The sequence below is a fragment of the Anomaloglossus baeobatrachus genome, chromosome 11 (genome assembly GCF_048569485.1).
Source record: "Anomaloglossus baeobatrachus isolate aAnoBae1 chromosome 11, aAnoBae1.hap1, whole genome shotgun sequence".
NCBI classification, from domain to species: domain Eukaryota; kingdom Metazoa; phylum Chordata; class Amphibia; order Anura; family Aromobatidae; genus Anomaloglossus; species Anomaloglossus baeobatrachus.
Genome location: NC_134363.1, coordinates 79,416,724 through 79,560,902, shown reverse-complemented (window position 1 = coordinate 79,560,902; position 144,179 = coordinate 79,416,724). Strand labels below are relative to the sequence as shown.

The 144,179-nt window shown below is 46.0% G+C and overlaps 1 protein-coding gene across 1 annotated transcript; it reads right to left on the bottom strand.

Annotated features, from left to right (window-relative positions):
* Nucleotides 1–23,296: 23,296 nt before the first annotated feature.
* Nucleotides 23,297–132,305, bottom strand: LOC142257209 (3-beta-hydroxysteroid sulfotransferase-like). The gene is made up of 7 exons (XM_075329350.1): nucleotides 132,143–132,305; nucleotides 75,641–75,799; nucleotides 73,235–73,443; nucleotides 72,774–72,900; nucleotides 70,575–70,669; nucleotides 68,190–68,370; nucleotides 23,297–23,582 (listed from the first exon to the last, which is right to left on the bottom strand). Exons 2-7 carry the CDS (start codon nucleotides 75,783–75,785, stop codon nucleotides 23,479–23,481), a joined length of 861 nt encoding a protein of 286 aa, XP_075185465.1. The 5' UTR covers nucleotides 75,786–75,799; nucleotides 132,143–132,305; the 3' UTR covers nucleotides 23,297–23,478.
* Between the last annotated feature and the right edge of the window lie 11,874 nt (nucleotides 132,306–144,179).

The window sequence follows — 144,179 nt, the reverse complement described above, 5'->3', positions numbered from 1 at the left end:
ATCCACAATCTTGCCATATACTTTCTAACTCTTTATTTCTGTTTCTCCTTACAACTCTCCTTATGATTCTACTTTCCTACATATTCCCAGTTTCGCTCCCCTAACCGCTCTTTAGCAACAGCCATACAGACAAATCACTCAGAAACACAACATACGTCTTCCCAGCGCTATTAGACTTTAAAGTATACAACTTTGCGTACTGCGCATGCGCGGGCGCTTCTACTACATACCTAATGGTACCTTTTATGCCCTAATACAAGCGCAGATCGCTACTGCGCATGCGCGGGCGTCTAATGCTATTTCCGGACTGCAGAGTTAAATAGCCTGCAAGCCCAGCTATACACCGCATTTTGCCACAGTCTGGGAAGACGGCACACCAGGTATGTCTCTGATCTAACCCTTCCATTCCGGTTTTCTCCCCCTCCTTTTGATAATCAACTAACTATGCACTAATTTCCTTATCCTATAGAGGGACTCTCAACCCCCCTTCTTCTTATGCACTTACTGAATGAGGACTATACAGGTAATATGTACCGTTCCTGGAGACTCTATCTCCAACCTAAATGAAGTGTACTAACCCCTGCTACTAACAATCACTTTCAGATGTTAGCAAATCTCCTGTCAGCAATTCTTTGCAGCACGTCGTTTTAAATAATCACCACTGTCCTAAGGTAATGATACCATATGTCATATTGATATGTCCACACATGGTTACAAATTTGTAATTAATTCACATTTCCCTAAAGGGACTACAAGTCACAGGATTTGACTCATCACATAGGAAAATCTATATTAAAAAACTCCATGTGAAGTCCAATAAGGTAACTGAGCGTATTTCCTACATACATTTACCATATTTCCAACATATGATGGCTAGTCATATATATTCCTTGATCTATAGGACATATACTCTGGGACCACCACGAATTATGATATATCTGGGACAGACCTGCATATCATCCTCACACTTGCTGATTTGATTATAAAAAATTTCATGAGGTAGGCGTTCAAAAGACTTACATGCTTGTTGGCAGACTCTCCTGAGGAATTGATAATTATTCTTTATTTCATACTAAGGGATTGGAGGTTTATGCCAAGGAATCACAAGTCCTGTACGGCTGCCCCTTACAAACCCTTTCAGAATACTCACACTGTGAGACTTTATATTAATACCATCCAGGTAATGTAATACACTTGTCCATTTCCATACTATAGGTATGCAAACAGGTGTACTTATACCTACTACCCACTCATCTACATACGCTTTGTTCACAGGACTTGCTCTCTGTGACTACCATATTAAAAGGCTATATCCGGGGTTTCCTCTTCTTTATCTACACTTGCAGTATTCAACTTAAAGAATTAATTCTCTTCTTTCATGGAGGTATGCTGTTCACTTTTTTCATACTGAGGCTGTTGCCCAATATCCTATGGGTAACTGTTGATATATATTGTACTGTCTTTTGCAAAGACTCAATCCCGACATGGAACTTTCTCTACTATGTATATAGGTATATTGTCTATAAATAAGTGAAAATGTATTATATTGTAAATAGTGATTACATTTGTTCTACCACTCTTTCAGTGTAAAGTGGCGTGAAGAAGGCCTACGTTTAGGTCGAAACGTCCCCCTCCACTTGAATTTGTTCACAAATAAAACACAAAAAAAATCTTTTGACTTTTAAAAAACGAATCTGTTGGTATTCTTTTTCTACCTTATCTTGAATGAGAGTGCAGTGTTTGAATTTGTATGCTTCATTAAGTGGTACACGAAAATGGCTGCCCCCATGCAAGACCTCCTCGTGGGACAGACCAAGGGTGGTAAACCTCCGGGAACCCCGTTGGCATGGGGGGAAAAGCACGAAGAATCCTTCCGCCAGCTGAAGACGGCTTTGACCGGGGAAGAAATCCTAGCGTACCCCGACTACAGCCTCCCGTTCATCCTCTACACCGATGCCAGCAATGTGGGCTTGGGGGCGGTGTTATCCCAGGTCCAAGACGGAAGGGAGAAGGTGATCGCTTATGCTAGCTGAAAACTCCGACCTACGGAAAGGAGAACTACAGCTCTTTCAAGCTCGAGCTCTTAGCACTGGTGTGGGCTATCACGAGCGGTTCCGCCATTACCTAGCAGTAGCCAAGTTCACCGCTTACACAGACAATAACCCATTAACCCATCTGGACACAGCTAAGCTGGGTGCCTTGGAGCAGCGGTGGGTGGCCAGGATAGCCAATTACGACTTCACCATCAAATACCGGGCCGGTCGTACAAATGCTAATGCCGATGCATTCTCCCGGATGCCCCACTGGTCGGAAGAGGGGCCGGATGAGGATGACCTTGAAGAGATCGAGTTGCCTGCGTTTCACCGGCCGCTAGTTGAGAAGTTACGTGTTCATCAGCAACAGGTGAACCTAGACCCGCTGCCCAGTCAGGGGTGGCAAGAAGCTCAGGACCAGGCACCGGCTGTCCACTTGATCAAGACCCTGGTGGAACAGGGCTCTGCTGGGATAGACCCTGCCGCCCCTGCCGAGGCCCAACGCCTGTGGCGGGAACAAACCCGGCTGTACCTACACCAAGGGAAGCTATACTGGGAGTTGATCAACCCGAAGACCCACGAGAAGGTTCGCCAGCTTGTGATTCCCCAGGCTAACATGCCCACTGTCCTACAGGCATACCATGACGGTGCCGAGCACTTCGGGTGGAAGAAGCTGGAAATGCTGTTGAGGGAGCGGTTCTATTGGAATGGGATGCGGGAATCTGTGGAGGCCTGGTGCCGAGAGTGCGGTCCCTGCACACTGAGAAGAAGGGACGAGGCCAGCCAGAAGGCCCCTCTACGCCCAATCATTACGCATCAATCGCTGGAGCTGGTTGCCCTCGACCATGTGAAGCTCACTCCTAGCCGAAGTGGGTATACTTATGCTCTGACCATTGTTGACCACTATTCAAGATTCATGGTGGTTGTCCCAGTCAAGGACCTGACCGGCCGTACCACCGCTAGAGCATTCCAGGCCTATTTCTGTCGGCCGCACGGATACCCAGAGAGGGTGCTTACTGACCGGGGCCCGCCCTTTGAAGCGGAGATATTCCAAGAATTCTGCCAGTTGTACGGTTGCAAGAAAATTCGGACCACGCCTTACCATGCCCAAACCAATGGCATGTGTGAAAAGATGAACCACTTGGTCCTGGGCCTCCTCAAGACGTTACCGCTGGAAGAGCGGAATCTGTGGCCAGAGAAGCTACCTGACCTGGTCGACATGTACAACAATATCCCTTCCAGCTCTACGAAGTGCACACCGGCGTACCTGATGAGAGCTCGGCCCGGTCGACTGCCAGTGGACCTGGAAATGGGGTTGGAGGCCCCAGAAGCACTCCCTTCAACTGCAGGATGGGACGCTCGGCGAACAGCGCAGTACCGACAGGTCCAGGACTATGTGGAAAAAAACTTGTGTCAGAGTCGGAGGCAGCAGGAGCAGTGCTTCAACAAAAAGGCGCCTGCAAATCCCTTTCAGCCTTGGGATGTAGTCTTGAAGCGAAAGCGAAGGACCCATAAGCTGGACGATCAGTGGGAAAAGACCCCGTATGTAATACAACCCACCGATTGGGAGAATGGGAAAGCCTACCAGATCAGCCATGACCAGGGGAAGACTTTGGCCACAGTTTCCCGAGACCACTTGAAGAGGTGCCCACCACCATTGAGGACGGCAACTGAAGCCCTGGCCACCGAACCGGCTGAGGAGAAGGAAAAAGGGGTAATCCACACCATGATGGGCGATTTCCCGGCCGATTGGCCTACACAGAACGGCGCAGTGATTCTTGCAGTGATACTGTTCCTACAACCCGTGGAGGAAAAAGAGATGGAAGTGGCCGTTAATAACCCAGCACCCAGGGATGTGCCTGTATCCAGCTCCCCTATGCCTTTGCCTGCCCCACACAATAGCCGGGGGGAGGAACCAGCTGTGTCCTCTGCCTCACTGCCTACCACCACAGACATTGGGCCACGTAGGTCCACACGTCCCAACCTAGGTCGACCCCCGCTTAGGTACAGGGAGACTACCATTTAGGGGTGTGATCTGTTGAATGTATGAATAAGAGTCTGAATGATGAGAAAAATAATCAGCCGAACTGTTATCTGATTTTCACCGTGATTTAACCGGCCGTTGCCGGCAACTAGTACCCGTTGGGACTTTCTGCACCGTTTGCGTAAGAAACTGCTTACGGACAAGCCCGAGAACTTGCAGGGCAACCACAAACTAGTGGAATGTAAATAAAAATGTTGGCTTATACTGTTACCGCCTCCGGAGAGGCTGGTTTGGAGGATGCGCCTGGAGGAAATGGATGGCCCAGGCCCGCCACTACCGTAACCAGTGGCGATCCTCCGGGGGGTCAGGGGTCCCCCATGGACGTTCGGCCCCTGAAAGAGACCGTACCTGCTCGGGCAATTTGGTTCTGGACTGGGGCAAGGGGTGCTGCCCACTTCTTAGGGGCAGCATCAGGGCCAGGTTGTTTGGGCGGGGGGAGAGCGGAAGCCGTTTGTTTAATAAAATTGACTGCCGTTTAATAACGTTAAAAGTACCGTGCCTCCGTTAAACGTTAAAAGTACCGTTATGGGAAGTTTATACAGTAATGCTTGTGTTTAATGTTTTTATATGTTTTTACTTCTTTACAGTTAACAAAAATAAAACCGGTGATGGACGGGCAGCCCGCGGACGGTCTGCGTTTAACCAAGGGGGAATGTGGCGCCCTGGACAAGCCAGGACGTCACAGATACAGCAAAAACACACCCCACACCCCGGTTAGGAACATCAGAGTCACACACAAATCCTTGTTGCCTCCCTCCAGGGGCTGATGTCCACACCAGGTGGGGAGGAGCCAGGCGGTTGGCTCCACCCACCGAGGAGTTCACAGTCCTGGAGGCGGGAAAAGGAAGGCAGAACAGTTTGAGAGTTGAGGGAAGTGGTAGTGGAGGAGATTGGCCGTGTCCGGGTACATGGCCCGGGCACAAACAGCAAGGTTAGCAGACAGTGGTGACCATCTGCAGGCAAGGCCGATTGACGCACAACCGTAAGGACCGGGGACGGGCGGTGGCCCGCCAGTACCGGACCGGGGAGCGAAGAGAAGCCAGCATCATTCGGCAGGGCCTACGGACCCCGACCAGGCTTGGAGTCGCTGTTAAACCGGTCAAATCCGTCAGCGACGGAAACCTCCGGGGTTTCCCAGCAGCAAAGACCCGACTGAAGGCAACCGCTCAACCGTGAAGGGAAATACAGCTACCACCACAGCTAGAGTTCCTAGGGCCAGAGCCTGCGGGCAAAAGGGGCTCCTCTGGCAACTACACCGCTGGGGATCGGGTCACCGGTGGATAGCCATCGGGACCGAAACACATCAAAGGTGCAGGGAGAGACAGTCACCGCCAACCTACCGGGAGTGACCACTGCAGCCGTCTGTGGGACCCGTCCATCCAGCCATTTGTTTTACCAGAGACTCCGTGTACGTTACTGGCTGAGTGAGTACCACCGTGCCGTCTGGCACTGCGCTGCCCCCGCGACCCTGCACCTCCCCAACTCCTGCCATCCACCCTCCAGTCGCTATCACTGGGCCCCGGGCCTACCAAACCCCCTACCCACGAAGGGGAGAGAATCACCTCAGCTTCTCCCTGTCATGGCTCCCGGGATCCCCGTCCAGAGCAGCGGTGGTGTCCCATTATCACCACAAACTGTGGGTGGCATCACGGACTGACTTCCCAAACCCAGAAATCATCCCCTTTCACTCACGGGCGAGGAGCGCCGCTCGAGTCCCCAGATGCGCCCTCCCCGCCCGCGACACCTCACAATTTTGGCAGCCCTGGCACTCACTGCATATGTACCGCCCCGTGCTCGGCTGCAGCCGAGCAGCTCGGATCCGAGCTCATTGGTGGGTGGCTCGAGCGCCTCCGAACCCGGGGTCACTTTGCTCTGAAAGGGTGGCTACTTAGGGGGGTTGTAGGTAGGTGCACAGCCGGAGCCATGTTTAAGTTTGTGACGCCACCCATGGGTTGTGGTGAAGGTGGACACCACCGCTGCGGTGACTGGTGGTCGGTGCCCGCAGCTGGCTGTGTCTGGTCCCCCACCCGGTTTGACCGGTAGACTGCCTGTGCTTCAGCAACGGGAGTCCGCTCCCCGGCTTTGTATATTCAGGTGGAGCCCGTTTGCCCATAGACGCTGGCCCATGGGATCTCTCTGCCTGTGAGGTGGCTTTCTATCCCCCTCGGTGGGCTGTTGTCTTCAGTCGGGACTTGGGTGGGAAAGGACCTAAGGTCCAGACCACAATCAGTTGATTAACTCAGTCTAGTGGCTTCTGGACCTCGATTCAGGGTCTGAGTACCCCCCTGTGTTCTCCAGTTTCCGAGTCGGTTCCAGGGTACCGGCGGGCCACTACCCTGTCCCGGTCCACCACGGTTCCACCGAGCCGTCTTCCCGGCTCCTGAAGGCTAGGCCACTGTCTGCCTCCTAGCCAAAGGTGCCCGGGCTCCAACCCCGGCACCTGTCAGACTCCTCTCTCAACTCACTCCTCCACTACTACTGACTACTGACTTCTTCCTGCCTCAGGCCCTCTGGACTCCTCAGTGGGCATGGCCAACCACCTGGCTCCGCCCCCCTGGTGTGCCCATCAAGCTCTGCGGGAGGTGACTAGGGTTTAATGTGGTTGGCTGGTGTCACCTAGTGAGGGACTGGTGCTATGCGGGGCGCTATCTGTGACTACCTTGCTAGTCCAGGGCATCACACATATGCAATAACAGTATAGGTGACCAACTGTTTAATAATGGGAGCAACAAAGCATAGCCGGCTGATGGCTCTTTAAGAATAGTACAGGCCGCCTATATAAATATATATACAGTCAGGGCCAGAAATATTTGGACAGTGACACAAGTTTTGTTATTTTAGCTGTTTACAAAAACATGTTCAGAAATACAATTATATATATCATATGGGCTGAAAGTGCACACTCCCAGCTGCAATATGAGAGCTTTCTCATCCAAATCGGAGAAAGGGTTTAGGAATCATAGCTCTGTAATGCATAGCCTCCTCTTTTTCAAGGGACCAAAAGTAATTAAACAAGGGACTCTAAGGGCTGCAATTAACTCTGAAGGCGTCTCCCTCGCTCGTTAACCTGTAATCAATGAAGTAGTTAAAAGGTCTGGGGTTGATTACAGGTGTGTGGTTTTGCATTTGGAAGCTGTTGCTGTGACCAGACAACATGCGGTCTAAGGAACTCTCAATTGAGGTGAAGCAGAACATCCTGAGGCTGAAAAAAAAGAAAAAATCCATCAGAGAGATAGCAGACATGCTTGGAGTAGCAAAATCAACAGTCGGGTACATTCTGAGAAAAAAGGAATTGACTGGTGAGCTTGGGAACTCAAAAAGGCCTGGGCGTCCACGGATGACAACAGTGGTGGATGATCGCCGCATACTTTCTTTGCTGAAAAAGAACCCGTTCACAACATCAACTGAAGTCCAGAACACTCTCAGTGAAGTAGGTGTATCTGTCTCTAAGTCAACAGTAAAGAGAAGACTCCATGAAAGTAAATACAAAGGGTTCACATCTAGATGCAAACCATTCATCAATTACAAAAATAGAGAGGCCAGAGTTAAATTTGCTGAAAAACACCTCATGAAGCCAGCTCAGTTCTGGAAAAGTATTCTATGGACAGATGAGACAAAGATCAACCTGTACCAGAATGATGGGAAGAAAAAAGTTTGGAGAAGAAAGGGAACGGCACATGATCCAAAGCACACCACATCCTCTGTAACACATGGTGGAGGCAATGTGATGGAATGGGCATGCATGGCTTTCAATGGCACTGGGTCACTTGTGTTTATTGATGACATAACAGCAGACAAGAGTAGCCGGATGAATTCTGAAGTGTACCGGGATATACTTTCAGCCCAGATTCAGCCAAATTCCGCAAAGTTGATCGATCGGCGCTTCATAGTACAGATGGACAATGACCCCAAGCATACAGCCAAAGCTACCCAGGAGTTCATGAGTGCAAAAAAGTGGAACATTCTGCAATGGCCAAGTCAATCACCAGATCTTAACCCAATTGAGCATGCATTTCACTTGCTCAAATCCAGACTTAAGACGGAAAGACCCACAAACAAGCAAGACCTGAAGGCTGCAGCTGTAAAGGCCTGGCAAAGCATTAAGAAGGCGGAAACCCAGCGTTTGGTGATGTCCATGGGTTCCAGACTTAAGGCAGTGATTGCCTCCAAAGGATTCGCAACAAAATATTGAAAATAAAAATATTTTGTTTGGGTTTGGTTTATTTGTCCAATTTCTTTTGACCTCCTAAAATGTGGAGTGTTTATAAAGAAATGTGTACAATTCCTACAATTTCTATCAGATATTTTTGTTCAAACCTTCAAATTAAATGTTACAATCTGCACTTGAATTCTGTTGTAGAGGTTTCATTTCAAATCCAATGTGGTGGCATGCAGAGGCCAACTCGCGAAAATTGTGTCACTGTCCAAATATTTCTGGACCTAACTGTATATATATATATATATATATATATATATATACAGTGCTGGCCAAAAGTATTGGCACCCCTGCAATTCTGTCAGAGAATACTCAGTTTCTTCCTGAAAATGATTGCAATCACAAATTCTTTGGTATTATTATCTTCATTTAATTTGTCTTCAATGAAAAAAAAAAATTGTCATAAAGCCAAATTGGATATAATTCCACACCAAACATAAAAAAAGGAGTGGACAAAAGTATTGGCACTGTTTGAAAAATCCTGTGATGCTTCTGTAATTTGTGTAATTACAGCACCTGTAACTTACCTGTGGCACCTAACAGGTGTTGGCAATAACTAAATCACACTTGCAGCCAGTTGACATGGATAAAGTTGACTCAACCTCTGTCCTGTGTCCTTGTGTGTACCACATTGAGCATGGAGAAAATAAAGAAGACCAAAGAACTGTCTGAGGACTTGAGACTCCAAATTGTGAGGAAGCATGAGCAATCTCAAGGCTACAATACCCAGGAAGACCCCACTTTTTAGCCCGAGACATAAAAAAGCCGGGCTGGAGTTTGCCAAAACTTAACTGAGAAAGCCTAAAACGTTTTGATAGAATGTTCTCTGGTCAGATGAGACAAAAGTAGAGCTTTTTAGGAAAAGCCATCAGAATAGAGTTTACAGGAAAAAACAAGAGGCATTTAAAGAAAAGAACATGGTCCCTACAGTCAAACATGGCGGAGGTTCCCTGATGTTTTGGGGTTGCTTTGCTGCCTCTGGCATTGGACTGCTTAACGGTGTGCATGGCATTATGAAGTCTGAAGACTACCAACAAATTTTGCAGCATAATGTAGGGCCCAGTGTGAGAAAGCCGGGTCTCCCTCAGAGGTCATAGGTCTTCCAGCAGGACAATAACCCAAAACACACTTCAAAAAGCACTAGAAAATGGTTTGATAGAATGCACTGGAGACTACTAAAGTGGCCAGCAATGAGTCCAGACCTGAATCCCATAGAACACCTGTGGAGAGATCTCACAATGGCAGTTTGGAGAAGGCACCCTTCACATCTCAGGGACCTGGAGTAGTTTGCCAAAGAAGAATGGTCTAAAATTCCAGCAGAGCATTGTAAGAAACTCATTGATGGTTACCGGAAGCGGTTGTTCATAGTTATTTTGATTAAAGGTTGTGCAACCAAGTATTAGGCTAAGGGTGCCAATACTTTTGTCTGGCCCATTTTTGGAGTTTTGTGTGAAATGATCAATGATTTGATTTTTGTTTCATTCTCTTTTGTGTTTTTTCATTGCAAGCAAAATAAATGAAGATCATAATACCAAAGAATTTGTGATTGCAATCATTTTCAAGAAGAAACTGAGTATTCTCTGACAGAATTGCAGGGGTGCCAATACTTTTGGCCAGCACTGTATAGATATATATACATATATATAGATATATATATGTAGATATATATATATCTATCTACATATCTATATGCATATATATATATATATATATATATATATATATATATATATATATATATATATATATATATATATATATATATATATATATATATATTATTACATTAAAGATTTAAATAAAAAAAAACACATGGAGCTTCGCAGCATTTTTCAGTCCAGCCTGATGAAATCTGAGAGCTGCGAACTGCCACTCTCAGCTGCCTAGTTTTCCCTTGGCTGCCCAAAAAAAAAAATGTGTGAGCTCCGCCCTATTTTTAATTTCCAGCCAAGGTAAAACTAGGCAGCTGAGTGCTGGTATTCTCAGCAGGGTGAGGGCCTAAAGAGTAGCAGCCCGCAGCCACCCCTGAAAATAGTGCATTGATAAGAAGCGCCATTTCCAGGTGCTTTATCAGGCTCTTACAGCGGCCCTGGTGGCGGGTGGTTCGCTGGGTAATAATGAGGTTAGGGCCAGCTGTGTATTATCAGTTATCCTAAAGCCCGCAATTCATGGTGTCACGCCAATATTAGAGAAACACAGAGAAAAATATTTTTATTAGAAATAAAACACAACACAATTAGTGACTCCATCTTTATTGAACTAAAGAACCCCCCTCCGCCGTAGTGCTGGGTCAAGGGTCCCGCAATGTCCAATCTGAATCCAATATCATCTAATCGATTTGCCGGAGGCAAACTGATCAGATGATGTGTCAGGTTCAAGGATCTGAATCCCATGACACATCAGCTAATTATTTAAAAGCCGTTTATACAATCAGCTGATGCATTAGTAGAAAAAAAAACTATACTCACCTGTCTGTAGACTCCCGGGAAACGTCCATTTGGCTCCAGGACCCGCCGGTAAGCAGCTGATGCTGTCATCTGACAGCATCATCTCATCGTTTAAACAGGCTTTTCACTACTAGCCTTAAACGATCCAATGATGCTGTCAGGTGACAGCATCAGCTGATTACCGGGAGGTCTTGGAGCCGATTGGACGCGTCCCAGGAGTCTGAAGAGAGGTGAGTAGGCTTTTTTTTTCTACTGTTCACTATTGATTTCGCTTAACAGCGAATATACAGGCAGAGAGAAGCTACCGCACATACGTTACTAAGCGAAAGTGCATGTCATACATGTCACATGGAAGGAGGAACACAGGATTCTTCCTCCCCCTAATACTCAGACAACATTGCTCACAGCAGTGACCTGGGAGTCAGAAATGCTTACAGGGGTCTTCCCCATGCTGTTCCCATGTCATTTGAGCACTGTTCTTATACATTTGTGACATATTTAGGCTGGAAAAAAGCTCGAGTTTCCCACAGGTTAACATTGGGCTCGGTGGTCGGGTGAAGCAGCCGAGCATTTCAATATGCTCGATCCGAGCATTGAACACCCGAGCAATTTACTGCTCGCTCATCTCTCGTTATCATTCATATTCTCTGAAAAAATAAAGCAAAAAATCCACTGGGGTATGTAAACATTTGAGCAGAACTATATATCACAGTGACTAAAATGGGAAACATGACGTAAATAAGTATTATTAATATGTCTGAAGAAAAAATATATATTGTATATGTGACAGAAAAATACATAAAATAACATACAGAAAATGTGCAAATAAGTATATAAGCACCTTTTCATGGATATTGCCAGGGGTGGGATTCAAATTTTTAACAGGTTCTCTGTAAACCCGGTCCATTTGAAAACCACACCCATTCTGTAACCACACCCAATTTGTCTGCGCTGCAGATGGAGAGGATGGTAGAGAGTGAGCAGCAGATCAGGGGAGGGAGGAAGCGGCTGATGGGGGAGAGCGGTGGCGGATGGAGGGGGGCAGCAGTGGCGGCGGCTGAAAGGGGACAGTGGCGGTGGCGTCAGCGGTGGATCGGGGTCAGTGGCTATAACTTATCGATGGCGCACGCATAGGGATCGCTTTCCTCAGCTTCCACGGATGCAGTGAAGCTGAGGGGAGTGGTCACTGGCCCCAAATCCACGATGATTGGAGAAATCAGTCACAAGGTCGGTCTCTCCAACCAGAGCTTGGCTGCGGGTAAAACAAAGGTCACCCAGCTCCAGCCAATGATCCGTGCTATAGGTGCACTGATCATGGCTTGATTTCAATGTTTCAGCCATTTTCAATGGCTATAACATTACAGTGGCTGTGATTGGCTGAGCGGCGTTCAACAGCCAATCACAGCCTCCGTAGATCCGGGGAGGAGGCACCACCCCTCCTGAGGTCAGACAGAGGTCCCCTCCTCCTTGAATCTTCATTTTTTGTAAACCAATCGCAGTTACCGGGGCCGCGATTTTGCCATGACGTACTGGGTACGTCATGGGTCCTTAAGTACCAGGGAGCCATGACATACCCAGTAAGTCATGGGGCACTAACACAAATGAATAGAGAGAACCAGATCGCTGGAGCCGTTTATTGCCTTTTCTGGGAACAGGCTTCTATTTTAACAACCGGTTCCCCCAAATCAGACAGAACCGACTGAATCAAACCCCTGGATATTGACTCCATGTTTTTTGGCTTTTGGATATTCTCTTGTAACAGGGTTAGTACCTCAGGATTGGAGGATGGCTGACGTGGTACCGATATTAAAGAAAGGTAAGATTGTGGATCCAGGCAACTAATGTCTGGTAAGTCTGACATAAGTTGTCTACAAAGTTTTTGAGGGCATATTAAGAAATGACATGGAACAATATATTGCAGAGAATAATATTATAACTGGCAGCCAGCATGGATTCACAAAAGATAAGTCATGTGTAATCAACATGTTGTGTTTCTATTAGGAAGTTAGTGCAAATCTGGATATTGGTAATGCAGCTTATGTGATTTATTTGAACTTTGCAAAGGCATTTGATACTGTGCCACATTACAATATTATTACCTCGTTATGACCAAGGATGTACTGGCACGTCCTTGGTCGCCTCCCTCTGGTTAATGCTGGCTTTGGCGGTGAGCCCAAGGTAATCCCTGCACACAGGGCCAGCGTCACCATGCGGCACACCCGGGCAAATGCCGGGGCCCCAGAGAGCCGGGGGGGCCCACTCGGCTTCGTCAGTTCTGCTGCCCCTTGGCCGGGGCCCACTCCCTGTCAGTTCTGCTGCCCCCATGCCGAGTTCCGGATACCGCAGTACACGGCAGAAATCTGCAGCGCCATCCCTTTAAGGCGCGCAGACCTCCTGGTTTGAACTTCATCTGTGGGAGGAGCTACCGCCCGGCGTCCTGCTCAGTCCCACAGATGAAGGAGCCAGGAGGCGCTTTGCCAACTCGCGACCCCCAGCACTGCGCTTCTCTCCGGCGCTGTGTGACTGTGGGGCCCCTCTCCTCCGTGACCTGAGCGGTATGTGCCCTCCCCGCCCCCCGATTTATGGGCCCTATGAGCTGTATGGGCTTCTCGCCCCCCGAGATGTATGCCCTGGCCCCGCAGAGCCACGTGTGTGGGCCCCTCTGTATGTATGTATGCAGCAGAGCTGTGTCTGTCTGTCTGTATGCAGCAGAGCTGTGTGTGTCTGTCTGTCTGGGTGGAAGGAATATGATCCAGCAGCACATCCAGATAAATAATTAAAATTCCACTTTTATTTCAGAAAAACCTCCTTGCACTGTCCCCAGCAGAGGAACCAAGGACATTCATTCAGGTGAGCTGAAAAACATCCTTTTTGTTTCATGTGTCTGTCTGTCTGTATACAGCAGAGCTCTGTGTGTCTGTTGTCTGTATGCAGCAGAGCTGTGTGTCTGTCTGTCTGTATGCAGCAGAGCTGTGTGTCTGTATGTATGCAGCAGAGCTGTGTTTGTCTGTCTGTATACAGCAGAGCTGTGTGTGTCTGTATGTATGCAGCAGAGCTGTGTGTGTGTCTGTATGCAGCAGGGCTGTGTGTCTGTGTGTATGTGTCGCGGGCGAGGAGGAGGGTGCCGGCACCTCGCTCACCCCTCTGCTCGGGTCCGGCTGCTGCTGCTCAGTGGTGGCTCGAGCGGTGGGCTGGATCCCGGGGGTTTTCGAGCGGCGCTCCTCGCCCGTGAGTGAAAGGGGGTTGTTGGGTGTGGGGATTGTTTATTGTCCGTGACGCCACCCACGGTTGTGGTGATTTGTAGCACCACCGCTGCTCAATATGGGGATCCCGGGGGTGGTGATGCGGAGCAGCCAGGTGTTGTGTTGCCCCTCCGTGGGTAGGGGTGGGTGATCCCGGGGCCCAGTGATGGTGCGGAAGGTGCAGGGCCTGGTGGGCGCAGGGACGCGGGGGCAGCGCTGTGCCTTGCGGCACTGTGGTACTCACTCAGCCTGAGACGTTGACACAGTTTTATGGTAAACCACACGGCTGGAAAGACGGTTCCCACGGACGGCTGCACTTGCTCTCCCAGTAGGTAACGGTGATGTCCCTTTGTCCTGCACCTAAATATGGTTGTTGGTAGCGATGGATTCCCACTGGTTACCCTACTCCTCGGCCTGGATATGAGCCGGAGGAGCCCCACTTCTCTTGCCCGCAGGCGCTGGCCCTGAGGAACTGGTGCCCTGGCGGTGGCGGTGTTCCTCCTTAATGGTTGGACTTTTGCCTTCAGTCAGGACTTGGTCGTTGGGGGATCGACGTCCCCTTCACTGACGGATTCGGCAAATTATGGCGACTCCTAGCCTTGCCGGGGTCCGAGAGACCCCTGCCCTGGTGCTGACTGTCCTTCGTATACTGCTCCAGACCGCCGGGCCACTACCCGTCCGTGGTCCTTCCAGCAACCTCCGAGCAGTCCCCCTCCAGATGATCACCGCTGTTGCTGACCTTGCTGACACTGTCCTGCACTTAGCTGGACTAACTTCAGGTCTTTCTACGTGCACTTTTGTTCCTTTTCTTCTTTGCTCCACTACCACTTCACTTTCACTTAGCTCCTCTACCACTTCCTTCTACTTTCACTTCCCTCACTCAACTCACTGGTTCTTCCCGCCTCCAGGGCTGTGTACTCCTCGGTGGGCGGAGCCAACCGCCTGGCCCACCTCCTGGTGTGAACATCAGCCCCTGGAGGAAGGCAACAAGGATTTGAGCAGCTTTGGTGTTCCTAACTGGGATGTAGGGTGTGGTGGTGTGATGACCTGTGACCCCTGGCTTGCCCAGGGCGTCACATTCCCCCTTAGCAAAATGCAGACCGTCCGCGGGCTGCCCGTCCAACACCGGTTTTATTTTTCTGTAAACTGTAAAAAGTAAACATATAAATCATAACATCATCCCACAACGGGAGGCACATTTCTTAAACGTTACTAAACGGTTTTACGGGTACGGTTTCCGCTCTCTCCCACCCAAGCAACCTGACCCTGATGCTGCCCCTAAAGCCCAGGCAGCACCCCTTGACCCACAGTCCAGCACAAGTTACCCGAGCGGGATCTGTCCTTCCCCCCCAGAGGGTAGCCACCGGTTCCTGTGGTGGCTGGGCCCCAGCCTGCTCTGCTGAGGGCCCTCCCTCCAACCTGCCTCTCCGGAGGCGGCAACTGCGGAAACGGTAACGGTAAAACAACTTATTTACAAGCCACTAACGTTTGTGGTTGCCCTGCAAGTTCACGGGCTTGTCCATGGAAAGTTCTCCATGCAAAACTTTTTAAACGGTCCCCACGGGGACAACGGTGTAGGCAACTGCCGGTTCAATCACTGTGAATCTGGTTAAACTTCGGTTATTATTTTGCTTATCATTTTCAAAACTTTCAAACACTTTTAAACAAACACAAAGGTGGTCCCAACGGGGACTGTTGCAGCGGGCATCTGCTGCTTAACAGTCCATTCTCACTTGTGGGGCTCTAGTGCCACCTCCACATGGTGCACCGCTCTGGACCCCAATGGTAGCTCGCTGCAGGCAATCTTCTTCCATATTCATGCGGGCATGCACATCCGCTCTACACCCCTCTCGGGCATCGATCTCCCTGCGCAGCTGCTGTTGCTGCCGCTCCCAGCCAGGAGTACTTTCTGTTTGCTCCGGTTCAGCGTGTGCGAGGGACGGACCCAGCCAGAGTCCCTCCGTGTCGGCTACGACCGGCACCTTCAGTAATGAGGGACCCCGCTGTGACATGGCCTCCTCTGCCTCCTGGCAGCTGCATCCTCGCCGTGCCTCCGGTGCATCTTTGCTGACGGGCTCAGCCTTTGGCTTCTTCCTTAGAAGCGGTTCAGGGTGGTCATGAACTTCTGCTGCAGGTCGGTCCGCCGGGGCGGATTGGCAGGGTACCGCTACCGGTGGTGGTGGTAGCGGGCCTAGTGGCGGGGCAGCAGCAGCTAACGCGGGTAGCGGGAGAGGCAGCAGGGTGAACGGGTGTAGGCCGGGCCCCTCAGCCGCAGCGGCCGATCCCTCGGGAATACAGGGACGTGGGTCTCTTACCCGTTCCTCCAAATCTTCCTCCACCTCGCATCTCCGCATAGCAGCCACCACTTCCACCATGTCGGCCTCCCACTCCTCCAGAAGGAGCTGCATGCGGACCTGCAGACGGCTGCTTAGCTGGGCGGTCCGGACTTCCACCCACATCGCCATGCCGGGCGCGGGGACCACGGTGTTGTTGGTCGGACTCAGCATCTTTAGCAGCGGCCTCTTCCAGGAACCAATAAATGGCCGCAGGGTCCTGGCGTCCCTGCTTCCATAGCCGCGCTCACATGCGGCCAGCTGCCATTTCGGCCCCCTTAGCTTCTTTCCGGCCACTCCTCTATTGGGGCGGAGTTTTGGCCTTCGCGCCTCTGCTACTCGAGAAGACGCTCGAGCGGGAACTTTTCGCGCCAAAGATGGCGAATTCTGGAAATTTTCAGCCGGATACCTCCGGCGGTCACAAGGCGCACCTCTACCCAACGGCAGAGCGGTAAGATCCTGTTCGTGACGCCAAGTTGTCGCGGGCGGGGAGGAGGGTGCCGGCACCTCGCTCACCCCTCTGCTCGGGTCCGGCTGCTGCTGCTCAGTGGTGGCTCGAGCGGTGGGCCGGATCCTGGGGGTTTTCGAGCGGCGCTCCTCACCCATGAGTGAAAGGGGGTTGTTGGGTGTGGGGATTGTTTATTGTCCGTGACGCCACCCACGGTTGTGGTGATTTGTAGCACCACCGCTGCTCAATATAGGGATCCCGGGGGTGGTGATGCGGAGCAGCCAGGTGTTGTGTTGCCCCTCCGTGGTTAGGGGTGGGTGATCCCGGGGCCCAGTAATGGTGCGGAAGGTGCAGGGCCTGGTGGGCGCAGGGACGCGGGGGCAGCGCTGTGCCTTGCGGCACTGTGGTACTCACTCAGCCTGAGACGTTGACACAGTTTTACGGTAAACCACACGGCTGGAAAGACGGTTCCCACGGACGGCTGCACTTGCTCTCCCAGTAGGTAACGGTGATGTCCCTTTGTCCTGCACCTAAATACGGTTGTTGGTAGCGATGGATTCCCACCAGTTACCCCAGTCTTCGGCCTGGATATGAGCCGGAGGAGCCCCACTTCTCTTGCCCGCAGGCGCTGGCCCTGAGGAACTGGTGCCCTGGCGGTGGCGGTGTTCCTCCTTAATGGTTGGACTTTTGCCTTCAGTCGGGACTTGGTTGTTGGGGGATCGACGTCCCCTTCACTGACGGATTCGGCAAATTATGGTGACTCCTAGCCTTGCCGGGGTCCGAGAGGCCCCTGCCCTGGTGCTGACTGTCCTTCGTATACTGCTCCAGACCGCCGGGCCACTACCCGTCCGCGGTCCTTCCAGCAACCTCCGAGCAGTCCCCCTCCAGACGATCACCGCTGTTGCTGACCTTGCTGACACTGTCCTGCACTTAGCTGGACTAACTTCAGGTCTTTCTACGTGCACTTTTGTTCCTTTTCTTCTTTGCTCCACTACCACTTCACTTTCACTTAGCTCCTCTACCACTTCCTTCTACTTTCACTTCCCTCACTCAACTCACTGGTTCTTCCCGCCTCCAGGGCTGTGTACTCCTCGGTGGGCGGAGCCAACCGCCTGGCCCACCCCCTGGTGTGAACATCAGCCCCTGGAGGAAGGCAACAAGGATTTGAGCAGCTTTGGTGTTCCTAACTGGGCTTAGCTTGGCGGTCCGGACTTCCACCCACGCCGCCATGCCGGGCGCGGGGACCACGGTGTTGTTGGTCGGACTCAGCATCTTTAGCAGCGGCCTCTTCCAGGAACCAATAAATGGCCGCAGGGTCCTGGCGTCCCTGCTTCCATAGCCGCGCTCACATGCGGCCAGCCGCCATTTCGGCCCTCTTAGCTTCTTTCCGGCCACTCCTCTATTGGGGCGGAGTTTTGGCCTTTGCGCCTCTGCTACTCGAGAAGACGCTCGAGCAGGAACTTTTCGCGCCAAAGATGGCGACTTCTGGAAATTTTCAGCCGGATACCTCCGGCGGTCACAAGGTGCACCTCTACCCAACGGCAGAGCGGTAAGATCCTGTTCGTGACGCCAAGTTGTCGCGGGCGGGGAGGAGGGTGCCGGCACCTCGCTCACCCCTCTGCTTGGGTCCAGCTGCTGCTGCTCAGTGGTGGCTCGAGCGGTGGGCCGGATCCCGGGGGTTTTCGAGCAGCGCTCCTCGCCCGTGAGTGAAAGGGGGTTGTTGGGTGTGGGGATTGTTTATTGTCCGTGACGCCACCCACGGTTGTGGTGATTTGTAGCACCACCGCTGCTCAATATGGGGATCCCGGGGGTGGTGATGCGGAGCAGCCAGGTGTTGTGTTGCCCCTCCATGGTTAGGGGTTGGTGATCCCGGGGCCCAGTGATGGGGTGGAAGGTGCAGGGCCTGGTGGGCGCAGGGACGCGGGGGCAGCGCTGTGCCTTGCGGCACTGTGGTACTCACTCAGCTTGAGACGTTGACACAGTTTTACGGTAAACCACACGGCTGGAAAGACGGTTCCCACGGACGGCTGCACTTGCTCTCCCAGTAGGTAACGGTGATGTCCCTTTGACCTGCACCTAGTGTTTCTCTGTTGGTAGCGATGGGTTCCCACCGGTAACCCGCTCCCCGGCTTGGATATGGGCCGGAGGAGCCCTCTCTTGCCTGCAGACGCTGGCCCTGAGGAACTGGTGCCCTGGCGGTGGCGGTGTTCCTCCTTAATGGTTGGACTTTTGCCTTCAGTCGGGACTTGGTTGTTGGGGGATCGACGTCCCCTTCACTGACGGATTTGGCAAATTATGGCGACTCCTAGCCTTGCCGGGGTCCGAGAGGCCCCTGCCCTGGTGCTGACTGTCCTTCGTATACTGTTCCAGACCGCCGGGCCACTACCCGTCCGCGGTCCTTCCAGCAACCTCCGAGCAGTCCCCCTCCAGACGATCACCGCTGTTGCTGACCTTGCTGACACTGTCCTGCACTTAGCTGGACTAACTTCAAGTCTTTCTACGTGCACTTTTGTTCCTTTTCTTCTTTGCTCCACTACCACTTCACTTTCACTTAGCTCCTCTACCACTTCCTTCTACTTTCACTTCCCTCACTCAACTCACTGGTTCTTCCCGCCTCCAGGGCTGTGTACTCCTCGGTGGGCGGAGCCAACCGCCTGGCCCACCCCCAGGTGTGAACATCAGCCCCTGGAGGAAGGCAACAAGGATTTGAGTAGCTTTGGTGTTCCTAACTGGGATGTAGGGTGTGGTGGTGTGATGACCTGTGACCCCTGGCTTGCCCAGGGCGTCACATATGCAGCAGAGCTGTGTGTGTCTGTGTGTATGCAGCAGAGCTGTGTGTGTCTGTGTGTATGCAGCAAAGCAGTGTGTGTCTATGTATGTAGCAGAGCTGTGTGTGCCTGTATGTATGCAGCAGAGCTGTGTGTGTCTGTCTGTATGTATGCAGCAGAGCTGTGTGTGTGTGTCTGTATGTATGCAGCAGAGCTGTGTGTGTGTGTCTTTGTGCATGCAGCAGAACTGTGTGTGTGTCTGTATGCAGCAGAGCTGTGTGTGTGTCTGTGTGTATGCAGCAGAGCTGTGTGTGTATGCATGTATGATATGTATCAATGTATGTATTTTTGTGAGTTTGTCTTTAAATATGTATATGTACGTATGTGTGTGCATGGGGCCCACTGGGACTCTTCCGCCCAGGGCCCACAAAAACCTGGAGCTGGCCCTGCCTACACATGTCTGCTGATGTGATCAGCAGACATGTGTGGCTAACAGGCGCAGGAGGATAAGAGATCTACCCACTTCTGTTAACCCTTTAGATCGTGCTGTCAAATACTGATAGTGTGATTTAAATAGCTGTGGCGGGGATCACTCCATGACAGATATACATTCCTCATAGGCCTTAAAGGGAGTCTGTCAGTAGGATGAACCCGCTTAGGCTGCCTATATGGGCATGAAGGTCATAGGAAGCTGAATAAAGCAATACTTATCAGCAATTCAATGTCTTATTCCAAAGAAATCCACGTTTTTCTTAATATGTTAATGAGCTACTAAGATCTATAGCTGGGACATACAGTAGATCTCCCTGAGAATCCACCTCCACTGTTTATTTTAAAATGATAAGGAGCATTCAGTGTGAGACATGTAGATCAGCAAAACAGACTGTCAGTAACTACATGTCTCATATTTGTAATGCCTTTCTTAATTTAAAATATGTTTTCAGGGAAATCTATATCCCTGCATTTACCTGCATGAAATAAGTATTTAATCACCTACCAACCAGCAAGAATTCGGTCTCTCACAGACTTATTATTTTCTCTTTAAGAAGCCCTCTTACTCATTACCTGCTCATTACCTGTATTAATTGCACCTAATTGAGCACATTATCTGTATAAAAGACACCTGTCCACACACTCAATCAATCACACTCCAACCTCTTCACCATGTTCAAGACCAAAGAGCTGTCTAAGGACACCAGGGACACAATTGTAGAACTTTACCAGGTTGAGATGGGCTACAGGATACCAGACAAGCAGCTTGGTGAGAAGGCAACAATTGTTGGCGCAATTATAAGAAAGATCTGGAGAAGATCTGCATGGAGAAGTGGGCCAAAATCCCCTCGTCTTTGTGTGCAAACTTGGTCGAGGAAGAAGCAAAAAAGCACGTGATTACATCTAATTCTTTTTGTGAGGTAAATCATTTTTCTGACTTTTTTATTTAAAGTTTTACCTCAAAGAAAGAATAATTTGCAACCTCAAGCTGTAATATCTTTATAATCTTTTGCGTCCTCCCCTGCCCAGGAGATGTGGTATGATCAGACCATATCCCTGTACGTTCAGACACGGCCATTACACAGTACATAGAAGGGACATATACAGTGCTGGCCAAAAGTATTGGCACCCCTGCAATACTGTCAGATAATACTCAGTTTCTTCGTGAAAATGATTGCAATTACAAATTCTTTGGTATTATTACCTTCATTTATTTTGCTTGCAATGAAAAAACACAAAAGAGAATGAAACAAAAATCAAATCATTGATCATTTCACACAAAACTCCAAAAATGGGCCAGACAAAAGTATTGGCACCCTTAGCCTAATACTTGGTTGCACAACCTTTAGCCAAAATAACTGCGAACAACCGCTTCCGGTAACCATCAATGAGTTTCTTACAATGCTCTCCTGGAATTTTAGACCATTCATCTTTGGCAAACTGCTCCAAGTCCCTGAGATTTGAAGGGTGCCTTCTCCAAACTGCCATTTTGAGATCTATCCACAGGTGTTCTATGAGATTCGGGGCTGGACTCATTGCTGGCCACTTTAGTAATCTCCAGTGCTTTCTATCAAACCATTTTCTAGTGCTTTTTGAAGTGTGTTTTGGGTCATGGTTTTTGACCCATGACCTCTGAGGAAGAACCAGCTTTCTCACACTGGGCCCTACATTATGTTGCAAAATTTGTTGGTAGTCTTCAGACTTCATAATGCCATGCACACGGTCAAGCAGTCCAGTGCCAGAGGCAGCAAAGCAACCGCAAAACATCAGGGATCCTCCGCCATGTTTGACTGTAGGGACTGTGTTCTTTTCTTTGAATGCCTCTTTTTTTTCCTGTAAACTCTATGTTGATGGCTTTTCCCAAAAAGCTCTACTTTTGTCTCATCTGACCAGAGAACATTCTTCCAAAACGTTTTAGGCTTTCTCAGGTAAGTTTTGGCAAACTCCAGCCTGGCTTTTTTATGTCTCGGGGTAAGAAATGGGGTCTTCCTGGGTATCCTACCATACAGTCCCTTTTCATTCAGATGCTGACGGATAGTATGGGTTGACACTGTTGTACCCTCGGACTGCAGGGCAGCTTGAACTTGTTTGGATGTTAGTCGAGGTTCTTTATCCACCATCCGCACAATCTTGCGTTGAAATCTCTCGTCAATTTTTCTTTTCCTTCCACATCTAGGGAGGTTAGCCACAGTGCCATGGGCTTTAAACTTCTTGATGACACTGCGCACTGTAGACACAGGAACTTTCAGGTCTTTGGAGATGGACTTGTAGCCTTGAGATTGCTCATGCTTCCTCACAATTTGGATTCTCAAGTCCTCAGACAGTTCTTTGGTCTTCTTTATTTTCTCCATGCTCAATGTGGTACACACAAGGACACAGGACGGAGGTTGAGTCAACTTTAATCCATGTCAACTGGCTGCAAGTGTGATTTAGATATTGCCAACACCTGTTAGGTGCCACAGGTAAGTTACAGGTGCTGTTAATTACACAAATTAGAGAAGCATCACATGATTTTTCAAACAGTGCAAATACTTTTGTCCACCCCTTTTTATGTTTGGTGTGGGATTATATCCAATTTGGCTTTATGACAATTTGTTTTTTTTCATTGAAGACAAATTAAGTGAAGATAATAATACCAAAGAATTTGTGATTGCAATCATTTTCAAGAAGAAACTGAGTATTATCTGACAGAATTGCAGGGGTGCCAATTATTTTGGCCAGCACTGTATATAAGAATAAATCAGAACAGGAACATATTTGTAAACACATCCAATTGTGGAAATTATTATTATTCCAAGATCTATTGATTAAAATAAAATTTGTTTGTGGGAATACTTTTTTAATGGCTGCCTTAGAAATGTTCTGCCAAGTTGAATGCACTTGGGCACACAAATCAGCAAGTTCTGCTGTTGGCAGCTTCCTGTGAAATGTGTGCTTTAAATTTCTAGGCTTTTAGCTCATGAGAGGCATGTTTAAAAATTATGAGGTTGAGGGTCCTATCAAAAAAGGTTGCCTTGTCCTGGTTGATAGGCTCTCATGATTTGGCCAATTGAACATTAAGTACCTTCATTTTATTAGTATCATCTGGTCCCATACCTACTGTCTATATGGAGAAATAGAGAAATGTCAACATCAACGCACCAGAGCAACTTTACCATCATTCTACATTTCATAAAGTAATTGCATAGTCTATCTATATATCTTCTATCAGTTTCTAATACAGAATTAACCCTTTAACATAAACATATCAAAAAATGAATCTTTATTCTAAAATAGATACACATATTTTTTTATTGAATATTAATTTGATACATCCTATTGTAAATAATGAAATAATGCTTGTTTTCCAATGTCGAGATATGTATATAGACTTAATAGTCTGCCTAGGTATTTCTTAATGTTTGAGTTAAATGTGCAGTAGAGACATTCTATTCAACAATGTCTTATCTACCGCTTTAAGAAAAGGAAATGTTAATGTCTTTCATACAGTCTTTGTAAATTTTTTCGAATTCCTCTTCTTGAGCAGGAGTGAAATGATTCTTATGATCTCCAGAAATACCTACAAGAGAAAAAAACAACACTTTGTGAGTCTGTAAGTTTATATAAACTTCTTACAGTGATAGACGTAGCAGGATTCTTTACTGACAATCATTGCTTTTGCTGTCCATATTACACTTGTGAATTCTTTTATCTAACTTGAAGAAAAAACTTAAAAGTAGCCTAAAGTAAATGAATCCAAGCAGACAGCCCTAATGCTTATTTTAGTAAGCAGCATGTGACAAGAAGCAGAAAAGTTTTTCTTAGTATAGCTGTTGGGCACTAGGCATACAGCAATCTACTAGATCGATGACTGTACAGGATTATGGTCTTTTGCCAGCATAATTTAAGGGTGCTTTACACGCTGTGACATCGCTAACGATATATCGTCGGGGTCACGGTGTTTGTGACGCACATCCGGTGTCGTTAGCGACATCGCAGCGTGTGACAGCTAGGAGCGACGATCACTGAAGATTAATGGGGATTAAGACATCGGATTTTATTGTTCTATGCGTTTCGGAGTAGTATAACCCCTTCTTCAGGAACAAAAATCAATAATGTACATTATTGTAATCTGAGGTGTTTCCAGACCTCAAAGCTTAATTAATATAAGTAAATTAAATGTCAAAAAAGATGAAATCTATAATTTTCTATTAGCAAGTACGATGAAACCATGTCCCCAACACATTTGTAGAGACAAATATTGCATGGCCAAACGCTTTAAACAGAATGGAACAGTTCTTGCCTGACCGTCACTTCATTCAAATGAGGATTGGCACCCTAGTTATTTCAGCTATCAGAGACTTATCAGGCTAAATTCACATATCCAACAGCCATCCGTTAAGGTGGCTTTACACACTGCAACATCGCAAACGACATCGCTGTAACGTCACCGGTTTTGTGACGTTATAGCGACCTCCCCAGCGACATTGCAGTGTGTGAAACACATCAGTGACCTGGCCCCTGCTGTGAAGTTGCTGATCGCTACAAATCGTTCAGGACCATTCTTTGGTCCTTTGTTTCCCGCTGTGCAGCATGATCGCTAGAAAGTCTCAGTGTGTAAAGGGGACTTTACAGCGACTTCATTAGCGACTTCCCTTTCAAAAAGCTGCTTTACAACGTCCCCAATGACTAGCTAGGTCGTTCTGCAGGTCCGGATCGCTGTTGCGTCATTGGCAAGGTCTGCCTGTTTGACAGCTCACCAGAGACTTTGTAGCGATCCCGGCCAGGTTGGGATCGCTGGTGGGATCGCTAGAAAGTCTCAGTGTGTAAAGGGGCCTTTAGAGTGGATCTGTTGGGAAACTGTTTGCTGCTGGATTTGTTTTTTTAACATGGGAGTATATGAACAATGGATCTGTTAATGGATTGCTATTTAACCATCCGATGTACTTGCATTTTGTAACTGATCTGTTGTTTTCTTAATGGATCCATTACAAATGGATGATAAATAGCAATCCATTAACAGATCCGTTGTTCATAGACTCCCATGTTAAAAATGAATCCAGCCGACGTCTGTTATTTAACAATGGACAAAAAAGTTGCATAGCTCTTTTGCAAACGGACCTCTAACGGATCATTGGTAACGGATGACTACAGGACATGTGAACCTCGCCTCACCTATCCACACATCACTTTGAGGGTGAGATTAGGTGGATAAATTTTCATAACATTGCTTAGCATGGTAGCTTTGCAATTCTGGTGTCCTGGATTAAAATCCCACCAAGCACAACATCTGGAAGGAGTTTGTATGTTCTCCCCGTGTTTCCGTGGGTTTCCGTCACTTTCTTCCCACACTCCAAAGACATCCTAAGGGCGCTTTTTCACTTGCGTACCGCTTCCAATGCAGGAGCATCGGAAGCAATATGCTAATGATCCTCTGCTGTGGTGTCAGCCGAGGGTCATGCGACTTTGATGTGATCTTGTGTTCGCATCACAGTAGCGGAGAAGAGGGAGGGAGCACTTTCTCCCATCTCCTCCGCTGTCTGTTGCTGCGTATATCGCACTGCAGTCGCATAACATGCGAGTGCAGTGTGATTTTACACACACGTGAGCCGAGACTCGGTGCAAATCGCACCAAGCTGCAATTGCACCTAGAGCCTGATTCATATGGAGAAAAACGGGACAGAGAAAACTGTCTCATTGTTTATCACGAGTGCGAGTGCAATCCGATTTTTTTATCAGATCACACTCACACCAGGAAATCGCAGATGGAAAATCACCCTAATAGGGAATGTAGATTGTGTGCTTCAATGGGGACAGGGATGATCATGTCTGTAAACTTCTGTGGAATATGATGGTGCTATACAAGCAAAGCATAACACTGGGTAACAGACAAAAAAAAATGTTGGTGCCTAAATTATTCGGCTTGATTTTAGGTATTCAGTCCCCTGAATCAACATATGTCATTCATTATTTGTATCAGCTTTTCAATTTTTTGAGATAATGTACCCTTGACAGGGTTTTTAGAATAAAAATAGGAAAGTAAATAAAAAAATGAGCAGTGGGTGAAAAATCAGTAGCCTCTGAGAGAACACATGGTATTATGAGAAAAGAATGGAATTGCAGGACCATTATTGTGAATTGTTTTGCAGTAGGAACAAAGTTGATAAATGGTGGATTTACAATTATATTGTGTAACCAAACAATTCACAGAAAAAACGATGATCAAAAAGGGAGTAACCCGAAAATACAAATCACAGAAAAAATACTCCTAAAATTTTTCGGGGGGGGGGGGTGGGGGGGGGCGGGTGTTCAGAAAAATATAAAATACCCTAAGGGTCTAAAGTACAATAAAAAATGCAGTCTAGTGGACCAGCCAGCGGTATATAACGACAAATGGTGGGAAATGCTTATATTGCTCCACCAGTCAACTTTACAAATGATGATACATCAATTTAACATTCATTGCAGAAACATTTTTAATACACAATTTTTATCATCCAGATCCAATAATTAACCATGCATTGAAAAAGTGACTTATATAAATTGTAAATTTATAGATAGATTTGGCATATATCTCTCAAATACAGAAACTTGAACTATATGTATTATTTGTAGAACAATGTAAAAAAAATATAATTATAGAGTACTGTAGTAGGATAAAGTAAATATACAGTATTCTTTTCATGAAAAAAAAAAAGCATAAACAATTTAGCCCCAAGAAATGTTACCCAACGCGTTTCGCCTCCTTGGGTTCATCAGGGGTATAAATATTACATATGTTCCATAGTGTATCACACGTTGTAATATATCGGATTAGATTCTCATTCCTCAAATAAAGATATTTTTGAGAGATATATGCCAAATCTATCTATAAATTTACAATTTATATAAGTCTCTTTTTCAATGCATGGTTAATTATTGGATCTGGATGATAATAATTGTGTATTAAAAATGTTTCTGCAATGAATGTTAAATAATTGGTGTATCATCATTTGTAAAGTTGACTGGTGGAGCGATATAAGCATTTCCCACCATTTGTCGGGATATACCGCTGGCTGGTCCACTAGACTGCATTTTTTATTGTACTTTAGACCCTTAGGGTATTTTATATTTTTCTGAACACCCCCCCTCACTTCACGTTTTCAATATATTGATATTCAATAAAAGTTTAACGAAAAATTTTAGGAGTATTTTTTCTGTGATTTATATTGTGTAACCAATAAAGCCCTTTTTTATAGTAATCACATGGGACGAGACAGATTTCTCTACTAGGTGGTCTATGGTTCGCTATTCATTTTTCTTTTTACCTGTTTTCTTTTCTCCCAAGGAGCTCTATCACTTTTATCAATTGCCAACTACAACTCAGTCCTCCATTACAAAGTGTGAATATGACAAACACACATCTAAACGCCCACTCTCCTTTCAGTTAGGTCACACTCTCCCTCATTTCTGATCCTGCATTTTAATTAGCCTGCTGTTGTCAAATTCAATGGGACAATTCCCTTTCACTTTGAGGATTCCATGTTTCTCTCTGATACAGACTATGCTGGTCAAAGTGGTATTAATACTGGCAAAGATAATGTTACGTCACCGCCGAAGTCTGCTCCAGTGACTTCTGCTCCGATCGCCAGGCGACACCGTGTTCCTGACGTGGATGGTGCTGGTGATGGGAGAGGAGTCGATGCTAGCGGTGGGCGCAGGCTCCGATCATCCACTGGGCTGGGTTAGCTTGGGATCTGCAGTACCGCTGGCTGACTGTGGGTGGTATGTGTCTTCCAGCTGAAGTTGCCAGCGTTCAGCTACAACCAATGGGAAGACATCATACCCTTTTTATTCCCCCTCCTGTCACATGACCACTGCCAGAGATAGTTCTGATTTTCCTGGCTCCTGTTACGTCCTATTCTGTTTGGTTATTCCTGTGTGCTGACTTCTGCGTGTTTTCTGACTACCCTTCTGCCTGCTGTTTATGTACCTAGCTGCCCGATCCGGATTTGACCTCTGCTACGTTTGCTGACTACGTCATTGCCTGCCGATTCTATCCCTGTTCCGCAATTCCTGGTTTGACCCTGCCTGACGACTACTCTCATCGGACTGCAGCCTTCCACAGGTAGTGATCTCCAGTTCCCTGTGTAATTCCAAATCCCTGTAGAGGGGTTAAAGGGTTTCAGGGTTCTAGGGGTCCTGCTTGGTGAGTGACTTCCCTCTAGGCTCCCCTTTACAGCCCATCTAAGTCTGTGGATCCAGGCAGGCGTTATATTATCTCTGGCCCATCTAACTAGGAGAGAGAAAAAAAATAAATAAATAAAAAAATTAAAAAAATGGATTCTCTCCATGCTGTGCTAAATCAGGTGCACACCCTTTTTGGCCTTGTACATAGACTTACACAGCAAATGCAGGATCTCAGGTCTCCTCAGGTCCAAGCCCCTGCTGCAGCACCTATCTCAGCATGTCCTGAGTCCCGTCGACTGCAAGGGAGCAGATCACGTTGTGGAGCCGAACATGGAGTGCCTGGATCAGAGAGGTAATCGCTTTCAAGGCAGCAGCACCACCTGAGCGGACCCCAAGATACCCGCTCAGGTGCCCAGGTACTTTCTGCAGACCCTATGAGGGTAATGTTACCTGACTTATTGTCTCACCAGGGAAAATCTGTACGGCTGCATGCCTTTGTTGATTGTGGCTCTGCTGCTAATTTTATAGACACTATTGTAGCAAAAGAGCTAGGTTTGACTTTGCTAAAGTTAAATGCACCTATTAGAATATCTGCTATTGATAGCACCCCTCTCACTCAGGGTGTGGTTACTTTTGTAACTCCAGAGATCTCCATGCTTGTTGGTGCTCTGCATGTAGAATCAGTGTCATTTTTTGTTCTTGAGAACCTGATGTCAGCAGTGGTATTCGGCATGCCATGTCTGCACAAACATAACCCGGTCATAGACTGGCACCAGGGTGAGATTGTGCGCTGGAGCCCTGAGTGTCAGGAGACATGCATGTCTTTATCTGTGAACCTGACTAGAGCTGAACCTATCTTCATACCCCTCATGCACTCAAGGATTTTGCTGATGTCTTTTCTGTATCTGAATCTGAAAAATTACCTTCGCACAGAGATTATGACTGCCCTATAGATTTAGTCCCCAATTTCCGACTCTCCAAGGGTAAAATGTATAATCTTTCTGGTCCAGAGCGTCAGGCCATGAAAGATTATATAGCAGACAGTCTGCAGAGAGGGTTCATCAGACCATCCAGGTCACCAGTCGGCGCTGGATGCTTTTTCGTTGATAAGAAACATGGTGGCCTCAGACCTTGTACTGACTACCGTGAACTTAATGCTATTACTGTAAAGAATCAGTACCCTCTGCCACTCATCCCTGATCTGTTTAACCAGCTCATGGGAGCCTGGTGGTTCACCAAGCTGGATCTCAGGGGAGCATATAACCTAATCCGCATCAGAGAAGGACATGTGTTCCAGAACTTTGTTAATGACATTTTCAGAGATATCTGTGGTCTATATGTGGTGGTCTATCTGGATGAAATCCTGATTTATTCTCCTGATGCTACGTCACATGTCCAACATGTACGCACTGTACTCCAGAAACTCAGGGAGAACTCCCTATTTGCTAAATATGAGAAATGTGTTTTTTTTTGAGGCAGAGGTTAATTTTCTGGGTTATATATTGTCTGCAGAAGGCTTCCGCATGGATCCCTCTAAGCTTCAACCAATTAAGGAGTGGGTACAACCCAAGTCTCTGAAGGCCTTGCAGCGTTTCCTTGGGTTTGCTAATTATTACAGCAAATTTATTAGAGATTTTTCCAAAATTGCCAAACCCCTCACCGATTTGACTAAAAAGGGGGCTGATGTGGTTAATTGGAAGCCAGAGGCGATCCATGCCTTCTCAAAATTAAAAGAATGTTTCTCCTCAGACCCGATTCTGGTTCAGCCTGACCTTACGCGTCCGTTTATAGTGGAAGTCGATGCATCCGAGGTTGGAGTGGGAGCGGTGCTATCACAAGGTACTCCGTCTCTCACTCAGCTTCGTCCTTGTGCCTTCTTTTCCTGCAAGTTTTCTCCCACAGAGAGAAATTATGACATTGGTAATCGTGAGCTGTTGGCAATTAAATGGGCCTTCGAGGAATAGCGCCACTTCCTCGAAGGCGCCAAACATAAGGTCACAGTCATCACAGACCATAAGAACCTCACTTATCTGGAATCTGCTAAGAGACTCAATCCTAGGCAAGCTAGGTGGGCATTGTTCTTCACCAGATTTGATTTTGTGGTAACATTCCGGCCCGGTACCAAGAACACCAGAGCTGATGCACTTTCCCATAGCTTCTGTCCCTCTCAGTCTGAAAACTCTGAACCAGTGCATATTTTAGCTAAAGGCATTATTATGTCATCTGTTTCCTTAGATTTGATAGAAGAGGTCCATAATACCCAAGACCAAGCTCCTGAAACCACTCCTGTCCATAAACTGTTTGTCGCCCCCTCACTTCGCCTACGAGTACTCCAAGAATCCCACAATTCTGTGCTGGCAGGTCACCCTGGTATCGGCAATACCCTCCGATTACTAATCAGGAATTTTTGGTGGCCAACCGTAGCGAAAGATTATAAGGAATATGTACTGGCTTGTGAAACTTGTGCTCAAACCAAGACACCCCGTAACCGCCCTGCCGGATTTCTCCAGTCCCTAACTACTCCAGTAAGCCCTTGGACACATCTCTCCATGGACTTCATCACTGACCTTCCACCCTCAGAAGGGAAGACCTGTATCTGGGTAGTAGTGGATAGATTCAGCAAACAGTGTCATTTGGTTCCTCTGTCCGGATAACCCAATTCCGAAACGCTTAGCAAGTTGTTTATTAGGCATATTGTGCGGTTACACGGGGTTCCGGAAACTATTGTTTCTGACCGAGGAACACAGTTCGTCTCAAAATTCTGGAGGGCGTTTTGTAAAAAGATCAATATAGAGCTATCTTTTTCATCTGCCTACCACCCAGAGACCAATGGTCAGACCGAACGTTCCAATCAAACCCTTGAACAATATCTCTGGTGTTATGTGTCTGACCGTCAATCTGACTGGGTGGAATATCTGCCGCTAGCTGAGTTCGCTATCAATAATCAGTGTCAGGAATCCATCAAGACTACCCCCTTTTTCTGCAATTTAAGGTTGCATCCACGTTTTGGTTCTTTTTCTTCCGCTGTGGTGGATACTCCTGAGGCTGAATCACCTGTAGACAAATTGAAGGCTATCTGGTCTGAGGTTAAAGAGAACCTGAAGAAGGCAAAGGTTGGTCAAGCCTCCTCTGCTAATAAGAGACTTTCCAAGGGCCCTAGCCTTGGAGTTGGGGACAAGGTATGGTTATCCACACGGAATATTAAACTTAAGGTCCCTTCTGCTAAGCCTGGTCCGAGGTTTATTGGGCCTTATGAGATAATAGAGGTAATTAATCCCACAGCTTTCCACCTGCAACTCCCCCCATCCTTTAAGATATCGAATGTGTTCCATAAGTCCCTCCTCAAGTTATATCGTGTCCCCATTCACCCAGACAGTGACCCTCCTCCTCCTATTTTGGTTGAAGGTACCTTGGAGTATGAGGTACAGAGAACACTTGATTCCTGTATTGTCAGAGGGGCGGTACAGTATTTTGTGCATTGGAGGGGTTACGGCCCTGAGGAGAGGTCATGGTTCCCTGCGAGCGATATTCATGCTAAGTGTCTGGTCCGGCGGTTTCACCTCCAATTTCCTGGGAAGCCGGGTTTTGAGGGTCTGGAGGCCCCTCGTGGAGGGGGGGGGTACTGTTACATCACTGCCGGAGTCTGCTCCAGCGACTTCTGCTCTGATCGCCAGGCGACGCCGTGTTTCTGCCGTGGATGGTGCTGGTGATGGGAGAGGAGCCGATGCTAGCTGTGGGCGCAGGCTCCGATCATTCACTGGGCTGGGTTAGCTTGGGATCTGCAGTACCACTGGCTGACTGTGGGTGGTATGTGTCTTCCAGCTGAAGTTGCCAGCGTTCAGCTACAGCCAATGGGAAGACACCACACCCTTCTTATTCCCCCTTCTGTCCCATGACCACTGCCAGAGATAGTTCTGATTTTCCTGGCTCCTGTTACGTCCTATTCTGTTTGGTTATTCCTGTGTGCTGACTTCTGCGTGTTTTCTGACTACCCTTCTGCCTGCTGTTTATGTACCTCGCTGCCCGATCAAGATTTGACCTCTGCTACGCTTGCTGACTACGTCATTGCCTGCCGATTCTGTCCCTGTTCCGCAATTCCTGGTTTGACCCTGCCTGACTACTACTCTCATCGGACTGCAGCCTTCCACAGGTAGTGATCTCCAGTTCCCTGTGTAATTCCAAATCCCTGTAGAGGGGTTAAAGGGTTTCAGAGTTCTGGGGGTCCTGCTTGGTGAGTGGCTTCCCTCTAGCCTCCCCTTTACAGCCCATCTGAGTCTGTGGATCCAGGCAGGCGTTACAGATAATTGCTGAATGCATTGTGTAGTCCATGTGTCTCAGTAGAACTTAGTAGAATAGCCGCAAGTCTCAGCTACTTACTGACGTCCTTCTTTCATCATGAGTTTAGACTAGAGGTGAGCTAACCTTCATAGGTTTATAGTTTCGGTTTGGATACTGACTACCAACAAACAAAGTTTGGGTTCAAAGTTCGAGTGAGTTAGGAGTGCAAACCGCTCAAGCGAGCAGTGCTGTGCTTGGGTATGAGTGAAGCCATGTGTGAGCTACGTGCAGCACTTTAATGGCTAACATTTGTGGTAAAATCATTGTGATCAGATGCAGTGTGCACACACACACAAAAAAAACTTGATAAACCATGCCCAACCTCCCACAGAAGTGTTCTGCTTATGGCTGGCAGCATGCGGATGGAGCCACAAATTGCCCATTTACTGACTTCCATTGAAGTTCGGATCAAGTCAGGGTCACAAACCGAAACTTATCTAAGGTTCGAATGTACGTGGCGCAGCAAACCTCCAAAGGTTCGCTCATCTCTAGTTAAGACCCTATGTTCCAAAGCTTATAGTAATGATAAATAGTTATATTTTTCAATAGTCTTGCTAGGGCAAGAAAACGCTTTAACCATCCTTCGACAGGCGTTGTGCTACTGTGGGTGTCCATCTCTACAAGCAGCAAAGCTTTCTAGTTATTTTACCATAATAAAATATCTATTAATATACTTATGTAGCAAAGTTACATATGAAATGGTAAAGGAACACTCAAACTTTAGGCAGAGTTAGGGGTACCTTGCACGCTGCGACATCGCAAGCCGATGCTGCGATGCCAAGCGCGATAGTCCCCGCCCCCGTCGCAGCTGCGATATCCTTGTGATAGCTGCCGTAGCGAACATTATCACTACGGCAGCTTCACATGGACTCGCCTGTCCTGGGACGTCGCTCTGGCCGGCGACCCGCCTCCTTATTAAGGGGGCAGGTCGTGCGGCGTCACAGCGATGTCACACGGCAGGCGGCCAATAGGAGCGGAGGGGCGGAGATGAGCGGGATGTAAACATCCCGCCCACCTCCTTCCTTCCGCATATCCTACGGAAGCCGCGGTGACGCCGGTAGGAGATGTTCCTCGCTCCTGCGACTTCACACACAGCGATGTGTGCTGCCAAAGTAGCGAGGAACAACATTGGACCGTCGCGTCAGCGTAATTATGGATTATGACGACGCTGCACCGATGATACGATTGCGACGCTTTTGCGCTCGTTAATCGTATCATCGAACCTTTACACACTACGATGTCGCATGCGATGCCGGAAGTACGTCATTTTCAATTTGACCCCACCGACATCGCACCTGCGATGTCGTAGTGGGCAAAGCCCGCCTTATTGTCATGTCTCCTTTCCTGCACTGCTCTCACTGACCTTGTATACTACGCCATATGCACTGCTCTGTTTTATGTAGCTTCTGTGCTTCATTACAACTCTACTTACTACTATCTTTGGGCATTATTGCCATAAACCAGGGGTGGGGAACCTTTTTTCTGCCGGGGGCCATTTTGAAATTTCTACCAACCTTCGGGGGCCGCACAAAATGATCAACTTAAAAATGTACGTAATATATTTGGTCAAACGATTAACTCACTGTGGTGGCTGGAGCTTCTACTCTTTGGTGCAGCTGTAATATTAGGCGATATTGATCTTGTTGCTTTTCACAACTACTTTTCCAGATTTGAGTTGGCTGGGACTGCTGTATATACATCACAGGGGAGGGTTGGGAGGAACATAGATTACTGGGGAGGCTGGGGGCATAGACATCACTGGGGGGTACAAACATCACTGGGGGATACATACACCATTGATGGGGAGCACAGACATAGCTGGGGGTCATAAACAGTGCTGGGGGGGCTGGGAAGAATATACATCACTAGGGAAGCAGCAGGGCATAGACGTCACTAGGGGTACATACATCACTGGGCAGCACAGACTTCACTGGGGGTATATACACATCACTGGGTTGCACAGACATTGCTGGGGGCCACAAACATTGCTGGGGTTATATACATAGCCGGGGGCAGACAGCCCTGGGGGATGCCGGAGGGACACAGACAGCTCTTGGGGCACAGAGAATGATGGAAAAGCTGGAGGCACAGACAAACCTGGGGGACGCTGGGGGCACAGATGGCACAGAGAAGGATGGGAGAGGCTGCAGGCACAGACAGAACTGGGCGAGGCTCGGGGCACAGAGATCACTGGGGATACTAGGGGGGGTCACAGATCACTGGGGAGGGGCACAGATCACTGGGGAGACTGGGGGGGCATAGATCACTGGGGAGACTGGTAGGGCACAGATCACTGGGGAGACTGGGGGGCACAGATCACTGGGGAGACTGGTGGGGCACAGATCACTGGGGGGGCACAGATAACTGGGGACACTGGGGGGCACAGATCACTGGGGGGGGCACAGATCACTTGGGAGACTGGGGGGGTACAAATCACTGGGGAGACTGGGGGGGCACAGATCACTGGGGAGACTGGGGGGCACAGATCACTGGGGGCACAGATCCCTGGGGAGACTGGGGGGCACAGATCACTGGGAGGGGGTGTCATGGGCGGAGGAGGGGACGCCGCGCTCTCCCACTGCTCGGGTCCGGCTGCCGCTGCTGCCGCGGCCTGCTGCTGCTCGGTGGCTCGAGCGATGGGCCGGATCCCGGGGACTCTAGCGGTGCTCCTCGCTCGTGATTGAAAGGGGTTTGGGTGTGGGGATTGTTTATTGTCCGTGACGCCACCCACAGTTGTGGTGATTATGTGGACACCACCGCTGCTCTGGCTGGGGATCCCGGGAGTGATGGTATGGAGCAGCCAGTTGTTGTGTTGCCCATCCGTGGGTAGGGGTTGGTGATCCCGGGGCCCAGTGATGGAATTGGATGGTGGGCAGGCGGGTAGGGGGCCTGTGGAGGTGCAGGGGCGCAGGGGCAGCGCTGTGCCGCACGGCACGGAGGTACTCACTCAGCCAGTAAACACGACACAGTTCTCGGTAAACAAACGGCTGGTTGGGCGGGTCCCTCGGACGGTTGCAGTTGTTGTTTCTCCCCTCACCCAGTTTGGTGGTGTAAGTCCTTTCTTTCGCCTCCGTGCACACTCCTCCTGCGCTCCGGCTTCCAGCTGGCTCCCCGGTTCAGTACCGGTGGGCCACCGCCCAGCCCCGGCTACCTACGGTTCCACCAGCTGTCTCCCTGGCTCCCTGCAGACGGCCACTACCGTCTGCCGGACTCTCTGTACGAGGCCCTAGGCTCCAACCTAGGCCCCTGGCTATGTCTGCCTCTCTGCAGACCTTCTCTCTTCCTCTGCTAGGACTTGACTGGGCTTGTTTTCTGCCTCAAGCCAGCTCACTCCTGGGTGGGCGTCTCCATCTCCTGACTCCGCCCACCTGGTGTGTCAGTCTGAGCCCGAGGCAGAAAGCAGGTCACTTTGGGGATGTCTGCTGTGAACTGCTGGGGGTGGGGGTGTGTGTGTGTTGTTACCTGTGTCCCCTGGCTTGTCCAGGGCGACACAGGGGCACAGATTACTAAGAGGGGGCACAGATCACTGGGGATACTGGGGGTCACAGATCACTGGGGAGACTGGGGGGCACAGAGAACTGGAGGTACAGAGCGCTGGGGGTACAGGCAGACTCGGGTGAGCTTGGAGGTAGTTAGAGAACTGGGGGAGGCTGGGATCACTGAGCGCTGGAGGTGGTTGCGGGCACGGAGAGCTCTGCCACCGGGCATAGAGAGGAGGAGCCGCCGCCGCGTACACAGAGCCACCGCGCACATAGAGCCGCCGCAACCGCCGGGCACAGTGAGCCACCGCAACCGCCGGGCACAGGGAGCCGCAACCGCAACCGCTGGGCACAGGGAGCCGCAACCACAACCGCCGAGCACAGGGAGCCGCCGCAACCGCCAGGCACAGGGAGCCACCGCCGCAACCGCCGGGCACAGGGAGCCGCCGCCGCAACCGCCGGGCACAGAGAGCCACTGCTGCAACTGCCGGGCACAGGGAGCCGCTGCCGCCGCAGCCACTGGGCATAGGGAGAGCCGCTGCCCAGCACAGTAAGACCTGGGAGATGATTGGCAGTCAATCCTCTCCTGCTTGATTTTAGCGCACCTCACGCCGACCCCACCTACAAAGTACGTCCTCATGTAGGCAGTGCCAGTGTGGGGACGTAGTCTTTCAGGTATAGGAAATGCAGTGTTCAGCATTGAACACGCTGTGTGGGGTTTTAAAGGGCCAGCAGCCACCAGGATGCGGCTGCCGCCCCAGCACTGCAGTCCCCAAGAATCAGCCCAGGGCTGCAGAAAACGTCGTCGCGGGCCGCATACGGCCCGAGGGCCGGAGGTTAACCCCACCCCTGCCATAAACCATTTTGTTGTGGGTAGGTGATACATGCACTAGGATACACTGCTTCCTTTTTTTCTCAGTTTGGCTGAATCTTTCTCTCATGCACCTTACTGCACATTGCACTTTAGGTAACACAGATGCAATTTTTTGCATTTATTATTTTTTACATTATCATTGGTGTCCCCTATATTCTCTGGGCTTATATAATTACACATTAGCATGAGGTTACACTACACCATTACCAACAGTTACAATCTTTTAGCCATATTCTTGACATTTACTTCACTATATAGCAGACGTACTGTATGTTTAAATAGAACCGTCATTATATAAATTCGTTGATTAAGAACATCAGAAACTTTTCGGCCTCAACGTATAAATACAATATATATATATATGTATATATATATATATATATATATATATATATATATATATATATATATTTATCCAAAGGAGTATCTAAAATTACCCTTAATTTTTTTCTTGTCTAACCATTAGAGATGAGCGAACCGGTCCCGATTCGGCTCGAGGTCGAGGTCCCGTTCGAGTTCGGTTCGTCGAACGTTCGAAGAACCGAACTCGAACCGCATAGGAAACAATGGCAGGCATTCACAAACACATAAAAACACATAGAAAACACCCTCAAAGGTGTCCAAAAGGTGACAAACAACTAACAACACAACACAAACACATGAGAAAGTGACAAGGACATATACTCATGTGAAAACAAAAGAGCAGGACAAGGAAAAAGAGGAGGAGACACAGATATAGGCATGGCACGCCCTTCTAAAATCATGTAAAACACCGCAAGGTGACTCCAAGCGGAGTCTTCCTTTTTTCCAAAAATTGGGCCACACACACACCCACCCCTTCAGTGGCAGCACTTGTGCCCCAGTTGTACAATTCACAGCTAGGTTTGCATCAAGCACATTAAAAAATACGCCATAATTAACCGTCCCCAGGATGACACCAGGGTAGGTAGCAAAGTCTTTCCTGATCCCAGCTCTGTTCATCTTGGCTCCTTTTGAAAAACACAGCAAGCAAGGGTTACTCCAAGCGGAGTCTCCCTTTTTTCCAAAAATTGGGCCCCACACACACCCACCCCTTCAGTGGCAGCAGTTGTGCCCCAGTTGTACACTTCACAGCTAGATTTGCATCAAGCACATTCAAAAATACGCCATCCTTAACCGTCCCCAGGATGACACCGGGTAGGTAGCAAAGTCTTTCCTGATCCCAGCTCTGTTCATCTTGGCTCCTTTTAAAAAACACAGCAAGCAAGGGTTACTCCAAGCGGAGTCTCCCTTTTTTCCAAAAATTGGGCCCCACACACACCCACCCCTTCAGTGGCAGCAGTTGTGCCCCAGTTGTACACTTCACAGCTAGATTTGCATCAAGCACATTCAAAAATACGCCATAATTAACCATCCCCAGGATGACACCAGAGTAGGTAGCAAAGTCTTTCCTGATCCCAGCTCTGTTCATCTTGCCTCCTTTTAAAAAACACAGCAAGCAAGGGTTACTCCAAGCGGAGTCTCCCTTTTTTCCAAAAATTGGGCCCCACACACACCCACCCCTTCAGTGGCAGCAGTTGTGCCCCAGTTGTACACTTCACAGCTAGATTTGCATCAAGCACATTCAAAAATACGCCATAATTAACCGTCCCCAGGATGACACCAGAGTAGGTAGCAAAGTCTTTCCTGATCCCAGCTCTGTTTATCTTGGCTCCTTTTAAAAAACACAGCAAGCAAGGGTTACTCCAAGTGGAGACTCCCTTTTTTCCAAAAATTGGGCCCCACACACACCCACCCCTTCAGTGGCAGCAGTTGTGCCCTAGTTGCAAACAGGATGTTTTGATTTGCATCAAGCACATTCCAAATCCACAAGCATTTACTCTCCCCAGGATGACACAGGGGTAGTAAATTCCTTCTGGATCCATGACTTGTTCATTTTGATGAACGTCAGTCTGTCCACATTGTCACTGGACAGACGCGTGCGCTTATCTGTCAGCACACACCCAGCAGCACTGAAGACACGTTCAGAGACAACGCTGGCAGCTGGACACGACAAAATCTCCAAGGCGTAACTGGAGAGCTCTGGCCATTTTTCTAGATTTGAAGCCCAAAAGGAGCAAGGCTCCATTTGAAAAGTCATGGCATCGATGTTCATTTGGAGATACTCCTGTATCATCCTCTCCAGCCGTTGACTATGTGTCAGACTTGTTGTCTCTGGTGGCCTTGCAAAAGAGGGTTCAAAAAAATTATGAATAGATTCCATAAAATTGCTGTTACCAGCACCAGATACGGTCCTACTGGTACGGGTAAACTGTTGAAGATGACGAGACCGTCCCATGTTTGGCAAGTTACAACTGGGAGAATCACTCCCTGCACCTGTACGGTTGTTTGGTGGAAAAGCCGAGCTAAGATCGAGTAACAGCTTCTGCTGATGCTCCTGCATATGTGCGTCCCTTTCTATGGCTGGAATTATGTCACAAAATTTGGACTTGTACCGGGGATCTAATAGTGTGGCAAGCCAGTAGTCATCATCACTTCTAATTTTGACAATACGAGGGTCATGTTGGAGGTAGTGCAACAAGAAGGCACTCATGTGTCTTGCGCAGCCATGCGGACCAAGTCCACGCTGTGTTTGTGGCATAGAGGTGCTAACCGTTCTTTCTTCCTCTGACATCTCCCCCCAACCTCTTTCAACTGAAATTTGACCAAGGTCTCCCTCATCTGCTGAGTCTTCCATGTGCATTGACAGTACATCCTCCATTTCTTCATGTTCTCCTGCACCTTCCTCAACATTTAGCCTGCTACTATGCGCCCTTGTTGATCCCTGTCCCCCATGGTCCCATGCCTGGCACCTTGGTGATGATGAACGTCTGGACCTTGGTGATGTTGTTGTGTCTTGCGCATATGAATCCTCCTGTAGTTCATCCCCTTCCTGTTGTCCCACCCCCTGACTCCGAATAGTGTTTAGCGTGTGCTCCAGCATGTAAATGACTGGAATCGTCATGCTGATAATGGCATTGTCAGCGCTAAACATATTCGTCGCCATGTCGAAACTGTGCAGAAGGGTGCATATGTCCTTGATCTGAGACCACTCCATCAGGGTGATCTGACCCACCTCTGCATCTCGTTGGCCCAGGCTATACGTCATGACATATTGCACCAGGGCTCGGCGGTGCTGCCACAGTCGCTGTAACATGTGGAGAGTTGAATTCCAGCGTGTCGCCACATCGCATTTCAGGCGATGAACCAGCAGGCGGAAAGACTTCTGGAGCGATGCAAGTCGCTCAGCTGCGGCGCTTGAACGGCGGAAGTGAGCAGACAGTTTTCGTGCCCTGTTCAGAAGGCCATCTAGGCCGGGATAGTGTGTTAGAAATATCTGGACGACAAGGTTCAACACGTGAGCCACACAAGGTACGTGTGTCACCTTGCCCAGGAGAAGGGCCGCACCCAGGTTTGCAGCATTGTCGCACACGGCCTTACCAGGCTGCAGGTTGAGTGGAGACAACCATTTATTAAACTCGGACCGCAGAGCTGACCACAACTCCTCAGCTGTGTGACTCTTATTCCCAAGACATGTCAAGCTAAAGACCGCCTGATGCCGTTGTGCTCTGCTGCCAGCATAGTAATGAGGGGTGCGTGATTCCTTCTGCGCAGTGAGAACGCTGGTGGCCTGACCAGGCAGGCTTGGGGCGGAGGTGGAGGATGCAGAAGCAGTGGCGGAACTTGGACAGACAGAGGATTGACACACAAGTCGTGGGGACAGCAAGACTTGTGCAGCAGACCCTTCACCATCTATCACCATAGTTACCCAGTGCCCAGTCAGTGACATGTAACGTCCCTGTCCATGCTTACTGGTCCAAGTATCGGTGGTGAAATGCACCCGTTCACACACAGAGTTTCTCAAGGAAGCGGTGATGTTGTGTGCGACATGCTGGTGTAGCGCGGGCACACCTTTCTTAGAGAAGTAGTGGCGACTAGGCATCTGGTACTGGGGCACAGCGACAGACATAAGGTCTCTAAAATCCTGTGTGTCCACTAGGTGGAAAGGCAGCATTTCGGTAGCCAACAGCTTACAGAGGGATAGAGTCAACCTCTTAGCTTTGTCATGGGTCGCAGGAAGTGGCCTTTTATTTGACCACATCTGAGGGACAGAGATCTGGCTGCTGTGTGTAGACGGTGTTGAGTAGGGTGTCCCTGGAAAAATGCAGGTTTGTGAGGAAAGTGCAGGCGGAGACATGATGTTGCCTTCATCCAACGTTGGTGCTATCGATGTCTGAGAGAGCTGTACACACTCACTTGTTTCCCCTTCCAAACCAACTGACGACCTACCAAGCAAACTGCCTGTTGCGGTTACAGTGGTGGAAGTTGTGGGTATAAAAACAGGTGTGACAGCTGTCCCCACAGTCCTAGAAGATGAAGAGCGCGCGGATGCACTGGAAGGGGCAGGCGGTGGATGGTTCACTCCGCTAGGCCGCATTGCAGCACGGTGAGCTTCCCACCGGGACGAATGATATTTATTCATGTGACGATTCATGGAAGAAGTTGTCAAACTGCTGAGGTTTTGACCTCTACTAAGAGAACCATGACAAATTTTACAGATCACATAATTTGGGCGATCTTTTTCTATGTCAAAAAAGGACCAGGCTAGGCAAGGCTTAGAGGCCATGCGACCTGTTGATCCACCCCGAATAAAGCTCAGAGGCAGAGTGGTGGCTGAGGATGCAGTTGTAGACGTGCTACCAGTACTCCGACTCTGTCCAGGAAGGCGCAAGGTAACTTCGTCATCAGTTGCATCCTCCTCCACCACCTCTGTTGACCTCCTCGAGTGCCTGACTGTGGGTTGACAGTAGGTGGGATCTAGAACTTCATCATCAATTGTTGTGTTTGCACTCCCCTCCCCCTCAGACCGAGCCTCTTCTTGCCCTGACCGAATATTTAAGTTGTCATCCCAATAGGGTATCTGCGTCTCATCTTCATCAGTATGTTCCTCATTGTCTATAACCACAGGTGTTACAGTTTGTGACAAAGTGTCAACATTATGCTCAGAAACTTGGTCCTCACGGCCTGAATCAGAGTCACAAAGGTTCTGGGCATCACTGCAGACCATTTCCTGTTCTGTACTCACTGTAGCTTGGGAGCAGACCTCTGATTCCCAGGCTATAGTGTGACTGAACAGCTCTGCAGATTCAGCCATCTCAGTTCCACCATACTGTGCAGGGCTGATGGAGACTTCAGAGCTGGGAGAAAGCAAGTTTGATTGGGATGACAACTCAGAGGACTAGTGTTTTTTGGATGCGGTACTTGAAGTGGCTGAAAGGGCACTTGTTGGACCACTTGAGATCCATTCAAGCATTTTCCTTTTTTGGCCATCATCTACCTTTGTTCCTTTTGTTCGTGTCCGTAAAAAAGGGAGCACATCGGATTGTCCATGGTAAGTAGTAGACATCTTACTTTTGCTGGTAGATGGTCTCTCTTCAGCAGATGATAATGGAGCTTTTCCACCTTCCCCACGGACAAAACCTTTTTGTCCTTTTCCACCACGCCTCTTCCCCTTTCCACCAGCATTTTTGCCACTCATGTTGATTGCGACAAGATTGTGCACTTAAAATGTGGTAGTAAAAATTGAGAGGTGGTGTAGATTGCAGCGGTGGTCTAGCTTTATTAACAGCAGAATAATAAAGAATAAATATCCCTGACAATGCAACTATGGCCCTTAAACTGGCAGCATCAATTGCTAGTATAATGGCTTAGTTATAATGAGTTGGAGTGTGCAATGCAGGTAGAGGTGCTGCAAATGTCTTTGCACTAGTGTGACTAGACAAAAGTCCAATAGCCACGTTTAGGATGCCACTAGGTACACTGAGTGTTTGCTAGTATAATGGCTTAGTTATAATGAGTTGGAGTGTGCAATGCAGGCAGAGGTGCTGCAAATGTCTTTGCACTAGTGTGACTAGACAAAAGTCCAAAAGCCACGTTTAGGATGTCACTAGGTACACTTTAGCCACTAGGTACACTGAGTGTTTGCTAGTATAATGGCTTAGTTATAATGAGTTGGAGTGTGCAATGCAGGCAGAGGTGCTGCAAATGTCTTTGCACTAGTGTGACTAGACAAAAGTCCAATAGCCACGTTTAGAATGCCACTAGGTACACTGAGTGTTTGCTAGTATAATGGCTTAGTTATAATGAGTTGGAGTGTGCAATGCAGGCAGAGGTGCTGCAAATGTCTTTGCACTAGTGTGACTAGACAAAAGTCCAATAGCCACGTTTAGGATGCCACTAGGTACACTGAGTGTTTGCTAGTATAATGGCTTAGTTATAATGAGTTGGAGTGTGCAATGCAGGTAGAGGTGCTGCAAATGTCTTTGCACTAGTGTGACTAGACAAAAGTCCAATAGCCATGTTTAGGATGCCACTAGGTACACTGAGTGTTTGCTAGTATAATGGCTTAGTTATAATGAGTTTGGAGTGTGCAATGCAGGTAGAGGTGCTGCAAATGTCTTTGCACTAGTGTGACTAGACAAAAGTCCAATAGCCACGTTTAGGATGCCACTAGGTACACTGAGTGTTTGCTAGTATAATGGCTTAGTTATAATGAGTTGGAGTGTGCAATGCAGGCAGAGGTGCTGCAAATGTCTTTGCACTAGTGTGACTAGACAAAAGTCCAATAGCCACGTTTAGGATGCCACTAGGTACACTGAGTGTTTGCTAGTATAATGGCTTAGTTATAATGAGTTGGAGTGTGCAATGCAGGCAGAGGTGCTGCAAATGTCTTTGCACTAGTGTGACTAGACAAAAGTCCAATAGCCACGTTTAGGATGCCACTAGGAACACTGAGTGTTTGCTAGTATAATGGCTTAGTTATAATGAGTTGGAGTGTGCAGAGGACAGGAGAGTACAGTGCCAGGATTGTGGGGCTCTGGGTAGAGGAATGGAAGCCTGCCTTTCTATTCCCTCCTAATGGGGAAATGCAGCGACGAAATCCGTGACCTTAGCTACACAGACGCTGTCTCTGTTTTCAGGACCTGTCACCTATGGCTCTGACCCTGCCGGTACGAGCCCTTAAAAGGACTGATGGAAAGTGCTATCCCTATGCTGTCCAGCGCTGTGTATGGAGCGCATACAGCTGTATCAGCGATAGGACTCAGGACGGAGCTGCGCCAGTGATGTCTGACACCAAGGACGCAGAAGGCAGATAATGGCGTCCTGGAGGAAAATGTCCGGTTTTATAATGCAGGGACATGTGACATGGACATCCTATCACACATGCCGTTGCTTCTCTGGCTAAAAGTCCACTTAGCTGTGTGTGTGTCTGGGATTGGCTGACATAATGGCCCTCCCCACTACACGCGCGCGCTTAGGGAAGGAAGACAAGGGAAAAAAAAAAATGGCGATCGCCATTATACAAACAGGAGTGATCTGAAGGCACTGTTCACGCACACTATACACTGAAATGTCATAATAGTGTGAGTCACAGAGTGACTTACACTATTCCAGCGGAAAGCCAGCTAGGAATTAGCTGTTTTTTTGCTGCTAGAACCGTTCTCGAATGTTTCTAGAACTATCGAGCTTTTGCAAAAAGCTCGAGTTCTAGTTCGATCTAGAACAGGCCCCAAAATCACTCGAGCCTAGAACTGGAGAACCTCGAACCTCGAACCGCGCTCAACTCTACTAACCATGTCTATTCCTTTGTGGGCACGAATCTATTTTTTACCAAAAGGTCGCCTAAATACTATAATTTAGGCGACCTTTTGGTAAAAAATAGATTCGTGCCCACAAAGGAAAAGACATGGTTAGACAAGAAAAAAATTAAGGGTAATTTTAGATGTGGGAATTGTCCTTTCTGTTCGGCCCATAAAACGGGGGATGTAATAAAAGTGGGGTGTGACTACCTCAGGGTTAATGATTTCATATCGTGCAAGTCCACTTATATAGTGTATGCATTATTTTGCCCCTGCAATTTTTATTACATTGGAAAAACTATCCGGCCCCTTTATGTCCGTTTTAGGGAACATTGCAAATCCTTAATATCAGGGATAGGTTCAGCAAGACTTATTAAACACATGCAGGAATGCCATAATAGTAATTCCAATCTACTTTTTTTTGCTGGTCTGTTTAAAGTCAATCCTAGCAGCAGAGGCGGCGACACGCACCGCACGCTGTTACAAAACGAATCCAGATTGATTCTGGATCTAAACGCAATGGGACCGCTAGGTTTGAATGACAGAAACGACTTGTCAGTTTTTCTTTAAAGAAACTTTTTTTTTTTTTTGACATGTCGACTATATGACATCCTGACTGTGACACCCTTGTTTTGCTAGCACTATCTGATCATGGCGTTGATTAATAGCTACTGTTTTGCATTTTAACATTATTGCATACATTGTCTCTGAAAAAAATGTTTTCACCAATTTAAAATAATTTCTACTGTTTTTGTGCTCCCTGTACTGTACATCAGAATTTTGTTCTGTTCTTGTAGGGATTATGTTTTTGTCCGCCTTTTGTATATTATTGTATTTTGAGAGATATGTGTATTAGACTGTGATATGTTAATACCCTTGAAGTCTTCACCTGCTTTTTGCAGCTACTAATTGTATACTTGCATTTGCATTTTAAATCACTCTGCTAATGCAGTACCCGCACCATTTGTGTTAAAAGGGTGGTGCTGCATGGCAGTTTGCACTGGACCCGTGGAAGCTAAGTTGTAGCGAAACGGCACGCCGTCGTCCGGCGTTGTATGGCTTGTCTCACCCTCCCCACCGCTTGTACCCTCATGTTTCCCCTGCAATAAAGACGGAGTGATATGGTGATCATCTGGAGTGCGACTTTCTTTCTCCTTTGGATTTATCTTGGTCTTCACCGCAAGTCTGCACCATGATCCCCTCCATGGCTCAGCAGGGCTCAAGTAGCTGAACGTCTAGTAACATGCGGAGTACCGTATTTTTCGGACCATAAGACGCACTTTTTTTCCCCCAAATGTTGGGGGAAAGTTGGGGGTGCGTCTTATGGTCTGACTATAGGGCTGCGGCTGGGAATGAGGGTGCTGCGGGTCATCGGGGGCACGAGCAGGCAGCAGCAGCGCCTGCCGTGACCACGTGGGCCCGATCATTACATATGCACGCCCATCCTCCCGCCCATCTCTCAGTGCAGAAGCCGGCACTGACAGGTGGGCGGGAGGACGAGCGGGGACGCGCGCATAGTAAAGAGCCGGCCGCATGATCACCCCTGGCAATTACAGCCTGGAGTGATCATATGCGGCTGTATTCACTGCCCCCCGCGCGTCATCATCATCAGCGCGGGGTGCAGTGAATCAGTACACTCACCCGTCCCCGTGTGTGGAGCCGCCCCCCTGCTGCACGCGATGTCTTCCTGTCTGTGCCGATCAGCTGATCTGTGCTGAGCTGGTCAGCTGATCGGCACAGACAGGAAGACATCGCGATGCAGCAGGGGAACGGCTCCACACACACAGGTCAGTGGCGCAGAGAGGAAGATGATCGGTGCTGGAGGGAGTGAGGAAAAGGTGAGTATAAACGTTTATTTTTTTCTCTGTGCTATAGGATACAGGCCATATACCAGGATGGTATATGAGCACGATGGGGGCATATAGCAGGATGGGAGTATATGAGCAGGCAAGATGGGGGTATATGAACAGGATGGGGGTATATGAACAGGATGGGAGTATATGAACAGGATGGATGGGGGAATATGAGCAGGATGGATGGGGGGTATACCAATAGGATGGGGGGTATATCAATAGGATGGGGGTATATGAACAGGATGGGAGTATATGAACAGGATGGATGGGGGAATATGAGCAGGATGGATGGGGGTATACCAATAGGATGGGGGGTATATCAATAGGATCGGGGTATATGAACAGGATGGGAGTATATGAGCAGGATGGGAGTATATGAGCAGGATGGGGGTATATGAACAGGATGGGGGTATATGAACAGGATGGGAGTATATGAGCAGGCAGGATGGGGGTATATGAACAGGATGGGGGTATATGAACAGGATGGGAGTATATGAACAGGATGGATGGGGGAATATGAGCAGGATGGATGGGGGGTATACCAATAGGATGGGGGTATATCAATAGGATCGGGGTATATGAACAGGATGGGAGTATATGAGCAGGATGGGGGAATATGAACAGGATGCTGGTATAGGAGCAGGATGGGGGTTTATAGCAGGATCATATACAAGGCAGGAGGATCATTACTAGCATGGGGTACCTTAGTAGAGAATTTGGGGACATTACCCCCATAACAGTGTCAGCAGCAGATCCTCGCCCCATAACAGTGTGTCATGACCACATTTTTTGCTTAAAGTTTTATTTTCCCATTTTCCTCCTCTAAAACCAGGGTGCATCTTATAGTCCGGTGCGTCTTATAGTCCGAAAAATACGGTAGGTGGTGCACCGGGACTCTTACCTCTTTCATATATATATTATATATATATATATACAGTATATATATATATATATATATATATATATATACATATGTATATATATATATATACAGTATATATATATATATATATATATATATATATATATATATATATATATATATATATATACATACATATATATATATATATATATATACATATATATATATAAATGGAAGAGGATTCCAGTGGCTCCAATGAAACGTTAATGAACTCCATACCTAAGAGAGTTAAAGCAGTGTTTGATAATAATGATAGTCACACAAAATATTGACACTTTGAGCACAATTTGGCCATTTTCACTCAGGGGTGTAGTTAGTTTTGTTGCTAATAGTTTAGACATTAATGGCTGTGTTTTGAGTTTTTTAGAAAGCACAACAATTTTACACTGTTATATATTCTGTACACTGACTGCTTTACATTGTATTAAAGTATACAACCAATGAAGGAAAACTGAAGGTCAAATTTATGAAAAATAGTGATAATTTTATTTATTGAAATGCATAATCAAGTGGTGGCAAAAAAAACAGAGCGGCAAATCCACACATAATGAAATTATCATAAACATAAAAAAAATTAAACACATTATAGCACAAGCTTATGGGTGTGTATATGTATATACACACACCCATAAGCTTGTGCTATAATGTGTTTAATTTTTTTTATGTTTATGATAATTTCATTATGTGTGGATTGCCGCTCTGGTTTTTTTGCCACCACTTGATTATGCATTTCAATAAATAAAATTATCACTATTTTTCATAAATTTGACCTTCAGTTTTCCTTCATTGGTTGTATACTTTAATACAATGTAAAGCAGTCAGTGTACAGAATATATAACAGTGTAAAATTGTTGTGCTTTCTAAAAAACTCAAAACACAGCCATTAATGTCTAAACTATTAGCAACAAAACTAAGTACACACCTGAGTGAAAATGGCCAAATTGTGCTCAAAGTGTCAATATTTTGTGTGACTATCATTATTATCAAACACTGCTTTAACTCTCTTAGGTATGGAGTTCATAACCCTTTCATTGGAGGCACTGGAATCCTCTTCCATTCCTCCATTAAAACATGATGGAGATGGTGGATGTTAGAGACCTTTGCGCTCTTCCACTTTCAGTTTGAGGATGCACCATAAATGCGCAATAGGATTTAATCTGAACCAAATAAGTCACAAACACAGGACATGGTTCGAGTAATCCATGTCCTTAATCAGCTTGTCTTCAGCAAAATGCGGGCTTTCTTGTGCATCATCTTTAGAGGATTCTTCCTTCTGGGCTGACATACCATGCACACCAATTTATGCTGTTTGCAGCATATGGTCTTAGCATTGACAGACTGAACCCCCGCCCTCTTAGCCTCTGAATCAATGCTAGCAGCACTCATACATACATTTTGAAAAGACAACCTCTGGAAATGACGCTGAGCACATGCACTCAAGTTTTTTGGTTGACCATGATGACTCCTCTTCTGAGTGGAACCTGCCTTGTTAAACCGCTGTATGGTCTTGGCCACCAAGCTGCAGCTCAGTGTCAGGGTGGTGACAATCTTCTTGTAGCCAAGGACATCTTTATGTAGAGCAACAATTCTTTTTGTCAAGGCAAAATATTGTATTCAGCCCATCTGACAAAATGAACAGTGCAGAAGCAACTCCAATACCATGAATCCAAAAAATCTCACCAACACTAGAAGCACCTCATGGCAAAGATTTTTCTGAGAATATGACAAAACAAATTCCATAATAACAAATATTTATTGATTCAGTCCATTGAAAACAAAAAGGTAGGTGACCTGGTTCTCTTTATTATGATGTTTTTATAAGTCACCTACCTTCTTGTTTTTAATAGACTGAATTAGTAAATATTTGTTATTTTGGAATTTATTTTGTCATATTCTCAGAGAATTCTTTGATGAGGTGTCATGTTGAACTTCCATTGACCAGTATGAGAGAGTGTGTGAAGGATAACACCACATGTAATACACCTACTCCCCATTCACACCTGAGACCTTGTAACACTGATGAGTCACATGACACCAGGGAGGGAAAGTGGCTAATTAGGCACAATTTCGCCATTTTCACTTAGGGGTGTATTGACTTTTGTTGTCAGCGGTTTGGACATTAATGACTGTGTTGAGTTATTTAGAGGGCACACTAAATTCACACTGTTATACAAGCTGTACACTGACTACTTTACATTGTATCAGTGTCAGATCTTCAGCGTTGTCCCGAGAAAAGATATAATAAAATATTTACAAAAATGTGAGCATTGTACTCACTTTTGTGTCATACTCTATTGTTTCAGGTATATAAAATTCATCTCCTAGCTATGCAGTCTGTCTGAACAAACATTTTTTTTTAAGAATGGACAATTTTAAATAGCTCAATTAATTTGTCCATGGTAGCATGGAGCACTAGAATAGGATTATGTAGCAACTAGTCAGATTGTGACAAGTATATCCATAGAACAAAAGGAGACAGGGCAGCACTCACCGATAATCTGGGACTATTTTATTTTTCAATGCTGACAGGTGAAACGGACATGAGGGAATGCAGGGAGGGGAGCACGAGGACGACGGTACCGTTTCGCACCACTAGGGGTGCTTTCACGGGTCCATACAAAGTAACACGTGAGTACCATACATTTAAGTAGAAAACTACTGACTCACGTGTACATGTTTAAAACATAATTAAAAACATTCACATTTTGCAATTAGATCACAGTACATTGGATCACACTAGTGTTATGACTATAAGACTTATTACCATTCTGATAGCGATCTAACATTTTTAACAGAGCATATTACCAAATTTCAATCGCCAGCCTTATGGAAAAAATGTCAGTTTTTTACCTTATTATTATTATAAATTCATTATATAAAGATACTTCTTGCTCATCAAGTTTATATTTTCATTATACGCACATTTTACTATATAGAACAATATAGGGATTAAGCTGAATTTTGTTCATTATAGAAATCAATTAATTATCTTATTCCTGATATACAAAAAATCTTTTTATAAGTGGATTCATTAAGGCTGTCAATATCAATTAGGTAGACAAAAACATTCATAAAGCTATATGCAAATGCTCAGAGTATTATTCATCATATATATCCTAGATGGTAATTCTATTTTTCTACCAAGCAAACACATTTTTACAAAGAGAATTATTTGTTTTAAGATGCCGGAAAAATAATGAATTATATAAATATATCATGATGATTATACTTAGATTAGATACCAAACAAACAAATCACCAAAGAGAGAAGGGCTGGTCAAAATAGCTTCAGTCACTAAAGGAATATTATCATATCGTTCTTATCATTGAAGCCAATGGGTCCCATTGCTTTGGTGTCCATAATCCAACGGGCTTCTCTCCTTAGTAAGTGCTTGTGTGTATCTCCCCCTGCTGGGGAGGGTGTAATCTTTTCTAATCCGGCAAAACTAAGCAATTTATGATTCCCATTATGTTTCTCTTGCATATGATTAATGAGGCGTGTAGCCCCTACCCCTGTACTGATAGAATGTGCATGTTCTCAAAATCTGGTGAATAACGGTCTAATAGTTTTGCCTATATAGAAAAAATTACACGGACAGAAAATGATATATACCAGCCATTTAGTACGGCATGTAATTAGATTGTTTATTTTATGCCATCTATCACCCACTTTGATACTTTTGCCTGTCAGATGTTGGTCGCAATATGTGCAATTCCCACATTTATAGTTTCCTATGGGGCTTGCTTTTTCTAACCACGTTTTTTGTGGAATAAACCTCGTTTTTATCAATAGATCTCCTATATTTTTTGTTCTCCGGTATGTAATTTGGGGTCTATTATTCGCTACCTCTTGTAGGTCCCTATCACTCTCGATAATATGCCAGTGGCGGTTAATAATAGATTTTATTATTTGATCCATGGAGCTGAATTTAAAGTTAAACCTGAACCGTTCTGTTTTTAAAATATTTTTCTGATGTCTAACCAACTTATTTTTATTTTCACTTCCCTGTAAGGCTTTTTCCAATGCTTTGGTAATTATAGATTGTGGATATCCCCTTTCCTTTAGCCTGTAACTCAATTCATCTGCTTGTATCATAAAGCGATCTATATCATTATTTGCTCTTTTTATCCTGAGAAATTGGGAATACGGTATTGATTTTTTTACATGTTCGGGATGGGCACTATCGTGCCGCAAAAGGGTATTTACTGCTATAGATTTTCTGTAAGATTCTGTTTTGATTTCATTATTCTGTATGGAAATTTGTAAATCTAAAAATTCCAAAGTTTGATCTCCAAAATTACTGGTGAATAACATATTATATCTATTAGACTGGTTTAGGAATAAGACAAACTCATCAAATTTTTCTTGTGTACCATCCCAAACTATTAGGATATCATCCACATATCTATAAAAATGTTTAATGTGACATAGAAATTTGTTATTTTGGGAATAAATTGTGTCATCCTCAAACCTCGCCAAAAATAAGTTTGCCAGTGTGCAAGCTATGGGGGTGCCCATGGCCACACCCCCATGTTGCAGGTACCAAGTCTCACCGAATTTAAATACATTTTTTTTAAGTACGATCAATAACGCTTCAGTTATGAAGTTAGTATAATCATCATGTTCTCCCATGTTGGTCAAAAAATATCTAACAGCCTCTACACCCAGATCCTGCGGGATTCGGGTGTAGAGGCTTTCGACATCAATTGAGGTGAGTTTGTAGTTTGGTTGCCAATGGATTTCTCCCAATATTTCCAAACAATCCTTAGTGTCTCGTATGAAGGATGGTATTACCTTCAGGAGTGGGTTCAGCAACCAATGCAGATACCTGGATAGCGGCTCAGTTGCTGAACCCACCCCTGACACAATGGGGCGTCCAGGTGGGTTGTCCACTGATTTATGTATTTTTGGAGAAAAATACCAATGAGGTCTATTTGGAAAACTTGGTAAAAGGCTTTCTGCTTTTTTATTGGAGATAGTACCCAAATGTACTTGTTTGTTCAAAAAACTACGTATTTTTTCCACCACTTTTGACATAGGATCAGTTTTAAGTTTAGTATATACTTTGGGATCTGACAATTGTCTTGCGGCTTCTTTTAGATAGTAATCCTTATCTAGGAGTACTGTCGCTCCCCCCTTATCAGCCTTACGGATGATGACATCCTCCCAGGATCTAAGTGTATCAATTGCAATTCTCTCTGCTAGGGAAATATTAGACGCTACCTTTGGATAGTTTAAGCATTCAATATCTTGCAGTACTGCTCTCTGAAAAATATCTATGCTGTTACCTGCATTAGTTGGTGGAAAAAAATTTGATTTTATGCCTCCTTGAAAGAAGGAAATATTAGAGGCTGCGGGTGATTGTTCCAAGGAATCAGTATTATCAGTTAAGCTTAACAATAACAGTGTGTCATCTCTGACATTTTCGAGAGCTGAATCCTTGAAACAAAAACCCACTGGACCTATATTGCAAGGTTTTTCTGCTAATGCTGGTTCCCTGCTGGTTGTTTTAGAAGTGGCAAAAAAATTTTTTAAATGCATTTTGCGACAGGATTTAAACATATCTATTTGGAATTCTGTAAAATTAAATTTTTCGGGCAAGCAAAAATTAAGCCCCTTCTCCAGGGCTGTCATCATATCCTCAGACAATGTTCTTTTTGTCAGATTATATACTTTAATGTCCTTTTTATATTTTATTTCCTCCAAGTGACTTGCTTCAACCGTCTGATGTCTAAATCTTCTATGTTTTCGTCCGCCTCTGCGTGTAATCCTCCTAAAGGGATATGGCTTGATGGTCCCGGATTAGTATCTGATCCGGCTTTTTTCTTTGGAGGTGGTGGGGGCTCTTCCGTCCCACTCGAATCTGTATCTGTGGTCCAAGCTCCTCTTTTAGTTTTGCCCGACATTTTTAGAAACCTTTTCTGAAATCTATTCCTTTTTGGTGGCGATCCTGTGGTTGTTATTTTACTATTCCATTTAAAAATCATTTTGGACTCATAATCTTGTTTATCTCGGATAAATTTCTCTTTTTTCCTTTCTTTTATTACTGTTTGAAATGGAATTAATCTTTTATCCAGATTTTTTAAAAATATTGACCATTGGTCATTAGAAAAACGAGATTGCAGTTCTTTTCGTAATCGTATGAGTTCCTGGGTGACTACCTCATGTTCTTCTATATTTTTATCCAGCACAATCATCAAGAACTGCATCGAACTGTCCTTCTGGACCTGTTCCCACTTCTCTTTAAATGCCGCATCATGCTAGTAAAATGATATGTTTTTCATCACTCGTAATCCCCTAGGGACACGATCTGAGGTTTTATAAGCTGTTAATGATTGAATTGTCCAAAATAAACTAATTTCTTTCTCTGCTAGAGTGGTAATCTTATGCTCCAAACTTTTGGTGCTGATAATTTCAGTGTCCAATTTAGTATTGCATTCTGTGAAATACGTGCTCGCTCCCTCTCTCCCTGCTAATAGTCCTGCACCTGTGCCTGTCGGGTTCTCTGCAGCAGTTATTTCCATCATTAAATCGAAAAAAACGTCTTCGGTCAGACAAAATGCATGTGAATATAACACTCCTTTTATCCAGTTTTATCTTCTACTAAAGGTAGCTGTGCAGGTGCTAAGCTAAATAACATATGCACTTTTGAAAAATAAAGGAGGGATGTGCACCGCACTGCTTACCTATACTGGAGGTAGTGTAGTATTTCCGTACCAAACACAGTTCAGTGTGAAGTTACCTTGGTAATATCCATTGGCTTGTCAGATGTCACAGAAAGCCTTTTGTCTGATCTTGATGGATCCAACAAGGTCCCTTACCGAGGTGCTATTGCCCAATTTAAACAAGTATATCCATAGAACAAAAGGAGACAGGGCAGCACTCACCGATAATCTGGGACTATTTTATTTTTCAATGCTGACAGGTGAAATGGACATGAGGGAATGCAGGGAGGGGAGCACGAGGACGACAGTACCGTTTCGCACTACTAGGGGTGCTTTCACGGGTCCATACAAAGTAAAACGTGAGTACCATACATTTAAGTAGAAAACTACTGACTCACGTGTACATGTTTAAAACATAATTAAAAACATTCACATTTTGCAATTAGATCATAGTACATTGGATCACACTAGTGTTATGACTATAAGACTTATTACCATTCTGATAGCGATCTAACATTTTTAACAGAGCATATTACCAAATTTCAATCGACAGCCTTATGGAAAAAATGTCAGTTTTTTACCTTATTATTATTATAAATTCATTATATAAAGATACTTCTTGCTCATCAAGTTTATATTTTCATTATACGCACATTGCACATGTGCGTATCAGAATGGTAATAAGTCTTATAGTCATAACACTAGTGTGATCCAATGTACTATGATCTAATTGCAAAATGTGAATGTTTTTAATTATGTTTTAAACATGTACACGTGAGTCAGTAGTTTTCTACTTAAATGTATGGTACTCACGTTTTACTTTGTATGGACCCGTGAAAGCACCCCTAGTGGTGCGAAACGGTACCGTCGTCCTCGTGCTCCCCTCCCTGCATTCCCTCATGTCCGTTTCACCTGTCAGCATTGAAAAATAAAATAGTCCCAGATTATCGGTGAGTGCTGCCCTGTCTCCTTTTGTTCTATGGATATACTTGTTTAAATTGGGCAATAGCACCTCGGTAAGGGACCTTGTTGGATCCATCAAGATCAGACAAAAGGCTTTCTGTGACATCTGACAAGCCAATGGATATTACCAAGGAAACTTCACACTGAACTGTGTTTGGTACGGAAATACTACACTACCTCCAGTATAGGTAAGCAGTGCGGTGCACATCCTTCCTTTATTTTTCAAAACTAGTCAGATTGTGATATTTCTTACCTTCTACATTTTTTAAGATCAAATGTGAGCGTTATTACTGAAGTGAGAGAGGTATTACTGAAAATTGAAAGATTTTAGGAGCCACGGCAGCGGAGTGACAGAGAAGTTAAAGTTGCTTAATTGGGTTGTGGAACGCTGAGGTGTATAGTTTCATGGCAAGGTTTTGCACAGCTGAATACTTAAGGTACCGTCACACTAAGCGACATTGCTAGCAACATCGCTGCTGAGTCACGGTTTTTGTGACGCAACAGCGATCTTGCTAGCAATGTCGCTGTTTGTAACATCCAGCAACGTCCCCTGCTGTGAGGTCGCCGGTCATTGCTGAATGTCCTGGACCATTTTTTAGTTGTTGCTTCCCCGCTGTGAAGCACACATCGCTGTGTTTGACAACGAGAGAGCAACGATTGTAGTGGCCCTGTCCAGATTGTGTCTGTTTATTTAAGTACATTCACTTATATGTAATATTATGCTATATGTTATAAGTAAAGCATTTTTCATTTGTTGAGTTCTAGCACCATCTACTGGTGAAAACTGTAAGAATCTGAAGTGTTCATTGGGTGTTATCCTATTGGCTAGTTCTTGGTCACATGGCTCAATAGGTGGAACTATTCTCCAGCCTCTGTCTGGAAAGAACTGGAATGAGCTGGTTCTGGCTGAGTCTCCTCTGAGGGAAGACATTATGTGGAGTTTCTCTTCACCACAAGACTCCTGCTAGGCCCGAGGCCTAGAATTTCACCATTTACTGACTTTTACAGCCAATATGCTGAAGGCTTCCTATCATGAATCCTTACTGGCCAGATAAACATTGTGCATCTCTTCAGACAGTAGGGCATACTAATTATATACAAGATCCTACTGCATGCAGATTGGGAAAGTTTGAGGGTCTCCCGCCCCACTGCAATATTAGTGGCTTTCATGCCATTGTCCACGCACCAGCCGTCCAGTCCCCGTAGCACGCTGGGCAACTTTCTACATTTGCTTACATGTACTGCACGTGTCTGAACTAGCAGTGAAATTAACCCCAGGACTCCAGGTCTGTAAAATCTTATTATATCTACCCTCTAAGCTCAAGAGACTCTGAACCTGCTTCTAAAGGCATACCAGTATTATATCTGAAGCAAATTGTCTGCTTAAAGCTACAGAACCCTAATTACACTTCAGCATTCAACACCAAGCTGTATTTGCTGTGGCCTACCCACAAAAGACTGTGAAACATGCTGTATATTCCGTGTTGTATTCCTTTGTTCCTGCTGTATTAAAGCAACTGTTATCCCCAAGACCGTGTCTGTGGACTGTCCATCAGCTGTGGATACTGTGTGGGGGTGGATAGCAGGGAACATCAGGGCCTTGTAGACCACCCAGAGAACATGGCCCCTGCACCCTTGTGCCAGAACAGCAACTGTGACATATAGAACATTTGAGGTCCTCTGTCCCTGGGCCCTTACAAAAGTCGAATTTGGCGTCACGAACAGGATCATTCCTCTGTACCTATCTTCTCTTACTGCACTACAAGTCTCAGCATTGCTTATTAACCTCTATCTTGCCAGTGAATACTGCCAAAGACTGTTTTCTGTTTTATGCTGGGGTTAACAGCACCTGTACTAGCTCTTCTACTCTCCTGCCTTCCAAGTTACTCAAATAAGTGCAAATCCTCATTCACAGCAGTGCTATATTCAAGAGGGGGGAGCCTTCCATCTCAATGACTGTGTTGGTACATAATAGCGCATCCCTTAAAGCTACAGTGTCATCATTATTCTGAAAGAGACAGTACTTGCCTCATCCCCAAAATGTCTGAACCTCTTCATAATGACCAGGCTGAGTCTGTTAACTCTGTATCATCATCATCATCATCATCAGCTAGTGCTCCAGTGGAACAGGCTAATGCCACCAACCCAGTTCCAGCCCCTGTCATGGCTACCAGCATGCCATTCTTCATTGGAACCTCTAGTCTCCCAAGCTACAGAGGAGATCCTCATACACTTGCTGGGTTCAAAGAAAAGATTATGTATTCTCTTGAGCTTTTCTCACTTTCTCCCCATCAGCAGGTACAACTTCTCTTGGGACAGCTTGATGGACCAGCTGCTGAGGAAGTCCGTTCCTGGCCATCTACCGAGAAAACCAATGTAGAACAGATCCTCACCCGCCTAAGAAAAGAATTTGAACGCCAATCACCCACCGAGGTTCGTCTCAAATTTTACAACCGATGTCAGGGACCAGGTGAGACTCTTAGGGACTACGCACTAGCCCTTCAGTCTGCCTACAGGGCTTTACAGCAAATAGACACTGTAGATCCTGCTGCTGCAGAAAACATAATCACTGACAGATTCATAGAAGGTTTGGACTCCAGGCTAGTACAAAGTCAACTCCGCATGCTAGCAGCACAAAATCCAAACATGACTTTCTTAGACTTTAAAGCTCTAGCCCTGCGAGTAGTGGGTACTGACTCACCTTGTACCAGCTATGCTCTTGTGCCTCGTTCCTCAGACCTTGCTGCTGGAATTTCTACTGTATCTCATCTTTCACCTGTTTTCCCTATGCAGGCCACACAGTCTGTGCAAGCCCCTACTCTCAGTCATGCACCTCCTAGCACAGATGCACTTGTCCAAGTCCTTGAATCTGTATGCCAAGCCTTAAAGGAGCTAAAAAGCCAACCCCCTGCATCATGTGAATCATCTGTAAACCGGACATTTTCCCCAAAGCCACATACTAGTAGGCCGAGTCCTGTTAGGCCCCCTCCTGGAAGGCCTCCATCTGGTGATTGTGTGCACTGTACTTATTGTGAGCGTCTTGGACACTACAAGTATCAATGTTATAAGTTAAACGGGCCACCCCCGAGGCCAAGGGCCGCCCCTCGGGAGGTGAATCCAAGGGCCCAAAGGGACAATCACAATGGATTTCCCAGTTCATCTCCAAATGCCCATATATAACCATATGGATCGATGGTGTACCTCTAGAAGCTTTAGTGGACACTGGTTCACAAGTCACCACAATTGAGCGACAAGCCTTTGAAAAGATTTGGGACTTTGATCTCCTGAAAACAGTGGGTAAAGCAAAGTTGGACTTAATTGCAAGTAATGGTCAACCTATTTCCCAGCTAGGCTACTGGGAACCCACAATCCAAATTGGTGATTGCAAGTTACCAGGTCAAGGTGTAATTGTTACTGAGGCTGAGGGAGATACAACAGCAGTAGTGTTAGGCATAAATGTCATTCGCCATGTGTTTACTGAATTGCTCGCTGCCTTGCATGCTTCTCTCCCTTCTGTTTCTCCCCCTTACAGGCAAGCTGTTCAGCGGACTATCAAAGTGCTCTGCGCCCAACAGAAGTTTGCCAACAGTAAAGGTGAGATCTGTCGTGTGCGAATCACCGACACACGACCAGTCACCCTGTCAGCTAACAGTGAAACTCTAGTCTGGTGTTGAGCTCGACCAGGAATTTACAACGAGGACTATGTAGCTCTTCTTGACTCCATCCAGATTGAAGGACAGCCCCTGGTAAAAGCTGCCAGAAGTATTGTCACCATCTCAAACGGTAGAGTACCAGTACGGCTAATCAACCTAAGTGATGCGCCCATCGAGCTATACAAGTTTAATTCAGTTTCTCAACTGTATAGCCTTGATCCAGAAGACATCCTAGATGAAGAGACACTTGCTCATCAAAAGTCGTTAAAAGCCACTCCCAAAGGCTCTAATACACCCACTACCTTCTGGTGGAATGAACTTAATGTTGGAGATGCTAACACTCCTATCGAATACATCATTGGTGTAACTAAACTTGCTAAGCGACACAGCCAAGCTTTCAGCAAGCACCCTCTTGACTTCGGCAAAACTACTCTGATCCAGCACAAGATCAACACAGGTGATCATCCTCCTATCAAAGAAAGACATCGTCCAGTACCTCCTGCTAACTATCAACAAGTAAAGAAGCTGTTAAAGGAGATGAAGGATTCTGAAGTCATCCGAGAAAGTCAAAGCCCGTGGGCTGCACCCATTATCCTGGTGAAGAAGAAGGATGGTAACATCAGATTTTGTGTCGACTACCGGAAGTTGAATAACGTTACACACAAAGATGCCTATCCTCTCCCATGGATTGAAGAATCCATCACCGCTCTTGGCTCAGCTGCATACTTCTCCACTCTCGACTTAACCAGCGGTTACTGGCAAGTACCCGTGGCTCCTGAGGATAGAGAGAAGACAGCTTTCACTACCCCAATGGGACTCTTTGGGTTATGCAATGCCCCTGCTACATTTTGTCATGGGCGGAGGAGGGGACGCTGCGCTCTCCCACTGCTCGGGTCCGGCCGCTGCTGCTGCTCGGTGATGGCTCGAGCGATGGGTCGGATCCCGGGGACTCGAGCGGCGCTCCTCGGTCGTGAGTGAAAAGGGTGGGGATTGGATTGTGGGGATTTGGTTATTGTCCGTGACACCACCCACGGTTGTGGTGATATTGGTGACACCATCGCTGCTCTGGACGGGGATCCCGGGAGCGATGACAGGGAGCAGCCTGGATGTTAGTTCTCTCCTCCGTGGGTAGGGGGTTGGTTGTCCCGGGGCCTGGTGAGGGGGTAGGGATGGATGGCAGGTGGGTTACGGGGCCTGGTGAGGTGCAGGGTCGCGGGGGCAGCGCTGTGCCGCACGGCACGGTGGTACTCACTCAGCCAATGATGAGGACACAGTTCTCAGTAAAACACACGGCTGGATGGACGGGTCCCACAGACGGCTGCGGTGTTGTTTCTCCCAGCAGGTTTATGGTGACTGCCTTTGCCTGCACCTATGTAGTGTAACTGTTCCAATGGGTTCCCACCGGTAACCCGCTCCCCAGCTTGGATGGTTGCTGAAGGAGCCCCTTTTGCCCGCAGGCTCTGGCCCTGGGAACTTTAGCCTTGGCGGTGACTGTGATTCCCTCTCTCGGTTGGACGGTTGCCTTCTGTCTGGACTTGGCTGCTGGGAAACCCAGGAGGTTCCCTTCGCTAACGGATTTGGCAAATTCACGGCGACTCCTAGCCTTACTGGGGTCCGTAAGCCCCTGCCGGATGGTGCTGGCTTCTCTTTGCGTACCGGTCCGGTACCGCCAGGCCACTGCCTGTCCACGGTCCTTACAGTTAGCTTCAATAGGCCACTCCTGTAGACGGTTACCACCGTCTGCCAACCTTGCTGATCCGTCTGGGCCACACACCCGGACCAACTTCTGTCTGCTCAACTGCTTCTTCCCTCCTTTCACTTTCACTTCCAAAACTTCAACTCTCTACTTTTCCCGCCTCCAGGACTGTGAACTCCTCGGTGGGCGGGGCCAACCACCTGGCCCACCCCCTGGTGTTGACATCAGCCCCTGGAGGAAGGCAACAAGGGTTTTTGTCTGACTTCGGTGTGCCTGACCGGGAGTATGGGGTGTGTAGGTGTTGTTCTCTGTGGCCCCTGGCTTGCCCAGGGCGCCACATTTCCCCTTAGTAAAATGCAGACCGTCCGCGGGCTGCCCGTCCATCACCGGTTTTATTTTCACAAACTGAAAAAGATAAACGGTAAACACAGATTACAAGTATAATAACATCTTCCCACATCGGGAGGTACTCTTACTTAAAATGTTGCAAACGGTAACGGCTTCCGCTCTCTCCCACCCAAGTAACCTGGCCCTGATGCTGCCCCTAAGCAAACAGGCAGCACCCCTTGACCCCAGTCCAGCACAAGCTACCCGAGCGGGTTCTGTCCTTTTCAGGGGACCAACGTCCATGGGGAGCCCCTGAAACCCCCAGAGGATCGTCACCGGTTCCGGTGGTGGCTTGGCCCCAGCCTGCTCCACTGCGGGCCCTTCCTCCAATCTGCCTCTCCGGAGGCGACAACGGTGAAAGCCACAAAGATAATTATTTACAAGCCACAAGTTCGTGGTTGCCTTGCTAGTTCTCAGGCTTGTCCATAAGGAGTCCCTTACGCAAAACTTGAAAGCAGTACCCACGGGGACAACTGTGCCGGCAACGACCAGTTTCAATCACGGTTTGTCAATCAGGTGAATCTTCGGTTATCATTCTTTCTTATCATTCAAAAAAACTTTAAACAATACTCTGGTGGTCCCAACGGGGGACAATTGCAACGGGACTCCGCTGCCATCACTCCGATTCTTCGTCGTCGGTCAGGGGAGGAGGCGCGGTACACACTCGGGCCTCTTGGCTGCCCCTCAGCTTTGCGTCCAACGCAAACCACCCCCTCTCCCCGCAGTTCCGGGTGTATTGCACCAGGTCTCCTGGCATCAGCTTGCGGTCTGGGTGCTCCTCCGGCAGGTGGGCATTAACATCCCGCCGGGCTATAAAGACTTCGGCCTCCAGGCCCGGCTCATATATAAAGCCATAGCCCCGGCGGACATCAAACCACCTCACCTGCCCTTCATACAGGGGGCCCCGGACACGGAAGGTCGCTTGACGGAGGCTCTCTTTCTCCCGGATCGTATGGGCCACGAACTCCGCCTTCTTCCTCTCTCTCTCGGAAATCTCTGGGCCCAGCGGTGTCTGTTCCCTTTCCCAATACGGAGCTGCTGCGAGCTCCGGCGCACGGGTCGGGCCCCGCGAGACCTTCTGGATACTGCCCACCACTGGTGATCTGGGTGGAAGGTCCCGCGGTGACTTGGCCTGGGGCGCCGCCTTGCAGTGACATCCCGGCACAACCTCAGCCGAGGTGTGGGGGATGGGCACAGGGGTCCTCTTCCGCCGGGCCTCCTGCACGGAGCGGCCTGTCGGCTCCAGCTCAGAGGGAGTTTCTGGGGATGCCTCCGGCTCAGGCTTCTGCACCTTGCAGGGTAGCGTTTCCGGTCGGTCACGGGCTCCGGCTACAGGCCGATCCGCCTGGGTGGACATGCGGGGTACCGCTACCGGTTGCGGTGGTAGCGGGCCTAGTGGCGGGGCCGCGGCGGCCGGTACGGGTAGCGGGGGAGGTAGCAGGGCGAGCGGGCGTTGACCGGTTCCCTCGGCCGCGATGACCGACCCACTAGGGGTACAGGGGCGTGGGTCACTCACCCTCCCTTCCGAGGCTCCCTCTTCCTCGCGTCTCCGCACGGTCGCTACAACCTCCGCCATGTCGGCCTCCCACTCCTCCAAGTGGAGCAGAAGAATTCCACTTAATTGGTCTGAGCATCAAGAAACTGCCTTTCAGATGGTGAAAAGTCTATTGACTTCACTTCCAATACTGGCGTACCCTGACTACCGCCATCCTTTCCGTCTCTACATGGATGCCAGCTACCAAGGCCTCGGAGCGGTACTATCACAAGTCCAGGATGACAAAGAGAGAGTCATTGCACATGCCAGCTGAAGCTTGAAAGGTGCAGAGAAAAACGATAGCAATTACAGTTCATTCAAGTTAGAGCTGCTAGGTTTCGTGTGGGCAGTCACCGAGAAGTTCAAAGATTACCTCGCTGCTACACCCTGCACAGTTTACACAGACAATAATCCTCTGTCTCATCTTAATACTGCACGGCTAGGTGCTCTTGAACAGAGATGGGCTTCAAGATTGGCGAACTTTTGCTTTGATATTAAGTATCGCAGTGGCAAGATCAACATCAATGCCGATGTGTTATCCCGTTTGCCCGAAGGAGAAGATTCTCCTGAGGAAGATCTGTGGGAAGATATTGAGATGCCTCCCTTCTATCAAAGGTTTGCTACACAGAATGCTGTTGCTGCTACACAAACTGATGAAGATCCTCAACAGAAACCTGTCCTATTCCAAGATCCATCGAGATGGCAAACTCTTCAAAATAAGTCTCGTGTCCTAGGTGAGATTTATGATTACCTGACTACTGGGAGAATACCTGTCAGACGACGCAGAAGATGTCCTGATTTTGAGCTTAATCGTCTCTGGAGACAGCGCAAAAGACTCTTCATTCAAAAGGGCTTGATTCTGCGCAATACCCTTGACCCGTTTTCAGGTGAAAGGCTACATCAGATTCTAATGCCACGCCGAGATGCCAGAATTTTTCATGATGCCTACCACGACCAGTCTGGGCACTTTGGCGTGCACAAAACTGAAGCCACCATACGCCAACGCTTCTATTGGATTGGGATGCGGTGAGACATAGAAAATTGGTGTAGTGAATGTCCAGCCTGCAACCTCACCAAAGTCGGTAAGAAAGATGCCAGAGCTCCTCTTCATCCAATCCATTCTCAGAAACCAAACGAGCTAGTCGCTCTTGATCATGTGAAGCTAGCACCAACTCGTTCAGGCTACACGTATGCCTTAACCATGGTGGATCACTATACTAAGTGGGTTGGTGATGTGCCAGTAAAATACCTTACAGCTCGGACTACAGCTATCACCTTCTACCATGAATATGTGAGATATTACGGTTGCCCTGAAGCAGTCCTCACAGATCGTGGATCTGCCTTTGAGTCACAATTATTTCAAGAACTCTGCCAATTCCATGAATGCAAAAAGCTGAGAACAACCGCCTATCATCCCCAAGGGAATGGCCTCTGCGACAAAGTCAACCAGACCTTCATCAATATGCTGCGAACAGCATCTGTTACCAAACAAGCTGAATGGCCTCAATTGGTTGACGAGTTAGTGGAAATCTACAACAATACTGTCCACTGTTCTACAGGCTACTCGCCATATTATCTGATGTTTGGAAGACAAGGTCAGCTCCCAAAAGATCGTTCTCTTGGAATCCAAGTCCCTGACGTGATCAATCCCCTGCCAAAAACTGATTGGGTCTCAGAGCATCAGCGAAGAATACACGAAGCCCAACAGATTGTTGATTACCGCATGGGTGAAGCTCACCGTCAACAAGAAGAGAGCTACAATCAAAGAGCTAATGCTTCACCACTTCAAGTTGGAGACAAGGTATGGCTAAAGAAGTACCACCGTACAGGAAAACTTGATTCACTCTGGGAAACAGAGCCATATACAGTTACAGCTATCCCATATCCTGTCAGATGTCTATGAAGTGAAGAAACCCGGAATAGCCCCACAGATGGTGCACAGGAACCGCATGAAGCTATGCACCAAAGAGGATCTACTGGTGATGTCATCACCTCCTTCACAAGTCATGCCAGTCTACACACCAATTCCTGCAATGGAAACACTAGCCAGACAACCTACTGTGGAAGAGTCCCTCTACAACACTTAATTTATCCTTCCATGCTATCAATATGTCCCCGTCTCGGTTCCTGCTCCAGTTGCTGCTCCTCTGCCAACTTCACCTGATCCAGCAAACAATATCTTTCCTGCTCAAGAGGAACATCAAGTGTTGAGGCGTTCAGAGCGAAGCACAAAAGGAACACTTCCAGCCCGCTACAGAGACTAAAAGGTCATATCCTTTTCCATGAGTATATAATCTTGTGTTTATTTATTTAGCTGAATAGTCAGTTTAGTAATGTTTAAGCCTCTACACCTGGGTAATACCAAGCACCTTGTTTAATATTTGCACAATTTTCTGTATACAGCCATGGACTTATGGACTGTTTGTTGCCACTAAAGTGCCTTTCCAGAGCCTTTCATATGGACAATAGTATATTGCGGAAAGAGACTCTATCTCATATTGGCACTACCACATTCATGTTTTGCATTTGTTCATTGCCTATTGTTCTTCCGTCTGGCTGCATATTCTTGCCTTATTGTTACTGTGCCTTAAATATATATTTCCTTCCTTTCTTAGCAGTCCTCGACTCGCACAATCGCCGAGGATGGCTCACCTTCAGAGGGGGAGTATGTAGTGGCCCGGTCCAGATTGTGTCTGTTTCTTTAAGTACATTCACTTATATGTAATATTATGCTATATGTTATAAGTAAAGCATTTTTCATTTGTTGTGTTCTAGCACCATCTACTGGTGAAAACTGTAAGAATCTGAAGTGTTCATTGGGTGTTATCCTATTGGCTAGTTCTTGGTCACATGGCTCAATAGGTGGAACTATTCTCCAGCCTCTGTCTGGAAAGAACTGGAATGAGCTGGTTCTGGCTGAGTCTCCTCTGAGGGAAGACATTATGTGGAGTTTCTCTTCACCACAAGACTCCTGATAGGCCCGAGGCCTAGAATTTCACCATTTACTGACTTTTACAGCCAATATGCTGAAGGCTTCCTATCATGAATCCTTACTGGCCAGGTAAAGATTGTGCATCTCTTCAGACAGTAGGGCATACTAATTATATACAAGATCCTACTGCATGCAGATTGGGAAAGTTTGAGGGTTTCCCGCCCCACTGCAATATTAGTGGCTTTCACGCCATTGTCCATGCACCAGCCGTCCGGTCCTCGTAGTGCGCTGGGCAACTTTCTGTATTTGCTTACATGTACTGCACGTGTTTGAACTAGCAGTGAAATTAACCCCAGGACTCCAGGTCTGTAAAATCTTATTATATCTACCCTCTACCATGCCTGATGAAGAGACCTGAGTAGTCTCGAAAGCTTGCAATTATTACCATCTTTTCAGTTAGCCATTAAAAGGTATCAACCACTGAGGACTCTCTGTTCTTTTAAACAATTTTTTTATCTCTACTGGCTAACACGGTACAAAGATATATTTTACTTGTATATCTACCCTCTAAGCTCAAGAAACTCTGAACCTGCTTCTAAAGGCATACCAGTATTACATCTGAAGCAAATTGTCCTCTTAAAGCTACAGAACCCTAATTACACTTCAGCACTCAACACCAAGCTGTATTTGCTGTGGCCTACCCACAAAAGACCGTGAAACATACTGTATATTCCGTGTTGTTTTCCTTTGTTCCTGCTGTATTAAAGCAAATGTTATCCCCAAGACCGTGTCTGTGAACTGTCCATCAGCTGTGGATAGTGTGTGGGGGTGGATAGCAGGGAACATCAGGGCCTTGTAGACCACCCAGGGAACATGGCCCCTGCACCCTTGTGCCAGAACAGCAACTGTGACATATAGAACATTTGAGGTCCTCTGTTCCTGGGCCCTTACACGATCTGAATGTGCAGGGAGCAGGGAGCCGGCTTCTGCGGATGCTGGTAACCAAGGTACACATTGGGTAACCATCAAAGGCTTTGCTTGGTTACCCAATATTTACCTTGGTTACCAGCATCCGCAGCTTTAGAAGCCGACTCCCTTCTCCCTGTACACGTAGCCAAGGTACACATCGGGTAACTATAAGCAAAGCGCTTTGAGTAGTAACCCGATGTGTACTATGGTTACCAAGCACAGCGTCGTTACACTGGTCGCAGGTGGTTGGAGGCTGATCTCTGATCGCTGTGGAGATCTGCCTGTTTGTCAGCTCACCAGCGACCATGCAGCAACGCTCCAGCAATCCCTGCCAGGTCAGATCGCTGGTGGGATCGCTGGAGCGTCGCTTAGTGTGACGGTACCTTTAGCTGCATGCAAGCCTTATATCACCAAGATCTATGCCAAGTGTCAGATGGAGTTTTGTAATGTGCACTGCTACTGGACTAAAGCAAACAAGTTCTGTAGAGTGATAAATCACTCTTCCCTATCTGGCATGTGATGGAGGAGTCTGGTTTGGGTGAAGGCCAGGAGAATTTTATCTGTCTGACCTCATTATGCCAGTTGTAAAGTTTGGAGCAGAAGGGACAATGCTATGGATTTGTGTTTTAGGAATTGTCTTAGAATCAAAATCAGAAAGCTAAGAGGCCTATCAACTCAGTCATGCCCGATCCTTGGACACTTTGTAGAACACTCCTTGCAATGATTCTCTGTTTCCCTCAGCTTAGATTTAGTTAATGGAAATATGAGTGCTTTAACATATTAAGATATTTTGGACAATTGTAGCTTCCCGCTTTGTGGATACAGTTTGAAGCAAGTCCTCTTCTGTCCCCGCATGACTGTGCCCTACTGCACAAAGTAAAATCCATTAAGGCACAGCTAGGTGAGTTTGGTATGTAAGAATTTGAATGTCCCTTTCACAGCCCTGACTTCAACCACACCAAAAATTTTTAGCATAAAATATAATGAAGAGTGCACACCGTGGGGTGGGGGTCTCATACAACTCCTATTACTAATCTAGGGCTTAGTGGCAGCTATGTGCTGTTATTAACCCCCTATTACTCCAATTGCTACCGCACCAAGACATTTGGGAAAGGCCAGGCAAAGTGCTAGAATTGTCACATCTTATGGATGTTAAGGCTGTTATTTTTAAGCTGGGGGGGGCGGCCCAATAAGCATAGGTTTCCCCGGCCTAAGAATACTAGCCCTCACCTGTTGGACTTCATCATGGCTGGGTATCAAAATTGGGGGTGACCGCACGCTGTTTTTTTAATTATTTATTTACATAATAATAGCAAAAGTTGCATGTGATTCCTCCTATTTTGATACACAGCCAAGATAAGTGCACGGCTGGGGGCTGCAGCCTGTAGCCGTATGCTTTATGTGTGCTGGGTATAAAAATATGGGGGGACTCTACGTCAAATATTTTATTTATTTATTTTTACTGTACAATATAGACCCACAGACAGCGCCTGTGATTGGTTGCAGCATATGCTGTCACACAGGCTGGGGGTGCATCTGACTGCAACCAATCACAGACACAAGGTGGAGAAAGCAGTAAATAAGCATGAGCCTAATGTGTGGCCCCGGAAGTGAATGGGTGGCCACGGGAGCAAGCCCGGCACCCATGTAAATTTGAAACCGCACAAATCTGGACTTTTACAGTTCGGTTCTGCCCATCACTATTCCCTATTTCATGTGTGGGACACCCATGGGATAATGAGTAGTGAAAAATTAGTTGCAACCTCATCAGACTGCTCTGAAATATGGCCACAAGTGGGGCCCCTGAGATTAGAAAAGAGACACACTGTGCTGTTGGCACTTGATTTTTGAGTCATTTCTGCAGCCTAAGGAGTTGTTTAGACAGGGAATGGTCTTTTCCCTAGTTGTCTGAGCTGACTGTTATTTTAATACTAGTAAGGGAGAGCTAGTGTGAACCATCTGGATACCACTTTTAACAAGTAAATTTCTTCCCTTGTGTTTCATTATCTCATTTAGGAAACTGTATGCAAAAATACATCATACGGTGCTATTAGGCTCTTTCTTTCAAAAACATTCTTGTCATATGCCCTACCTTTTCTGTGAAACGTTCCTTCTTCTTTGTTGAAAATCTCATTGGGCACTACAGAATAGTTGGACATTGGATTGTCTTTCATTGCTTTAAAAGTAGAGTGTTCTACTACTGAGTCTATGGCAGCATCATCCAACTCTTTTCCCAGGAATTTACTTATTTTAATAACATTGCTCTTCAAATCCTAGAGATAAAGGCAGTTTTAGTACCGTGAAACAAATAAACACATGACAAAGTAAAAATATATACTGCTCAAAAAAATAAAGGGAACACTAAAATACCATTCTGTTGTTTAAGTGTTCCCTTTATTTTTATGAACAGTATAAATTTAGAAGAATATTCACAACTCAATTGCTGCATTATTGCCTATGCTTAGTGATCTGAAATGCGTATACCATAAGTTCATATTTTGATCTATATTATAGAGGCAAAATGTGGCTTGAAAGTGTATCTGTAATGCAAATTAATAACAATATAAGGACTTACGATGCTGGTAAGGAGTTGTATGCTAGTTGACAACACAATTATCAATGCCCCGTGAAGTAAAAATGTCTATACCTATATCTCAGACCAATGCCACTGCTCCACTCCCAATTCTGTGTCCCCCTCCTGTCTCTTTACATAAATAATGTCACGTTAGCACAACAGCCTTTACATTTTTATCCGAGTGGAGAAAAATGTAAGTGCTGTGACCGATCAGCGGCTGCTGTTTGGCTGCAATGGTTATGTGACATAATTTATGTTAGAGACTTAGTGGTGCTTCAGAACAGATTTTATTTCTACTTTATGCATCACCATTAAGCCATTGTTAAGGTGTTATCCAACACCAGACAACACTTTAAAGTTGATTGATCACACAAGCTGTGCTTGCATCTTTCCCCACACTTGATAGCTGATTTAATCAGCTGACATGAGCCTCTAACAACTGCATGTGGATCCGAGGCTGTTAACCAGTTAAATGCCACTGTGAATCATGTGCAGACAGAAGGCACATCATTGATCCTGCCCATCTGTGTGCCCGTCACTTGATTGCAGGGAGCCGATCGGTTGTCATCACTAGAGATGAGCGAACCTTTGGAAGTTTGGGTCTCCAGGTACATTCGAACCTCAAAAAGATTTGAGTTTTTATCCCGATGATCTGAATCTCACTGAAAATCAGTAATTGGGCAGATCATGGCTCCACCCACATGCTGGCAGCCATAAGCAGAACACTTCTGGGGGAGGGTGGGCAGGGTTTTTAATTTTTTTTTTGTTTGTGTGTGCAACTACATCTGACCACACTGATTTTACCCCCAGTGCAAGCCATTCAAACACTGCACAGGGCTGAGCATCAATCATACCCAAGCATAGCGCTGCTTGCTTGAGTGGTTTGCACTTGTAACTCACGCAAACTTCAAAGCAAAACTTTGTTTTTTCGTCAGTCAGTTTTTGAACCTAAACTCTGAACATGTTCGCTCATCTCTAGTCATCACACCAGGTGGTCAACTGAAGACCCACGTGCCTTTCATGACAATCCTCCTGTGAATGCCATCTTATGGCCCGCATTCATAGGAGATCGTGATTTCTGTGATACATAGCAGTGCTCATGCACTGCTTTGCATAGCACATGCGATCGGACATTCTCAGCTTCAAGTCTTCTAAGGGGAATATTATATACAGTACAAAATTAAAAAAAGGTTTAAAAAGTATTTAAAAAAAATAAAAAATACACAAATGTTCTTTTGCCCCAATAAAAATAAAACAATTAAAAAAACACATTTGTTATCGTCGCATTCAGAAATGTCCGATCGATCTGTCAAAATGTAATATAAATTAATCTGATCAGTAAACAACGTACAAGAAAAAAAATCAAAACACCAAAATTATGTTCTTTTAGTTGCAGTAACGCTGCAATAAAATACAATAAAAGGCAATCAAAACATAGTGTATATCGCAATGAAATCAATAACAACGTCAACTTAGTGTGCAAAAATTAAGTCCTCACACAACCTTAGAGCCAGAAAAATGAGAACATTACGGGTCTTCGAAAATGTCAACAAAAGTGAAACAAAAAATTTGGGGATACATTTCTGATATTTTTTTTCACCCATTAAATAAAATAAGCTATATATGTTTGCTATCTGTGTACTTATATTGACCATGGTACATAAAAAAAATAAAACATTGTAAAGTTGCACTTCTTTGCAATTTCACTGCACTTGCAATTGTTTTCTCATTTTCCAGTACACTATGTGGCAGAATGAATGGTGTAATTTAAAAGTATACCTTATCCTGCAAAAGGAGAGCAGTCATATGGGTATATGGCTGAAAAAAAAAAGAAGGGGAGAAAAAAACGGAAATGCCAGGCTTAAAGGGATTAAATCAACAAGTGCATTTAGTAGTGCATACCTTAAGCATGTCTTCATATGACAGAAAAAGAAAGTTTGGGTTATCTTTCATTGTGAGCCATCCTTTCACATGTTCAAACCAGCGGCCAAATATAACTACAAAACAAAAGTTAATGTATATTATTGGCCACAACATTATATTAACCTGTTACATTATTAAAGGGAACTTGTTATGTCCCAAATGCTATTCACTTGTGTGTATAATTTGTAGGTTAATAGCATTCTAAAGCTGTGTGGCGCTGAACTAAAAGCCCCACAACCAGGAGGACATGAACTTTATTCCTCCCGCTTTCACTCAATAAAGGAGTGTTCTACTGCTAATGTCACCATCTTTCATTTGTCCTAACTATTCCTTACTAACACTTTTCTAATATAGTGTGCTACCAACTTTGCTCCTGTAAGCTGATCTCTCTGTGGCACATATATTTCTATGATGATACTTTAGCTTTGGTTCTTCCAGTCTGGCGACCAGAATTGGGCAAACCACTGGTGTGGGCAGGGCTACTTGTCTGTGTGTATGTAAGTGACAGCAGTCTGGGTATGCACGCCCAGATACCACTTTACTCTCCTGTCAGACTAGTCTATAGTGCAGTTCTTTCATCTGACAAGTGCTGCAATGTGAAGATCAGAAATAGGAAAGCCAGAACATCAACATAGGGATATAGTAGCCGCAGGTAACAGGGTAGGTAGCAGAAATATATTAGGAAAATGTTAATTAGGAATAGTTAGGACAAATGAAAGGAGGTCACATTAATAGTGGAAAACCTCTTTAAGGAGTAGCTGGTGCAGCTTTAGTCACTGCCCAGTACAAAGTGTGTGATAGCTGTAAGCATGACAGCCAGCTCTGCATTGATACATTGCTGCCCTCCTTATACGGTAATAGTTTTATCCCTTTCAAGATACATAAAGCAGAAGTTTTTCCACTTTCTTGATGAGAAATTGAAATGTGATGGATAGTTGGTGGTGTGATTAATAATAAGGCTCATTAAATGCTCTAAGTGAGGATTTTGAATAGACTATGAAGTGTATATGACAAATCAATATCATTATTAGTTATATCTGATTTGAGAAAAGCAGTGTGGAAACCAATATGGCTATTGCACCTCCAGCAGAGTTCCTTGTAATCTAAACAGTAAATTGTGTTTTTTGTTGCAAAACCTGATTAGGGAATTTGTTACTGTATTTTTAAGCCAATTTGCCATTTGAGAGTGGGGGAAAGTGAGAAAGCTGGTCAACAACGATGACAATTGAAATTGTATGTGATGCCAGCCTCTGATTGTAGTTGTGAGAGGCTTTAAATATAGGCTAGAAGGCAATACCACTATGGTTAGTGGTTGGCTGTAGCGGTCATGGAGATGTTTGCATGTGATTACTGCAGTAAAATAAGCAAAAACGGAATGGGCTCTTCAGTAGAACTGGTGCTGTGAGAGATACAGCTGGTTGTCTTATTTTTTGGATAATTATTTTAAAGTTTTAAAGTCCTAGTCAACCATTTTAAAGGGTTTATCTAAGACAGTTATATTACTATCTTATCCATTTTTGGTCGGATGCGGAGGCGACACCCGGCAACTTTGCTGACCAACTGTTCTTAGTCCTGGCAGCAGCCAGATGTGCTCAGATAAGGAGCAAAATTGTACTCTTGATCACAGTGATCATGGCGGGGTACTGCATGTATGAGCCTTACTTATTCAAATAAGGGACATATGGGGAGTACCCGGCTGTGGCCACTGTACAGTTGATGGAGCTGGGCTGTGCAGCTCTGTGACTGAGCACATTTGGTTGCCCCTGGCACTGAAAACATCTGACCAGCGGGGATGCTGGATGTCACATCACCAGCAAACAGATATGGATGACCTATGCCCATGCACATCCATTTCCCATTACTGGAGAAAAAAAGACATACCACCCTGGTGTCAAATATATATATATATATATATATATATTTTTAATATATACAGTACATCCACCATTGCTCCTCTGTGGCCAGTGATTAGCTATCACTTGTACGTCCAGCAGAACAACATGTATAAAGGCAATCTCTGTACATCTTGGTCTGGCCTTACAATTACTGAGAGATCAGGTTATAGCTGCTGCCTTTAGAAGTATATGGAAAGAACAGCGGCAATATATCAGAACTACCTAGAGACTAATTTTTGTCTTGAAAAATACAGTCAGCAATCAATAGAAATGAAATACTTACTGTCTTTGCTTAGAAACAAAGAGACAAAATCTTGAAATTCATCCCTGCATTCCATAAATTGTGCAATCTTGGAGAAGTAGTAAAGGGAAACGCACACATCTTTAGGATTCCTTATTGTGTAGATCGCCTAACACACAAACAGATTAAAAAAGTACGGCATTGAGAAATTCTTACACAATACAAAGTTGTCATAAAATTTTAAGGAAATTTTTAGAACGTACATAACAGGGAACAAATTTGAATAATTGGAGTAAAAATATTTTTCTTAATGTCAAGGTATAGATTTAGGCACATCAGTATTATTTTGCTTGGTCTGCATTTCACCAAAAGACAAATCTTATTTTATGGCGACATATTTCCTTCATATAGGCAACGTAGACTGAAATGGAGATCTGTTTTAACCTCCATGGCCTCATATGTTTCAAATTTACTTCCTGAAACACCATTTAAACATCACAAACCTTGGCTTTGGTCTTAGGAAACGATTGTGGAAATAGATGGATAGGGAGATGTGTTGTAATAAGTCGAGGCGATGGTTTGTTCTCAATCAGGCTTCGTCCAGCATGCTGCTCAATCCAAGGCACACGATCCCAGCTAAAGGTTGTTTTTACTGGTATAGGATCTCCATTGCTGTAGATGAGAGAGAGGATTTCTTGGAGCCATGTGGTGCCTATAACACAATACACATATTTAAGTGTACATTTCGTATGTCTTTTTAGCAATTTATTTTATTTAATAGGTATAGAAAGACAATGACAAATGCAAATGTCATCCTAAAGAACATGAAATAGTTGCAATCATGATACTGAAGAAAACATAACATAAATGAAGAAAAAACATACAACAATTAAACAAATATTGAAGAGGAACTAACAGTCAAGTTATCTGTTCAGTGTCCTGGCAGGGGTACTTACATCTCAGTGATTATTCTTTGATTTAAGTATAATTCACTAGGTTGCCTGGCACCATAAGGATTGGGATTTGTCACGTAGCCCAACCCCCAAATTAACTAGCCATTCCGGCACCAATCTTTTCACATCAGAATTCTGGCATGAAATTCTGGCATGAAATCTTGGAATAATCTGGCCCAATCATTATCATTTAAAAAAATAGTAAATAAACACAAAAAAATATTTATTATATAAAAACTATACATGAATTTATGTTTCTTGGGGTGTGAAAGTATACTATTGCCTATTTTAGCAATGTCCCCCAAAAATTAAGTTTTTAAATTAGTCAAAGATTTTGACAATTGACAGAAAAATTAAAGGCAAGCTATAATCTCACAACGACCAATGGATTAAATCAGGTTTTTGTGTTGAATGCATTTTTTTTTTTTTACTTATCACTAGAGATGGGTGAGCACTAAATCGCTTGGATGCCCGATACTTGAGATAAGCAGGTGAGACGCTCTGAAAGTGCTCAACTTGAGTAAAGAGTATAATGGAAGTCAATGATTAGCCAATTTGGCTCTCTAACCACATACAACCACAACTGAACATTTCCTGAGAGAGGGAGGGCAGAGGTTTTCTTTTGACACACTACATTCAAAAACTATATCTGCTCTGAACAACAAATATGCTGATCTCCTGTGAATGGGAACATTCAGCCAGCTTTCACAGGAAGTTCACCATGACAGTGATCATCAGCTGACCTCTGGCTGTCATGGCACACAGCCACAAATCCAGAGGACTGGCAGACATAACAAGCAGGACCGCAACCTGGCTTGCTACGGAGGAGGTGTGACTACATCCCACATAACCTGATACCTTTGAATCACTCCCAGTGCAATCCTGCACTCATATCTTAGCTAGCTATATTTCAAACAGTCAAGTGACCACACTAAAGAGACTTAACAGATCTCCACATGATCCTGTTATGCATGATTACATGCAAATTAGCGATTAATTGTGACCAAGGTCCAGGAGGACCAAAACGTTAAAAAAGAATCTCAGTTATCGCTGTTGTAAATAAACTATTTGTTAATCTTGCATGAAAAAATACTGTCTCTTGCAACTTTTTGCTAAATAGGGAGTGTGCAGTGTTATACTTATATATTTATATTCCAGGGATTCTCATATCCCCACACTAGCAAGTCTAAAAAACATACAAAATTAGAAAATTAGAGTGAGTGCATAACTGTACGTATATTCTGATGGCAACCAATTGGCACCCCACAATGATGTCACGGGCTCGCCAATGACAGCAGAGAATGACACTCCTCGCCGGTGAGCTTTAAATTCCACTGTCAGAGATTGATAGACAGATTTTTACTGGTTAACAGAAGGAGAGAGCCACACACACACCGGTTAGCAGCACATGCTAACTGATCAAATCAGCCAGCATTTGCGTGGAAAGAAGCGGGCTTGCATTAAAGGGACAGACATGACCTTGGACGTACTGGTATGTTCAAGGTCGTGAAGGGGTTAATATGCCTTTAAGTCCCATATACATTAGACTAATGGTGGCTGAACCAATATCGATGAATTTTGCTGAAGGACAGTCTGGTATGGATTAGGGTGCCGTATGATTTATGGTTATGAGGGATGTTGATTGCACATGTTTGATTTTGGGCAGCAGATCACATTGTTCATCCTGAGAGAAACTGCTGGCAGACAGAAGAGGCCCCTGTGCAAGAACAATCTATGGGCTTCTTGCAGTCCAATAGCATATTATAATGCACAATTCCACCATCTTTGGAGATGGGAGTGACCTCCTTACCTCATAGGAGTCTGTACGTCTGCTCAGACTGCACCAACAGTATGTTTGCCCATGTCTCAAAAATGTCAATGATTGAAGCACCCTTTTAAAGGTATGATTACAAAGTAAAGTATTTTGCTTGAAAATTCAACAATTACATTAGTTACCTGATTTGGGATATGTTATATTGAAAACATCATCATCACGTGCTTCAAATTCCTTCCATGCATAGTTCATGCTTTCCACTGTGTGCACACCCCGAGGTACTCTTATATCCTCATAATCCATATATGTTCTTTCACATTCTATCATGATGAAAAGATTTTCTTGGGAAAAAAATATATGGAGTAAGAACCAGTTCACAATTTCATTTTATTTTTTTTTTTTTATATTCGGTTTGTTTTTTTCAAATGTTGTATCCAAAGCTAGAAATAGATCCCCAAAAGTTTGTATTAATAACTGTACTTCATGCAGTCATGTTATCTTGCTTCTGAAGAGACTATTTGCATTAAATTCAGAATGGGGCATTACGTGGCCTATATGTCTCCTTAGGTCGACTTAGTATACTCTTCATTTTTGGGGGTGTTCTATCTTCAGCTTCAAGGCTGTTCGATGGGGGCGAAATTTTCGCCCTCATTAGCATGCATTTTTTTGCACTGGTGGGAGGAACAATTCATATTTAATCTCTCCAACCCCTTTCTTTCTGATACTGCCATATACTTGAGATATCTTGATGCTGTCTTAATTATATGGCAGGGAGCCTCTGAAACTGTTGGTGACTTTATCAGCCATATCAGCAATAATGCACACAATCTTTCCTTCACATATCAGCATCATCTTACAAAGATCAGCTTTTTGGATATGTCCCTTTATGGTAATCACATGACGGGGGTTATTGAAAGCAAACTGTACCGTAAACCTTGCTCTGGCAACTCACTTTTACATGCCAAAAGTTGCCATCCCCGTCATGTGATCCAAAATATACCAGCGGGTGAATATGTCAGAGCGGTCAGATATTGTACCACTGCTGCTGATTTGGCTGAAGAATTTACAATTATTGATGAGAGATTTAAAGCGATGGGTTACTCCCAAGCTCATCTGGATCATTCCAAAAATAAAGTGAATCTCAAGGATAGGGAACAATATCTTGATATGTCAGTGAATAAAAAGAAAAAAACTTTTAATTTTGATAAAAAAAACCTGTGTTTTTTTCTACTAAATATAGTAGAAATTATCATCAGGTTACAAATATTATTAGGAGATTCCTCCCTATTCTTTTGTCAGATGAAACCCTATACAAAATTCTTGATCAAGGTGTGAAATTTGTGTCTAGGAAAAACGCATCTCTGGGCAGTCGATTATCCCCTAGTGATCACACAGCTTCAACTCGGAGAAATGTTAATCCTAATACTAGTCTTAATTGGCTTCCAACATGTGGGTCTTACAAGTGTGGGGGTAAATCCTGCGGTCTTTGTAGATTCATGGTCGGTGCACAAAATTTTTCTTCCAATATTAATGGAAAGATTTTTAAAATTAAGGATATGATAAATTGCGGCACCGATCATGTTATCTACTGTATTTCCTGCAGTGAATGCTGCCTTCCGTATATTGGCAGTACGACCCGTCCTTCGAGACGTAGGATTTCAGAGCATGTTTATGACTCTAATCACACTACTACTACCAGGAATCTATCTGGGGCATCACAGCATTTTTTTTCTAAACATGCTGGTAATATCAACACTTTGCAGGTGGTTGCTCTTGAGAAGGTTAGATTGCCGAAGAGAGGAGGTAATTTGAAGGAATTATTATTACGCAGAGAAACATTTTGGATTTTTGCTATGGATACACGATCTCCTCTAGGCATGAACCGCAAGAGCAATTTGCACTTTATTGATTGAATGTATCTGAAATCCCTCTATCAGCACCCAGCTTTCCTATTTTCTGATATCCATCTTGTCCTCGGCACACTGCTTCCCCATGCTCTGCTATACATCTTTCCCTCAGCGCCCAGCTTTCCCATATCAGAGCATGGGAAAGCTGGGTACTGAGACGTGATGTATAGCAGAGCATGGGAAAGCTGGGTGCTGAGAGAAGATGTATAGCAGAGCATGGGAAAGCTGGGTGCTGAGGGAAAAGAGCCTTTTTCCCTCAGCACAAAACGTTCCCATCCCCTGCTTGTATCTTTGTCCCCCCTTGTATATAGTTCTCCAAATACAATAATGGCACCCACATAGCCTTCCAAATAGTATAAAGGGTCCCACATAACCCTTCATATATTAGAATACACTTCCATAGTCCTCCATGTATTATAATGCATTTCCCATCGTTCTCCATGCATTATAATTCACCCCATAGTACTCAATATATAATACTGCACCACATAGTCCTCCATATATTATAATGCACCCCCATAATCCTCCATGTATAAAGTAGCCCTTCAATTATTATCTTGAATTTCTCATAGTCCTCCATGTATTATAATGCATTTCCCATAGTTCTCCATACATTATAATTCACCCCATAGTTCTCCATGTATTATACTGCACCACATAGGCCTCCATATATTATAATGCAGCCCTATAGTCCTCCTTGTATAAAGTAGCCCTCCAATTATAATGAATTTCTCATAGTTCTCCATATATTATAATTCACCCCATAGTTCTCCATATATTACACTGCACCACATAGTCCCCAATGTTTTATAATGCACCCCCATAGTCCATGTATAAGGTAGCCTCCATAGTCCTCCATATATTATAATGTAGCCCCCATAGTCCTATATGTATTATAACGCAACCCCATAAAACTTCATATTGCATTATGCAGCCCCATACTCCTCCATGCATAAGGCACCCCTATATTCCATGTATAAGGTGTCCTTCATTTTGTATTATGCAGCCCTCCCAGACCTCCATATATAATAATGCAGCCGCCTCACCAGGCCTCCATGTATAATAATGCAGCCAGCCTCCTCAGGCCTCCATGTATAATGTAGCAGCCAGCTTCTCAAGGCCTCCATGTATAACAATGCACCCAGCCTCCTCAGGCCTCCATGTATAATATAGCACCCAGTCTCTCCATACCAGGCCTCCATGTATAACAATGCACCCAGCCTCCTCAGGCCTCCATGTATAATGCAGTATCTCCAGGCCTCCATGTATAATGCAGTATCTCCAGGCCTCCATGTATAATAATGCAGCCACCCCAGACCTCCATATATAATGCAGCCTCCCCAGACCTCCATGTATAAAGCAGCCTCTACAGACCTCCATGTATAAAGCAGCCTCTCCAGGCCTCCATATATAATGCAGCCTCCTCAGACCTCCATGTATAAAGCAGCCTCTCCAGGCCTCCTTGTATAATAATGCAGCTACCCCAGACCTCCACATATAATGCAGCCTCCTCAGACCTCCATGTATAAAGCAGCCTCTCCAGGCTTCCATGTACAATAAAGCAGCTTCCCCAGAACTCCCTTCCCAAGCCTCTGGCCACCGTTTACTCACTTATATTAAAAAAAAAACCAAGTACTCACCTTCTCTCTTCCTTCCACCGCTGCTGTCCTCCCCGCTGCTCGTTCTCCCGGTGCTGCGGTTGGCGTCCTCCTGTCCTGCACTCTGTGCACTCAGCACAGCAGTCGCTCGGGAGTGACGTCATCGCACAGGGGGAGAATGGTGATGCATAGCGTGGCACCGGCTGCGCTATGCTTCATCATTAGTGTGCGCGGTGACGGGGAAGACGCTGCAGCCGCTGACACCAGGTAGGGGGCCCCGGTGGCGCCGCTGACATCAGGCAGGGGGGCCCGGTGTCGGCGGCGGCAGCGGGTCAAATAGCGGCTGCGAGGTCTGTGACAGATCAGCGCAGCTCCTCTCACACTGACAGGAGCTGGCTGCCGATCTGCCTGGCAGCCGCCGGGCCCCTGACCTCCCGGGCCCGGTCGCGATCGCGACCGCTGCGACCGTGGTAGTTACGCCACTGCCAGGCAGATATGGAGTTAATCTGCAGGATAATAGCGTTCTGACAGAGTATGGCCACTGTGCTGAAAGCCCGCTGCCAGGAGGAAATAAACTTTACCCATCCCAACAGCCTCAGGCATTAAGTTATAGGAGAACAACAAGCATGGTTTCAGTCACTGCTGAGTACATAGTGAGTGGCGGCTGTAACTGCACCCTTGGCACTGACAGCCAGCTTTGAATTGATACATTGCTGACCTGGCTGGTTACAACCACTGCTCTCTTTCCACTGAGCGGTGACTTAAACTGCACCGGCCATGCATCCAAGAATGAATGCCTGAGGTTGCTCAGAAGAATAAAGTTTGCCCCTATATATGCTAGTTAATAGCATTTTTTACATTATAGGTTCTCTTTAAAGAAGTTTTCTGGTAGATTTACAAAGCTTTTAAAGAGTAGTGGATGTTATAAAATTGGGAAATTAATATGCTCATCACTAAGTAGTGTCTGTAAGTTTTTATAATGAACAAAAAAATATTCTTCTGTTCCAAAATCAGACACAAAATAGAACCCAGATGTTCCCCATAATAATATATGTATCCCTTTACTTCCATTTGCATCAGTTATGAAAATAATCCATTTTGGACTGTCTGTACCTGAAATGGAACAAACAAGTACAATGTCAACATAGGCTTATCATATTAATAAAAAATAGTGCAGGAAAGGGATTTTAGGCTATCATTAGAAAATGTTCTACAGGGTTGACAACAGTGAAAGTTATCACTCTTAACTAATTAAGCCAGTGCCTAAATTCGTTACTATCTAAGGTATATACTGAAAATGAGTGTGTGTCTAGAACATAAACATAAATTATACTGTAAAAGAAAAGGGCATATACAAATAAAGTACGGACACGTAATTGTCATTTTTAGAGGACAAACACCTAATATAGTGAAGGAACACTGCCAAGAAGAATCCATACAAATGCATTCTGTTCTCCTTCCCTTTTCACTAATTAGGTTTTATAGGTTATCTTTCCAAGTATTATCATATCAGCTTCAGACAGCTGACCTACTTATGGGAATAAAGAAGAATGCATGAATGTTTTTCTGAAGGACATGAAAATTGTAATACAATAATTTATAGATTTTTAAGGCTATATTACAGAAGAAACAGAACTATAGTGACTTTAGCACAGAGAGTTAAAGTTCCCAAAAGTTTTGTATTAAATGGTTAGTTTAAAAGGGTTGTCTGAAATAGAAAGTCTGCAGTCTCTCTACAGTGAGCGATTTGCCTGTATTCCCTGTGGAGGTGGACAGGCATGTGACCACTTGTATGTGATTTGCATTCTTGTGATCACATGTACACTAGACTTCTGCACTGCTCTCAATTCTGTTCTATTGAGAGAAGCTAGGTAAGACTAGTTGTGGATGATTTTTTTTAAATTTTGTCACTTTTGCACTTGTGGTTAGATTCTAATATAAAAATCCTATCAAAGCTACCTCAAAATTCATCCCTGAAGAAAACGTTTTGTACATTTTGTTGAGAATGTAGAAAACTGTTGTCAAACTTCTAAACCTTCTAACTTCCTAAAATAATAAAGGGATGTTTAAAAAATGCTGCAAACATAGACTAGAATTATGATAAATGTTAATTCTGAATAGTTTTATATGGCATGACTGACAATTTAAAAAAAATGTAAAACTTCTGACAAACAGAATAAAATTACACAAAACATATCAACCTAAATATACTACTAAGATATAATACAATGTGTCATGAGATAAAAAAAAAATATTTCAGAACTATTTAGATAAGTAGAAGCATTGTTAATCTATTACAAAAAAAAAAATAACACATCACATTTAGAAAATAGGGTCAGGAAGGTCAAACCTGGTTGTGACGGCTGAATACTATCATACGGTCTTACGTGTTTAACAATGCTGTGTTTACTAATCCAAAGGTTACTGGCATATAAGTGACTAAGTTATATTTGGAAAATTCAAAACTGGAAATATCTAAAAAGTGTTTATGTAATGCAAGGAGGGGAGGTATTGTAGCTGCTATGAAAAGCAACTTTTATGAATCTGTGACTGCAGTTCTACAGGACTTCGACTAATTTACAGAATTAACCCCTTCACATTGGTGCCAATTTTAGTTTTTGCTTGTCCCCTCTCTCCAGGCTTCATACCTTTTTGTTCCATCCATATACATAGTTACATAGTTACTTAGGTTGAAAAAAGACCTAGATCCATCTAGTTCAACCTTCCTCCACCAGTTCTACATTTAGTCACTAAGTCATTTATAACCAACAATGTTGTGTGTACTGAGGAAATCATCCAGCCCTTTTTTGAAAGCTGTTATAGTATCTGCCATTACTACCTCTTGCGGTAGGGCATTCCACAGTCTGACTGCTCTAACTGTAAAGAACCCTTTCCTATTTAGCTGTTGGAATCGCTTTTCTTCCACTCGCAGTGAGTGCCCCCTGGTCCTTAGTACTGTCTTTGGAAGAAATAAGTCATGTGCCAGTCCTTTATATTGACCACACATGTATTTATACATATAAATGAGATCTCCTCTGAGACGTCTTTTTTCTAAGCTAAACATATCTAACTTTTTCAACCTGTCATCATATGGGAGGCCTTCCATTCCTTGTAATAGTCTAGTTGCCCGCCTTTGAACTGACTCTAACTTCTGAATATCCTTTTTAAAATGTGGAGCCCAAAACTGGATCCCGTATTCCAGATGTGGCCTTACAAGTGATTTATAGAGGGGTAACAATACGTTGGGATCACGGGATCTAATCTCTCTTTTTATACACCCTAAAATCTTGTTTGCTTTAGCAGCTGCTGCTTGACATTGAGTGCTGCTGCTCAGCTTATTTGTAATGAGAATACCCAAGTCCTTCTCCTGTTCTGTAGTCCCGAGTTTACTTCCATTTAATGTATACGCAGCTATAGGATTACTCCGTCCTAGGTGCATTACTTTACATTTATCAACATTAAATCTCATTTGCCAAGTATCTGCCCATTCTGACATCTTATCCAGATCTTTTTGTAATATTGTACTATCCAGGTCAGTTTTTAATATCCTACATAGTTTGGTGTCATCGGCAAAGACTGACACTGTACTATCAATCCCATCCACAAGGTCATTAATAAAGAGATTAAAAAGAATTGGTCCAAGCACAGATCCCTGCGGCACCCCACTGCTGACTATAGCCCATTTAGAGAATGTACCATTTATGACTACTCTTTGTTTCCTATCTTTTAGCCAATTCCTTACACAGTTGCATATTGTGTCCCCTAGTCCTTGCTTCTGGAGCTTTAGTATAAGGCTATTATGTGGTACAGTATCAAATGCCTTTGCAAAGTCCAAATAAATCACATCAGCTGCATTACCAATATCCAGGTTTGAACTTACCCCCTCATAGAACCCCAACAGGTTGGTTAGACACGACTTATCTTTCATGAATCCATGCTGTTTGTCAGTTATCATATTATTTTCTGCAATATATTTTTGCATGTCATCCCTTAAAATGCCCTCAAAAACTTTGCATACTACTGATGTCAGGCTTACTGGACGGTAGTTGCCTGGATCTACCCTCTTACCTTTCTTAAATATCGGTACCACATCAGCAATCCTCCAATCCTGAGGCACCAACCCTGTTACAAGTGAGTCTAAAAAGATGAGATACAGCGGTCTGTCGATTACGGAGCTGAATTCCCTCAATATTCGTGGATGAATGCCATCTGGCCCTGGGGATTTGTCAATGTTTAATTTACTCAGACGTAGGCGTACTTCATCTTGTGTTAAATCAATTATATCGGGTGGTGAACTTTGATTTTTCACTTGTTGAATGATCCCTGGTACAGTCAGTTCCTTGGTGAGTACAGATGAGAAATGCCTATTTAATATCTCAGTCTTTTCTTTGTCCTCTATAACTAACTTGTTATATTTTAAGGGGCCGATACTATCCTTTGTTTTCCTTTTGGCATTAATGTATTTATAAAAGATTTTGGGATTTATTTTAATGTCATTGGCGATTTTTGTTTCAGTAGCTAATTTTGCTTGTTTGATTTCTTTTTTACATTTCCTATTGATATCTTTATACTTCTGAAATGCCATTTCTGTATTCTCAGCCTTTAAGATTTTAAATGCCCTTTTGTTTTTGTTTTATTATACTTTGTACAGTCTTATTTATCCATAGTGGTTTCTTTTTATTCCTGGACATTTTATTACCAGAGGGTATATGTTTTTTACAGGACTCTAGTAGTATATCCTTAAACTTACCCCATTTATGTTCGGTATCCCCAGTTATTATGACTTTGTCCCAATCTACACATTTAAGCTCTTCTCTTAATTTGTTGACAAACAAGGATCTGTTTTTTTAGCAGGATTATTATTATTATTATTTATTATTATAGCGCCATCAATTCCATGGCGCTTTACATGTGAAAGGGGTATACATAATAGGGACAAGTACAATAATCATAAACAATACAAGACACAGACTGGTACAGGAGGATAGAGGTCCCTGCCCACGAGGGCTCACAGTCTACAAGGGATAGGTGAGGATACAGTAGGTTAGGGTAGAACTGGTTATGCGGCGCTATATCAGACTGACTGTTATGGCAGGTTGTAGGCTTGTCAGAAGAAGTGGGTCTTCAGGTTTCTTTTGAAGCTTTCCAGGGTAGGTGAGAGTCTGATATGTTGTGGCAGAGCAATCCAGAGTATGGGAGAGGCACAGGAGAAATCTTGAATGCGATAGTGGGAAGAGGAGATAAGAGGGGAGTAGAGAAGGAGATCTTGTGAGGATCGAAGGTTACGTACAGGTAAGTACCAGGAGACTAGGTCAGAGGTGTAGGGAGGAGACAGGTTGTGGATGGCTTTGTAGGTCATGGTTATTGTTTTGAACTGGAGTCGTTGGGCAATGGGAAGCCAATGGAGGGATTGGCAGAGAGGAGAGGTCAGGACGCAGCGGGGGGGACAGGTGGATTAGCCGGGCAGCATAGTTTAGAATAGATTGAAGGGGTGTGAGACTGTTAGAAGGGAGGCTACAGAGCAGGATGAGTTATACTTATGAATAAATCAAAAACAAAAAATCCAATTGCAAGAAAAATTAAAAAAAAACGCAATTCCAACATTGTTTTTGTTGTGGATTTTTTTGGGTGCATGTTTATTGTGTGGTAAAAAAATGACTCAGTATCATTATTTTACAGGTCAGTAAATTACGGAGATACCATTGTTTTAAATTGTTTTAGAAGTGAAAACTTTTGGATAAAATTTTGCCTCCATTTTCTTAAATTGTAATTTTTTTGTCAGCAGAGCTGTTTGAAAAGTTCCATTTTTGAAGGGCAAGTAGACATTTTTACTGATGTCACTTTGGCCAGATACATTTTGATCACATTATTTATTTTTTTAAGTCATTGTGGGGATCAAATAATTGAAATTTTGGCATTTATCATTTTTACTCTGTTAATAAACTTTATATTTTGATAGATCAGACCTTTATGGATCCAGTGAAACAAATTTTGAGTTTTGTATGTTTTTCTAATGGGAAGATGATTTGAATTTTTATTAATTTTAATTTGTTATTGCACTTGTTAGTACTCCTATCAGACTTGAACCTGCAATCATCTGATCATTTAGACTGCAAACAGTAAGGCTATGTGCGCACGTTGCGTACAGTCACTGCAGAAATTTCTGCAGCGATCTGAAGAGCACATGTGCGCTTTAAATCGCTGCAGAAATGTCCGTAGTGAAAAAAAAAAAGAAGCCGATTCCATGCGCTCTGCCTGCAGCTCCTGCCATAGACAGAGCAGGAGCTGCCGGCAAAGCGCACGGAAGAAGTGACATGTCACTTCTTAGAACGCAGCGCTTCGGCAGAAGCCGAAGCGCTGCGCTCTAAAACGCCACGTGTGCACGGCCCCTGCACAATCTCCATAGACTGTGCAGGGGGCGCAGGACGCATGCAGTTACGCTGCGCTACAAAGCGCAGCGTAACTGCATGAATTACGCACACGTACGCACATAGCCTAATACTTCAGTATTGCTATATACAGATAGAATTGCGGTCTCTTTTAACACTAGAACTACTGAGGTAGTCATTTTGACTACTTTGCACTATGTATTTCTATATAGGTATCACGAGTCCAGTAGTTCTAGTGTTAAATTGATGGGGGCCTATGGACCTGCAGCTATTAAAGGCAGATCCTGGCTGTCTGTCGAGGCCTTTATATGCTCGGTATGGTGCAGGCCCAGCCTCTGAGCCTACGTCATCCACCTGCTTTTGATCCTGCACATGATAATGATGATGGGAATGACTTAATGTATTCAAAAGTTTGTGTTAGAAATTACATATTACAGAGATATTAGCATTTTTAATTGCACATATTACACAGCTGGCCTGGCTGGTTAAAAACTCATACTATGGGCTAAAGCCTGCTTTACACGCTTCAATAAATCTTTCAATCCGTCGTCGGGGTCAAGTTGTAAGTGACGCACATCCGGCATCGTTCGTGACGTATTTGTCTGTGACATCTACGTGCGATCAAGATTGAACGAAAATACGGTGATCGCATACACGTCGTTTATTCCTCATACATTGGACGTTTAGTAGTACGAAACTAGTCAATTGAAACGTGTGACATCCCTCATACGATTGTGATGTCTGAGGCTATGTGCGCAGGTGTGCGCTCTGCACCGCAGCTTAAAAAAGGTCTGCTTCAGAGCGGAGCTGAAAAGCTGCGTTCTGAAGCGCCTCACAATGTCTGTCATTCACTAATCTCTGTCAGTCCGTCACTATCTCTGTCCCTCTCTCTCTGTCCATGTCAGTCTATTCTTCTTACCCCCTCTCTCATACTCACCGATCCCCGATCCCCGGCCCGGCTCTGCACGGCATTCACACTGCTCCGGCGGCTTTTACTATTTTGAAAAAGCCGGCCGCCCAGTAAACAATCTCGTATTCCCTGCTTTCCCCGCCCACCGGCGCCTATGATTGGATACAGTGAGACACGCCCCCACGCTGAGTGACAGGTGTCACACTGCACCCAATCACAGCAGCTGGTGGGCGTGTCTATACTGTGCAGTGAAATAAATAATTAAATAATTAAAAAAAACGGCGTGCGGTCCCCCCCAATTTTAAAACCAGCCAGATAAAGCCATATGGCTGAAGGCTGGTATTCTCAGGATGGGGAGCTCCACGTTATGGGGAGCCCCCCAGCCTAACAATATCAGTCAGCAGCCGCCCAGAATTGCCGCATACATTATATGCGACAGTTCTGGGACTGTACCCGGCTCTTCCCGATTTGCCCTGGTGCGTTGGCAAATCGGGGTAATAAGGAGTCCTGCGGTGGATCCAGCGGTGGATGCAGCGGTGGCCGCGGGTAACCTCAGTGACAGCCCAGCTGATCGCGCTACTCACCTCAGTTGCTGCGTGGAGGTGAGAGGAGCAGCGGTGAGTAGCGCGATCAGCTGAGCTGTCACTGAGGTTACCCGCGGCCACCGCTGCATCCACCGCTGGATCCAGTGACAGCGGGTAACCTCACTGACAGCTCAGCCGATAGCGCGGCTGTCTTCATTTGCTGTGTGAAGGTGACAGGAGCGGCGGTGTCTGCTGCAGCTCCGGTCACCTCCATGCAGCAGAGCTGGAAGCGACGCTGGAGCATCCTGGAGTACGCCGGACAAGGAGGGCTTTTTGGGGCTGATTAAAGTGGTGAACCAGGGTATATGTGTGTGTTTTTTATTTCTAATAAAGGATTTTTTCAAGTGTGTGTGTGTTTATTTACTGTAATTTACAGATTAATCATGGAAAAAATCTCGGGGAGATGCCTGACATGATTAATCTAGGACTTATTTGCAGCTATGGGCTGCCAATAACTCCTTATTACCCCGATTTGCCAACGCACCAGGGCAAATCGGGAAGAGCCGGGTACAGTCCCAGAACTGTCGCATATAATGTATGCGGCAATTCTGGGCGGCTGCTGACTGATATTGTTAGGCTGGGGGGCTCCCCATAACGTGGAGCTCCCCATCCTGAGAATACCAGCCTTCAGCCGTATGGCTTTATCTGGCTGGTTTTAAAATTGAGGGGGACCGCACGCCGTTTTTTTTAATTATTTAATTATTTATTTCACTGCACAGTATAGACATGCCCACTGGCTGCTGTGATTGGGTGCAGTGTGACACCTGTCACTCAGCGTGGGGGCGTGTCTCACTGTAACCAATCATAGGCGCCGGTGGGCGGGGAAAGCAGGGAATACGAGATTGTTTAATGGGCGGCCGGCTTTTTCAAAATAGTAAAAGCCGCCGGAGCAGTGTGAATGCCGTGCAGCGCTGGAGATCGGGGATCGGTGAGTATATGAGAGAGGGCTGCTCAATTCACTTACTCAGGAGTTTAGCGGTCACCGGTGAGTCCTTCACAGGTGACCGCTAATCGGGACGCGACACAGACAGAGCCGCAGCATGACCATGAAGTCGGGTGAGGTTCACCCGAGTTCATTCTGACAGTGCGGCTCTGTCTGTGTCTGCTGTGAACTACCATTCACCGCTGCTACACGGCTGTCTGTGTCTGCTGTCAGCGGCCATGTAGCAGAGCTGAATGGCAGATGACATAGTAAAAACGCATCCCTACACATTACACACGCTTGGCAAGTCAATAAATAAAAAAAAAAAAAAGGTGCCCAATGCATACGTCACAGAACACATGATCTAAAAGATCGCACACAAAATTGATCAATTTAACATAGACTACTAACGCTCGTGTGACAGCAAATGAACGACCTACGTGCAATCTCATTCAATCACATATGCGACCTGGGCGTGTCACATCGCATACGAGATCGCACACCTAATTGTAAGGTGTAAAGCTGGCTTAAGATGTTGGAGATTTAGGAAGGTTGAAAACCTACATTTAATCTAAAGCAAAAAAAAAGTTACCTCTTTTTTCTGGGAATCTGCATCCCATTGTACAATGAGGAAACCAGCTGGCAAATTTTGCTGCAGTCTTCCAGTGTCATTTTTTTTCATACGTGAAAAATCACAGATTAAACTCTGATGGTATAAACTGAAAAACTGATGAAACTCAGGTCCAAAATATTGTTGAAGCACGACCATTTTTGTATATAAAAGAAAAATTGAGGCCTATCAATTCACATCATAAACTAAATGCAAAAAAAAATTTGTTATGTATCTTTGTGTATAATGTTAGGCGAAATGCATCAAAAAGTGTTAGGACTAGAGTTGAGCGTGATTTGAGGTTCGAGGTTCGCCAGTTCGCAGTTCGGTTTTGGGGGGAACAGATCTAGATCTAGATCGAACTAGAACTCGAGCTTTTTACAGAGCCTGCCAGAAGCTGGTAACCAAGATAAACATTGGGTATCCAAGCAAAGTGCTTTGGTTAGTAACCCGATATTTACCCTGGTTACGCGTGCAGGGAGCCGTCACTTCCCCGCTAGGCTTCGCCCCCTCCTGCACTCAGCATGTACACACACACACACACTCACACACACACATTCACACTCACCTGTCCCCAGCCATGCAGTCCCCGGCACTGAAGTCCTCAGTACCACATGGCCCCGCTAGCCTCCACCCACTTCGCACTCCGCCGGCCGCACACATGGCCCCGCTAGGCTCCGCCCACCTCGCACCCGCACACATAACCCCGCTAGGCTCCGCCCACCTCGCACCCGCACACATTACCTCGCTAGGCTCCGCCCACCTCGCACCCACACACATTACCCCGCTAGGCTCTGCCCACCTCGCACCGCACACATTACCCCGCTATACTCCGCCCACCTCTTACCGCACACATAGCCCCGCTAGGCTCCGCCCACCTCGCAACCGTACACATTACCTCGCTAGGCTCTGCCCACCTCGCACCCGCACACTTTACCCCGCTAGGCTCCGCCCACCTCGCACCCGCACACATTACACTGCTAGGCTCTGCCCACCTCGCACCCGCACACATTACCCCGCTAGGCTCCACCCACCTCGCACCGCACACATACCCCCGCTAGACTCCGCCCACCTCACACCCGCACACATTACCTCACTAGGCTCCGCCCACCTAGTACCACACATATGGCCCTGCTTGGCTCCGCCCACCTTGCACCCGCACACATTACCCCGCTAGGCTCCGCCCACCTCACACCCGCACACATTACCCCACTAGGCTCCGCCCACCTCACACCGCACACAGCCCCGCTAGGCTCCGCCCACCTCGCACTGCACATATTACTCCGCCCACTTTGCACCCACGCACATTACACCGCTAGGCTCCGCCCACCTCGCACTGCACACATGGCCACGCTTGGCTACGCCCACCTCGCACCCGCACACATTACCCCGCTAGGCTCCACCCACCCCGCACACACAGCCCCGCTAGGCTCCACCCACCTCGCACCACACACATTACCCCGCTAGGCTCCGCCCACCTTGCACCGCACATATGGTCCCGCTTGGCTCCGCCCACCTCGCACCCGCACACATTACCCCGCTAGGCTCAGCCCACCTCGCAACCACACACATTACCCCACTAGGCTCCACCCACCTCACACCGCGCACATTACCCCGCTAAGCTCTGCCCACCCCGTACCCGCACACATTACACCGCTAGGCTCCGCCCACCTCGCACTGCACACATGGCCCCACTTGGCTCCGCCCACCTCGCACCCGCACGCATTACCCCGCTAGGCTCCGCCCACCTCCCACCGCACACATTACCCCACTAGGCTCCGCCCACCTGACACCGCACACATAGCCCCGCTAGGCTCCGCCCACCTGTCACCACACACATAGCCCCGCTAGGCTCTGCCCACCTCGCACCCGCACACATTACCCCGCTAGGCTCCGCCCACCTGGCACCACACACATAGCCCCGATAGGCTCCGCCCACCTCGCACCCGCACACATTACCCCGCTAGGCTCCACCCACCTGGCACCACACACAGCCCCACTAGGCTCCGCCCACTTCGCACCCACACACATTACCTCGCTAGGCTCCGCCCACCTGGCACAGCACATATGGCGCCACTGGGCTCCGCCCACCTAGCACCTGCACACATTACACCGCTAGGCTCTGCCCACCTCGCACCGCACACATGGCCCCGCTTGGCTCCACCCACCTCACACCCACACACATTACCCCACTAGGCTCCGCCCACCTCACACCACACACATTACCCCGCTAGACTCCGCCCACCTGGCACCGCACACATAGCCCTGCTAGGCTCCGCCCACCTCGCACCCGCACACATTACCCCGCTAGGCTCCACCCACCTTGCACCGCACACATAGCCCCGCTAGGCTCCACCCACCTCGCACCGCTTACATGGCCCCGCTCGGTTTACCTGCGGTGATGAAGTCCTGCCCTCCCGACCTCAGCGCTGACACTGTCCTCCATGGCTGCCACTTCACATCTGTCACTGCGGCCCGAGACTGTCACTAGCGGTGACGTCACGAGCCGCTCGCTATACTTGGCTGTGAAGGTTATTGAAGTCAGTGTGCAGTATCAGCAGTGCAGGAGATCAGCGCAGGTAATGTACCTCGCTCCTGACAGCAGCACTTGTCATGCCCTGCAGTGACCTGGGCTGACTTTCTGATGTTAGCTCAGGTCACTGCATTGCTCTCCCAGCCAATAGGGAACATTCTGTTCTTCATTGACTGGGACAGTGTGGATTGTCATGGGAAACGCTTGGATTACAGCAGACCTGGATTTGTTTTTCTTTCTAATAAATTGGTGAAAGATGGAATGTGTTGGGCAGTGTTTTTTCAAATAAAAATGTGTTTGTCGTCTTTTTTTTTTTTATTACTGACTGGGTTGGTGATGTCGGGTATCTGATAGACGCCAGACCTCACCAACCCCAGGGCTTGATGCCAGGTGACATTACACATCTGGTATTAACCCCATATATTACCCCGTTTGCCACCGCACCAGGGCACAGGATGAGCTGGGGCGAAGCACCAGGATTGGCGCATCTAATGGATGCGCCATTTCTGGGGCGGCTGCGGCCTGCTATTTTTAGGCTGGGGAGTGTCCAATAACAGTGGACCTCCCTAGTCTGAGAATATCAGACCCCAGCTGTCTGCTTTACCTTGGCTGGTGGTCCAATTTTGGGGGGACCCCTACGTGTTTTTTTTTTTAAATTATTTAATTTAAAATAACAGCGTGGGGTGCCCTCAGTTTTGGATTACCAGCCAAGGTGAAGCTGCCAGTTGTTGTCTGCAGGCTGCAGCTGTCTGCTTTACCCTAGCTGGCTACAAAAATAGGGGGAACCCCACGTCATTTTTTTTTTAAATTTATTTATTTATTTTGGTAAATACAAGGCTAAGCACCCCTTAGTGCCACATGAAAGGCACCAAAGGGTGCAAAATTACAAAATGCAGGAGAGTGGGACATTATGTGTCTTTCTGCCATTATAATGACAAAAAAGACTGATATGAAGTGTACAAGCACAGGAAACTAACCAGAGCGCACTACGCTGTGAAAAGAGGTAAAAAATGGACTGAACATGTGACTGCCTCATGTAGGTTGAAGCTATGGATCCTGGGTAAATTTATGTATTTTCCCTCCAAAAAAACCAGAAGGCACACGGATGACAAACAGATGACATACGGACCGTATACGTGTCACGCTCCTGATGCCTCAGCACCGCTCCTTACCCACTGATCCGGTCCACGTGTCCACCGGTCACGGCTGCCGCTCCCGCTCGTGCTCTCCTGTGTCCTGTCCCCAGTCTCATGTGTCTGACTCATGCTTCTGTATAGGGTCGGGCCGCGCCCACTCACCTGGTCTTATGGGCCCAGCACTGCTGCAGCAGAATATGACATGAGGCTGTGCTGGGTATATAAGACTGGCCTTGCCATGTGGGCGGAGCCTGATCAACATGTCTTGTAAGCCTTGTCTTGAAAGCTAGGTGCTCAGGTCTCCCTTGTGCCGTGTCCTGTGATCATACTATTGCCTGACATTCTTACCCGGCACCTGTGCCGGATTCCTGCACTGTCTCCAGGAACTCTGAAGCCCCAGTGACTGTTCTACCCGTCCCTTGTGGGACGCAGTCCCTGCCACGCTAGCGCTCCGGCTAACGTGCACCCAGGCCTCCGGTGGGGTGCACGGCTCAGTGGATCCACCACCCGGACCTAACAATACGGAACGGAAACGGATGCCACACGAATGCACCTGTGAAAAAAAACGGACCGTTTTTTGCAAACCGCAAAAACGGATCGGTCGTGTGAATGTAGCCTTATTCTGATCTGCCGTTTATAAACAGCAGGCAGAAATAAGTGAATAGCGCCCCCCAGCGTCAGAAAATCTCCGGGGTTTCAGGGGTAGCTGAGACCCCGGAGATCATGATTCAGGCCGGTGTGTCCGGTCCCCGCTCACGTGATCACCGGTATACACCGTATACCGGTGATCACGTTACAGTAAATGACAGTGCCGGTAAAAAATTTTTTATCTCCCATGTGGCATGAACAAACATGTCAGATGGGAGATAAATCTCCCCTCCCGGTCCCCCGGTGTCGCCAAAGTGCCCCCCCCGACCCCCTCCCGGAAAATCCAAGATGGCCGCTCGCACAGCAGCGCACAGGCCGCATTCACCCTACTCCTCTGATTTCTGTCGCATGTGCCATGACACATGCGACAGAGAACTCCTCCCCAGGCCCTGCCAGGTCACCCCCTATAACCCAACCGGTGTTCCCCGGTGTCCCACGGTACCTGTGCAGCGTTGATCCACCGTGGCCCCCTCCTTCACAATAGACGCTGCCGCATGCACAGAGCGGCTGTCAGCTCAAGTTCCTGTGTTCAGACACAGTGAGTGGTGGTAACCATGGATCTGTAAGCTACTGCAATGCCCTGCTCATGAGGTAAGGAACATAGTTGATCAGGAGAGCTATACTACATTTCCAAATGGAGAGATTTGCTTTTATAGTTGCCCTGCTGAACGACTACCAAACATGAGAGTCCGTTATACGCCACAAAAAAACATGTCTAAATAGCGAGCTCTGTTGTTTAGTATTTATTCAGCTGGATAACTGGACTTAAAAGGGTATTCCATCTCCAAGATCCTATCCCCAATATATAGTAGGTGGAATAGCAATAATATCAGCAAATACCAATATTTGGAAATGTAGAATAGTTCTCCTGATTAGGCATGCCCTTACCTCATGAGCAGGGCATTGCAGCTTTGGTAACAACAGTTACGACATGGACTCTGCTGCTGTGGACCCGGGGAGAGTGGGTGCAGATTCATTGCACCCACACTCCTCACATGGAGGGTCTGCATTCCTAGAAAATGGGGGATACGTTCCCTGAGCGTGTCCCCCCATATTCTAGATGGTCCAGAGTCATCGTGGGACCCCTTTATTTTTTTTCCTTACAATAAATTGGTGAAAAAGGGAATGTTTTGGGGAGTGTTTTTTCAAATGTATTTTTTTTCGTCTATTTGTTTTGTTAGTACTGACAGTTTGTGATGTCGGGTATCTGATAGACGCCATGACATCACAAACTGCTGGGCTTGATGTCAGGTGACTTTACAGCTAGTATCAACCCCATTTATTACCCCGTTTGCCACTGCACCAGGGCACGAGATGAGCTGGGGTGAAGCGCCATGATTGGCGCATCTAGTGGATGCGCCAATTCTGGGGCGCCTGCGGCCTGCTATTTTTAGGCTGTGAAGGGCCAATAACTATGGACCTTCCCACCCTGAGAATACCAGACCACAGCTGTCCGCTTTACCTTGGCTGGTGATCCAATTTGGGGGGGACCCTACTTTTTTTTGTAATTTTTATTATTTATAAAATAATTATAAAAAAGAGCCTGGGATGACCTCCCCATTGGATCCCCAACCACAGTAAAGCTGCTAGCTGTGGTTTTCAGGCTACAGCCTTCTGCTTTACCCTAGCTGGCTATCAAAAATGGGGAGACCCCACGTCATTTTTTTTAAACTATTTTTTTAAATAAAAAAAATTAATGGGATTCCCTGTATTTTGATTGCCAGCCAAGGTAACGCCAGGCATATGGGGGTGAAAACCACTGTGGAAAGAGAGCGCAATAGGGTCTTACCCCACAAAACAGAAAGGGTATGATTCACAGAGGTTACTCACCAAGTATGGTTGTGAAAGTCACAACCACTATGCAGGCATATATACTGGGTCAACGGCAGCAGTCATCCCTGTGATAATGATTTTTGGTAAGGAGATGGATGTTTGAACACCGCGCCAAAGACCACTGATGCAGGAGATGAATTTAATGCACACATTAGATTAGATGTGTTGGCCTGGGCTAACTGGACTGGTTGCCCTTTTTTGCTGGAGCGGACGCTCCTGAAACGCGTAGACCTGAACATGGAATAAAGTCACGTTAAATTCATCTCCTGCATCAGTGGTCTTTGGCGCGGTGTTCAAACATCCATCTCCTTACCAAAAATCAGGCATATGGGGGTGGCAGCCCGTAGCTGTCTGCTTTATCTGCGCTGAGAATCAAAAATATCGCGGAGTGCTATGTCATTTTTTTAATGATTTATTTTTACAGCACTGTCATGTCAGGCAATCAAAATACAGGGAAGCCCTTTTTTTTTTTTTAGTTATTTAAATAAATAATTTAAAAAAATATATGTGGACTCCCGCTGCATTTTTTGTATTGCTAGCTGAGGGTAAGGTTACCTTCACTGGCAATGGAAAATCCAGGGAAGCATTTTTTTGCCAAAAATCTAAAAAAAAATGACGTGGGCTTCGCCATATTTTTGTATGCTAGCCAGGTACAGCAGGCAGGTACGGGCTGCCCGTAACCCCCAGCTGCCTATTTGTACCCGGCTGTGAACTAAAAATATAGGGAAGCCCTTTTTTTAATTATTTCATGAACTTCATGAAATAATTTAAAAAAAAAACGACGTGGCCTTCGCCCCATTTTTGTGTCCAGCCGGGTACAACTAGGCAACTGGGGATTGGGTCTGCAGCACAGGTTAGCCCGAGGTTTCTGGGCCCCTCTGCTGCGAATTGCAGTCCGCAGCCGCCCCAAAAAATGGCGCTCTCATAGAATCGCCATCTTCTGGCGCTGTATCCAACTCTTCCAGCAGCCCTGAAGCCGGGTGGCTGGCTGGGTAATAATGAGTTAATAGCTATGTTTTACTAGCTAGTATTAAGCCAGAGATTCTTAATGTCATGCACGTTTGACCCAGCCATTAAGAATCTCCAATAAAGGGTTAAAAAAAAACACCACACAGAGAAAAAATACTTTAATAGAAATAAATACACAGACACACTTAGAGACTCCATCTTTATTACCCCCTGTCACCCCTCCACGATCCATGGTCTTCTGTCTTCTTTCTCCTTGAACACATGCAGCTCTGTCTGCTCCATCAGACAGCAGTGCATGGGAGAAAGGACGCTGTGCTCCGTGCAGAAAGCACTCTGTGAGAGTGACCACAGGCTCCCGGCTCTAAGCGGTGGCACGGGTTGCCATAGCAATGTTGCTCCGATCACGTGATTCCGGTGCCGCTGCGTGCTGGTAGCGGGACGTCCCCGTCACCGCTACCAAGCACGTTGCTATGGCAACGGTGATCTCCGTTATTGACTGGCTGTGTCACCGGTCAGGAGCCGGCTGCTGCGGACGCTGGTAACCACGGTAAACATCGGGTAACCAAGAAGCCCTTTTCTTGGTTACCCGATGTTTACCTTCGTTACCAGCGTCCGCCGCTGTCACGCTGTCAGTGCCGGCTCCCTGCTCCGTGCACACATAGCCAGACTACACATCGGGTAAAATTAACCCTATGTGTACTCTGGCTAGGAGTGCAGGGAGCCAGCGCTATGCGGTGTGCACTGGTAACCAAGGTAAATATCGGGTTGGTTACCCGATATTTACCTTAGTTACCAAGCAAAGCATCTCTTTCACGCGTCGCTGCTGGCTGGGGGCTGGTCACTGGTTGCTGGTGAGATCTGCCTGACAGCTCACCAGCAACTCGTGTAGCGACGCTCCAGTGATCCCTGCCAGGTCAGGTTGCTAGTGGGATCGCTGGAGCGTCGCTTAGTGTGATGGTACCTTAAGGGAACGGGAATCATAGCGGGGAGTCGACCGTGTGCTAGAGCATGTCGCTGGTACACGGTGATACACAAACGTGCACCGTGTAACAGAGAGATGCAATGACAGGTCCTAGCATGACGCGCCATAGTCATGTGACCAGTCTGTAGCCAATGAGATAATAGACACGTGACTGGTCACATGGCTATTTTAACGTCACGTTAGGTCCTACATCACTTCTGGTAGTACTGGTTACCGGGAAGATTCAGCGATCATCGGATGGAATAGCGGCAGGAGACAGAGTGCAGGACAGATCACGGGGACAGGTAAGTGTTATGGCAATGTTTATTAACTGTATGTGTACATTTATAATGTGTTTTTATGTGTTTGTGATTGCCTCCCATTGTTTCCTATGGGGTTCGAGTGGTTCGCCGAACCGAACTCGAACCAAACCGCGGCCGGTTCACTCATCTCTAGTTGGGACAGGGTTTTATGTGCATCTCACAAGATAGAGAGGGTGCTGCCTGACTGCTGGAGAACATTCTTCAAGTAATATGGTCTTTTCCTTGCCTGCTCTTTATCCCCTGTGTTTTACATGGTCAGACTCATTTAGGTCCCCTTCACACATGTGCACATAAAGCGCCAGTGTGGCACATTACATTTTCTAAATCTGTGTGACTATCCGTGGGTACGTGTGTGTCATCCTTGTGCTATCTATGTGTACCATCCGTGTGACATCCAGGTGCCACATACTGGAAAAACACACGACACTAAAATTAATGTTTTTTTAATGTGTAAAAGGTGTGCAAAGATAGATAGATAGATAGATAGATAAATAGCTTTTTCTCTGCTCGATTCTTAAAATTGAACATGGACAAAACAGAATTCATTGTCTTTCCTCCTCATCACTCCAATCAATCAATGTAAGGCTATGTGCGCATAGTGCGTTTTTCGCGGCGTTTTTGCGTGTTTTTCGGGTGCGTTTTTGGCCTCAAAACTGCATGACTTTGCTTCCCCAGCAAAGTCTATGATTTTTCATTTTTTCTCTCCGCACACAACTGTTTTTTTAAGCTGCGTTTTTGAGCTTGAAAAAGAAAATGGACATGTCAATTCTTTCCTGCATTTTTCTGCGTTTTCCGCCCATGCAATGCATTGGAAAAACGCAGCAAAATGCAGAGATCAAAAACGCAGCAAAACGCAGCCAAAAACGCACCAAATTGCGGTAAAAACGCATGCGTTTTTTGATGTGTTTTTCAACGCAGGTGCGTTTTTGTGCGTGTTTAGCGGCCAAAAACACTCAAAAACACAGCGTCAAAAAAACGCAGCGTGCACACATAGCCTAAATAGCTGCTCACTTTCCCCAGTGCCATTTGCTCGCTGCCCGGAAGTAATCCTAGACTCTAATCTCTCTTTCAAGCCACACATCCAAGCCCTCTTCACCTCCTGACGCCTCCAACTCAAAAATATTTCCCAGATCCGTACATTCCTTTCCCAAAAAGCTGCAAAAACCCTAGTACATGCCCTTATTATCTCCCGCCTTGATTATTGCAACCTCCTGCTCTGTGGCCTCCCTTCTAAAGGCCCTGTCACACACAGAGATAAATCTGCGGCAGATCTGTGGTTGCAGTGAAATTGTGGACAATCAGTGCCAGGTTTGTGGCTGTGTACAAATGGAACAATATGTCTATGATTTCACTGCAACTACAGATCTGCCAAAGATTTATCTCTGTGTGTGACGGGGCCTTAACAGTGTGCACCCCTACAATCTATTCTAAACTATACTGCCCGGCTAATTCACCTGTCCCCCCGCTACTCCCCGACCTCTCCTCTCTGCCAATCCCTTCACTGGCTTCCCATTACCCAACGACTACAGTTCAAAACCCTAACCATGACCTACAAAGCCATCCACAACCTGTCTCCTCCCTACATCTCTGATCTAGTCTCCCGGTACTTACCTGCACGTAAGCTTCGATCCTCACAAGATTTCTTCTCTACTCCCCTCTCATCTCCTTTTCCCACCATCACATCCAAGATTTCTCCTGTGCCTCCCCCATACTCTGGAATGCTCTGCCTCAACACATCAGACTCTCGCCTACCTTGACAAGCTTCAAAACCTTGGTCACATGAGTGCTGCATGGTGTATGTGATATTTGGTCACAGTAATGTGCCTAATACATATTTAATTACTAACTATATACACACCATGTATGTAATTTTGCCATATACAGTGCCTACAAGTAGTATTCAACCCCCTGCAGATTTAGCAGGTTTGATAAGATGCAAATAAGTTAGAGCCTGCAAACTTCAAACAAGAGCAGGATTTATTAACAGATGCATAAATCTTACAAACCAACAAGTTATGTTGCTCAGTTAAATTTTAATAAATTTTCAACATAAAAGTGTGGGTCAATTATTATTCAACCCCTAGGTTTAATATTTTGTGGAATAATCCTTGTTTGCAATTACAGCTAATAATCGTCTTTTATAAGACCTGATCAGGCCGGCACAGGTCTCTGGAGTTATCTTGGCCCACTCCTCCATACAGATCTTCTCCAAGTTATCTAGGTTCTTTGGGTGTCTCATGTGGACTTTAATCTTGAGCTCCTTCCACAAGTTTTCAATTGGGTTAAGGTCAGGAGACTGCCTAGGCCACTGCAACACCTTGATTTTTTCCCTCTTGAACCAGGCCTTGGTTTTCTTGGCTGTGTGCTTTGGGTCGTTGTCTTGTTGGAAGATGAAATGACGACCCATCTTAAGATCCTTGATGGAGGAGCGGAGGTTCTTGGCCAAAATCTCCAGGTAAGCCGTGCTATCCATCTTCTCATGGATGCGGACCAGATGGCCAGGCCCCTTGGCTGAGAAACAGCCCCACAGCATGATGCTGCCACCACCATGCTTGACTGTAGGGATGGTATTCTTGGGGTCGTATGCAGTGCCATCCAGTCTCCAAACGTCACGTGTGTGGTTGGCACCAAAGATCTTGGTCTCATCAGACCAGAGAACCTTGAACCAGTCTGTCTCAGAGTCCTCCAAGTGATCATGAGCAAACTGTAGACGAGCCTTGACATGATGCTTTGAAAGTAAAGGTACCTTACGGGCTCGTCTGGAACGGAGACCATTGTGGTGGAGTACGTTACTTATGGTATTGACTGAAACCAATGTCCCCACTGCCATGAGATCTTCCCGGAGCTCCTTCCTTGTTGTCCTTGGGTTAGCCTTGACTCTTCGGACAAGCCTGGCCTCGGCACGGGTGGAAACTTTCAAAGGCTGTCCAGGCCGTGGAAGGCTAACAGTAGTTCCATAAGCCTTCCACTTCCGGATGATGCTCCCAACAGTGGAGACAGGTAGGCCCAACTCCTTGGAAAGGGTTTTGTACCCCTTGCCAGCCTTGTGACCCTCCACGATCTTGTCTCTGATGGCCTTGGAATGCTCCTTTGTCTTTCTCATGTTGACCAAGTATGAGTGCTGTTCACAAGTTTGGGGAGGGTCTTAATTAGTCAGAAAAGGCTGGAAAAAGAGATAATTAATCCAAACATGTGAAGCTCATTGTTCTTTGTGCCTGAAATACTTCTTAAGACTTTAGGGGAACCAAACAGAATTCTTGTGGTTTGAGGGGTTGAATAATAAATGACCCTCTGAATAAACTTTTCACAATTTAAAAAATAAAATAAAAAAAGAAATAACATTCTTTTTTGCTGCAGTGCATTTCACACTTCCAGTCTGATCTACAGTCCAAATGTCACAATGCCAAGTTAATTCCGAATGTGTAAACCTGCTAAATCTGCAGGGGGTTGAATACTACTTGTAGGCACTGTATGTATGTACTATGTGATTGAAAACGCATATGACCTTTTGTAATACTCTGTACTAAATGTATTATACAGTAAGACCTTGACTATAATAAGTGTGAACTAATTCGCATGCAGTTCTGTTAATCCCATTCAGGACTCCTTGTCATATTATTTTAATGTACAATTAATAAAGTTTGTATTTTATTGAATTGGAATTGTACCACTCTTTCTCTGTTGTTCATAGTATTATAGTGGTGTCCTGGCACTTTAAAAAAGGTTGGAGAGTGACCAATATGAAAAGCTTCAAAAGGAACCTGAAGACCTCTTCCGACAAGCCTACAACCTGCCGTAACCCTCAGTCTGATACAGCACCGCACAATCAGCTCTACCCTAACCTACTGTATCCTCACCTATCCCGAGTAGACTGTGAGCCTTCACGGGCAAGGACCTCTGTCCTCCTGTACCTGTCTGTGTCTTGTATTGTTTATGATTATTGTACTTGTCCCTATTATGGATACCCCTTTCATATGTAAAGCACCATGGAATTGATGGCGCTATAATAAATAATAATAATAATAATAATAATAATAGATTGTACAGCTATTTAGGCAAATGAATAAATAATTAAATAGAAAAAAAATTATGCAGCTCCCCCCCATTTTTGTTAACGAGCAAAGTTAAAGCAGACAGCTACGGGCTGATATTATCAGGCTAGGAAAGTCCATGGTTGTTGTGCCTTTCCCAACCTAAAAAATACCAGCCTGCAACCACTTTTTAAGTGCCACATGACATTAGATGCACAAATTCTGGCACTTCGCCTCATCCCGTCCCAATTGCCTTGGTGCTTTGGTAATTGGGGTAATATTTTTTGTGGTTGATGTCAGGTGGCATAAAGCCTTTTTGTTATTATTGGAGAGGTATACATCAGACACTACCATTACTAACTTAGTAAGTAAAAATAAAAAAACACACACACACAAAAATAGTTCATTTCAGAAAATACTTGCCAACTCTTTCCCTGGTTCACCAATTTATAAAAAAAACAACAACAAAAATATAGGTCCCCCATAGTCCAAGGATTTTGATGTAGTCCAGGGAATCCAACGTAGCACACAAATGGAAATTTGAAAGAAATAAAAAGAGAGATATTAAAACAAGAGACTGTCCCTCCCAAATTTATTACAAAGCAAAGTTACCCAGTCCGACATAGTTCATTGGTTTCCACAAAGTTCCTTGATTAAGTAGATCAAGATTATGGAGTCTCAGAATGAGGCCTCAGAACGAGGCTGCATAAGCTTTGAGCAGCAGCTACTCCCAGCTCACGCTGTGCTCCGGACACTACTGAGTGTCACCGCTTAGCTGTGATAAGCGGTGACGTTACTGATGTCCCCATTCATCACAGTGATAAGTGGTGACGTTAGTGACATAACTGCTCATTAGAATCGCTAAGTCTAGCTGAGTGCAGCGTGAGCCGGAAGTGGCTGATCAAAGCAGATGCAACCTCCTTTTGACGCCTCGTTCTGAAGCTTCATAGTCTTTGATACAGGTAATCGAAGAATGTTGTGAGAAACCCTGGACTACATTGGAGCTCGGAAACTTGCTTTGTAATAAACTGGTCAATTACGGACAGTGTCTTGTTTTTATTTATTTCTTTTTATGTCTTTCAGGTTTCCATTTGGGGACTATAGCTGACCTGCATTGGATTTTTGTTGTTAATAAAATAGTGAACCAGGGAATGTTTTTAATATAAAGTAATTTTGTGTGTTTTTTTTCTTTTTACTTATTGAGTTAATAACGAGGGCATTTGTTAGATGCCTCTCCATTACTAACACCATTGCTTGATGCCAGCTGACACTAACCAGCTGACATCAACCTCAAATACGATTATCTCAATTGCCACCACACCAGGGCAATCGAAATATTACCAAGGCGAAGTGACAAAATTGTCTCAACTAACGTAACTCAGCGTAACTGCATGTAATTACGCAACGTGCGCACATAGCCTAAATTTGCTGGTTATCAAAAATGAGGTAGACCCCCATGAAACTTTTTTCTTTCAAGTAATTATTTATTTGTATAACAGCTGTAAAATCTTTACAGCTATCTATCATCTGTCATCTTTATCTATCATCTTTGCACATCTTTAACATGTAAAACATTAAAGGAGTTGTCCGGGCTAAAGCTGTAGTTTGCAGTCACTTTAAATGACTGAAAACTCATGAATCCTTCCAGAGCATGGACTGCTCCCTGTGAGGATTTACCAGTTTCTGAGCCAGGAATGGTGGTCATGTGACTGCAATTGTGCGCTATGCATGTTCTCAGCCAGAACCCGACTTGAGGAGTCCGGTGGATGGCATATCGCTTAGGTTTGTTGTAAAGGTTTGTTTTATGGTTGTAAAGGAAAATATGTTTTAATAAAAGCTGTGACCAAATTCCATCAAGGAAAAAGGATTTTGTTGTCCATGCTTCATTTCAGGGGAACGAGGGTGGGCAACCTTTACCCGAGTTTTCATTACTCCCAGCATTCTTATTAAACTCTTGATTCTGTCCTCTTACAACAAAAGGGCTACTATTGTGTCAAGGAGCACAGTAGGTGTGCTCATGAAATCTCAGTGTCTAAAAAAAATTGGCTTTAGTATAGGTATTCACATCGCTATTTTGGAAGAAAGATCTTAACCATTATATACATTGCATAACCTATTTACATGTTGAATATGTATTATTTCACTGAATCAGTTTTGTATGCATTTTTTTTTCTAGAAGTCTCACTTTTTCCTGGAGACTATTTTTTTCTTATGTAAATTCATAAATGGTTGGCAAAAAAAAATATTTTTTGTCATCGGGTGTCATTAAGAATTCTGCACGATTTACTTTTGTATTGCGCAGTCTAAAGGCCCCGTCACACTAAGCAACATCGCTAGCAACATCGCTGCTAACGAACAACTTTTGTGACGTTGCTAGCGATGTTGCTGTGTGTGACATCCAGCAACAACCTGGCCCCTGCTGTGAGGTTGTTGGTTGTTGCTGAATGTCCTGGGCCATTTTTTAGTTGTTGCTGTCCCGCTGTGAAGCACAGATCGCTGTGTGTGACAGCGAGACAGCAACAACTAAATGTGCAGGCAGCAGGAGTCGGCTTCTGCGGAGGCTGGTAACCACAGTAAACATCGGGTAACCAAGAAGCCCTGTCCTTGGTTACCCGATATTTACCTTTGTTACCAGCCTCCGCCGCTCTCACTGTCAGTGCCGGCTCCTGCTCCTTGCACGTGTAGCTGCAGGACACATCGGGTTAATTAACCCGATGTGTGCTGTAGCTAGGAGAGCAGGGAGCCAGCGCTAAGCATTGTGCGCTGCTCCCTGCTCTGTGCACATTTAGCTGCAGCACACATCGGGTAATTAACCCGATGTGTGCTGTAACTAGGAGAGCAGGGAGCCAGCGCTCAGTGTGCGCTGCTCCCTGTTCTCTGCACGTGTAGCTCCGTGCGCTGGTAACCAAGGTAAATATCGGGTTGGTTATCCGATATTTACCTTAGTTACCAAGCGCAGCATCTTCCACGTGGCGCTGGGGGCTGGTCACTGGTTGCTGGTGAGCTCACCAGCAACTCGTGTAGCCACGCTCCAGCGATCCCTGCCAGGTCAGGTTGCTGGTGGGATCGCTGGAGCGTCGCAGTGTGACATCTCACCAGCAACCTCCTAGCAACTTACCAGCGATCCCTATCGTTGTTGGACAACCCTAATTCTTTAGTCTCGAGCTCATTGAATCCCTATTAACATTTGATTTATTCTACTCTCTCTTTACAACTTTAAGAAATATGGTTTCCTAATCTGTGTTCATGAGGCAAAGGTTCAGTCAACACAACAGGATCTTGTACAAGGGCCAGAAAATTGTTCTCTATACTTGTGCAATCCTACTTAACCACTTACGAAGCACAGACTACTTCTATATGCTGTTATTTCTTAATGTCCATTTTTATACTGCATATGAAGTCAATAGTTTTGGAGCCCTATGTGCTGCTGAGCTCTCCAACTGCTGCAGATACTAAACAGCAGTGGTCATTCGAAAGACCTTTCCCAATGATCAAAGTGCTTTTAATAAGTAAAGTAAAATGTACAGTGTCTTGAAAAAGTATTCATACCCTGTGAACTTTTCCATAGTTTACATCTTACATCCACAAATTTAAATGTATATAATTGGGATTTTATGAGATATCCAAACAAAAAGTAGCAAGTATTTGTGAAGTGTAAAGGAAGTGATTCATTGTTTTCTAAATATTTAAACCCCTTCAAATGAAGAAATTGTTTTATTCGTGAAACAGGATTATCCTTCACCTTTCCATTGGAGTTTCAAATCTTAGCAAAGACAATTCTGTGCTCTGAGAATACTGGACAAAGATTGTGGTGAGCTCGAATATTCTTACTAACTGTAATTATAGTATGCAAGAAGAAAAAGTTTTTGGCCACCAGGAAAAAAAGCTGTAACAATCTATTGACATGATAAGGATATGTATAACTAATCATATGCTAAAAAGTTACAAAGTCAAATTTATTTATGAGATAGACAATATGATTGTCTATAAAAAGAAGGTAGGCTCAGGTTCAAAGCTGTAGTGGATGGTAAGATATGAAGACTGAAAGTTAAAAGTTCAAAACATTGTTACTCTTTTGCTCATCAATGTATGCAAAGCAACTAAGATAAGAATGATAAGTGTAAAAGGGTATAAAGTTCATGGCTTTCTTCCCTCTCAAGGCCCTTCATACCTATTATCTTACTGGTTCTTAAGCTGGGTTTACACTAAAAGATAATTGTGAGCAAGAAGTGATCTTAATGCTGGGTTTACACACTGAGACTTTCTAGCGATCCAACCTGCGATCTCAACCTAGCCGGGATCGCTACAAAGTCTCTGGTGAGCGGTCAAACAGGCAGACCTGGCCAACGACCTAACAGCGATCCGGACCTGCAGAGCGACTAGCTGGTCGTTGGGGACAGCAGGTGAAATTCACCCGACTTCATTTAATGCCACGCGGCTCTGTGTGCCGTGTAAATAAATAAATAATTAAAAAATCCGGCGTGCGGTCCCCCCCTATTTTAATACCAGCCAGATAAAGCCATACGGCTGCAGGCTGGTATTCTAAGGATGGGGAGCCCCACATTATGGGGAGCCCCCCAGCCTAACAATATCAGCCAGCAGACGCCCAGAATTGCCGCATTCATTAGATGCGACAGATCTGGGACTGTACCCGGCTCTTCCCGATTTTCCCTGGTGCGTTGGCAAATCGGGGTAATAAGGAGTTATTGGCAGCCCATAGCTGCCAATAAGTCCAAGATTAATCATGTCAGGCGTCACCCCGAGATACCTTCCATGATTAATCTGTAAATTACAGTTAAAAAACACACACCCGAAAAATCCTTTATTAGAAATAAAAAACACAAACACATTCCCTCATTACCAATTTATTACCCACAACAAAGCCCTCCTTGTCCGGCGTAATCCACGGTCCTCCAGCGTCGCATCCAGCTCTGCTGCATGCAGGTGACAGGAGCAGCAGAAGACACAGCCGCTCCTGTCACCTGCACGCAGCTAATGAAGAGAGCCGTGTGATCGGCTAAGCTGTCACTGAGGTTACCTGGATCCAGCGGTGGCCGCAGGTAACCTCAGTGACAGTTCAGCTGATCGCGTTACTCACCTCATTTGCTGGTGATTTCCCCCCCTCTCTCATACTCACCGATCCCCGATCACCGGCGCTGCACGGCGTTCACACTGCTCCGGCGGCTTTTCCTTTTTTGAAAAAGCCGGCCGCTCATTAAACAATCTCGTATTCCCTACTTTCCCCGCCCACCGGCAAATGTGATTGGTTGCAGTGAGACACGCCCACACGCTGAGTGACAGCTGTGTTACTGCACCCAATCACAGCAGCCGGTGGGCGTGTCTATACTGTGCAGTAAAATAAATAAATAAATAATTAAAGAATCCGGCGTGCGGTTCCCCCTATTTTAATACCAGCCAGATAAAGCCATACGGCTGCAGGCTGGTATTCTCAGGATGGGGAGCCCCATGTTATGGGGAGCCCCCCAGCCTAACAATATCAGTCAGCAGCCGCCCAGAATTGCCGCATACATTAGATGCGACAGTTCTGGGACTGTACCCGGCTCTTCCCGATTTGCCCTGGTGCGTTGGCAAATCGGGGTAATAAGGAGTTATTGGCAGCCAATAGCTGCCAATAAGTCCTAGATTAATCATGTCAGGCGTCTCCCCGAGATTCCTTCCATGATTAATCTGTAAGTGACAGTAAATAAACACACACACACACGAAAAAATCCTTTATTAGAAATTAAAAACACAAACACATTCCCTCATTACCATTTTATTACCCACAACAAAGCCCTCCTTGTCCGGCGTAATCCACGATCCTCCAATGTCGCATCCAGCTCTGCTGCATGCAGGTGACAGGAGCAGCAGAAGACACAGCCGCTCCTGTCACCTGCACGCAGCTACTGAAGAGAGCCGTGTGATCGGCTGAGCTGTCACTGAGGTTACCTGGATCCAGCGGTGGATGCAGTGGTGGCCACGGGTAACCTCAGTGACAGCTCAGCTGATCGCGCTACTCACCTCATTTGCTGCGTGGAGCTGACCGGAGCAGCGGTGAGTAGCGCGATCAGCTGAGCTGTCACTGAGGTTACCCGCGGCCACCGCTGCATCCACCGCTGGATCCAGGTAACCTCAGTGACAGCTCAGCCGATCACACGGCTCTCTTCATTAGCTGCGTGCAGGTGACAGGAGCGGCTGTGTCTTCTGCTGCTCCTGTCACCTGCATGCAGCAGAGCTGGATGCGACGTTGGAGGACCGTGGATTACGCCGGACAAGGAGGGCTTTGTTGTGGGTAATAAATTGGTAATGAGGGAATGTGTTTGTGTTTTTTATTTCTAATAAAGGATTTTTCGGGTGTGTGTTTTTTAACTGTAATTTACAGATTAATCATGGAAGGTATCTCGGGGAGACGCCTGACATGATTAATCTAGGACTTATTGGCAGTTATGGGCTGCCAATAACTCCTTATTACCCCGATTTGCCAACGCACCAGGGCAAATCGGGAAGAGCCGGGTACAGTCCCAGAACTGTCGCATCTAATGTATGCGGCAATTCTGGGCAGCTGATGGCTGATATTGTTAGGCTGGGGGGCTCCCCATAACGTGGAGCTCCCCATCCTGAGAATACCAGCCTTTAGCCGTATGGCTTTATCTGGCTGGTATTAAAATTGGGGGGGACCTCACGCCGGATTTTTTAATTATTTATTTATTTATTTTACTGCACAGTATAGACACGCCCACCGGCTGCTGTGATTGGGTGCAGTGACACAGCTGTCACTCAGCGTGTGGGCGTGTCTCACTGCAACCAATCATATTTGCCGGTGGGCGGGGAAAAGCAGGGAATACGAGATTGTTTAATGAGCGGCCGGCTTTTTCAAAAAAGAAAAAGCCGCTGGAGCAGAGTGAACGCCGTGCAGCGCCGGTGATCGGGGATCGGTGAGTATGAGAGAGGGGGGGACACTTCAGTCACTCGGGGGATTAGCGGTCACCGGTGAATCCTTCACCGGTGACCACTAATCAGGACGCTACACAGACAGAGCCGCGGAGTCGCTGTAAAGTCCCCTTTACACACTGAAACTTGCTAGCGATGCATGCTGCACAGCGGGAAACAAAGGACCTAGGAATGGTCCTGAACGATTTGTAGCGATCACAACTTCACAGCAGGGGCCAGGTCGCTGATAGGTTTCACACACTGCAATGTCGCTGGGGAGGTCGCTGTAACGTCACAAAACCGGTGACGTTACAGCGATGTCGTTTGCGATGTTGCAGTGTGTAAACCCAGCTTAAGGCCCAGTCACACACAACGACTTACCAGCGATCCCGAAAACTATGCGACCTGATAGGGATTGCTGGTAAGTCGCTGGGAGGTCGCAGGTGAAATGTCACACAGTCAAATCTTACCAGCAATGCAGGAACAATACAGGTCGCAGTAGTGACCTGTATAACGATCTCAGCAGTCACTGTGACTCTGTCACACAGTGTCAAACACAGCGATGTGTCCTGCACAGCAGGACATCGCCTTTGAAGAAAATGGCCTGGACCATTCTATAACAATTAGAGATCTCACAGCAGGGGCCTGATCGCTGTTAGGTGTCACACATAACGAGATCGCTAATGGGATCGCTACTGCGTCACGGAAACCGTGACTCAGCTGCGATCTCGTTATGTGTGACGGTATCTTTAAGGATGATAATTAATTATAATTTATAATTTTTATTCATTTATATAATTTTTATTCTCCGTAATCGTAATAGAGTAAGGGGTACTTCTCACATAGCGAGATCGCTACCGAGATCGCTGCTGAGGCACGTTTTTTGTGACACACCAGTGACCTCATTAGCAATCTCACTGTGTGTGACACTGCGCAGCGATCTGGCCCCTGCTGTGAAATCTCTGCTCGTTACACACTGCTCTGGTTCATTTTTTGGACGTTGCTCTCCCACTGTGCAGCACACATCGCTATGTTTGACAGCGAGAGAGCAACGATCTGAATGTGCAGGAAGTCGGCTTCTGACAGCCTGCGGTAAGCTGTAACTGTTGAGGAGGACCTTTCCATCAAATACTTAATTAACCTCTTGACAAGGGATTGTGGGAAATTTGTCGATTTGCCTTACATAATTCAGGTTTCAGATCATACACATGACACAGATATAAAGATGGCTGCCATTTCCTGTTCACCACACCTTGCTTGGAATGCAAGGAATGTCCAGATGAAAGAAGACCACCATATAAGGGAAGACCCCTGGTCAAGCTAGAAGACCAACCCACAGATCAGATGACATCACAGACCAAACCATCAGCATGGATCCACTAAATGACATCCCTCCCATCACCATGGTTTCATCAACTGGAGTCAAACCCGCCCATCAACAGCAACACGGATCTCCCCATTGGCTAGCTCATGAACTGTCCCACTAAATGTGCATATCTGAACTTGTGTACACCCCTAGCCTATATCAAGAGGACGCATGCTCATCCCTGTTCTGTTTGGTGCCATCTTTACTGTGACCAAGAAGAGATTTCATATCCGACTGTGTCTGGTGTGAATTCTTTTATGCATGCACTTGGCCCATATCAATTCGGCCAGGCAGTAGGCAACTAGTGATCTCTGGTTAAGAGTTCACCTTAACATTATCCAAGGTAAATATCGAGTAACCAAGCAAAGGGCTTTGCTTGGTTACCCGATATTTACCTTGGTTACTAGCGTCCGCCGCTCTCAGGCTGCCAGTGCCGGCTCCCAGCTCCCTGCACACATCGGGTAAATAAGCAAAGTGGTTTGCTTATTAACCCGATGTGTACTCTGGCTAGAAGTGCAGGGAGCCAGCGCTAAGCGGTGTGCACTGGTTACCAAGGTAAATATCGGGTAACCAAGCTAAGGGCTTTGCTTGGTTACCCGATATTTACCTTAGTTACCAAGTGCAGCATCGCTTCCACGCGTCGCTGGTGGCTGGGGGCTGGTCACTGGTCGCTGGTGAGATCTGCCTGATTGACAGCTCACCAGCGACTATGTAACGACGCACCAGCAATCCTGACCAGGTCAGATCGCTGCTGGGATCGCTGGAGCATCGCTAAAGTGTGACGGTACCCTAAAAGGTTGGTGTGTACCTGATGAAGGAACTCTTTTATCAAGAGATTAATCTTTTGCACAAGCGCAAAACATCATTATTCTGGACAGCACAATGTCTTCTGTAAAATGAAAAAAAAACTGAGAGTCCTCGTTCTGTAAATTGGACACTCCTGAGAACAATGACACACTATGTACACTGAACAATCTTCTAGATTACTCAATGTACATCATTTACTACAGTCTGCATGTGTAAACAGGCTATTGCACGCCCACTGATCAGTAAAGGTTAACCAATTGGTGGTTTACTGCTACCAGTTGGTTCATGTAAATGTTGTTCAACACTATGTGAGCACCTTAATCTGTGTGGACAGCACATACTGACTATCAGCCTTTAAAAGGCTAATTACATTTTAAGAGGATACAGTTGCGAATTTTATACTATAGAGACACCAGTCCCTCTGCGGTTAATGCTTGATAACAATATAGAAAGTTAAAAAAAAGAGGCCCATATTGGCACTCTGTAGCACAATTTATCTCGGCATGTATGCACAATTGCATTAAAGGGATTAAAAAAAAGTTTTTTGTATATAATCTAATAGCATTATAACATACGGCAAAAAAGCCTGATTCCGGCGATGTATTTCTACATTCATCCCTTTTGATATTGGCACCAAGTAGCCTCAGCCACCAATTGGCTAACTAAGGCTAAGTTCACACATCCTGTGTTTTTCATCAGTCACAATCCGTAGCCTTGAGGAATTACAGAATCCTGCAAAATATTTTGCAGGAATCCTGTATTTCCCCATAGACTTCTATTAGTGACGGATTGCGACTGATGACCCTGCGTTGCATCCGCTGCGTCGCGGTCCGTCGTTTTTGACTGACCGCCGAGCGGGGAGCAACGCAGAATGTAACGTTTTTCGGGCCGTCAAAATTAACGCGCCGCGCAGGAATCCGTCGCCATCCGTCAAGCTTGTAATGCATGTCTATGGTGCTGGATTCCGTCGTAATCCGTCTTACAACGGAATCCAGCGCAGGATTCCGTCATGCTCTACTGAGCATGCCCAGCATGCTTGGCACGCCCACTGGGCTGTCCCAAACACAGACGGATCATGACTGATCCGTCAAAAAACGGACGCACAGCGGATGTAACGGACGCAACTGATCCGTTTTTTCACAGGATTCCTGTGAAAGGAATCCTGTGAAAAACACATCAGTTGCATCAGTTGACATCTTGAAAATGACTGATCCGTTGCTGACGGACCTGACGGATTGAAAACACAGGATGTGTGAACTTAGCCTTATCCAAAACCTACACAGTTACCAACTTCCACAATCAGCTGTAATACTCTACTCCCTCCTTGTCCACCGATGGTAGCAGACATGTAACTGAACACGAGAGAGTGCATCAGCCACGACACTAGACACATCTGAAACTTGCCTATTCAGAGAGGAAGAGGACTTAAACTCTTGTACTAGAGTTCAAGTCTCCTTCTTCTCTGAAGAGGCAATTTGCATATTAAATTAGCCAGAGTAACGTGCAAGGTGTTTAAGTCTCCTCATACTAGTATGCCAGACCTGGTGTGTCACTCTCCAAAAAAAATGTACCCCTTAGATCTTAGCTACATACACATTTCATTCCAAACACCGGTAAACCAAATGATGCAAATAAGCTACTACCGGTGGTGATTTGGCTGAGAGGGTATTTATTGCAAGAATCATTGACAAATTATCACAGTAAAAGCACAATTTCTTCAAGCAAATTTCAACCCTCAAAGTTCAAGTGCTGCTAAAATTAAAAAGATTTCAAGCAGACAAGTTCCGCTCCAAGCCTGCTGCTTGTCAAGAAGCAAGCCACTGCTTTGAATACTATCGCCCTTGAAAAAATGCCCAAAAACCTGCATCATCATTGTAAAGCTGCAAAAAACTATTAGACACCACCTTTTCCCATACATATCGTACGACCATTATAATTATCCAAAAATAAATCCCAAATAGCAAGATCAGCCCTGATCTCCCTACTAATGCAAAAAAAAAAAAGCCATGGATGACTTACGTGCCATGGCTATTCATAATTGTCTGGAAAATACTCAGCCCATCAACATAAACCAGCAAAAAAAAATAATCTTCCCCAGCAAAGATTTTACTACCTTCAAATAAACCTTCATAACTTGCTTCAAAGCAGCTAATGACAACTGCAAATCCACCAGTTTATCTTATGGAAGCCTACATTCCATTGCTATTGTATTGATTTCTTTACCAAGAAAATGCAAAACCATAGGTGGGCGCTCTGTATATCTAGAGCCAAAGGGCTACCAAATGCTATAGCTACCTTTCTAAACATGAACAGTGGAATTGAACAATCTGCAGAACACCAAAAATCAACACAAAAGAAGCCTAGATAGTGAATTATTGAGGGAATGCCAGACATGTCCTGTATTACCCACTTAACATAAGAACTAAACACTTCAAAATAAGGTCACAAAATCAAGCAACTTATTAGTATACTACAATCCACATAAAATTGTCCATTCCACATATACCCAAAGAAATGAAGACTGTCAGGGTGCAAAGGAAAAAATTGAAAAGCTGCCTCGGATTTTGCCATCAAGGCCCCTGACCCCACTTTCCTTACTAAATCCAACACCAAAACAAATGACACATAGGGCACTGACAATAATTCTGGAGAAATGACATCATTAACAGAGTCCCCAGCTGGGTAGGATACAGTGGGAATGGAAAGTATTCAGACCCCTTTAAATTGTTCACTCTTTGTTTCATTGCAGCCACTTAGTAAATTCAAAAAAGTTCATTTGTTCCTCATTAATGTACACTCTGCACCCCATGTTGACAGAAAAAAAACAGAAATGTAGAAATTTTTGCACATTTATTAAACAAGAAAAACTGAAATATCACATGGTCATAAGTATTCAGACCTTTTGCTCAGTATTGAATAGAAGCACCCTTTTGAGCTAGTACAGCCATAAGTCTTTTTGGGAAGGATGCAATAAGTTTTTCACACCTGGATTTGGGGATCCTCTGCCATTTTTCTTTGCAGATCCTCTCCAGTTCCGTAAGGTTGGATGATGAATGCTGGTGGACAGCCATTTTCAGGTCTCTCCATTGAAGCTCAATTGGGTTTAGGTCAAGGCTCTGGCTGGGCCAGTCAAGAATGGTCACAGAGTTGTTCTGAAGCCCTCCTTTGTTATTTTAGCTGTGTGCTTAGGGTCATTGTCTTGTTGGAGGGTGAACCTTTGGCCAAGTCTGAGGTCCAGCGCACTCTGGAAGAGATTTTCTTCTAGGATATCTCTGTACTTGGCCACAATCATCTTTCCTTCTATTGCAACCAGTCGTTCTTTCCCTGCAGCTGAAAAACACCCCCATAGCATGATGCTGCTACGACCATGTTTCACTGTTTGGATTGTATTGGGCAGGTGATGAGCAGTGCCTGGTTTTCCCCACACATACTGCTTAGAATTATCACCAAAAAGTTCTATATTTGTCTCACCAGACTAGAGAATCTTATTCCTCATAGTTTGGGAGTCCTTCATGTGTTTTTTTTGCCGGCTTTCATACATCTTGCACTGAGGAGAGACTTCTGTTGAGCCACTCTGCCATAAAAGCCAGACTGGTGGAGGGCTGCAGTAAAAGTTGACTTTGTGGAACTTTCCCCAATCTCCCTACTGCATCTCTGGAGCTCAGTCACAATGATCTTGGGGTTCTTCTTTACTTCTCTCACCAAGCGTCTTCTCCCACGATTGCTCAGTTTGGCTGGACGGCCAGGTCTAGGAAGAGTTCTCGTCGTCCCAAACGTCTTCCTTTTAAGGATTATGGAGGCCTCTCTGCTCTTAGGAACCTTAAGTACTGCAGAAATTCTTTTGTAACCTTGGCCAGATCTGTGCCTTGCCACAATTCTGTCTCTGAGCTCCATGGGAAGTGCTATGACCTCATGATTCTCACTTGGTTTGACATGTACAGTGAGCTGTGAAGTCTTATAAAAGCAGGTGTCTGCCTTTCTAAATCAAGTCCAATCAGTTTCATTAAACATATCTGGACTCCAATGAGGGAACAGAACCATCTCAAGGAGGATCACAAGAAATGGACAGCATGTGATTTAAATATGAGTATCTGAGCAAAAAGTCTGAATACTTATGACCATGTGATATTTCAGTTTTTCTTGTTAAACAATTTTGCAAACATTTCTACATTTCTGTTTTTTCTGTCAAGATGGGGTGCAGAGTGTACATTAATGAGAAAAAAAATGAACTTTTTTGAATTTACCAAATGCCTGCAATGAAACAAAGAGGGAAAAATGTAAAGGTTTCTGAATAGAGATGAGCGAACCGGTCCCGGTTCGGCTCGAGGTCGGTTCGCCGAACGGTGGTCCCGTTCGAGTTCGGTTCGTCGAACGTTCGACGAACCGAACTCGAACCGCATAGGAAACAATGGCAGTCAATCACAAACACATAAAAACACCTACAAAACACCATCAAAGGTGTCCAAAAGGTGACAAACAACTCACAACACAACACAAACACATGGGAAAGTGACAAGGACATATACTCATGCGAAAACAAAAGAGCAGGACTAGGAAAAAGTGGCGGACACACAGATATAGGCATGGCACGCCCTTCTAAAATCATGTAAAACACCGCAAGGTGACTCCAAGCGGAGTCTCCCTTTTTTCCAAAAATTGGGCCCCACACACACCCACCCCTTCAGTGTGCCCCAGTTGTACACTTCACAGCTAGATTTCCATCAAGCACATTGAAAAATAAGCCATACTTAACCGTCCCCAGGATAACACCGGGGTAGGTAGCAAAGTCTTTCCTGATCCCAGCTCTGTTCATCTTGGCTCCTTTTAAAAAACACAGCAAGCAAAGGTTACTTCAAGCGGAGTCTCCCTTTTTTCCAAAAATTGGGCCCCACACACACCCACCCCTTCAGTGGCAGCACTTGTGCCCCAGTTGTACACTTCACAGCTAGATTTGCATCAAGCACATTCAAAAATACGCCATAATTAACCGTCCCCAGGATGACACCGAGATAGGTAGCAAAGTCTTTCCTGATCGCAGCTCTGTTCATCTTGGCTCCTTTTAAAAAACACAGCAAGCAAGGGTTACTCCAAGCGGAGTCTCCCTTTTTTCCAAAAATTGGGCCCCACACACACCCACCCCTTCAGTGGCAGCAGTTGTGCCCCAGTTGTACACTTCACAGCTAGATTTGCATCAAGCACATTCAAAAATACGCCATAATTAACCGTCCCCTGGATGACACCGGGGTAGGTAGCAAAGTCTTTCCTGATCCCAGCTCTGTTCATCTTGGCTCCTTTTAAAAAACACAGCAAGCAAGGGTTACTCCAAGCGGAGTCTCGATTTTTTCCAAAAATTGGGCCCTACACACACCCACCCCTTCAGTGGCAGCAGTTGTGCCCCAGTTGTACACTTCACAGCTAGATTTGCATCAAGCACATTCAAAAATACGCCATAAATAACCGTCCCCAGGATGACATCGGGGTAGGTAGCAAAGTCTTTCCTGATCCCAGCTCTGTTCATCTTGGCTCCTTTTAAAAAACACAGCAAGCAAGGGTTACTCCAAGCGGAGTCTCCCTTTTTTATAAAAATTGGGCCCAACACACACCCACCCCTTCAGTGGCAGCAGTTGTGCCCCAGTTGTTCACTTTACAGCTAGATTTGCATCAAGCACATTCAAAAATACGCCATAATTAACCGTCCCCAGGATGACACCGGGGTAGGTAGCAAAGTCTTTCCTGATCCCAGCTCTGTGCATCTTGGATCATTTATAAAAAACACAGCAAGCAAGGGTTACTCCAAGCGGAGTCTCCCTTTTTTCCAAAAATTGGGCCCCACACACACCCACCCCTTCAGTGGCAGCAGTTGTGCCCCAGTTGTACACTTCACAGCTAGATTTGCATCAAGCACATTCAAAAATACGCCATAATTAACCGTCCCCAGGATGACACCGGGGTAGGTAGCAAAGTCTTTCCTGATCCCAGCTCTGTTCATCTTGGCTCCTTTTAAAAAACACAGCAAGCAAGGGTTACTCCAAGCGAAGTCTCTCTTTTTTCCAAAAATTGGGCCCCAGACACACCCACCCCTTCAGTGGCAGCAGTTGTGCCCCAGTTGTACACTTCACAGCTAGATTTGCATCAAGCACATTCAAAAATACGCCATAATTAACCGTCCCCTGGATGACACCGGGGTAGGTAGCAAAGTCTTTCCTGATCCCAGCTCTGTTCATCTTGGCTCCTTTAAAAAAACACAGCAAGCAAGGGTTACTCAGAGCGGAGTCTCCCTTTTTTCCAAAAATTGGGCCCCACACACACCCACCCCTTCAGTGGCAGCAGTTGTGCCCCAGTTGTACACTTCACAGCTAGATTTGCATCAAGCACATTCAAAAATACGCCATACTTAACCGTCCCCAGGATAACACCGGGGTAGGTAGATAAAGTCTTTGCTGTACCATGACTTGTTCATCTTGGCTCCTTTTAAAAAACACAGCAAGCAAGGGTTACTCCAAGCGGAGTCTCCCTTTTTTCCAAAAATTGGGCCCCACACACACCCACCCCTTCAGTGGCAGCAGTTGTGCCCCAGTTTTACACTTCACAGCTAGATTTGCATCAAGCACATTCAATAATACGCCATAATTAACCGTCCCCTCGATGACACCGGGGTAGGTAGCAAAGTCTTTCCTGATCCCAGCTCTGTGCATCTTGGATCATTTATAAAAAACACAGCAAGCAAGGGTTACTCCAAGCGGAGTCTCCCTTTTTTCCAAAAATTGGGCCCCACACACACCCACCCCTTCAGTGGCAGCAGTTGTGCCCCAGTTGTACACTTCACAGCTAGATTTGCATCAAGCACATTCAAAAATACGCCATAATTAACCGTTCCGAGGATGACACCGGGGTAGGTAGCAAAGTCTTTCCTGATCCCAGCTCTGTGCATCTTGGATCATTTATAAAAAACACAGCAAGCAAGGGTTACTCCAAGCGGAGTCTCCCTTTTTTCCAAAAATTGGGCCCAACACACACCCACCCCTTCAGTGGCAGCAGTTGTGCCCCAGTTTTACACTTCACAGCTAGATTTGCATCAAGCTCATTCAAAAATACGCCATAATTAACCGTCCCCTCGATGACACCGGGGTAGGTAGCAAAGTCTTTCCTGATCCCAGCTCTGTGCATCTTGGATCATTTATAAAAAACACAGCAAGCAAGGGTTACTCCAAGCGGAGTCTCCCTTTTTTCCAAAAATTGGGCCCCACACACACCCACCCCTTCAGTGGCAGCACTTGTGCCCCAGTTGTACACTTCACAGCTAGATTTGCATCAAGCACATTCAAAAATACGCCATAATTAACCGTCCCTTTGATGACACCGAGGTAGGTAGCAAAGTCTTTCCTGATCCCAGCTCTGTGCATCTTGGATCATTTATAAAAAACACAGCAAGCAAGGGTTACTCCAAGCGGAGTCTCCCTTTTTTCCAAAAATTGGGCCCCACACACACCCACCCCTTCAGTGGCAGCACTTGTGCCCCAGTTGTACACTTCACAGCTAGATTTGCATCAAGCACATTCAAAAATACGCCATAATTAACCGTCCCCAGGATGACACCGGGGTAGGTAGCAAAGTCTTTCCTGATCCCAGCTCTGTGCATCTTGGATCATTTATAAAAAACACAGCAAGCAAGAGTTACTCCAAGCGGAGTCTCCCTTTTTTCCAAAAATTGGGCCCCACACACACCCACCCCTTCAGTGGCAGCAGTTGTGCCCCAGTTTTACACTTCACAGCTAGATTTGCATCAAGCACATTCAAAAATACGCCATAATTAACCGTCCCCTGGATGACACCGGGGTAGGTAGCAAAGTTTTTCCTGATCCCAGCTCTGTGCATCTTGGATCATTTATAAAAAACACAGCAAGCAAGGGTTACTCCAAGCGGAGTCTCCCTTTTTTCCAAAAATTGGGCACCACACACACCCACCCCTTCAGTGGCAGCACTTGTGCCCCAGTTGTACACTTCACAGCTAGATTTGCATCAAGCACATTCAAAAATACGCCATAATTAACCGTCCCCAGGATGACACCGGGGTAGGTAGCAAAGTCTTTCCTGATCCCAGCTCTGTGCATCTTGGATCATTTATAAAAAACACAGCAAGCAAGGGTTACTCCAAACGGAGTCTCCCTTTTTTCCAAAAATTGGGCCCCACACACACCCACCCCTTCAGTGGCAGCAGTTGTGCCCCAGTTCTACACTTCACAGCTAGATTTGCATCAAGCACATTCAAAAATACGCCATAATTAACCGTTCCGATGATGACACCGGGGTAGGTAGCAAAGTCTTTCCTGATCCCAGCTCTGTGCATCTTGGATCATTTATAAAAAACACAGCAAGCAAGGGTTACTCCAAGCGGAGTCTCCCTTTTTTCCAAAAATTGGGCCCCACACACACCCACCCCTTCAGTGGCAGCAGTTGTGCCCCAGTTTTACACTTCACAGCTAGATTTGCATCAAGCACATTCAAAAATACGCCATAATTAACCGTCCCCTGGATGACACCGGGGTAGGTAGCAAAGTCTTTCCTGATCCCAGCTCTGTGCATCTTGGATCATTTATAAAAAACACAGCAAGCAAGGGTTACTCCAAGCGGAGTCTCCCTTTTTTCCAAAAATTGGGCCCCACACACACCCAACCCTTCAGTGGCAGCAGTTGTGCCCCAGTTGTACACTTCACAGCTAGATTTGCATCAAGCACATTCAAAAATACGCCATACTTAACCGTCACCAGGATGACACCGGGGTAGGTAGCAAAGTCTTTCCTGATCCCAGCTCTGTGCATCTTGGATCATTTATAAAAAACACAGCAAGCAAGGATTACTCCAAGCGGAGTCTCCCTTTTTTCCAAAAATTGGGCCCCACACACACCCACCCCTTCAGTGGCAGCAGTTGTGCCCCAGTTTTACACTTCACAGCTAGATTTGCATCAAGCACATTCAAAAATACGCCATAATTAACTGTCCCCTCGATGACACCGGGGTAGGTAGCAAAGTCTTTCCTGATCCCAGCTCTGTGCATCTTGGATCATTTATAAAAAACACAGCAAGGAAGGGTTACTCCAAGCGGAGTCTCCCTTTTTTCCAAAAATTGGGCCCCACACACACCCACCCCTTCAGTGGCAGCACTTGTGCCCCAGTTGTACACTTCACAGCTAGATTTGCATCAACAACATTCAAAAATACGCCATAATTAACCGTCCCCAGGATGACACCGGGGTAGGTAGCAAAGTCTTTCCTGATCCCAGCTCTGTGCATCTTGGATCATTTATAAAAAACACAGCAAGCAAGGGTTACTCCAAGCGGAGTCTCCCTTTTTTCCAAAAATTGGGCCCCACACACACCCACCCCTTCAGTGGCAGCAGTTGTGCCCCAGTTTTACACTTCACAGCTAGATTTGCATCAAGCACATTCAAAAATACGCCATAATTAACCGTCCCCTCGATGACACCGGGGTAGGTAGCAAAGTCTTTCCTGATCCCAGCTCTGTGCATCTTGGATCATTTATAAAAAACACAGCAAGCAAGGGTTACTCCAAGCGGAGTCTCCCTTTTTTCCAAAAATTGGGCCCCACACACACCCACCCCTTCAGTGGCAGCAGTTGTGGCTTAGTTATAATGAGTTTGAGTGTGCAATGCAAGCAGACGTGCTGCAAATATCTTTGCACTAGTGGGACTAGACAAAAGTCCAATAGCCACGTTTAGGATGCCACTAGGTACACTGAGTGTTTGCTAGTATAATGGCTTAGTTATAATGAGTTTGAGTGTGCAATGCAGGCAGACGTGCTGCAAATATCTTTGCACTAGTGGGACTAGACAAAAGTCCAAAAGCCACGTTTAGGATGCCACTAGGTACACTGAGTGTTTGCTAGTATAATGGCTTAGTTATAATGAGTTGGAGTGTGCAATGCAGGCAGACGTGCTGCAATTATCTTTGCACTAGTGGGACTAAGCAAAAGTCAAATAGCCACGTTTAGGATGCCACTAGGTACACTGAGTGTTTGCTAGTATAATGGCTTAGTTATAATGAGTTTGAGTGTGCAATACAGGCAGACATGCTGCAAATATCTTTGCACTAGTGGGACTAGACAAAAGTCAAATAGCCACGTTTAGGATGCCACTAGGTACACTGAGTGTTTGCTAGTATAATGGCTTAGTTATAATGAGTTTGAGTGTGCAATGCAGGCAGACGTGCTACAAATATCTTTGCACTAGTGGGACTAGACAAAAGTCAAATAGCCACGTTTAGGATGCCACTAGGTACACTGAGTGTTTGCTAGTATAATGGCTTAGTTATAATGAGTTTGAGTGTGCAATGCAGGCAGACGTGCTGCAAATATCTTTGCACTAGTGGGACTAGACAAAAGTCCAATAGCCACGTTTAGGATGCCACTAGGTACACTGAGTGTTTGCTAGTATAATGGCTTAGTTATAATGAGTTTGAGTGTGCAATGCAGGCAGACGTGCTGCAAATATCTTTGCACTAGTGGGACTAGACAAAAGTCAAATAGCCACGTTTAGGATGCCACTAGGTACACTGAGTGTTTGCTAGTATAATGGCTTAGTTATAATGAGTTTGATTGTGCAATGCAGGCAGACGTGCTGCAAATATCTTTGCACTAGTGGGACTAGACAAAAGTCCAATAGCCACGTTTAGGATGCCACTAGGTACACTGAGTGTTTGCTAGTATAATGGCTTAGTTATAATGAGTTTGAGCGTGCAATGCAGGCAGGCGTGCTGCAAATATCTTTGCACTGGTGGGACTAGACAAAAGTCAAATAGCCACGTTTAGGATGCCACTAGGTACACTGAGTGTTTGCTAGTATAATGGCTTAGTTATAATGAGTTTGAGTGTGCAATGCAGGCAGACGTGCTGCAAATATCTTTGCACTAGTGGGACTAGACAAAAGTCAAATAGCCACGTTTAGGATGCCACTAGGTACACTGAGTGTTTGCTAGTATAATGGCTTAGTTATAATGAGTTTGAGTGTGCAATGCAGGCAGACGTGCTGCAAATATCTTTGCACTGGTGGGACTAGACACAAGTCAAATAGCCACGTTTAGGATGCCACTAGGTACACTGAGTGTTTGCTAGTATAATGGCTTAGTTATAATGAGTTTGAGTATGCAATGCAAGCAGACGTGCTGAAAATATCTTTGCACTAGTGGGACTAGACAAAAGTCCAATAGCCACGTTTAGGATGCCACTAGGTACACTGAGTGTTTGCTAGTATAATGGCTTAGTTATAATAAGTTGGAGTGTGCAATGCAGGCAGACGTGCTGCAAATATCTTTGCACTAGTGGGACTAGACAAAAGTCCAATAGCCACGTTTAGGATGCCGCTAGGTACACTGAGTGTTTGCTAGTATAATGGCTTAGTTATAATGAGTTTGAGTGTGCAATGCAGGCAGACGTGCTACAAATATCTTTGCACTAGTGGGACTAGACAAAAGTCAAATAGCCACGTTTAGGATGCCACTAGGTACACTGAGTGTTTGCTAGTATAATGGCTTAGTTATAATGAGTTTGAGTGTGGAATGCAGGCAGACGTGCTGCAAATATCTTTGCACTAGTGGGACTAGACAAAAGTCCAATAGCCACGTTTAGGATGCCACTAGGTACACTGAGTGTTTGCTAGTATAATGGCTTAGTTATAATGAGTTTGAGTGTGCAATGCAAGCAGACGTGCTGCAAATATCTTTGCACTAGTGGGACTAGACAAAAGTCAAATAGCCACGTTTAGGATGCCACTAGGTACACTGAGTGTTTGCTAGTATAATGGCTTAGTTATAATGAGTTGGAGTGTGCAGAGGACAGGAGGGTACAGTGCCAGGGTTGTGGGGCTCTGGGTAGAGGAAAGGAAGCCTGCCTTTCTATTCCCTCCTAATGGGAAAATGCAGCGACGAAATCCCTGACCTTAGCTACACAGACGCTGTCTCTGTTTTCAGGACCTGTCACCTATGGCTCTGACCCTGTGTCACGCTTCCCGGTCCCCTGGCCCCGTTCTCCGGTTCCCGTGGCCCGCTCCCCACTCCCCGGCGGCGTTCCCTACTTACCACTCCGGTCCCGGTCTCCTCTTCCCCGCCTGCAGCCTCCATGCGTCCGGCTCCCCGCTCCCGGCGCTCCTCTGTGACAAGGGACTCCCAGCCGGGCGCTCCTGCTTCCTCCTCACCGCTTCCTGGACTGGCTTCTGGCACACGGGCCTCGCGCATGCGCATTAGGGCGCGCGCGCGGTCATTGACCCTTTCTTAAAGGGCCAGCACCCAGAAACAGGATATTGCATAGACAGGTACAGGATATATAAGGTTTCTCTTTCCTGGTGGGCGGGGCCTGTTCTACGTGTTTAGCAAGCTAGTGTTCAGGTCCCCTTGCTTTGCTCTGTACTTTGCCTAGTATTAACCCTGTCCTGTCTCGTAGAGCCTATCCTGCCACGCCAGTTGCTCCGAACCAACTCCATCCCTGGACCCTGACGGTGACTTCGGCGGATGTTCCACCACCTCTGCAGCTCCGCCAGTCTCCAGTCTCTGGCTCCGCTCGGTGACCCGTTCCATCGCTCAGCAGGTTCCGGATCCCGCCTGACCTTATCGCCCGGCCTCGGACCCTGAGCCTCGTCACCCGGACTACCGTCCAGAACTCCGTGGGTTCAGCATCATCCTCCTTTCCTGCTTCTCTACGGACTGTCCAGCTACCTATAGTGCTCCGGCTGCCGTGCATCAAGACCCTCTGGCGGGGTGACCAGCTTGGCTGCCTTCTCAGGGGAATCGGTGTACGGTCCAGTGCTTCCACCACCCGGACGTAACAGCTAGAACAGGCCATGGATCCCGCCGAAGCACTAGCGGTCTTGCAGGAGGAACTCACACGCCAGCGTGAGACCCAGACCCGCATGCTGAACTTTATGTCTTCTGTGGACGCCCGCCTGAACACGCTACAAGCGTCGGTCACATCATCAACATCTCGAGCTTCCACTGTACAATCCACGGCCACAGCTCCCGTGGCAGCCTCCTCGGATGCTTTCAGACTTCGTTTGGCCTCACCACCCCGGTACGCCGGAGATCCCAAGACCTGCAGGGGATTCATCAATCAGTGCTCTCTCCATTTCAAGCTGCTGCCGCACTTGTTTGCCTCCGACCAAGCCAAGGTCGCGTTCATGATGTCCCATCTAGAGGGAGAGGCACTGGCCTGGATGAACCCCTTATGGGAGAAGGAAGATCCGGTGACCACCAACATCCAGGAGTTCCTGCAGGCATTTCGTGGCACCTTTGACGAGCCCGGACGCGTCTCCGCGTCTGCCTCATCTCTCCTCCGGCTACGTCAGGGGACTCTGACGGTGGGCCAATATGCCATCCGTTTTCGCACCTTGGCTTCGGAACTCGGATGGAACAATGAGGCACTAACCGCCGCCTTCTGGGAAGGACTCTCGGGTCGTATTAAAGATGAGCTGGCTGGACGTGACGTGCCTTCCACCCTGGATGCCCTGATTGCCCTAGCGACTCGAGTGGATCTTCGCTTTCAGGAACGATCCAAAGAAGTGTCCCGCGAGAGGCGTCCGATACGGCACTCCTCCCCACCACGGAAGTCCATCGCCCCCCAGTTGGCGTCACCTGGCGTGTCTACCTCCGAGCCCATGCAGATTGACCGCCTGAAGCAGTCGGAACAACGCCGAGCGGAACGACTAGCAAAGGGTCTCTGCTTCTACTGCGGTGGTGGCACCCACCTGCTACGCTCTTGTCCCGAGAAGCCGGGAAACTCCAACGCCTAGGCTTGGTAGGAGAGGCCACCCTAGGTGCTGGGACTCTCTCAGACTCCGTTACCTGGACTATACAAGTCACTACTGAAGAGACCCGGTTCACGGCAGAGGCGTATCTCGATTCCGGAGCAGCAGGCAACTTCATCCAGCAGGCCACGGTGGATAAGTACCAGGTGCCTGTCCTCCCACTAGAGAAACCGTTGGTGATCGCCTCTGTGGATGGGGAACCCCTCTCTGACACGGTCTCCCTGGTCACCAAGCCTGTGGAAGTAAGGATCGGTGCTCTGCACACCGAGAAGATCACCTTTTACGTCCTTCCGCGCATGTCTCATCAGATCCTGCTGGGACTGCCATGGTTACAGACACACGAACCATCGGTCAGCTGGAGTACAGGCGAAATCACCCGATGGGGCTCCTCGTGTCACGAGAGATGTCTGAAATCCATCCAGCCCGTCCGACGCCCTCCGATTCCAGAGTCTCTACCAGGACTGCCTTCTGCCTACTGGTCCTTCACGGACGTGTTTGATAAAAAAGAGTCAGAGGTGTTACCGCCTCATCGTCCCTACGACTGTGCTATCGATTTACTGCCAGGAACTACGCCTCCTAGAGGACGGATATACCCCTTGTCCCCTGCTGAAACACGGGCTATGTCAGCCTATATCACCGAGAGCCTAGCTAAGGGGTTCATTCGGAGGTCCTCGTCCCCTGCCGGAGCGGGGTTTTTCTTCGTCAAGAAGAAGGAAGGAGATCTGCGCCCTTGCATTGACTACCGGGGATTAAACCAGATCACCGTAAAGAACAAATACCCTCTGCCGCTTATCCCTGAACTATTCGATCGGCTCCGAGGGGCCCGAGTATTCACCAAATTGGACCTTCGTGGGGCCTATAATCTGGTTCGCATTCGTTCCGGAGACGAATGGAAAACTGCATTCAACACTCGGGATGGGCACTATGAGTATTGTGTCATGCCCTTTGGTCTGTGTAACGCTCCGGCCGTCTTCCAAGAACTGGTGAACGACGTATTCAGAGACCTCCTCTATGTCTGTGTTGTGGTGTATCTGAACGACATCCTGGTCTTCTCTCCGGATCTACAAACCCATCGAGAGAACGTGCAGCTAGTTCTCCAGAGGCTTAGAGAGAATCGACTGTACGCCAAGTATGAGAAATGCATCTTCGAAAAATTGTCTCTTCCCTTCCTGGGTTATGTAATCTCGGACACTGGCCTGCAGATGGACCCGGAGAAAGTATCTGCCATCATCAACTGGCCTCCTCCTTCCGGACTGAAGGCTATCCAACGCTTTCTCGGCTTTGCGAACTACTACCGTCAGTTCATCCCGCATTTCTCTGCCTTGACAGCACCTCTCTCTGCCTTGACTGAAAAAGGAGCTAATCCTAAGGACTGGTCTCCGGCGGCCGATGCCGAGTTCTGCTCCTTGAAACAGGCGTTTGCTTCTTCCTCGGTTCTCCATCGCCCTGAATTGAACCGACAGTTCACCTTAGAGGTGGATGCCTCCTCCTCAGGAGCCGGGGCAGTGTTGATGCAGAACTCTCCCTCCGGAAAGATGGTCACATGTGGATTCTTCTCCAAGAGCTTCTCGGCACCCGAACGCAACTATACCATTGGGGATCGGGAGCTACTGGCCGTGAAGCTGGCCTTGGAGGAATGCCGCTACCTCCTGGAAGGAGCAGTATACCCTGTAATCATATATACGGACCACAAGAATCTGGAGTACCTGCGGTCTGCCCAAAGACTGAATCCACGACAAGCCCGCTGGTCCTTGTTCTTTGCTCGCTTTGATTTCCAACTCCATTTTCGGCCTGCGGATAAGAACGTGCGGGCAGACGCTCTGTCCAGATCCTTCGTGCCCGTGGAGTTGGAGGATGAGACATACCAGCCCATCATCAACCCCAGTAAAATCATTCCGGTGGCTCCTGTCGCTCTGACTCAGATACCCCCTGGGAAGACCTATGTCTCAGATACTGACAGACAGAGAGTCCTTCACTGGGGCCATGCTTCTAAGATCGCCAGCCATGCTGGTCAGAAGAAGACTTGGAGCATGATTGTCCGTCACTACTGGTGGCCGTCCCTCCGTAAAGACGTCGCAACCTTCGTCTCGGCCTGTCCATCCTGTGCCCGGAACAAGACACCCAAGCACTTACCCTATGGACGTCTTCTGCCTCTGCCCATTCCTTCCGTTCCGTGGCAACATATCGCAATGGACTTTATCACGGACTTACCCTTATCCTCCGGACATACGGTCATATGGGTTGTGGTGGATCGCTTCTCAAAAATGGCTCACTTCGTTCCCATGGCTGGACTGCCCTCTGCCCAGGAACTAGCTGACTCCTTCATACAGCACATATTCCGATTGCATGGCTTCCCCGCACACATAGTGTCTGACAGAGGAACTCAGTTTACCTCGCGCTTCTGGAGGGCTCTCTGCAAACATCTAGGAGTGACCTTGGACTTTTCTTCGGCCTACCATCCTCAGTCGAATGGCCAAGTGGAACGAGTCAATCAGATCCTGACCTCCTTCCTGCGCCACTACGTCAACATCCATCATGACGACTGGTCCACGCTCCTACCTTGGGCTGAGTTCTCCCATAACCAGCACATCAGTGAGTCTACCTCCAGCTCTCCCTTTCAGATCGTGTATGGATTGCAGCCTTCTGTTCCGTTGCCAGTATCCTCGGCTTCCGACGTCCCCGCAGCAGATGCTCTGGTTCGGGACTTTTCAGCTATATGTAACTCTGTCAAGTCATCCCTAGAACGTGCTTCATTGCGGATGAAGAGACATGCGGACAAGAGGCGCCTGGATCCCCAGTGTTTCTCCCCAGGTGATCTGGTCTGGCTTGCATCCAGATATGTCCGATTGAAGTTACCCTCGTACAAGTTGGGTCCTCGCTACATCGGGCCGTTTAAGATCATCAGCAGGATCAATGCAGTCTCCTACAAGCTGCAACTCCCGGCCACGATGCGGATACCCAACTCCTTCCATGCCTCCTTACTCAAGCCTGTTGTTCTTGGTCCCTTCTCCGCTGAGGTCGGTGCTGCTCCTCCTCCTATTGCCGACGACGACATCTATGCGGTAAGAGATATCGTGGCCATGAAGACCGTGCGAGGTCGGCAGTACTTCCTGGTAGACTGGGTGGGTTATGGTCCCGAGGATCGGTCCTGGGAGCCCCGGGAGAACGTTGGCACTCCTCTGATTCGTGCCTTCCTGTCCCGCTTGCGGGGAGGGTGGCGTGGGGGGGGGGGTACTGTCACGCTTCCCGGTCCCCTGGCCCCGTTCTCCGGTTCCCGTGGCCCACTCCACGCTCCCCGGCGGCGTTCCCTACTTACCACTCCGGTCCCGGTCTCCTCTTCCCCGCCTGCAGCCTCCATGCGTCCGGCTCCCCGCTCCCGGCGCTCCTCTGTGACAAGGGACTCCCAGCCGGGCGCTCCTGCTTCCTCCTCACCGCTTCCTGGACTGGCTTCTGGCACACGGGCCTCGCGCATGCGCATTAGGGCGCGCGCGCGGTCATTGACCCTTTCTTAAAGGGCCAGCACCCAGAAACAGGATATTGCATAGACAGGTACAGGATATATAAGGTTTCTCTTTCCTGGTGGGCGGGGCCTGTTCTACATGTTTAGCAAGCTAGTGTTCAGGTCCCCTTGCTTTGCTCTGTACTTTGCCTAGTATTAACCCTGTCCTGTCTCGTAGAGCCTATCCTGCCACGCCAGTTGCTCCGAACCAACTCCATCCCTGGACCCTGACGGTGACTTCGGCGGATGTTCCACCACCTCTGCAGCTCCGCCAGTCTCCAGTCTCTGGCTCCGCTCGGTAACCCGTTCCATCGCTCAGCAGGTTCCGGATCCCGCCTGACCTTATCACCCGGCCTCGGACCCTAAGCCTCGTCACCCGGACTACCGTCCAGAACTCCGTGGGTTCAGCATCATCCTCCTTTCCTGCTTCTCTACGGACTGTCCAGCTACCTATAGTGCTCCGGCTGCCGTGCATCAAGACCCTCTGGCGGGGTGACCAGCTTGGCTGCCTTCTCAGGGGAATCGGTGTACGGTCCAGTCCTTCCACCACCCGGACGTAACACCCTGCCGGTACGAGCCCTTAAAAGGACTGATAGAAAGTGCTATCCCTAAGCTGTCCAGCGCTGTGTATGGAGCGCATACAGCAGTATCGGCGATAGGACAAAGGACAGTGCTGCACCAGTGATGTCTGACACCAAGGACGCAGAAGAGATAATGGCGTCCGGACGGGCAGATACTCGTTTTTATAATGCAGGGACATGTGACATGGACATCCTATCACACATGCCGTTGCTTCTCTGGCTAAAAGTCCACTTAGCTGTGTGTGTGTCTGGGATTGGCTGCCATAATGGCCCTCCCCACTACACGCGCACGCTTAGGGAAGGAAGACAAGGAAAAAAAAAAAAATGGCGATCGCCATTATACAAACAGCAGTGATCTGAAGGCGCTGTTCCCGCACACTATACACTGAAATTTCATAATAGTGTGAGTCACAGAGTGACTTACACTATTACAGCGGAAAGCCAGCTAGGAATTAGCTGTTTTTTTTGCTGCTAGAACCATTATCGAACGTTTTTAGAACTATCGAGCTTTTACAAAAAGCTCGAGTTCTAGTTCGATCTAGAACAGGCCCCAAAATCACTCGAGCCTAGAACTGGAGAACCTCGAACCGCGAACCGCGCTCAACTCTAGTTCTGAATACTTTCTGTACCCACTGTAAGTGATTGATAAATGGTAAATCCTCAAATTAGGCCATAGTGGGTCCCTGAATCATCATGCACCCCAACTCCACCTGCTTACTTAGTTATTCCATCACTACCCTCAGGTCCTCCCTTGCTGACTTTAAATTGCCTGGCTGAAAAATAGCAGCCCCAGGATCAAACAGGATGCTGAAGCCTTCTAAAAATGCAAATTACAGTAGCGCAGCCACTTCGGTATCCAGGTACCTACTTAAAAATTGAAGCATCGCCAAGAACCTAACTGGAGATTTCCCATTTTCCAACAACTTCTCCTGACTTTCCCCTTTGACTGCTTAAAACACTTGACAAGGATTTGACTGTCACCTCAACAACCAGAATACTAATTCTTGAACTTGCACGTTACCCTGAATTTACAATGCCCCTCATTGAATTGCCAACAGAACCCTTTTTTTCTGAGCCGTCGGATACCCGTTCTCTAGCTTCAGCCCCTGGCATCTCCATGAAAGGGCTGAGATGCCGAAGACACCATCAGGCTTAAATATAAGGAAATAAATCTTTATGATCCCATCATTACCAGGCCTCATGGCTTTTTTCTACCTCAATTGCTCAGTGCACCTCTGTCATGCTAATCCACCATAGCACCATACTTCCCCTATCGTATCCATTTATCCAAAATGAGACAAGCATTGTTCAGATAGATTTTCGCCAATAATACACACCATAATCGCAAAACCCTGTAGCCAATTTGAAAGTGTCCTCAAAATTAACTGATTCCCATGTTTTTCCTCCTTATCCTTTTCCTTCTTAGAATCACTGGGCTTAACTTCATCCAAACTGAACTCTTCCAGCAGAAGTAAAGAAAATATCTCTAAATAGTTTCTCTACCAAATCTTCTCTCTAACTTCCTTCTTCAAGTATGCCTCCAACAGGCCTTCAAAGAAGACATATACCTAGTTTCTAGCCCTATCATCCAAACACAAACATCCTTTCCTTTTCACTAGTGCTTTTTTCTGCCACTACAACAAAATCACCATTCTGTTGCTCAACCTCCACACTGTCCTGCCTAAATACCTTACCGTGTCCAATTCGCGACCTGAAACTTACTGGAGACAATAAATTTAGAGTGAAAATTTGCTCTGCCACTCAGCCTGTAACATGCCCAAAAACTGACCTGATAAAGTTGGCTCACCTGAATTAAAACCCTTACTATTCCTAGAAGCCTGGACCAACCGCAATCTTGCCCTCTGGGGCTTGTTCACTTGCCGACATTCCCAGGGGAAACAACATCTAATTCACTGCTGGACTCAGTACAATGAGCATGGTTGTCAGGTGTAGGGGGCTACACAGTGAGGAACAGACGAACGTCGTTTACTGTCAACTTCCCTTGTCACTAAACCCCGATCTTTATCCTCCACCAGCTGCTTCCTTCTTCTTATCGACCATCTTACAGATGTTCTGCATGACAGGGGATCCCCGCAGACCCCAGTTGGATCCAGAGACTCTCGGAACTACGCACCCACCTGTGATTAATATGCTGTCATGACAGGAGATTAGCAGGCTGCATCCTTCTTTGCTCACCACAACGAGGATCCAATTGTTCCCTCTGATGCTAGGTTAAATCTATAGCTAGCACGTCACTGCTGCCATTATATTGCTGGAAGGGAGAATGTCAGGCCGCACTCCAGAAAAGGGCTGCAACTCTCGCTGCAGTGTTTCATGTCATCCACTCTGCATTGGATTCGACCCCTGGCTAGCACATCACCAGGACCTGGCAGGCCGCAAACTGGAAGTAGGCTGAAAGGCCATAATGACCACTTCCTGTAGGGTGTGGCTGTGTTGAGGATTCCACCCTTGGTTTGGAGAAGAAGCCGCTGACTCATACCATTCCTTTGGCCCCAAAAGTTCCCTGAGGGGTCTCCTAGAATGATTTCTGATCGTTTTTTCCCCCTCTGGTGAAAAGTGCTATGGAGGCCAGGACTGCAGCCTTTAGTGCTTGATGAGCTCAACGCCGCTGCTGGAGGGATTGTGCAGGCTACATGAAGCTGCTCGTGCACAAATTGGACCCTAAGAACACAATGGCAGCCCACACCATGTCCAACAAAGCCACAAGATTTGCCATCTTCCCCCTACAGTGTCCTGTTTTGCATCAACTGGGTCCCAGGAAGCAAGAGAACGTAACAACCCCCCTCAATGCCTTTACTCCCAATAATACCACCCCTAAGCCTTCCCCTTCAATCAGATTCCCCACACATATGTACTTATTTTCAAACTCCTTAACCCCTTACCTCCCACCATCCAAATTGTCATGAGGCTTGTATGCCCTACACTGCATTTACATTACAGCTCATAGACTAATAAGTGAAACTTCCCTAGAATCAGGCTTTATGACCTATATAACACTATTTTCAGATTACATAACAAAAACCTGCTGACAAATTCCCTTTAAAGACATATAATATAGAGATAGAGATGTTATAAGGCCCTCAAACTCTGATGCCTTTGGTTAGAAAATAAACATACCCATCAAAGAATTTAGCGACAAATATATCTTTAACTCAGAAAGCATCCAAATCCAAATCTAAACATAAACAAAGAATTTTGTACGTATTAGCTTTGTCTAATAGATGGTTACTTTACATTTTTTTTTTAAAAGAGAGGAAAAATGAAAAAAAAATGTTTTTGCTCCAACTTATAAAAAGATTTTTATTTGTTTACTTTAGTGTATAAATTTGCAGCCTGGTTGTTGTTTAATTTATATTTTAAGTTTGGGATTTCTAAGCTCTTTGTGCATCGAGGTCGTACTGATGGTAGGGCCTTCTGCTGTACCCTGATCCCTCCGCTGCTTCTGGGGTCTGTCTTTTTATTGTTTAAACATTTTTGCTGGCACCTGTTCACACTGACCTTCCGGCGGGCTTCAGTAAAGTATTGCAGGGCATGCGAAGTTTGAGATCGTGGCTCATTGAGCTGAGATCCCAGTCTGCGTATTCGCTGCCATCGGCGCTAGTTGATTGAAGCCAACGGGAAGGTCACTGTATGAAAACGGTGCAAAATGTAAAATAATAAGATGATACAGATACCAGAGGCAGCGGAGGGGACGGGGTACCTCCGAAGACCCTACTCACAGTAGAACAAAAGATGTATATAATATTATTAGAACACATTTACACACAAAGTCATCTGGGAAACTGATCACAAAACATGGAATGCATGCATCTTCAAATAGCTACTTTGAAATTTGGTCTTCATACACGTACATGTAAAGGCAGGATCTATGTACAGTGAGAGCCTTGTATGTAACACATATACTGTTTTTAACAATACATGCTTCAGGGAAATCCATGATTATGCTACATACAGTATAACATTTGCTCTTATTATACTTTCATGTAAACTGAAGCTTTAGGTTTTTTCTTTTACGGAAATTGCACAGACAAATTAACATGCCAGACAAGTAGCACATTACTCTACAGAGTTGTGTTGAATGGTAATTAATATGATGTGCGCTGTGTGTCTCAGCTTGCACTACTAAAGGAATACATAAATATCAACTGGACGAATTCATCTGCATAAATGAAATGATTTTTCTGCTCTGTAACTTCATAAAGAATCTGAATTACATCATAATAACAAATAGTCATCACAAGACTAAACAGACGAGCATATAAAGGCTAATTTAAGTGTGTGCACAAATGTTAGAACGTACAGGGCAAAATAGGCTTACCCGCTAGATGAGCAAAGAGTAGAAATGTTCACGTCCGGCAACTAAAACAGACTGGAAGTCTCAGCCCACCTTCTGCTAGTTGATGTTTGAAAGGGGCGATGTATAGGGGAACTTTTATAGAAGTAGTTTTACTACTGAGGAATGTGTTCAAGGCCTCTGCCGTATCATTGACAGACACTCCCTCTGAGGTTACAAAGTATGCTGTAATCTTTATCAGGTATATACAAATGTTTTATCAGTTTATCTTCAACAGCAATATATCTCCAAACCATAAGTTCTCAGCTCTTCCAGCTCAGCTAAAACTGTAAAGGTGAATTTCCAGCTACAATTCTTGATTTCTGTATAAGTTACACATTTGTCTCTTCCTATAGTTATGCTCCTTCTATTATGGCTGATCCAAAGTGTTAGACTGACAAACACACCATACACACAGAGTGATCATGAATTCTGCGCCCAGACCTTAGAATATCATGTCACAGGCAGCATCTCTTTACAGCAGGCGATGTGCTGCCTATTGCCAACTTAAAAATCATCGCACCCAATGAATGAGCATTTTGCTTGGGTGATTGCCAGTGAAAGACAAAAGTGGGAATGAGTCCCCAATTATTAGCCAGTTTAAATGTGCCTTTAAAGTTTCACTCCAGCTTTTTTTTATTTCACAGCCAGAGTGATGCTTTAAATCTAGGCACACTGCCCCTGTCTTAAGGCGGCGTTACACAGTACGATATATCATGCGATATGTCGTCGGGGTCACGGAATTCGTGACACACATCCGGCATCGTTAGAGATGTTGTACCATGTGACACCTCTGAACGACTGTTAACGAGCAAAAATACTAACCTTCTCGTTGCTCGTTGACACGTCGTTCATTTTCATAATGTTGTTCCTCCTTCTGCGCGCCGGTTGTTCATCGTTCCCGAGGCAGCACACATCGCTACATGTGACAACCCGGGAACGACGAACAACTTACCTGCGTCCTGCCAGCAATAAAGAAGGAAGGAGGTGGGCGGGATGTTACATCACGCTCATCTCCGCCCCTCCGCTTCTATTGGGCGGCCGCTGTGTGACGTCGCTGTGACACCGAATGACCTTCAGGAAGAGGATATTCGCCGCCCACAGCGGCATAATTAGGGAGGTAAGTACGTGTGATGGGGGTTTAATGACTTTGTGTGACACGGGCAATGAATTTCCCTTGACGCACAAACGACGGGGTGGGTGCAATCGCTCATGCGATCACATGATAAATCGTTGCTTGTAACGCCGCCTTTATACTTACCCTCCATTCTCTTTACCTGTTTTCAATGACGCTCTGGAGAGTCTCTGGTGTTTCGTGATAACCGGCAGCTCTAGTGTTTCATGGAGCACACCTGAGGTTACAAATCAATACAAGTCTATGGGAGCCTTATTTTGCTCCCATAGACTTGTATTGAGTGCTTGTGTATTACCTCTGACTTCTGGCCAATCAAGCGTTATGAGCACAAGATTATGCTGAGGGATCAGAGCGATGCCAAAAAAGGATGAAAATACAGGATGATAAGTATAAGACAGGAACAGGGAGCTTAGATTTAAAGCAACACTCCAGAATTTTATAACATTAAGTTGCCATATTGAAAATTATAATTTTTTCACAAATATATTGCTTAATCACTGGATTAATCACTTTTACAAAAGGCAACACCAAAAAGTGGACCTCACCATTTGTTACCCAGTTTTTTATAAGCTTGCATGTAGTAAAAATAGTTTTGTTTGGACACACGGGAGGGCTCAGAACAAAAGGAGCAATATTTGAGTTTTGGAAGGCAAATTTGGCTGAAATGGATTGCTGGCACCATGTTGCATTTGGAAGGCTCCTAAGGTACCTGAACAGTAGAAACCCTCCACAAAATATAACTTTTTGGAAACTAGGCCCCTCAGCAATTTTATCTAGAGGTATAGTGGGCCTTTTGACCCCACGGGTACTTCACAGAATTTGATAAAGTTAGGTTGCCATATTGAAATTGTTGATTTTTTTCACAAAAATCTTGTTTTAGCACCAAATTTCTTATGTTTACAAAAGGTAAAAGTACCAAAGGTAAAGGTACCAAAGAGTTGACCCCACAGTTTGTTACTCACTTTTTTTTATGAGCGCGGCGATACCACCCCATATGTAGTCAAAAAGTTCTGTTTAGTCAAATGAGAGGGCTCTGAACAGAAGGAGCAATATTTCACTTTTGGAAAGCAAATTTTGCTGAAATAGATTGCAGGCACCATGTCTCATTTACATAACCACAAAGGTCCATATATAGGTGACCATATTTTGGAGACTAGACCCATACAGGAATTTATGTAAAGGTGTGTTGAGTATTTTGAACCCCCAGGTGCTTCGCAGAAGTTTTTAAAATGTGGATATAAAAAAGATGGTTATGTTTTATTTCGCTAAAATGTTATTTTAGCCCAAATTATAATTTTGACAATGGATGATAGGATAAAACTTACGACATAATTTGTTACACAATTTTCTTCTGAATACAGTGATACCCCATGCATTTTCAAAAACTAATGTTTGGTCCCAAAGCAGAGCTATCACCGGTCCGGGACCAAAGGCACGTCGGAGTACACGGACCCTAGGTCAGGGAGAAGCTTCAGGCAACCCGGCAATTAACCTGAGGAGAATAGGGCCTTTATGGACTGTTCCCACCAGCTCAGAGATCAGGGATACCAGGGGGAGGGGGATAGGGCTTTCCTAGCAAGCAGTCCACTGAAATCCCAAGCTTGAGCTCCTGAGAGCAGGCTCCTTCACTTAACCATAGTGGGGAGTGGGGCCCGGACAGCTCCAAGCTACCGGGCCATAACGGACAATCTAAAACTTTTCTGCCAGAAGGCAGGTTACAGACCACCGGCAGTACTGCAGGGGACGGGACCCAGACGAGCTCCCCTCGAGAGGCAATGGCAGTCAGAGACTTGGTTTACCCTGTTGTCAGCATCTGCTTCATTGCTGAGTGAGTACCCGACTGACCCCTGCACTGTGTCCCCATACCTCCATCCAAAGTCCTGGGGCCTACCCCTACCCATGGAGGGCAATGTCATCTAGCTTCCCCACTCCATCACCCCGGGTACTCCCAACGGCAGTGGTGGTACTCCCACGGGTGGCGTCACGAACTATACCAAATCCCCTGTAAATACTCCCTTTTCATTTGAGTGTGGCTCCTAAGGCCTCGGGTCTGGAGACCCTCGAGCCAAAAAGGATCACCACCTCCAGATCCAAGCAGTTCGATCTGCTGCAGGGGTGGCACAGTTGCATTTGTAGAGCCCCTGAGGTTTCAGAAATGTAGATACACCCCCATGGGAACCCGTTTGGAAACCTAAACAATATAATATGTTAATATATTGGTGTGGAGAGTACCAATCCGATAAATTGTGAGCATTTTTGTGCAAACATTTTTTTCATGCAGATTTTCCACTCTAATGCAATTTTATCAGGAAAATCCGCACGTAAAACTCAGAAAAAATGATATGTTGTGAATTTAAAAAATGTAGGTCATTTTACGCAGCATAAAAAAGTACATAGGCATGATATTTCTATAAATCCCATAAACTTTTCTGAAGCTGTGAGATGCTGAGGTTTTCTTCAGAAAAACTACATTGCCAAAAACTCACCTACTGTGTATAAACTGTGTGGCCTTGTTACATATAGAATATTAGTAGTAAACAAAATGTTGAGTCTGCTTATTGTATTCCACACCCTTGACCCATGCTAAATTAACAATATATGGCTGATAAGCATTTGTTGAAGTATTGTCATCAGAGGAGACATCAGTCATAAAAGCTGTGAATTGGTATGTAAGCATAGCACAAGCTAGACTTATGGCTTAATTGTGGTTGATATGTTGATAGGTATTTAGATTGCGAGCCCCAATGGTGACACTAATGATAAAGTCTGCAAACTTCTGCAAAATATGATGGCACTTTATAGTTAAGCACAAAAAATAAAAATAAGTTGTGCCAACCATATAAAAAGGCTGTCTGATCAAATGATAATGATACCTACCAAATGGTCATCAAATGGTTGGATAGTGAGGCTCTGATACTCGACATCCCTTGCGTGATGTGTTAATAGGCCACTGCCAGATGTAAACATTGAATGGAGCTGCTGGACTGTTCACTCTGTTCATTGTGTGATCTCCACTGATGAATACCGCAGAAGAGCTAATAACAGCTGGTCAGTGAGGATCCTGGGTGCCCGACCACCATCAATCCAATATTGATGAACGATCATCAGGATCATTTGCCAAGAAAAAAAGTTGCAAATATGCTTCTCACAAAACTAAAGAAATATTTAACTCACAAATCAAATTTCATTAAGAGATTCAAGTTTACATTTTTCAGCAACATTTGCACAAAGATCCATTGCACAATGAGAATTGGAGGACCATATCCCTTCTCAATGTAGATAGAAAGGTTCTGGCAAAAGTGCTGTTTACCAGACTGCTGAAATTTGCACCAGTGCGCTCTTTTCGGAGTCCCAATACTGTACTGTTCCTGGCAAAGGCGCTTTTAGCGTCGTTCTGGGTGCCCGGGAAGCCGTGGAGCATGGCAGGGCAGATCTTTGTAATGGGCAATTGCTGTCCTTGGATCAAGCTAAGGCTTTTGATCAAGTTTATCACGAGTACCTCTGGTTAACTCTCTTGAGTTATGGTCTGCCGGGGGGGTTTGTCAGCTGGCTACAGATTTTGTACCAAGGGGTAGAGACTTTCCCATTAGTAAATGGTTGGATTGGACGGCCCTTTGTGGTGGGATCCGGTGTTCGCCAGGGTTGCCTGTTGAGCCCATTGCTCTATGCCTTTGCAATCGATCCCTTCAATAGAAGGATAGATTAAGGGTGTATGAGGGGGGTTCGGATGGGTGATTCTGGACCACAGGAGACCATCCTGAGGGCAGTAGCCTATGCGGACGATGTCACTGTCTTTGTCTCTTCTCAAGAGGAGGCAGGGATGGTTTTGTCAGAAGTAGAACGCTACTCGGAGGTTTACGGGTCCAAGATCAATCAGGATAAATATGAAAGTCTCTGGCTGGGTGCAGGAGAGCCTGATTTTAGTCTCCCGGACACTCTACCAGAGCCCCAAGAATATGCCAAAGTTCTAGTCTTGGAATTTAGCCAGGGTGATTACCCAGCGAGAATTTAGGAAGACAGAATTCACATCACTGCTCATAGAGTGGACCATTGGAAGGGTTTAAATTTGACCCCAAGGGAAAGGGTTGCTTTGTGCAAAACTTACTTACTTTCAGTGTTACTTTATTTGAGCTGTATATGCATTTTACCAGAGCCTTTCTGGACGAGGGTCTATAGCCTGTTTTTCAAGCAGTTATGGGGAAACAGATTAAACCTAGTCAAGCAAGAGGTTACTTGCTGTACGAGGAGACTAGGGGGGTTAAATATGGTCAACCCCGTGGGATTTCTGGTAGGTACCTTTTTAAAGCAAAATATTGCAAACCTCTGGGAAGAGAGGGCTCCTCAGTGGCTATCCTCCTGCAAGGGGTGGTTTTGGCCTTTCTTCCAGGAATGGGAGACAGGCGGGCGTGTGAAGGACCTTCGTATATCTCACGGACATCTTCCGGCTTATGTTACCCCGGTTCTGAAGGTCATCCACTGGTGGGGTCTGGGGGTGTCAGAGGTGAGAACTCTGTTGAGGAGGTTAGTCGACGAGAATGTCTTATCTACGCATCTCCGGGCCCCGCTAGTCCTTAGGGATTGCCCAAGCCGGGATCTGGAGGGGGGGTTGGGATTATTAAATTCCAAATGGATCCCCGAGAAGTTTTGGGACTTGGCTTGGAGTTACTTCCTGGGTAAGCTATATGTAAGGGACAATTTTAAGTACAGGAACTCCGAAGACAGAGATTGTCCTCAAGAGTCTTGAGTGGGCATACTGGAAAGTATGGATCACTTTCTGCTTCATTGTCCCTTTAACATAGAGATTTACAAATGGGCGAAGGCTTCCATGGGTTGGCCTCGGCTGGCCAGTCTCTCCTGAGCTGAGTGGGCCTATGGAGCTTTCAAATACCCAGGTGGACAGGACCTGACCACTTTATTTATAGCTAGCATAGTTTTTAGGTACTTCACATGGAATGCACGTTATTTAGTATCGACCGGCAGCAAAATCCTCCAAGTAGATGATGTGTGTAGTAACATCCTTGGTAACATGGCAAAGTTACGCTCCCTGGAGTATGAGCAGTTTGGTGCACCAAGGCCCTCTCGCTTGTGGAGGGGTTTCTCATTCAGGGTGCACTAGCTGTCTTTTGCACCAGTATCTCTCCCTTCCAGTCTGTTCCCTTCCCTCCCTCCACTTTTTTCCTTCCCTTTTTTCCTCTTTCCCTTTCCTGGTGATGGGCTGTCTTTCTCACCCTAGGTTTTTGTTTTAAAAACATTATCTGGGAGAAAGGTTTGCAGACACTGACCCTGAGCTAAAATGTGTTTCGTTTTATACTTTTATTTTGTTAATCGTACCTGTTTTCTTTGGTTTTCAGAATTTGTTCTGTGGATTAGTGTAGCAGGGAAGTCATGTTTTGGGCGGGGTTTTTTTTTACAGGGGGGAGGGGGGGAGGGGAGGTGTCATAAGTATCAGATGTCCGGCTCCGTTTCCCAGTCTGGGGAAAACTTTGGGGGATCAACTCAAGCTCGGGAGGACTATCCTTTGAACTTGGGAGCTGGGCAACCGGATGGTGGTGGGTTTAGTTAGATATGTTAAGTAGGTTTTATTTTGTGTGTTATTATTGTTATTATTATTATTATTATTATTATTATTGTGTGGAAAAAAAAATGTTGCTGTTTAAGGGTGGTGGGAATATTTTTTTTTTTGCCAAGTTGCGTGTTTTATGTTTTAGTCGTATTCTGAGTTGTGCCTGTTATGTTTTGCCAAATTGTGCTTCTTTTTTATGTTGAAAAGTTGTACATATGTAAATATCTGAATAAACAAGAGCACTAAGAGTACTGGTGCAAAAATAGAAAATTTATTTTCAATCTCAATACATAACAACAAGTAAGAAGGACATTTTCAAGCACAAATTGGGGGAATAAATACCTGGGTACCGTGGACCACAATAAAAGAAACTCTGTAATAGATCAGTATAAAAGGGCTTGAGCTAAGAATATCCACAGATAGTACGGGTATAGGGAGTCAGGCAAGACATAAGGGGGTCACAGTATATAAAAACCCTTGAAAAGGGCTACATATATAGTAACTGGTCAGGGAATCAATATATTAATCTGTACGAGTATTACTGAAATGCTTGCCTGCTCACGGTGGTGGTGCAGGGGAGCCAGACCGGAGGAAAACCTCCAGCAGAAGCCTGGGTCCCGTGGACCACAACCATAGTGTTTGTAGAATTCTATAATGTGGCTTAGTTCATAGGAGGAGGAGCCCTTAGGGTTATACAGATGGATAATACTGCCGGATTAGGAAGATATGCGTAAAGACTCCATAAAGCCCTTTCAAAAAAGTGGAGGTGGGCCATATGTAAACAACATGGAAATTACTTTAGCCCATATCCACAGGGCGAGTGGGGCGCTTACCTAATCACAGTGGTGGTGCAGGGGAGCCAGGCCAAACCAGAGGGGAATCTCCGACGGTTGTTTCGCGGTATATTACCGCTTCTTTCGGGAGGAGTGAGTGCGGTGTGGGGAAGCCGCGACGCCCTTTTGAATATCCATCACCAGGTCACGTGATGTATACCACATGACCGGATGCCAGAGGAGTCAGAGGCGCTCGCGCAGCTGCACAGTGATGCCTCAGACAGCGCACTAAGTGCGCATGCGCAGGACACGCTGGAGGAAGCACGGCATCACGGCTCCCTGGCAACAGGAGGGACACAGGGAGTGCAGATAGCCCGGATGAGCACATAGGCACACGTATGAAAATGTAAGTACCAAGTGCACAGCGGACACCACACACACCGCGCCCCCCCCCTGGTGACAGAGTGGGGAAGGCAAAAAGATTTTATCAAGGGGATTTTTTTAAAGGGATTTTAAAAGGACATAAAAGTCCAGGTAGTATGCCATGGGTGACACACATCATCAAGTAAATCTGTCACTGAGCTCAGAAGGAGGATGCGTCACCACCGACGAGCATGACAGGTACTCAAAATGGAAAAAGACACGTGGAAATCTTAGGTTAAATAAACAAAGATACTCCTTGGATTTGCCTTACCAAAATTCAAAAGGGTAACAAGGGGAAAAAAAGGGAAAAAAGACATTACATAAGTCTAAAAAAGGGCATAATATTAATATTAAAAAGCCAAGGACAAATGGCACAGTAGTAGGATGGGGGCAGCCACCATAAAGTATGGCTAAACCAGCATGTAGATAGTACTATGCATAATATAAGGAGGAAATGTGTACATTAAGATGTCAAATTATGCAACATGTGTCATTTTTCAAAATATCAATATACATATTTAAAACTCCTGATAATCACCAAAAAGGAAAAAAGGGAGGAAGGGGAAAAGGGAAAGGTAGGGGAAAAGAAGCAGAGGAAGAGGAAAAAGGGAAGGGGGGAGAAAGAAAAAGAGGGAGAGAAGGAAAAGGGGAAGGAAGGAGGGGGGGTTACATATCACATGCATAAGTATTTATTTCAATGGTGGTGGATTCCCAATCCAGACAGGTTCACAGTTCTTGGCAAATAGGTTGAGTGATGTCGAAAGCACCGCAGAGGATCAAAAAGGAAGGATGATGAAAAAACCTAATAAACAAACAAAAACAATATGACTATATATACAACAAATGAATTAAAACATATATATGGATGAAAGGATCCTACATCTTTACAATTCTTAGTCCTTGACTCATGACCTTTTAAAAGGTTAATTTCAAAATTCATATAGTCCCATAAGGAAAGGCAATAAAACTCAATTTCAAATGAAGCAAAGAGGTTCAAAAGTCAAGGAAAAAAGGAGGGGGGCCCAAACGATTTTAGGACCCGCATGTGGTTTATTAAAAAAGGGGCATAGCTAATGGACTCGTTCAGACCGTCCGGTGTTAGCGTGCCCAGAGTGGAGATCCATCGGGTCTCAGTCTGTGCAAGGCGCTTTTTCAGATTGCCTCCTCTAATGCCCCCATATACTACATCTATCCCCAAGACCTACAATGACCTAGGACTACATTGGTGTGCAGCTCTAAAATGTCTAGGTAGGGTTTTTAGAGTCGAGATATCAATAACTGTCTTAGCCCCACATATGTCCCTCACGTGTTCACGTGTGCGGACATGGAGTTCACGTGTAGTTAGACCAATATAGATCAAGGGGCAATCACATGTTGCGTAGTAGATGACGTGGGTGGTATGGCATGAGATGTACTCCTTGATCTGAAAGGTGCATGACCCATCAGCAGAAGATAAAGAATTCCCCCTGCTGATGTTAACGCATGCCACACAGTGGCCACATGGGGTACAGCCCCTTCTAGATGTAGTTGCATCCAAAAAAGTTTGAAGGGGTATTGACATAGTGGCGGCGCACCAACAGGTTACGGAGATTTCTAGATCTCCTAGATGTCATGGAGGGGACATCAGGGAGGCAACCCCTAAGTGCCGGCTCAGCCTGCAAAATGGTCCAATGTTTCACCAATATGTTGCTCATTTTCTCCCATTGTTGATTGTAAGTAGATATGAACCTGATGGTATTCTCGGTCTTCCTGGGTTTTGATGGGAGTAGGAGTTGTCCTCTGGTGTTTTGAATGGCACGATTATAGCCATTCTTGATGACCCTCCCACTGTATCCGCGATCACGAAACCTCCCCTTGAGATCTTCTGCCTGACGTCGAAAGTTGGCCTCAGTCGAACATATCCGCCTCATACTGAGAAATTGACCAATCGGTATTGCTTTAATGGTTGAGTAACTGTGTGCTGAGGATGCATGTAGGAGGGACTTTACTGAGGTCGATTTCCTGAAGACATCAGTCTGGATAACCCGGTGATGGTCTAACTCCAGACTGATATCCAGGAAATCGACCTTACTAGGGTGAAATTGGTAAGTTAATTTGATATTGTATGGATTATGATTTAAGTCCTTCACAAAATCCCTGAGCTCGTTGGCTGTGCCCTGCCACAAAAACAAAATATCATCTATATACCTCATCCAGCACAGCACATGGTCGGCCGCCCGCACGCCTCCGTCGCCAAATAGTTCCCTCTCCCAGAAACCCAGGAAGATGTTGGTGTATGAAGGCGCGCAGGCTGCCCCCATGGCTGTGCCATGGGTCTGCAGATAGAAATAATATTTAAAAACAAACAAATTATGTTTCAGGACAAAGCAGAGGAGCTCGAGGATCAATTCCGATAGGTGTGAATCCAGATTGGTCATTCCCAGGAAGAAGCGGACCGCGGCGAGGCCATCATTATGTGAAATACATCTATATAGAGATTTGACGTCAGTCGTGACCAAGAGTACTCCAGGATTCACAAATATCCCGTCGACCCTAGTCAGGACATCCGTAGTGTCTCGGACATATGAAGGAAGAGTTTCTACAAGAGGTTTCAAGTAGTAGTCCAGAAATTTACAAATTGGATCACTCAATCCTTCAATGCCGGACACTATGGGACGCCCGGGTGGGTCAAGGGGATCTTTGTGGATCTTGGGTAGGAGGTAAAACGTCGGGACTTTAGGGGACACACTGAGAAGGCCATCATGCACCTTTTTGGTAATTATGCCCTCGTCTAGTGCCCGCTGTAAAATGAGTGATAGTGCAGCCAAGAAGCAAGGGAGGGGATTATAATCCAGTTTTTGATTTGTGTCCCTGCTTCTTAGCTGCCTATAGGCCTCCCTCTCCTATTTGTCACAGGGCCAAATAACAATGTTGCCCCCCTTGTCCGAAGGTTTAATTACTACGTCAGACAGTGACTGTAATTGTCTGAGTGCGAGGCGGTGGTCGCGACCCAGATTATCACCCCGTCTCTGGGTGGTGATTTTCGTGAAATCTTTAGTCACTACTTTAGTAAAAATATCCACTTCTGCACATAAGGACAAGGGAGGAAACCTTGATGATTTAGGGTAGACACTTGGAGGGAACGTACCTTGGGTTTGGGCATTCTGTTCCTCTAATAGGTCATTAAGTGTTTGAATGGCCTCTCTTTCCATAGTGCTGTCCAGCCCGTCCTCTCTATGGCTTCGTTGGTGGTGTTTTTTAAGACTCAATTTCCTTGCAAAGAGGTGCAGGTCCTTCACTGCAGTGAAGAGGTTAAAACAGTTAGTCGGGACAAAGTTCAACCCCCTAGAGAGCACCTCAAGTTGGTATTGTGTCAGTTTATGGCTAGAGAGGTTGATTACCTCTAGGGCATTCGGCTTCTTAGCGGGTTTCCCTTTTGCCTGATTTTTTGGGGGAGGATTGTTGAATCGGTTCCTACCCCTCCTCCTATGAACTAAGCCACATTATAGAATTCTACAAACACTATGGTTGTGGTCCACGGGACCCAGGCTTTTGCTGGAGGTTTTCCTCCAGTCTGGCTCCCCTGCACCACCACCGTGAGCAGGCAAGCATTTCAGTGATACTCGCACAGATTAATATATTGATTCCCTGACCAGTTACTATATATGTAGCCCTTTTCAAGGGTTTTTATATACTGTGCCCCCTTATGTCTTGCCTGACTCCCTATACCCATACTATCTGTGGCTATTCTTAGCTCAAGCCCTATTATACTGATCTATTACAGAGTTTCTTTTATTGTGGTCCACGGGACCCAGGTATTTATTCCCCCAATTTGTGCTTGAAAATGTCCTTCTTACTTGTTGTTATGTTTTGAGATTGAAAATAAATTTTCTATTTTTGCACCAGTACTCCTAGTGCTCTTGTTTATTCGTATGCTTTTGGAGTGTGCTGTCTTTTGGCCACACTGGAGGGTTAAAACATACCAGGTCCAGTGGGATCCATATGAGATCTCAAGCTATGACCATGAGGCTCTTTGTTTGGATATGCAAATATCTGTTAATATTTGTATGTAGTGTAATATTTTGGGTGTATGTACCGGCAGTGGAGCTGTGGTTGGGTGTAGTGTTTTTGTTGCCGGGTGGGTTCGCT

Excerpts from the sequence above, each read along its gene's own strand:
- LOC142257209 (XM_075329350.1), bottom strand. The coding sequence starts at position 75,785 with ATGATAGAATGTGAAAGAACATATATGGATTATGAGGATATAAGAGTA. Across the intron at positions 72,901-73,234 it reads TTCCTAAGACCAAAGCCAAG|GCGATCTACACAATAAGGAA; the intron begins GTTTGTGATGTT and ends TTTGTGTGTTAG. Across the intron at positions 23,583-68,189 it reads AGGAACGTTTCACAGAAAAG|GTATTTCTGGAGATCATAAG; the intron begins GTAGGGCATATG and ends TTTCTCTTGTAG.